Source organism: Diceros bicornis, chromosome 31, assembly GCF_020826845.1.
Source record: "Diceros bicornis minor isolate mBicDic1 chromosome 31, mDicBic1.mat.cur, whole genome shotgun sequence".
In the NCBI taxonomy this organism is placed as follows: Eukaryota; Metazoa; Chordata; class Mammalia; order Perissodactyla; family Rhinocerotidae; genus Diceros; species Diceros bicornis.
This window is the reverse complement of record NC_080770.1, coordinates 5,182,736-5,326,533: the sequence shown is the minus strand read 5'-3', so window position 1 is coordinate 5,326,533 and position 143,798 is coordinate 5,182,736. Positions and strand designations below refer to the sequence as shown.

General features: G+C 48.0%; 3 protein-coding genes across 4 annotated transcripts; 1 reads left to right on the top strand and 2 right to left on the bottom strand.

Moving 5' to 3' along the window:
- The first annotated feature begins 12,924 nt into the window (after nt 1-12,924).
- GAL (galanin and GMAP prepropeptide) lies at nt 12,925-20,061 on the top strand. Its single transcript, XM_058527349.1, has 6 exons — nt 12,925-13,055; nt 13,350-13,430; nt 14,274-14,328; nt 18,083-18,169; nt 18,311-18,388; nt 19,797-20,061. The coding sequence occupies exons 2-6, from the start codon at nt 13,350-13,352 to the stop codon at nt 19,865-19,867; spliced, it is 372 nt and encodes a 123-aa protein (XP_058383332.1). The 5' UTR covers nt 12,925-13,055; the 3' UTR covers nt 19,868-20,061.
- Nucleotides 20,062-32,022: 11,961 nt separating this feature from the next.
- TESMIN (testis expressed metallothionein like protein) lies at nt 32,023-70,341 on the bottom strand. The gene is made up of 9 exons (XM_058527348.1): nt 69,809-70,341; nt 66,878-67,036; nt 64,637-64,757; nt 62,699-62,775; nt 59,017-59,108; nt 39,596-39,698; nt 37,022-37,159; nt 33,821-33,996; nt 32,023-32,215 (listed from the first exon to the last, which is right to left on the bottom strand). The coding sequence occupies exons 1-9, from the start codon at nt 70,283-70,285 to the stop codon at nt 32,023-32,025; spliced, it is 1,536 nt and encodes a 511-aa protein (XP_058383331.1). The 5' UTR covers nt 70,286-70,341.
- A 3,594-nt stretch (nt 70,342-73,935) lies between these two features.
- On the bottom strand, nt 73,936-135,439 carry CPT1A (carnitine palmitoyltransferase 1A). 2 transcript variants are annotated; one of them, XM_058526199.1, is made up of 19 exons: nt 135,391-135,439; nt 119,483-119,636; nt 117,197-117,336; nt 112,177-112,348; nt 110,008-110,109; nt 107,962-108,099; nt 106,919-106,996; nt 105,184-105,291; nt 104,289-104,376; nt 95,718-95,913; nt 93,256-93,444; nt 92,385-92,490; nt 89,429-89,545; nt 87,696-87,860; nt 79,882-80,016; nt 78,358-78,510; nt 77,276-77,389; nt 76,946-77,038; nt 73,936-76,202 (listed from the first exon to the last, which is right to left on the bottom strand). In XM_058526199.1, the coding sequence occupies exons 2-19, from the start codon at nt 119,621-119,623 to the stop codon at nt 76,107-76,109; spliced, it is 2,331 nt and encodes a 776-aa protein (XP_058382182.1). In that variant the 5' UTR covers nt 119,624-119,636; nt 135,391-135,439; the 3' UTR covers nt 73,936-76,106. The 2 variants fall into 2 exon arrangements, with proteins under 2 accessions (XP_058382182.1, XP_058382184.1); XM_058526201.1 differs by lacking the exon at nt 135,391-135,439 and having other exon boundaries at nt 76,942-77,038.
- Nucleotides 135,440-143,798: the final 8,359 nt, after the last annotated feature.

Below are 143,798 nucleotides of genomic sequence, written 5' to 3'. Positions count from 1 at the left end.
AAACTAGAGGGAAAAAAACCCCTCAAACACCAACTATCTGCACAGCAAAACAAACAAACCAACCTCCATCAGTAAAGTCAAAAGACAAATGCTACATGGAAAAATATTTGCCACTCATAATACAGGCCAAAGGCTTATCTCCCTAATAACATAAGGAAACACACATCCAAACTATCCTCAGTTGCCATTTCTTGGCTCTCACATTGGCCAAAATCCACTGGTTTGACCACAGTCCACTGCAGGAAGACGGGTGCCCCCACACGGGACTGAAGAGCAAGCCAAAGGGTCCAACCCCGGGGGGGATAGTTTGGCAAAATCTATCAAAATGCCAAGTGCATTCACCCTTTGACCCTGCCACTCCACTTCCGAGGCTCGTCCTACAAACGCTGCATGAGTGCGTGGTGACCACGGACCAGCGTGTTCAGGCAGCATTGCTCATCGTAGGAAAAGAATGGAAATGAGATAAGTGCCCTCAGGAGGGGACAGGTCGAATTAACCACAGCCCAGCGCAGAATGAGGTACTTCGCAGCTGGAAGACGGATGAGCGGCTCGTCCCGCTCTGACGCGGGAAATTCTCTGGGTGCTCTGGGTGAAAAACAGCTAAGCACAGAGCGGGGCAGACAGCGTTTCCTTTTGTTTAAGAAAAAGGAGCACTCATGCTCCCCTTTCTTTGTAAGTGCACTAAAAAAACACAGAAGGCCACACTGGTTCCTAATAAGTGGTATCCATGAGGTGTGCACAGAAATAGCATTGATGGGTGGGGATGGGAGGGAGACTTCTCAGCAGGTACCTTTTATATCAATTTTGATTTTTGAATGTATTATCCATCCAAAAAGTTGTGGGCTTTTTTTTTTTTTTTTTTTGGTGAGGAACACTGGCCCTGAGCTAACATCTGTGCCAATCTTCCTCTATTTCGTATGTGGGACACTGCCACAGCATGGCTTGATGAGCAGTGTGTAGGTCTGCACCCAGGATACAAACCCGCAAACCCTGGGCCGCTGAAACGGAGCATGCTAACTTCACCACCATGCCACTGGGCCAGCCCCAAGTTGTGTTTTTTTTTAAATAAAAGAGAAAAAGGTTTGGCCCATTAATATCTGAAAACTTCCAATTTTGTTTCTGTTTTCATTACTGAGAATTAAAAAAAAAAAAATCTAGAGGAAAAAACCCATCAAAGACCAAAAATAATTTTGTTTTCTAAATGTACATAGAATAATAAGTGGCTGGAGGGAGAGGGCAGGAAGATATTTTTTTTTTTTTTTTTTTTTTTTTTTTTTTTTTTTTTTTTTTGTGAGGAGATCAGCCCTGAGCTAACATCCGCCAATCCTCCTCCTTTTTTGCTGAGGAAGACGGCCCTGGGCTAACATCGGTGCCCATCTTCCTCCACTTTATATGGGACGCCGCCACAGCATGGCCTACCAAGCAGTGCGTCGGTGCGCGCCCGGGATCCGAACCAGCGAACCCCGGGCCGCCGCAGCGGAGCGCGCGCACTTAACCGCTTGCGCCACCGGGCCGGCCCCAGGAAGATATTTTTAATCAACCTGAAAATACACTGTTGGTTCTTATGAGCCAGCACTGCTATTGTATGAACTGAGCCCAGCAAGAAAGTGCGCAGTGTGTATAAAATATAAAAAGGAAAACGTATCCCCAGAAACATTGGCTCTGGTGTGTGGACCAAATGTTTGGAGAGTGAAAGAGCTGGGGTAGCTGGCAGGATGGAACAATGGGTGACAGGCAGATAGTGGAGAGCCTGGAACGCCATGATAAAACGCGAATGTGATTGCTTAGACAATGATGGAGCTACAGGGCTTCCTGGCAAGCAAGAGTTATGGTCAGATCCATGTCTTGGGAAGCTCAGAATGGCTGCCAAAGAGTGGGGCCTGGACAAGGAGGGGCAGGCAAGACTGGATGCGGTGCATTAACAATAACCCCAAATCCTTGGACACATTGCCCATTGAGACGCGGGGTCTGTCTCTCCACTCCCTTGCCTCTGGACTGAACCTGTGACTGCTCTGACCAATAGAACATGGCAGACGTGCCACTGAGCCAGGTCCAGGCCTCTCCTCCCTCTTGGAACTCAGCCGCCATACCGTGAGGAAGCCCAAGTAGCCACGTGTAGGAAAAGCAAGGGCCCTGGCCACCATCTCCAGCTGAGCTCCAAGCCACCCACCAGCATGGACCCACCAGCCATATGAGGCAATGTTCTAGAAAACAGACCCACCAGCCCTGCTGAGCCACCCAGGGGATGCTGTATGCAGCAGAAATGAGCTGCCAAATCCTGCCCATAGAGCAAAACTGGGAGCAAATGCATGTTGTTGTTTTAAATTACTAAGTTTTGGGGCAATCTGTTACATGGCAATAAATACCTGAAACACTGGACATGAGGAGGCTGGGATGGAGGGTTTGGCTGGACTCCACAGACAAGCACTTGGTGGGACTTGAGCTGGGGCCAGCGCAGCGGCCAGGAGAGCCTGGGGCAGGTTCGACAGCTGTTCCCCTGTCTCGTTTCCTGCTAAAATCACCCCCTCCCCACACTCACCCCACAGCAAATAATCTGCAGTTTCCCTGGGGACACGGCCGGCCTGGGGGGCCACTGCCGGGCAGGGGGCTGCTGTCTGGACAGCTTGCAGGACAGCTGTGCTCCCCGGAAAAGGATGGCCCTGGTGATGGTAATTGGCAATGTCCTTCCCTTGGGAAGTCAGCCTGACTTTTCAAATATAATAACAGGGTTTGAGAATTTAATTTTTTTTCCCAGGGTCACGATTTGTTCTGTTGTCAGTGCATTACAGGGGGAAGAAAGCTCTTCCCACGAAGGATCTGTCAACCTGATTTTCTCTTAATTAGTGTTCATGTCCACTTTCCAACCAGATCTATGTCTTCTTTTAAAAAAATATGGAGCCCACACAGGCCTCTTCATTTGTCCTCAGAGCAGAGATTGACCCCAAATCTCTCTCTGTGGAATCAAGGGAAATGTCACTCTTGAACAGCTCATCTCTGTGACCCAGAGTCTCAATTCTGGAGGACGGGGCTCCTGCACGCCCCACCTAACCTCAACCACGAGGGTTGCCCAATACTACAGGATGTCATCAGTTACATTGGAATTTCAGTGAACAGCAAATAACTTGTTAGTATTCGTCCCAAATATTGCATGGGAAATAATTCCATTAAAAATTTATTTGTTGTTTATCTGAAACTCAAATTTAACTGTGTGTCCTGTATTTTTATTTCCTAACAGCACACGAGTCAGCTAGGGGGGCCTGTGGGGTGAAACGGAGCCTGCTACAAAAGCAGGAGGGACCGAGAGAAAGTGGGCTTGGTGGGCATGAATGACCCCCGGGGGAGGCATCATGGAAGACGCAAGCAGGACCCTACAGGGAGCACGAACGTGGCCAGCTGCACCAGACTGTCAAAGAAGGAGAGGAAGCACTAGCAAAGAAAGGTGGGAATCGGGTGCCCAGCTTTCCCAGTTTGCCCGGGACATCCCAGAAACCCCAAAGTCCCAGGCAAACTGGGGTGGTTGGTTACCCTAAGCAGGAAGGACGTTCTAGACCAAGGAAACAGCAAGTGCAAAATTACGGAGGTGGGTTTGCCTCCCAGAGGGAGCTTGAATCCGTCCACTCTTCCCACCCCGTCTGCCCCCACCCTACAGGGCCAGGACTGGGGGAGGCGGGGGAGGCACTCGCCTCGGGGGCAAGACGTAAGGGGCACCCCGAACTCAGCCAACCAGATAATGCATTACTTAAAAATCAACATAAATATAAATATCCATGATGAACAAAATATCAAAAATGTAAATAAAGTTCCTCAAAAAGTTCAATATAGAATTACTATAGGACCCAGCAACTCAACTCCTAAGTATACGCCCAAAAGAACTGAAAACAGGTATTTAAACAAAAACTGATACACAAATGTCACGGCAGCAGTGTTCACAACAGCCAAAAGGTGGGAACAACCCCAGCGTCCATCAATTGATGAACAGATAAAAATGTGGTCCATCCATACAATGGAATATTATTCAGCCATAAAAAGGAACGAAGCACCAACACAGGCTACCCTGGTACATTTCAAGGATGACCCTTGAAAACATTATGCTCAGTGAAAGAAGAGTACAGAAGGCCACACATCATGTGATTTCATTTACACGAAATGTCCAGAACAGGCGAATGGAAGCGATTCTCCCTCACAGCCTTCACAAGGAACCGACCCTGCCGGCACCTTGACCTCGGTCTTCCAGCCTTTAGGACTATGAGATGACACATTTCTGTTGTTGAAGCTGCCTTGTTTGTGGTACTTCGTTACGGCAGCCCCAGCAAACTAACACAGTCCCTTTCCTCAGATTGGCAAAAATTTTAAGTTTGATAGCACCCAGCCAGGGTTTGGAGCAAAGGGCCCTTCGACTCTGTAAGGGGGCTGTAATGAGCCCAACCTTTCTGGAAGGTAATTTGGTGTTTCTAACAAGAGCTGAAACGCGCACGCCCTGTGTCCCCTGCCCCCACGGCTACGACTCCATCTCCTGATTCTGGAAGATGTCTGCCTGAGGGGGGTTCCTTACATCCTGGACACTGGGAACCGAGTCAGTGTCCAGGACCCGGGAAGGTCAGCGGGGTTACGTGCACCCACGCAGTGGGGTAGTGCCCGGCCGTAGAAGGAACGCAGCGGTCTTCAACTGGAAAGACATCTGAGATGCGGAAAACGAAAGCAGGAAGTTGCAGAAAAATAAACATAGCGAAAGTCCATTCTGCTTTTTTGTTAATTGCAGGTATCACCACAGTGAAAACACAGAACCACCTGGAAGAACACACATGCCTATTTGCAGATGTTCCTTCTAGAAGGGTGGGTGGCAGACCTTGTGTTTCTTGTTTTAAAAACTCTTTAAAAAAGTGATATGATTATGGGTGATTTTACACTTTTCTGTCTTTTGCAAATATACCATCTTTGACGATAAGCGTTTAAAGTAAAGTGACTCAATACCGAGACTACAGTGGAAGGCACAGCCAGCGTTCAAAGTGCGGGGTCGGCAAGGGCTTGTCCTTCCAGCATCCCCCGGGGGGTGCAGAATTGCCTGGCCTTGAATCCAGATGGTTCTAGCTAATCGGTCAGTACCACTCAGAGTCCTGTGCCAGCTGACCTGTTTCCCCTCCCCCCTTATACAATTTTTGCAGCAACCCTGTGAGTTGGGAGTTTACAGATGAGAGAACGGAGGCACGGGGAGGGTTGGTGACAGACTCAAAGCCACACAGCTCGTGGAGGCAGAGGTGGGATTTGAACCCCGCCACCCCTGCCTCCTGTCCGGCCCCTGTGTCGGTTTCCTTGGTTCGCCCTAAACATGGAGTGAAGACTGACAGCCACAGTCCTGTCCAGACTCAACTGGGCTCTGGGATGATGAGTGACGGGAGTGTCTCCAGCACCCCACCCCCAAGCCCCGGCGGCAGGGACCTGCCCGAGGAGACCCCCCGCAGGGACAGTTCCTGCAGGGATGCGGTCGTCAAGACCAGGATGGTGGGTGGAGCTGGTGCGGGGTGAGCTCTTTGCCAGCCCTGTTTGCCCAGTGAGGCACATCAACAGCCATTCACAGCGCCCGGCACCTTCTAAGGGACTGATTCAACTCCTGTCCACCCATGAGCTGGCCACAAGCCGGGCAGACACTGTCACCCTCTGACAGGCTCAGGGCGGCCGCTGGCTCAGGCGAGTGCCCCCACGGTCAGCAAAGCGCCTGGTTCCAGCTTTACAGAGACACGAAGCAATGTGGGGAAAGAGCAGACAAATCGGGGAGAGAAGGACGCAGACACTGAAGAGAAACTCGCAGGATGCCATTTCCACAGAGTTGAAAAGCAGGACAAGCGAGTCATCGCTGCTAGAAATCCGGCCAAGGTTCCCCAGGGGGTGGGGGTAGGGGGGTGGCAGGCAGTGACCGGAAGGGGCATGGGGCCAGGGGAACCGAGCGTGTCCCCCCTTGACTGAGGGCTGGTCACATTCAGCCAGTTCAACACCCATCTGTGCCCCTTTTTGTATGTGGATTCTTCTTCAACTAAACGTTTTTTAAATGCTCATGTTCTTGAAGTCCCTTAAAGGCTTCTGGATCCCTGAGAAGCAGGTGGCAGCACAGGGAGGCTGCTTTTCTGCATAGCTCAGGCCCCAGGTGGAAATGCCCCCTCTCTGCTGACTCTGTCCCCCCCTTTGCCCCCCACAAAGGGGGCCGCCTGTCCCCTGCTTCTGCCACTCACATCCCACTAGCCAGATGGGCTCCACGGGGCCCTGGAGGTGCTGCCCGGGGGCTGGACTCAGCGCCGGGAAGCAGGTGGGGCTGCCCAGGCCTGCAGCTGAGCCACCAGCTTCCAGCCCCACAACCACAGGGAATCAGCTCTCCCCCTCGTCCAGGCTGAGCCACCCGGAAAACACCCACCCAGCTGCACGAGTCACCCCAGGGCACAGGTGGCTTCCCAGGCTCCCAGTGGGGAGCCGAGCCTCTGACCAGCAGCGACATTTCCCGGGGAAGCTCCTCAGGATGGGGCGGAGGGGGGAGGGTGAGGAGGCGGGAGGGGAGGGGCGGAGGGGGGAGGGTGAGGAGGCGGGAGGGGAGGGGCGGAGGGGGGAGGGTGAGGCGGCGGGAGGGGAGGGGCGGAGGGGGGAGGGTGAGGAGGCGGGAGGGGAGGGGCGGAGGGGGGAGGGTGAGGAGGCGGGAGGGGAGGGGCGGAGGGGGGAGGGTGAGGAGGCGGGAGGGGAGGGGCGGAGGGGGGAGGGTGAGGCGGCGGGAGGGGAGGGGCGGAGGGGGGAGGGTGAGGAGGCGGGAGGGGAGGGGCGGAGGGGGGAGGGTGAGGAGGCGGGAGGGGAGGGGCGGAGGGGGGAGGGTGAGGAGGCGGGAGGGGAGGGGCGGAGGGGGGAGGGTGAGGCGGCGGGAGGGGAGGGGCGGAGGGGGGAGGGTGAGGAGGCGGGAGGGGAGGGGCGGAGGGGGGAGGGTGAGGAGGCGGGAGGGGAGGGGCGGAGGGGGGAGGGTGAGGAGGCGGGAGGGGAGGGGCGGAGGGGGGAGGGTGAGGAGGCGGGAGGGGAGGGGCGGAGGAGGCGGCAGGGGGAAGGGCAGGGGTGGGAAGACTTCTCTGGCACAGATCCCAGGGCAGGAGTGGGCTGCGGGCGGGGAGTTGGGGGAGAAAAGATGCTGGTGGTGGGTTTAGGGAAGAGGAAGGCTCCACACAGCAGTGAGGCAAGGATGGCTCAAGCCAAAGAGCCCAGGGCTTGTACGACAAGCAAAGCAGGACCATCCAGAACAATGCCCCCACCCCACCCACCCTAGAATATCACTGAGAGTTGAGCTTGCCCAGGAGCTGCGTCCGGGATGGATGGGGTGTGGCTTAATGCAAGGGCCTGACAGCCCCAAGACCCTGGTGGAGGGTGTCAGCCGATCAAAAGCACCTTTAAAAGCTGCAGTCTCTGCATTCTTCCAGCGACCCCAGGCCTGTGTCAACCCCATCTCCCTGGGGAGACGACAGCTTTCAGAGCTGTTCTGGCAACCTGAGGGGCTCATTCAGTCTCCTGTCTCGATGCCAGGGGGTGGGCACTGTGGGCAGGGTCGTATTCCTGGAACCATTCCCACACTGTGAGGGCCGGCTCCACTGTACACGCATGTGAGATCAGTCAATACGCCCACCACGAACCAGAGACAGCCCCCCATCAAACCCAAACTAAACTCATCCCCAATCCAGCGTCCCCCGAGAGAGCCTAGAAACGCCTGCAGCCTCCCAACACCACTTCGTGTGAGGGTACCCAGGCACCGGGGAAGTGATGTGGAACATTCTGGAATGATCGTGCTTATACCTTACTTCAAGTGTTACCAAAATGTGCAACCATGAAAACAATTGCCTTGGGGCCCTGCCTGAGGCCGAGGCTGCTAACTGCCTAGACCAGCTTCCGGTCTTCCCTCCTCTTGCCCCAGGACCCTGACTTCAACGGGGCGCCAGCACCATTCATAACCAAGGACCCCATTTTGCAGCCTCTGGCCAAGATGTTCAAAGAAGTGAGAGGAAGGGTCTCCCCAAAGGCCGCCTAAAGTGGGGAGGGAATCCTCTCACCAAATGTCCCCAAACCTCAAATCCCCCTTCTCCTCGGCCTGCACCCTTAGGAAAAACACCGATTGTTTCTATGGACACAGTGAGCAAATCTTCCCACGTATCCTGAGTCCTTTAACCAAGTCATATTGAAGAACTGATTAGATACACGCAAAACCCCATTCACAGAATTGTATCAACTTCCACTTTAGCCAGATCCTTCCTTATCAAGCTACTATTTTTAGGGAACAATCTGGGATTTTCTTGTGACGACTGTGTTACCAGAGTGCTGTTGGGCGGGAGGGGTTAGCAGCTAGAGACCATGGAAGGGGAGGATCAAGGACACAGACATTTGCAGGGTCAAATAAAAGCCAATTTTAGATCATCAAGCCATGTCCCCATTTTTTCAGTAGTAATGAGATCGTTGTGGGATCGGTAGGCACCGTCCATTTGTCATGTTCTCTTCCCAGCCTCTCCTTTCTATGAGCCCACGTCACCAATAGCAGCTCCTTACCGGCATTGCAGTGGGGTATCCAGCATCCATTTGTAATCATTAATCCATTCATCAAACATCTGTTGACTATTTCGTGTGAAACACTATGTTAGTTCTTCTAACTACATAGAATAGAAAACTCCCAAGTGACATTGGCTTGAATAAGCGAGAAGTTGATTTCTCTCTGTCGTGAGACAAGCCTGGAGGTCAGCAGCCCAGAGACCCAGCTCCCAGGTCTTGCTGTCATCCAAAGTCATTGCTTTGTGGTCCAAAGTCATTGCTTTGTGGTCCAAAATGGCTGCTCGAGCCCTCACATCCACATTCCAGGCAGCAGGAACGAGGAAGGGAAAAGGACCAAAAAGGGGGCCTGCCCAGGGGACCCACTCCACCTGGAACGTGCTGGGCCCCAGCTGGCCATCCTGCTCTCCTGTCAGGTCGGAAGCCCTGAATCCTGTATCTCTTTCCCATCATCATGCAGTGGTTATTTGTATAGTTGTTTTTGTGTGTTTGGGTCTTGGCTGGACTGTAATCCCCACGAGGGCAGGCGCCAGGGGAAGCGGCATCTCTCCCTGGGGCTGCACAGGTGGGGTCCAGGGCAGCCTCCGCCGAGCCTTTCTCTTTCTGCTGGGCACACTCAGCTTGGCTCTTCTTGGTGGTGGTGAACGGGCTTCTGAGGGAAGCTGGGCCAGCTCACGAGGCGGGAGACAATTAGGCTTTCTGCTTGATTTCCATTAGTCTAACGGTGACCCATTTTGTCTGCCCCACACTGGGCCGTCTTCAAGATGACAGGTTGACAATGACTCCCATTGGGTCATCGCTGGCACACAGAGCCCATTACAACGCGGCTGTGGGTTCCAGCACAGCCTGTGCCGGAGGCCTGCGCCTGTCATCTGGGTGTGTTGTCTGCCCTGCTTTGTCTCACGCGTCTGCCGACTCGGGAGGCCACAGCGTGCCTCCGCTGCCTCGCTCCGTCTGCAGCCTGCGTGTGCCACGGTCACCACCGCAGTCTAGCATCGGGACAGAATCCCCTCACCCAGACTTAGGAGAAGCAGCAACGGTGGCTGTCCCCCGAGGTGGTGTCATGGTGAAGGGCTTTAGGAACTTAGAGGAAGCAGCCTTGTTTTGACCACGTGTTTAATTATTCAACGCTGCTTTGTTAAATGGATTCATAAGACACGTGAAGATTGCGTACAATCTTCCCATGAGACATGTAGAACAAGTGGCCAAGGGCAGGTTTTTGGCTTTGGGCTTTGAATGTTCCTGTTCTCCAACAGTTGCGGCGCCAAGGCCCCTCAGGTCGGTGCCCAGCACCCTCGCCGTCTACCTGGCTGCACCTGGGCCCCTGCACGCGCTAGGCTTCTGCTGCCAGGCAGGTGTGGGGGCTCTTAGGATAAACAATTTGACGGCCCCGCCTCAGTGCAGCCCTTGACAAGGGTGGGACGTGCATGCTGTTCGTCTGCGGGGGCTCCCTTCTCCCCACTTTGAGACCTGAGTGTTGGCTCCAGGGCCAGGACATCTGGACCCTGCCAGCCCGTGGCCGCATTTTCTCTAGGATCTGGGTGGACATGTGAGCGACTCGCAAGCTGCATCGAGGCGTCTGTACCTGCTGGCTTTACACGTTTGCGAGAACGAGGGTGACTTAAAGGCAAGACGTCCTTTTAGTCAAGAGGCTCTTACCTGATAGAACACCTTAAAGTTTCTTCTAAAACAAAAAATGAAACAAAAAGAGTTCATCAGCCCAAATGAATGTGGTGGGAAGCTGAGCCAAACAGGCCTCCATTTCCAGCCCGTCTGACGGACGGGCATGGAGTCTAGTTTTCATTCGTCCCAAAGACCTCAGTTTAGAAGTTCTCCTTCTTCAGACAGACCAAGAGGCTCCTTGACAAAGTCAGCTGAGAGCAGAAGGGTACTCGAGCTCTCGTCTATGGCAAGAGGCACCTCCCACGGAAGACAGGAGAAGGCTGAAATTGGCCAAGATGCCCTGTGCGCCGGCCTGCATTCCTTCTCAGAAGAAAAGCGAGTGTTCTGGAGTGACCGCACGACTCTCCCGTTAAACTAGCGGTTGTGAAGAGGTAGTGGCATTTCTCAGGTAGCCAGGGGCACACGTGGCCGGACCCCTGCCCGCTCCCCAAGGCCACCTACATCCAAGGACATAGGGCACAAGAGGACGTCACCACCCCTTCTCCGGTGAGTCACAGACAGCTACCGCCTGCTCTTGTGCCTCTCAGCTGTCCCTCGGCCCCACTGAGCAAGGCTGCCAAGGTGGCAGCCCCCCACTCCCTCTGCCCCCCCTCCCTGGCAGGAACTCGCTCTGGCGTTTCCTGTGGGCTTCGGAAATCAGTCTGTGAGTCCTGGTCAGGCCCCAGCCCCTTACTCTCCTCCCAGCCCTGCTGCCGGAAAAGGGGTGACTGGTGTCAAACTGTGCCCTTGAGAACAGCCCCCCGCCACCCCATCACGGCCAGGAGTCTGTCCCTGAGCCCTCTCACCAAGCCAGGCCTCCCGCCAGCACCTCTCCTCGCCTCCAGTCAACCATGGCGGGCACTCAGCACCCCAGGTTAGGGCCTGCACCTCCTAACCAGCCAGCGGGCCTTGAGCTGAGTCCTCAAGTCTCCTTCCTCATCCATGCAGAGGCAAATGGCTCTCCCTGGGGGTGGCCTGAGCTGTCTGTTCAAAGGTTTATGAGACTAAAATGTGGGACACATGTAGGGTGGCAGCAGCATCATTATTATTTGTCCTGTATCCTGTTCACTGCAGGGTCCCTGGTGATGTCAACCAACCTAATATTCAGCCTGGTGGGTGCAGAGAGGGCTGCAGCCTCCCGGTAAGTAGCTCGGGGCTGGCTGGCACCTGCAGGCAGGGCTGCCTCCACCACCACTGCTGAGGACTTCAGTGGCCAGAGCTCTCCCACCAGGCGGGAGGAGGGGCTCAGGCAAATTTTCGCCAGCTGGCCTCATCCCTCTTTAGAAGCCTGGAGGTGCCGGGCTGTCTCCTGCCGCCTGCGAGCCAAAGCAGGAAGAGACTGGGCCGGGTCCCTCACTGCGCTACCCTTGCGCCTGACTCAAGCTCAGGCAGTATTCCCAGAGCAGGCCACTGAGGCCACCTGCCACAGGGCAGGCTCTTCCTGCTTCTCTGCCCACCCACGCACCCCTTGGGCCCCTGGGAGCCTGGGCTGGTCTCTGCTCTGAGCCCCCCAAGTCCCCAAGGGCTCAACCACTACCTGACTCTGCTCAACAGCTCTGTGTCCTGGGGCCGGAGCCAGAGGAGACCATCAGCAGGGACCCCTTCCCAGCCAGTGGAGCCCAGGGATGTAGGGAGGGCCCACAGCTCCCAGGCAGGGTAGCCAATCAGCACCGCAGCCTGACAGCCCAACTGCCCTTTACCCCTCTCTTTTAGCAAAACAGGACAGGGGTCTGGGCACCCGGGGCCACTGGGCACCGGGAGGCCAGGAAGCTGGGCAGCAACACAGGCTTTGGCCTCCTGCCCTCCCCACACTGATGGCGCCAGGCTGAACCCGCACTCCAGCCTTGGCACAAGCACAAGTGTGCAGGAGAGCAGGACTCGCATTGCCCACCGCCCCCTGGTGCCCCAGGCCCAGCCAGAGGGGCCTCGCTTGGACTGAGGGGTCGGCCCCACACTGCGTTCCCAGGTCTCTGCCTTCGCGGCAGGGGAAGGCTGTGTTGGGGTGGGGGCCTCACTAGGCCCCTGGACCCAGGGCCGACTCTCTGCCGCAGCAATGACCTGGGCCGCAGGGTGCGGAGGGCTCTCTACCGCGGGTTGAGGAGCTCTCTGCGTGGGCTGACGGGGGCTCTCCCGCAGGGTTTGGCGTCTCTCCATTCAGGGCTATGCGGGCTCTCCTGCAAGGTTTGGGGTCGCTCCATTCAGAGTGATGGGGGCTCTCCCACAGGGTTTGGGGTGTCTCCATTCAGGGTGATGGGGGCTCTCCCGCAGGGTTGGGGTGCCTCCATTCAGGGTGATGGGGGCTCTCCCGCAGGGTTTGGGGTGCCTCCATTCAGGGTGATGGGGGCTCTCCCGCAGGGTTTGGGGTGTCTCCATTCAGGGTGATGGGGGCTCTCCCGCAGGGTTTGGGGGTCTCCATTCAGGGTGATGGGGGCTCTCCCGCAGGGTTAGGGAGTCTCTCCGTCGTCCCCGCCACCCCCACCCGTAATACAGGACCACACGGCGGCCCTCCCTCCCGCCGGCGCTCGGAGCCCCTAAGGAACCGGGTTAGGTCACTCCTCCCCTCGGGCCCCACGAGCGCGCGGGAGGCGGGAACTGAGCCCGTGACGCGGCCGCCGGCTCCCGGGCCGCGCCGCATAAAGAGCGGCGGCGGCGGCGGCTCAGGGCGCGGACACGTCGAGGGAGCCCGGCCGCCCGCTTCCCGCCCCGCGTCCCCGAGGCCACGCCATGCGGTGAGCGCCCCCGGCCGGCCAGACCCCACCCTACCGACGCCCGGACCCGCCGACACCCCGAGACTCGCCGACACCCCGAGACTCGCCGACACCCCGGACGCGCTGCCGCTCAAGGTACCGCGCGCCCTCGGGACTGGGGGCGGGGGGCAGCTGGAGGCGGCCCCGTTTCTCCGCGTTCCCCCCTCCAGAGCACCCGCCTGCGGGTGGACGTTCCCGGGGCAGCGTGCCGCCTCTGTCCCCTTGTCCCCTTGCCAGGGCACCAGCCGCCGGGGGCCTCGCAAACCGCTTAGTCCTGGTCACCCCGCTCCTGGCCGCCCTCCCGCCCCGCGGGTCCGAGCCTCCGCCCCACGTGCGCGGGCACCCCCCACTCCCGGGACTGAGGCCGCCCCCCGACGCCCTCCCTTGCAGATGCCCAGAGGCTGCGCCCTCCTGCTCGCCTCCCTGCTCCTCGCCGCGACCCTTTCAGCCACCCTGGGGCTCGGGTCACCGGTAAGTGCAGCGCGGGGACAAACGTCCCCAATCCGTGTCCCCTTTCCGCGAAGGGGGTCATCTGCATCAGAACCATACTCAGGAGGGTGGGCGCCTTGTGCCAGGAGCAGAAACAAACAACAGCTCTGCCCGCGCCGAGGGTGGGGGCCTGGGAAGGCTCTGGCCAGGGAAGGGGGTCCGGCCAGCCGGGCTCCAAAAGGCAGGGCTGAGGGCGGGGTTTCTGCCGAGATGCTCCCCGACTCTCCTGGCATGGCGCCTCTCCCGCTACATAAACAGCCCCCGGGTATAAACCGGTAGTCTGGACACTGCAGTACTGTAGGTTAGCGCCTTAGACGAGTTCGAAGCCAATCCTGTTTCATTCGGTTCAGCAGAGGATCAGTTACAGCGTGTGGGAGCCAGTGTGATCAACACACTCCCCAGCATCACTTAAAAGCAGGTGGGTGCACAGTGAGTCTGTGGCTTATGGCTCTAAAGCGAATTATTTGGTGAAGCAAGTAGGCCTATTTTCATGTCAAATATAGCTTATTTGGGGGCAAATCTGAAATTTCTTGCAGCTTCCAAAAGTACATGCATTATTCCAATTCTACATTCTGCCTGGAAAGCCTGGTGAGTTTCACCAAATGCTCGCTCTTGCTTTAACAGTGTGCACACTTGGCTGATTATGGGAACACGTAATAAAGTGTATTTGGAATTTAAATTCTGTGATTACTTGAAGTATCAGTAACTTCACAGGGTACCATGGTGGGTTCTGCAAAGAGAGACTGCCTTTGGGGCTCCTTTGAGCCAACGCAGCCTGTTCCAGGACGGATCCTGGCCATGTGACCCCCTTTTCTCCCATTTAAGGTGAAGGAAAAGAGAGGCTGGACCCTGAACAGCGCTGGCTACCTTCTTGGTCCACGTAAGTGACGCAGCGTGCATGGCCTCTCCACAGGGAACCTGCTCTTCTCATGCTGACTGCAGCCGTTTGTGTTAATCCTGCTCTTTCTGTAATACGTGTAGCCAGCCATCATTCTGGTACATTGATACTCCAGGTTTAGTCAGATAACAGGAAACGGGGGCCGTTAGAGGCAGGATGGGTTTCCAGGCAGGTTAACCATCAGTTGATGAAAACATTTGCCATGTCCCTGGGTGGCGCCTCTTCCCATTCCCTGAGAGGCAGCCCAGACCCGTAGCATCCTCCTCCTCCACCTTTACTCTGCTCCCCTCACTCGCAGATGGGCTAAATCCTATCCCCGCCAGCCTTGAGGCACCTGGCTCTGTCTTGAACCCCGACCCGGCCTGCGGCTGGCAGACCCTCGACACCCTCTCCTGCCTCCCCACCAGGCTTCCCCTTTTTGCCTCCATTCCTCAGGGCTGCACCCTCCGCCCCCCAGAAAGCTCTCCTGGGGTCGGCTGCAGTCTCGCCAGGCTCGACTCCTCTGCACGTTTGACCCGGGCACCATTCCTTCCCAGAAGCCTCTCCTTCCTCTGGCTCTCCTGCCCTGCACCTCCGTGGGATTCCCAGCCCCAGCCCTGCTCAGGTTTCCCCGGGTTATAGTCCTTGAAGGCAGACATTCCTCGGGGCTCTGTTCTGGGCTCTCCCTCTCCCAGGTCCCTCTGTGCCTCCCCAAACTCCCATCTACTCCTGAGCTCCACAAAGCACCGGAAGTCCACTGCACCCAAGCCCCATCCCCGTCTCTGGTTTCTCCGAGCCCTGGATGGGAACTGCAAAATGACCTGAGGATAGCCAAAACGAGCTCACCCCAAACTAAATGTAGACCATTCTCTTCCTGCTCCAAACCTGTTCCCTCCCCAGCCCACAGTCATCACTGGGATCCCTCTCAGTGCTGCTCTCTGAGGACAGAGACTGTCAGGCATCCCTGTGGCTTTAGCAGGGACAGAGCAGGACTTTGAATATTACTGAATGATTAAGATGCCTCTGGGAGGAGAGGAGTGGAGAGAAGGAAGCCGGGCAAATTAACTAGTCAACCTGAGGACATGGTTCGTGGGGTGAGGTGACTTAACCAGGTGAAGGTCTCACTGGGTGTGACTGAGCCTCGTGCAGCGCTGGTGGGCAGGCGCTTCCACCTGACCCCACAGGAGAGGCGGGAGGTGCCCATGCCCCTTGCCTTGGGCGCTGTGTGGAAATGGATCAGCTGATCTGAGTCCTAATGTTTCCAGAAGGGGCCAGGGGCCACAGGCTCCACCGCAGTCTGCCTCATTAGCACTTTCTCTGCGATGAAAGCTCAAGTCTGGGCAAGATGTGGGATGGGAGGACACTTGGCAATGTGCAGTAGTGGGTCAGGGTTTCAGGCCGTGCTGTGCTTTGGCTCTGCTCAATGAATCTACCAGATAAAACCTGTAGACAGTGGGTGGTGGTGTGTGTGTGTGCATGTGTGTGCATATAACGCAAGTGTGTGGGGTTTGGCCTGCAGCCATCTATACCCAGATTTTGCCATCCTGTAGGTGGACTAATACTTGGTGTCTTGTCTTTAATTTGACATTGTCTGGACACAGTATGAGTAGTTTTATTACACTCATCACGCAGAGAATCCAATGACTCAAGAGTTGGGAATTTCAGACACCCCCTAGTTTGATGGCTGCCTTGGCACACAAGCACACCAAGTCCAGAGCACAGTGATTTGGTCACTGCTGTGGAATTCCTAAGCAGGAGCAGGAGGCAACAGTGTGCACAGACAGGCCGTGCCTCTAGGTGACCAAGCCCCGAAGGGGACAGCTCTGGGACCCTGCAGGCTGCATGTGTTGATGCCTCCCCTTGCCGCCCTCCCTGCCCCCGCCTCTGCTTTCTGCATGCCCTCTGTCTGCAGTGGCACCTCCAGATCTTCATTATCCCAAAGGAGGGGCAGGCGGGAGACTGTTCACTTTCCCCTCCAATCTCTTACCTACCTGTGGCTTTCCAGTTTGTAGGCATGGTTGGCTTCGGGACAGCCATCAACCTTAAAAAGCATCTCCCCTATTTATTTACTGCCTTCTGCCACCAGGAAAGGAGGCCGACAACATACAGCTCATATCCCCATCCCACCAGAGTAACCCACCAGAGTCCCCATCCCACCAGAGTAACTGGGAGGAATGGTGCCCATTTAAACTACCGTGGGGAGCTATCTTAGCTCTTAATCCCAAAGTTTAAATACAGACTTTCTCCTACTGCAGACAGTTGTTGATCCAATCACCTGGAGGGTCGTCCAGAGCCGGGCTTTGAGAAACACAGGCAGAGATATGATAAAAACTGGGCGAGGCCACAGGCAGGATCTACAGGCAGGCCTTTGCTCTCAGGTCAAAAGCAATGGCAGGTCCCCGAGTGGTCTTTTCACTGAAAGTGGAGTGGCCTTGCCTGCAGGAGGGATGGACTGGCTCAAAGGGGCACGTTTTCCTGAACTCTCGGCAATCCTGAGTTCTGTCGCTCAGAAAGCGTCTTGTCTCTGCGTGCTTCTGGCACAAAAGAAAGGAGGAACTCTTCCACAAAAACATTTATCTGTGTGACTTTGGAATATTGAAAATATACTTATCAAGAAGATTTTGAAGCCTGAGGTAGGAAACAAACTCTTTTTCACTATCAAGTTTCTCTCTCTCTCAAGCTGGCTCACCAGGAGCTGTCCATCTAGACTAGCTGTTTGCCCACGTACTTTACAACTTAACAGGACGCCCATGACATCTGTTGTCAGCATAGACAATGGCAGCATAAAGATCATGCTGCAGCAGCTGCTGCTGAAGACAGTCTGAGTCTCACGACACTCAAGGGCGCATCACATGGGTCAGGTTACTTATCATCCCTCTAAATTTAGTGCTAAGAATTCTGTCTCTGGAAAAAGGAATTAATTTTCTTTTGTCTCGCCTTGCAGATGACACAACCCACCAGGCTAAGTAGCCAGAAACCCTGAGCATCCTCACCCTCCTTGTCTCCTTCTCCTAAATGGCCTCCAAATCTAACCTCTCTCTTCATTCCAGGCCACTTGGTTCAGAGCCCTCATTCTTTCTTTCCAGTAGTTTCTTAAGGGATCTCTCTGCTTGCAGTCACGATTCACACCACACAACATGCACGCACACACACACAACACGCTCAGAGTCACTCAACCTCCCTCCTACCCTCCTTCCCTCTTCTCCTCCTTCTCTCTCTCTGTCTGTCTGTCTCTGTCTCTGTCTCTCCCATCTCCCACACAGCTGCCAGAGTGATCTTTGAAAACTAAAAATATGATCACATCAGAACTTAACATTCTTCGGTGCCCCCCTTGTTTTCAAGGACCTAGGACCCCAGCCCCTGTCGTCGGCCTGGGGGGCACCCAGCTTGGTCGCCAGCACCTCTGGGACCCTCCTTGGCGCTCCCACCCCCACCTGCTGCACCAGGCCTGCGCTCCCCGGGGCCTGTCCGGCCCTGCTGGAGCCATATGCTTTCCCTTCTATCCCCGTTGATGGGCCGGCTCCCTCCTGCTCCCTAGAGCCCCAGCATTGGCATGAGAACTGAGCCTGGAGCCTGGTAGAGGACCTTACCTCAGGTTCCACGGAGAACGACCTCCATGGTTCCACACTGTGGCTGTGTTTTTACAGTCCGGTGTGTGTGCGTTTGGGTTAGAAGCAGCCGTGTGCCCTTCTGTGGGAGAGAGGAGGGTATGATTATAGTAACACGTTCACTGCTGTCCTCTGTGATTTGCAAACAGATGCCATCGATAACCACAGGTCATTTCATGACAAGCATGGCCTCGCTGGCAAGCGGGAACTCCAGCCTGAAGACGACTCGAGGCCAGGTGAGGGGGCTTTAATCCCAGGGCTCCAAGTCCTTCACTCTCGTTACCTCCCGGGGCGGTGCCCAGTTCTCTGTAAACAGTGATGTAAGACACAGAGCTCGTTGGGGTAGGTTGTAAGCACTGATCCTTTCTGGTTTCTAGGAAGCCATGACAGGCCACTGCCCGAGAACGATGTTGTGCGCACGATAATCGACTTTCTGACTTTCTTGCATCTTAAAGGTATGTGAAATATTACTGGTTTAAATTTCCACTCTTAGAGCTCTGGGCACATGAAAAGCCGGTCAAGAAAGGGTTGCATAGACTTCTACTGGGAAGTAACTGTCATCCACCTATGCGCCTCCCGGCATGGCAGCTGGTTGGGATTACAAGGCACAGGGACTAGAACTGGTTACAGGGGGGCCGGGATTGCTGCTGTCCCGACACTGTCCTGGAAAGGGTCATCAGACCAACACTGTTACCAGGGAGAGGGAGGGCCTCGGCTCAGTTCCCTCTGCTGGACCCACGTTCATGGCATGGTAGTGACTGCTGTGCCTTTTATGGCTACAGGATAGTGCAAGCCAGCCTCTTTATGGGCATCTTATAGGCATATCTGGCAAGCACGGTAAGTTAATAGGAGCCCGTGTTTCAGATTGTGATTTTTCTTTATGGCAGCCTTCCTGCAGGGCAGGCTGCATTTAAATCAAATGGCTCTCCATCCTGGTGTCTAGTAACTTCCGAGGATACTATAGCTGACGAGGCCCTCCCGGTGGACCCGTTTCAGCCCTAGAACTTCCATCCCTCATTAACCCTGGCATTTCCATCCTGCATATGGTTGTCATTCATTCAACAGTGGAGTCTGGCCTTAATCAGATAATCACACAGGTTGAAACTGCTCCTGTCGAAGGTGCTCTGCGAGTCAGCCACAGGGGGTAGGCTGGGGACACAGGGGAGATGGCCGATTTGATGCTCTCAGGCTTTGCACTTCACAACTTTGTTGGGAGTTTGGAAGAGTCGAGGCTAATTCTTCGGCTCTGTTTTGCCCTGTTTGCTCTCTGGCCCCACTCCCTTGGTTGAAGGACTTCGGGTGGGCGTGGGGAGGGAGACAGAAGCAGAGGGAGGAGACTTAAGGCCTGTTGCTTATTCCTCAGAACCATCCATGGGCAGGGAGATGGTGGGAGGACGACTTGGAAACGATTGTGTTCGTTAGAAATCTCAAAACCAAGTAACCAAGTTCCTCTATTTGAGCCCCATGGAGGCTTTGGGGCAATCTCTGCCACTGTCTGCTGGTGACTTTTCCAGCAAGGGGCAGACTGACTCTTTCAGGGTCTCTTTGTGTTTTAGTTTGTTTCGTTATGTTTTGAATTTTGTAACATGGAACTTGTTTCATTAGGAGATAATTTTTATTAATCAAACAGGAATTACACCTCTTTAAAGCATGAATTTAAAAGTCTGACAGTTTCAATTGCAACTAAGTATGAGTTAAATCATTAAAAGGGGAGAAATATGAACTGTGCCTGATTTTAGATTTGATCTGAGACTCTCGACAGAGAACGACCATAGTCACTCTGTGCTGTGTGTCGCGAGCTGTGATGCTCCCTCGTGCAGACCTTTGGGGCTTACTGCCTAAACGTGGTCCTTCTCTTTGCAGAGGCCGGGGCCCTGGAGCGCCTGCCCGCTCTCCCACCGGCCATTTCCTCAGAAGACACGGAGCAGTCCTGAGGAAGCTGGCGGGCATGAGAATCTGCGTGTTGTCATTTAAAGTCAAACTTGAAGATGATGGCTAATCTGTGCCATCTGACACAGGGAAACCATTCCTATCGTCTCTGCTCGCATGTTGTGTTGTTATCATGTAAGGTGTTTTTCCTTTGGTCATTATTTGATTTTGAGTGGCAAAATAAAAAATAGCAACTGCTTTTGATTGTCATTTTCTTCCTTGCTGTCTTGTCACCACTGCCACCATGTGTTTTACAAGATAAAGCTTGATTCTAATCATGTGTATTAGATAAAAGTTTTAAACCAAAATTCTACCATCACGAGTGTCTCTGAGACACCTTCTCTTGTCATTGCATGTCAGGGGACATAAGTTATCTTTTTTTTTTTGTGAGGAAGATCAGCCCTGAGCTAACATCCATGCCAATCCTCCTCTTTTTGCTGAGGAAGACTGGCTCTGAGCTAACATCTATTGCCAATCCTCCTCCTTTTTTTCCCCCAAAGCTCCAGTAGATAGTTGTATGTCATAGTTGCACATCCTTCTAGTTGCTGTATGTGGGATGCGGCCTCAGCATGGCCGGAGAAGCGGTGCGTTGCTGCGCGCCCGGGATCCGAACCCGGGCCGCCAGTAGTGGAGCGCGTGCACTTAACCGCTAAGCCACCGGGCTGGCCCGACATAAGTGATCTTAATATTAAGCTGAGTCAAACATAATTACAGTCGTGCGCCGCATAACAACGTTTCGGTCAACAACAGACCTCATATACAACAGTGGTCCTGTAAGATTAGCACCAGGTATCCTAGGTGTGTAGTAGGCTCTACCATCTAGGTGTGTGTAAGTTCACACAATGACAAAATCACCTAACAACGCATGTCTCAGAACGCATCCCTGTCGTTAAGCGGCACTCACTGTAGGAAGGTAAGTCTGTTACGGAGACAAACAGAAACACAGCCCCTGCCCCAGGGAGCCGATTCTTAGGGAGATGGGAACAAAAAGTCTACAGCAACCCTGAACATAATAGATGAGGGAACCGTTTGGTGCCTGTGAAGGTGACCAATGCTAAGGAGAAAAGAAGTCGCCAGCAGGTGGGGGCCAGGAGTGGGGGGAGTGACAGGGTGTAGCACTAACAGTTGTGTGGCCGGGGTAGAGAGGCCAGTGTCATAAAACTCCCAACTACTTGATAGTCAAGAGGTGGGTGCTGCATTAATGCTGCATGAAAGGCAGCGTGTGGGAACAGCACTGCTAAAGGGCCGAGATGGCTGGGTCTTTGAGCAGAAATTAAAAGATACCAGAAGACCCACAAAGAAAACAGGTGAGGATGAAAAGCCTCTCAGTCAAGTTACATGATGACACGAGGCTTTTTAGTATCTAGCAGAGCAGATCTGAGGTGGAAGCGGGACACCTCCTTCCAGGATTTCTGCCCCCAGCAGCGGCTCTCACCTCTGGCCACACATTAGCATCATCTGGGGGCCCAGGTGGCCCACAGACCACTGCAGTCAGAGTCGGGGGGCACCGTGTTTTTAATGCTCCCCCAGGTGATTGCAGTATGCGCCAAGTGTGAGAACCGCTGCCTACACACCTGCTTCTAGGAAGGAGCAGACTCTGGTAGGGACCCGAGCCCTTGTCCCTCTGCCCGCTCCCTCCGTGACACTCCTGAAGCTTTCCCTCCTTCATGGCCGCTCCCCAGACTCGGCGCTGGGCCCTGAGGGTCCTGCCGCTTTCGTGTGGTTCCAGGACTCCATCTGGCTCTTCCCTCCTCTGCACGCACCACGCTTAGACCCAGGATGCGCGTTCCCAGCTCAGCGCAGTAACACCATCCGCCAGTCCTCTAGACACCGGCCCATCCTCCCTCCCTGTCCCTTGCCATCCTCATTTCTCCTCTGTCACACTCCCTCCCTGTCCCTCACAATCCTCGTTTTTCCTCTGTCACATCTCTTTAATTCTCTCAGACTTGGGCGGGTACCAGGAACCCTGGAGACCTTGTCAGACACGGGTCCCCAGGCCCCTCCCCAGAGTGTCTGATTCAGGAGGGTAGGGGGCCAGAATCCACACTCCTAGCAAGCACCCTAGGATGCTACCGCTGCTTCTGCTGTTGCTGCTGCTGCTGGTCAGAGACCACGCCTCATCTCCTCGCTCCAGCCCCACAGCCTGCAGCCTTCCTGCCGTGTCTCCCTCTCGCCTTGCCCGCTTCCATCCGTGGACACTGCTGTCCCCACCCCAGCCTGCCCTGCTAGCCTCCTCACACTCTGAGCTCCAGACCACCACCAACTGCAGCTCCTGGCCCAGCCTCACTCACTCTAGGCCTTTGCACACGTCCCTCCCAATGCTTGGTCAACTCCTACAGATCCCACGGGATCCTGCTCTGGTGTCTCCTTCTCAAGGACCTCCTTCCTGCTGGGGCTGTGTGCATGCCCAGTGTGTGCCGTGCTCCCCCAATAAGAATGCTTGTCACTCTAATTCTGTTTGCTGATTTGTCCCTCCGCACGACTCTGTAACTCCCTGAAGAAACAAACTGTGTTTGAAGGAACAGAGAAAAGATTGTGCCAACCTCTGGGTTTCTAGCACAGCACCGGGCATGCAGTAGAACCTTATGACATGCGTTTCAGGAGTAGCAGTGCAAACTGCCAGGGCAGCCCGCCTCTGTGCAGATGTGTGGGCCCTGGAACAGCAGAGCACAGTGTCTTACCCACACAGTCATTCACCAAACCTTTCTTTCCTTTTAGGAATACGTGGAGTGGGAGAGCTGGTGGCTGCTGGAAGGTGAGGGAAGAGAAACGAGGGACAGGGAGCAGTTGTGGTGCCATTTGCTGGCCCAAGGTGACAATTCTCAGAGACATTCTATAGAAGATCCTTCTTTACTTCCTATACAGAACATGGGTGGAGCTGGCTACAGCCATACCAGATAAATCAGTTGCCAACAATGGCAGTATTTTCAAGGAAAAGAGTTCACCAGCCACTGGAGAAAGCGAAGAATTTCAGACAGTTCTGAGAACCATCCAGGTGGCTAGTTGAGAGGTGGAGAAAGGAGAATGTTTTTGGAGAATTCACCTTGGAGGGGATGGCTGTCTCCATTCCATCAATGAGCAGTCATAAAAGTTGATCAATGTCAAAATTCCTCTACTTCTAAAATCTAGGACCAAGGACAGGGGAGAGCCCCCGTCCCCTTGTCGGCCCAGAGGACGCTGCGTCATCACACTTGGCACCGTTGAGGCATGTGAGTGGGCGGACCAGTCTGAGGAAGAGTGCTCTCAGGTGGCTCCTCGAGGAAGGAGTAGAAACTGATGTTTAGGAAGAGAGGTATTGGGAAGCGACGGAAGGTCCTAGGTGCAGGAGTGGTGGTCTTAGAAAGACGTAAGAGATCATAGCTGACGACTTTCTAACATGCAGCCCGTCAACTTCTGTTTTTAATACACTGCAAAAAAAACAGATTCTAGTGGTCCATTTTAATGTGGAGGTTTACCCTATTTTATCCATGATGAAAACTAAGTGGGCCCCAGAAAGCAGAAAACTTGACAACCTCTGATCCAACTTAAAAAAAGAATGTTTGGAGCCAGCCCTGATGGCCTAGTGGTTAAAGTTCGGCGCTCTTACCTCCTTGGCAACCCAGGTTCATTTCCTGGTCACGGAACCACACCATCCGTCAGTAGCCAGGCTGTGGTGGCGGCTCACATAGAAGAACTAGAAGGACTTATGACTAGGATATACAACCATGCACTGGGGCTTTGGGGAGGCAAAAAAAAAGAGGGATATTGGCAACAGATGCTAGCTCAGGGTGAATCTTTCCCTGCAAAAATAAAAAATTTAAAAATTAAAAAAAAAAGAATGTTTGCTGACTTCCACTTTCAGGAAGATGGAGTAGATGTACTTTTCTCTCATCCTCTTGCTAAATACAATGAAAAGCCCTGGACATTCCATATAAAACAAACATAAGGAGATTCTGAAAGGTCAAGAAGAAGGCCCACCTGCTAGGGACCTCAGGACCCAAGGAATGACACAGGGGTGAGTTCCTGTTTTTTTTTCTTTTTGTCTTCTCAACAAAGAAGTTGAGTCCCTTCAAACTGATATACAGGCTTAACACAATTCCTATCAAGGAAGAGGATCAAAAGGCAAGCTAAGGACCGGGAGAAAATATTTGCAAACTACATGTGCTGTAGAGGAGTGTTATCTAAAACATATAAAGACCTCCAAAAATTCCACAATTAAAAAAAAAACTCCAATCAAAAATGGGCAAAATTGGGCAAGTCCTGGTGGCCTAGTGGTTAAGTTTGGTGTGCACCACTTCAGCGTCTTGGGTCCGGTTCCCAGGTGTGGACCTACAATACTCATCTGTCAGTGGCCATGCTGTGGCAGTGGCTCACATACAAAAAGAGGAAGGCTGGCACAGATGTTAGCTCAGGGCAAATCTTCCTCAGCAAATTAAATAAATAAATAAACAGAAATGGGCAAAATACATGAACAGACATTTCACTGAAGAGGATACAGAGATGGAAAATAAGCACATGAAAAGAGGTTCACCATCATTAGTCACTAGGGGAATGCAAATTGAAACCACAATGAGGTATCACTGAACACCTATCAGAATGGCTAAAACAAAAAATAGTGACAACACCAAATGCTGGCAAGGCTGCAGAGAAAGAAGATCACTCATACCTTGCCGGTGAGAATGTAAAATGGGAAAGCCACTCTGGAAAACAACTTGGCAACTTCCTTAAAAATTAAACATGGAGGGCCAGCCCGGTGGCATAGTGCTTAAGTTTGCGTGCTCCACTTCAGCAGCCCAGGCTTCGCAGGTTCCAATCCTGGGGATGGACCCACCCACAGCTCCTTAAGCCATGCTGTGGTGGCATCCCACATACAAAATAGAGGAGGATGGGCACATACGTGAGCTCAGGGCCAATCTTCCTCAAGCAAAAAGAGGAAGATCGGCAACGGACGTTAGCTCAGGGCCATTCTTCCTCACCAAAAAAAATTAAACATGCAACTACCATACAACTCAGCAATTGCAGTCCTGGGCATTTATCCCAGGCAAATGAAAACTTACCTTTACCCAAGAATCTGCAGACAAATGTTCATAGTAGCTTTATTCATAATAGACAAAAACAGGAAATGGTCCAGACGTCCTTCAACGGGTGAATGGTTAAACTGGTCCATCCATACCATGTACCTACTACTCGGCAATAAAGACTAACAGACTATTGAGACACACAACAATCTGGATGAATCTCCAGAGAATTCTTTTGAGTGAAAAAAATCCTAAAATGTTACAAACTGCATGACTCCATTTATATAGCATTCTTTAAATGACAAAAGTATAGAAAGGGAGAACAGATTAGTGGCTGCCAAGGGTCAGGGAGCGGGTGGTAAAAGGGGGGAAATGCGTGTGACTATAAAAAGATGACTTGAGGGGCTGGCCTGGTGGTGTAGTGGTTAAGTTCACGTGCTCTGCTTCAGCGGCCTGGGGTTCACAGGTTCGGATCCCAGGCACGGACCTACACGCCGCTTATCAAGCCATGCTGTGGCAGGCATCCCACATATAAAGTAGAGGAAGATGGGCACGGATGTTAGCCCAGGGCCAATCTTCCTCAGCAAAAAGAGGAAGATTGGCAACAGATGTTAGTTCAGGGCTAATCTTCCTTACAAAAAAAAAAAATCACTTGAGGTATCCTTGAGGTGACAGAAATCTCGACTGTGTCAATGTTAATATCCTGGCTGTGATATTGTACTAAAGTTTTGCAAGATGTTGCCATTAGGGGAAACTGGGTAAAAGGGTACACAGCACCTCTCTGTATTATTTCTTACAACTGCATGTGAATCTACAATTATCTCAAAATGAAAAGTTTAATTTTTTAAAAAGCTATTAAAAATATTTTTTAGGGCCCTGATATGTTCATTGGTGAATTATACCAAATATTTAAGAAAAAATTTATTCCAATTCTCTACAATCTCTTCCAGAAGGTAGAAGCAGAGGGAATACTTCCTAACTCATTCTATGAGGCCAGCATTACCCTAAGACCAAAACCAGACAAAGACATTACATAAAAACCACAGACCAATATCTCTCATGAACATAGATGCAAAAATCCACAACAAAATATTAGCAAATCGAATCCAACAGTGTATAAAAAGAATTATATGCCACAATTAAGTAGGATTTATCCCAGGTATGCAAATCTGGTTCAACATTCAAAAATCAAATAAAATAATCCATCACATCAATAGGCTAAAGAAGAAAAGTCACATGATCGTAACAGTAAATGCAGAAAAAGTATGCGACAAAATCCAACACCCATACATGATAAAAACTGTAAATAGAGGGGAGCTTCCTCAACTTGATAAAGAACATCTACCAAAGCCCCTACAGCTAACATCATACTTAATGGTGAGAAACTAGAAACTTTCCTGCTAAGATCAGGAACAAAGCAAAGATGTCCCCTCTCAAGGCTCCTTTCAACATGGGACTGGAAGTTCTAACTAATGCAAGAAGACAAGGAAATAAAAGGAATACAGGGGTCGGCCCAGTGGCGCAGCGGTTAAGTGTGCGTGCTCCGCTTTGGCGGCCCAGGGTTCGCAGGTTTGGATGTGCACCGACGCACCACTTGTTAAACTATGCTGTGGTGGTGTCCCATATAAAGTAGAGGAAGATGGGCACCGATGTCAGCCCAGGGCCAATCTTTCTCAAGGAAAAAAGGGGAGCATTGGCATCGGATGTTAGCTCAGCGCTAGTCCTCACACACACAAAAAATACAGATTGGGAAGGAAGAAATAAAACTTTCTTTGTTCACAGATGACATGATCATCTATGTAAAAAATCTGAAAATCAACCAAAAAACTGCTGGAACTAAAAAGCAATTATAGCAAGGTTGCAGGATACAAGAGTAATATACAAAAGTCAGTCGCTTTCCTTTATACTAGCCATGAACAAGTGGGATTTGAAATTACAAACACAATACCATTTATGTTAGCAATCCCCAAAATGAAATACTTAGGTACAAATGTAACAAAATACGGACAAGATCTAAATATGAGGAAAATTACAAACTCTGATGGAATCAAAGAAATCAAAAAAGAACTAAATAATTGGAGAGATATTCCATGTTCATGGATAGGAAGACTCAATATTTTCAAGATGTCAGTTTTTCCCAACTTCATCTATAGAATCAATGCAATCCCAATCAAAATCTCAGCAAGTTATTTTGTCAATGTTGGCAAACTGATTCTTTTTTTTTTTTTAATAATTTTATTTATTTATTTTTTCCCCCAAAGCCCCAGTAGATAGTTGTACGTCATAGTTGCACATCCTTCCAGTTGCTGTATGTGGGACGCGGCCTCAGCATGGCCAGAGAAGCGGCGCGTCGCCGCGCGCCCGGGATCCTAACCCGGGCCGCCAGCAGCAGAGCGCGCGCACCTAACCGCCAAGCCATGGGGCCGGCCCTGGCAAACTGATTCTAAAGTTTATATGGAGACGCAAAAGACCCAGAACAGCCAATACAATAGTGAAGGAGAAGAACAAAGTTGAAGGATTGACGCCACCTGACTTCAAGACTTACTATAAAGCTACAGTAATCAAGGCAGTGTGGTATTAGCAAAAGAATAGACAAGTAGATCAATGAAACAGAATGCAGAGCCCAGAAACAGACCCCCATAAATATAGTCAACTGATCTTTGACAAAGGAGCAAAGGCAATACAATGGAGAAAAGATAGTCTTTTCAACAAATAGTGCTGGAACAACTGGACATCCGCATGCAAAAAAATGACTCTGGATACAGACCTAACACCCTTCACAAAAACTAACTCCAAGTGGATCACAGACATAAATGTAAAATGCAAAACTATAAAACTCCTAGAAGACAACATAGGAGAAGATATAAATGACCTTGGGTATGGTGATGACTTTTTAGATACAACACCAAAGTCATGATCCATAAAACAAATAATTGGTGATCTAGACGTCATTAAAATTAAAAACTTCTGCTCTGCAAAAGCCACTATTGAGAGAATGAGAAGACAAGCCACAGACTGGGAGAAAACATTTGCAAAAGACACATCTGATAAAGGACTGTTATCCAAAATATACAAAGACTTCTTAAAACTCGACAATAAGAAAAGGAACAACCCAATTAAAAAATGGGCAAAAGACCTGGACGGATACCTCACTAAAGAAAACACACAGATGGCAAGTAAGCACATGAAAAGATGCTCCCCATCATATGTCATTAGGGAACTGCAAATTAAAACAACGAGATACCGCTACACACCCATCAGAGTGGCCACAATCCAGAACACTGACACGACCCAGTGCTCACTTCCGCCCTCCTGCGCCCAGCGGTCTTTGTAAGGAGCTCCACCTGGAGAATGGGCTGCACCTTCCCCTCCAGTTGTCCTTATCTTTTCTCCAAACTGTGGTTCTCTTAGATTCTCTAACTTCTCCCATCATTTTTATCTTGGATGAAACTTCCATCTTCAAGTCCCTAAACCGGTATTTTAACTTACATCATACAGTAATTTGTCTGTTGTGGTTTTAAGCTGTACCCGCACTGAAATTAGACCAATGCTGGCAGAATTTCAGGTACTGGTGCAGGGCTTTGTAAAGGGATAAAGAACCTCAGAGCCAAGATGAGGATTACAAGTAGGTTTCTGCTGATATTTTGCAGTCAATAGAAGGTTCTCTCTTAAGGATGGTTCATTTGCTCCCATGTTTTCTGTATTGTGTACAAACTTGTGGTTAACTCACAGGAAAGAAAATTTTCAGCACATGTGACATAAGAAATATACACTTGGGGCCGGCCCCGTGGCTTAGCGGTTAAGTGCGCGCGCTCCGCTGCTGGCGGCCCGGGTTCGGATCCCAGGCGTGCACCGACGCACCGCTTCTCCGGCCATGATGAGGCCGCGTCCCACATACAGCAACTAGAAGGAGGTGCAGCTATGACATACAACTATCTACTGGGGCTTTGGGGGGGGAAAAAAAAAAAAAGAAATATACACTTGGTCTCTGCCCTTGGTTCCTGACACCAAGCTCTTAAAATCCTGGTAATTTCCTGAGTGATGGGGGTGATTGGAGCATCTTACACTGAGCACCTAAATCCCTTGGAATTTCCTGGGTGATAGGAGTGTCCTTTATTCTAACGAGGTGACTCTGGCTGGGCTCCTGGATAGTTCAGAATGGAAGCTGGTCCCCAGAAAGACCAAACCATGATCAGAAGCTTGGAACTTTCAACCCCACCCCCCATCCTCCAGGGAGGGGAGGAGCTGGAAACTGAGTTAATAATTGATCATGTCTACATGATGAAGCCTGCATAAAAATTCCTAAACTATGGGGTTTGGAGAGCTTCTGGATTGGCGAACACATCTGCATGCCAGGAAGATGGTGTACCCCAACTCCATGGGGACAGAAACTGCTGCACTCAGGACCTTCTGCACCTTGCCCTGTGTACCTCTGCGTCTGGCTCTTCACCTGCATCCTTTATGATATCCTCGAAAATAAACAAGCCACAGCAAGTAAAATACCTCCCTGAGTTCTGCGAGTTGTTATAGCAAATTATCTAACCTGAGGAGGGGGTCATGGGAACTTCCAATTTGTAGCCAAGTCAGACAGAAGTGTGGGTGACCTGGGACCCACTACTTGCAATTGGTGTCTGAAGTTGGGGGGCAGTCTTGTGGGACTGAGGCCTTAAACCCGTGTAATCTGACACTAACTCTGGGTAGTGTCCAAATTGAATTAAATTACAGCACACACAGTTGGTGTCCAGAGAGTTGGAGAATTGGTTGGTGTAGGGAAAAGATGCCACACATTTGGTGTCAGAAGTGTTGTGAGAAGAGAAACAGTTTTCTTTTAGCATGTGTCATTTTTTTAATGACTTTTTTCTCAGATTCTTGAAAAGATAAGGTTTAGCTAAGCTGCAATTCTGGAAAAACAAACAAGAAACCTCAACAGTTAATCTAACCTTAATCACAAAGGTGGCCCAAGGAGATACAGGGTAGAAGGGCACGAGGTGGTTCAAGTTGCACAGCCACACCCAGATGAGGACATACTATTTTTATTTCTATCTTTACATGGTTTTACAATAAACCATTGGCTCTCTCCCAGAAACAAAAAGCTGTGGTTTTCTCTCTCCTTAGTCATCCTATGTAACTGCTACCTCTGGGCACTACAGTGGCTTTATACACCACGGTACTTGGGCTTCTCCTTCCCATAGTGAATTTTCTACAAGCTGTACTGACGTACTCAATTTGCCAGGTGAGCATCCCTGAGGGCTCGTGCCTCCCAGACGCCCTGACGTCCAGGCTTAGCTCCATCTACCTGGCAGCAGCACCAAAGGTCCCTCCCCCACAGGAGGCACACTGCTGGGGCTGTGCTGAGGCGCCTGCTCACGCTTCCTCGCTGCCTCCTGGCCAGCTGCCTCCGGGCTCTGCAGGTGGGCTCCACCTGGCTGCAGGGCCTTCCCAGGCAGCTCTCTGCCTCAGAATAGTGCTGCAGGACATTGTTCCCTTTCCCTCCCTCCACACCTGCCGTGTGGCTCCTGGGCACTTAGAATGCACCACGTGCAAACTGAGATGTGCTGTGAGGGCAAAATACACACTGGATGTCAAAGATTTGGTACATACAAAGAATGTGAAATATCTCAATCATTTTTACTTTTATCACATGTTGAAATGATCGTGTTTTGGATATACCGGGTTAAATAAAAGATTATTAAAACGAATTTCACCTGTTCCTTTTCACTTTTGTAAATATGGCTACTAGCAAGTTTTAAGTTGCCTACATGGCCGGCGGATACTGCTATTGGCAGCGCCGCTGAGAGGAAGAGAGAAGGAAGGCAGCTCCAGGAGGGAGTCCCAAAGGTCCCCATCTCCTGGTCCCCTTCCAGCCCCACGGGTGAAGTGGGCTCCTCCAGCAGCGTCTCCTCCCTGCTCTGTCCTAGATGTTGACGGGACTGAAAGCACGAGGGCAGCGGGTGGCACAGCTGGTGGACAACTCTGCCGTCTACAACGCTGTGTCCACCTCTGGCCCTCCACCCCGGAACCTGGATCCCAAGGGGTCACAAGGGCATGTAACGGAGAAGAATTAAGCATTTCCTTGCCCCTTGTTGGTCTCCACCAGAATTAGCTGCTGCAAATACAGCTCCACGAAACGCCAGCTGTCTCCTCGGCTCCTTGCTTTATGACGTGCTGGGGCCCCACAGCCACACTTCCTTCACCGCAGTGTTGGGAAACGAGCTTTCTCAACATTCTCCAAGGGGCCAATGTCATTAATCAACACAGAAACACGAATAAGTTAATTACAGTTACTCAGTTCCTTACAACAATGGAAGACATTTAAAATTTTTATTCCTCCTTGCTTTTACAACAGAACCAAAAGAGAGTCAACTTAATAACTAATCTTACCTGCTGGTTTTTGCAAACTAGTTATTTTAACCATATTTTACAAACAACAATAATATTATAACAATAATTATGGAGAAATTAATTGGATAATAGAGCTTTTCCACAATTCAAATAGAAACACATAAGAAACTAGATAATTTTCAGTCCTACAACTCAAGACGCTCCTGAGGAAAGAATGGCCTGTGTGACCTCGCTGTCACTTCACTGGGGCCTTAGAAGAGACTGATAATTTGTGTGACTCTGGGGAAATGACTACACTCAGAAATTCTTCGGAGTGTTCGGTAGTTCTCTAGAGATTTTAAGCTGTATCAGAGCAGTCCATCTGGAGAATTTATTTCTAAATAACTTAGGGGAAAATCATTATGGTTTTTTATGCAGAGAAGCCTGCATAAAAGAATATGCAGAGAGGAATATTCCTGAGAGAGGATGAAGTCAATAGGACTGGACTTTTGTTTCTCTCCAGGGCCTGTCTCACCCTCCAGTACTCAGCGTTAGTGCAGACAATTCTCCTGGGATCGCAGGAACCCATACTCTGCTCTGGTCCAGACAACACGGTTATGTCATGCACTTCCTCAGACAGGGGGGTTTTGATCGCCAATCCCTCAGAGACTCTGAGTAAATCCCCTCGCTCCCCTAATGTACAGGGAAAGCTCGCTCTTAATGATGTAGCTGTTGAGGCAGACCCCGCCTCGTGTTCCTTAAAACAACCTTTCTAAACTATAGTTTTCCTTCTGAATACTGAGACAAAATCTACATGCATTCGTGTTTTACTACCTTGTACTCTACTCAATTTTCAACCCTTTGGATTTAAACTCAATGTGCAGGATCTGTGACAAGCATCTCCCGAATTCCTCTAAGATCATCTGCTCCGCCAGGCACTCCGAGCAGTGCTCCTTCTCGGCCTCCTCCCCTTGGGCCAGCAGGCAGGCACACGTGGCTTCCACCACCTCCCAGGAGATGCACGAGGGAGACCGCCTGTCAGAAACAGACCAGTTAAAGGCCGCGGTCCATAGCTCCACTGTTTTTATCTCCAAGGGACATGCTGTCATGGTATTTTGAAGATGTCACTGGGTAAAGTCTAACGTTGTCTTCCTAATATGGGAAATGATTAACTGCGACAATACCAAGGATTGCTTTTAGAAGCATAATACAGAGGACAGGTAAATCTGTCAGCTTCTTGACATCCCTCTCATGGCAGATTCTAAATTTTCTCAAAATTAGATCCACTAACCAACCCAGAGGACCTCGTGGACCAGGCAGGGGTAGAGGAAGCAGGAACCTTAGATAAGACAAGTCCCTGCAGACCAGCGGTGCAGCCTCAGACTGGGTTCTGTGCACAACGTCTGCACTAAGGGAAGCCGGCAGCCGGACAGCCATGCTAGGGGTCTGTCGGCCCCTCCTCCCCCAGGGACACTAGAGCTACAGAATGCTGAAAGGCTCTGAGGACTCGCCTCAGCTGTCCTTGGGGGTGCACTGTCAGCATGGCCTCGCCCCCAAATGCCCCTTGGAGCTCTGAGCAAGGTCCTAAAAGACAGTAGTACTATATCACACAGGACCAGCCATATTCCCCACTGAGTCCAAGGGGCAACTGGGACTTCGCTAGACAGTTGCCCAAGTAGTGCTCAAACTGAAAAATTTTAGGAAAACTGTATAAAGTATTAAAAAGTGTTCTATTATGAAAATAGAGATAGATGTTGGAATTGGCTAAAATCTCTCTATAAGGATAATATGCAATGACTTTAGCTGCCCTCAGGTCAAGAACATTCTGAGACCAGACTCCAGCATATGGAGCCTCCATCCCCTTCCATCAGACACATAACACCCTGACGTCAGGAGAGAGAACATTTTCACTTGTAATTTCACAGAAGATGCAGCCATGTTTTGGTAAATTTTTACTGATAAAGACTTCTGTAGGTCACAAGGAGTCTTTCTAACCAAACAAGCATGAACTTGGCTTTTCAAAATGATATTAGTTAATTAATGACATCTGGTACTTTATCATGACATGACCCATCACGACGAACTCAAAGACATTTTTAAATATGGATGAATTTAGTCCAATAATAGTAAAATTATTACTCAACTTTTGAGACCTACTAGGATTATCATACGGCTTCAAAATAATGAAATGGGAAAATATCCAACTAATGTGGAAGCCGTTATCACTTTTGTAAGGAATACGGTGTGTACTGAAACCACTGCCTTGCTGTCACTCCACATGGTAAAGAGTGGGTCAGGCGTTAGCTGTCTGGAGACCATGCTGCCTGAGGCCTGTGGCCTGTTGGCAATCCCCGCAGGGCCTTCTGCTCTTGTACAAAACAGGGGTGACTCAGAGAGTGCGCACGAGGGACTGAGCTAAGAGGACAAAGAGGACAAAGCGTTTCTGGCAGTGGGGCTCTGAGGAAACAGGGTGTGATGTAGGGGCTGGTCGAGAAGGGGAGACCAGAGCCCTCCTTCCCCATCCCCTGTGCCCGCCCCTGCAGACACACGTGCTTTCTTTCCAGTGTATAAAGCATTTTAACTCTCCTCTCAAATGAACCTCAATTTCCCCTCTTAGGAGGGTTAGTTCAGAGTACCTACCCATCTTTTCTGAATTTTTGTAGTCCTGAAAATTTAGTTGGTGACAAATGATGGCTGCCTTCAAAACCTCCAATTTCCGTGTAGCTTGGCGTGTTCATTAGTGTTTTTCGTTCTGGGCTTTCTTCGTAATTTTTGCAACCAATGCATTTGCAAATAGAAGAACACATAATTTTGGCCTGGTAACATAAAATGCTTCAATAAAATTAGGTTGTCCTACAATTCATCCAAAAACAACAAATTCTATTTGGGCCTTAAATAACTCTTTGTTTACATTTGTGTGTTTGAGTGTGTGTAATCTGTGATTTTCGTACTCCCAAAAAAAGGCAGAAGCGCAGAGGAGTGAATGAGTGTGATGTGAAGAGAGCGAGGTGCATTTCCATATGCGTCACTGCTGTGGGGACCCAGTGGTGCTGCTGACGGGGAACACGGGGAGTTGGCTCCGGAAGCCCGTGGGCGAGTGCAGGTGGGAGTCCCAAGCAGAGAGGGACTACTGTCCCTTCTCCACTGGGATCGCCAGCGAAGTGCTTCACTCGACTCTTGTCTTGAATAAAGCCTGCTTTAGCTGGTCATAAAATTCCAGCTCAACAGTTCCTCTCTTTCAGCGGTGGGGGGCAGTATGCTGGCTCTGCTGTTGCAAACAATGTGCAGGTGGGTGGCATCTGAAACCCACCCGAGGGCAGGTCTGTGCTGGGCATCCTAGGGGAGGGCTTTCCTGCTTCCTTGTGGGTGGACTTTGTTTCTTGTCACATGGCAGTGTGACACTCAGGGGATCGGGGAGTGGGGGGTGCCAGCTGTGCCTGGAAAGCCTGGGTCCAACCCTTTGCTCATGCTGACCCTGGGGTCAGTCTGAAAGTTGGCCCTGCCAAACACCAGGGTTTTCAGATTCCTCTTACTTTCAGCCCCTGGGGATTTCTCTCTGTTCTCTTCAGCTCAGAGATGCATCTCAAAGGGGATCTATTGTTTTATTCTGCACCTCTGGGTGCTTTGAGCAGGAGGTTTTTCAGGATTTCTAGTCTACTCCAATGCCAGAGACTACAGAACATCTGCAGGTCATGTGGGCTGTTGTCCGGCAGAGGCTGGGCCTCTGGAGAGTGGGCTGACTCACTGTCTCATGGCAGCCAGGGAGAGCACTGCGCAGGGCAGATAGAGACGTGTGAGTACACTAGAAAATGGTTCCACCGGAGTGATGCCACTCACTGTGTGAATTCTATATCTCTTGCAATATTTTTGACTGTATTTTCAAAATCCTAGCTGGGGTATTGCTGGCTTTGCTTAATCAGATCTTTCAAGATGCGTCTCCAGAACCAAGATGACTTTTCTTAAGCCTGACCTTCAGGGCCAGCCCCGTGGCTTAGCGGTTAAGTGCGCGCGCTCCGCTACTGGCGGCCTGGGTTCGGATCCCCGGCGGGCACCGACGCACCACTTCTCCGGCCATGCTGAGGCCGCGTCCCACCACAGCAACTAGGATGTGCAACTATGACATACAACTATCTACTGGGACTTTGGGAGAACAAAAGGAGGAGGATTGGCAATAGATGTTAGCTCAGAGCCAGTCTTCCTCAGCAAAAAGAGGAGGATTAGCATGGATGTTAGCTCAGGGCTGATCTTCCTCACAAAAAAAAAAAAAAAGCCTGACCTTCTATGACAACCTTTTAAAAATAAAATTCACAGGTACCCCCTGCCCCCGACCTCAAGCCAACCAAAGGAGAACCTTTTAAGGAAGAGTTTCTTGGCTGCTTCACCGATAGGACCTGAGGGTTCCCTCTCTTCTCTTTCTTCCTTTCTTTCAGCACACAAAAAAAGAGAGACAGAAAAGGGAGAGGAGAGAGGGATGAAAAACTAAAGGAGAAAGCAAGTCCCTCTACTGCCATTATATCTTTGAGAAAAAGAAAAAAGCTTTTCTCCACAGTGGTCATTTCCCTAGTGGCAAAGTCTGACTGTCTGTTCTGAGGGCTGACTGGCCCTCCCAGTAGCGCCCCGGAGGAGCTGCCCCATTCCAAGCACCCAGAAAAATGTTCATCTGGGGACAAGGCTCCCCGGGGACCTACTGTCCCCCACTGTCCACCGAGAGCATCTTTACTCTGCTCAGGGAAGAAGAGGCATGGCCCACCTCCAGGAGCACCCAAACTGCTGGCCACTGAGTGTGGCTCACAGTGTCAGATCAGCAGCTGCAGAGCGGGCAAAGCCACGGCAGTGGGCACCTCCACTGGACACTCAGGGGTGGGCTCAAGGAACGCAACATGCTCCCACAGGAGCCCTGGGTTGATTTACTTGATTCATAAAGAGTAACCGATATTTGAGAAATTAACACAGACTGATATGAATGCCTTTCTAGAAACCCTAGAAGGAAGAAAACTAAATTATATTTCTCTTTTTAAATTACAGTGAAGTGTTTTTTTTGAGGTAACATTGGTTTACAACATTATATAAGTTTCAGGTGTACAACATTATAATTCGACCTCTGTATTCACAACATGCTCACCACTCAAAGTCTAGTTTCCATTCATCTCACAGTTAACCCCCTTTACCTATTTCACCCTCCCCCCACCCCCTTCCCATCTGTTAACCACCAATCTGTCGTCTGTATCTATGAGTTTGTTTTTATTTTATTTTGTCTGTTCATTTGTTTTGTTTTAGATTCCACATATGAGTGAAATCATATGGTATTTGTCTTTCTCCATCTGACTTATTTTGCTTAGCATAATACCCTCAAGGTCCACCCATGTTGTCACAAATGGCTGGATTTCCTTCTTTTCTATGGCTGTGATATTCCATTGTATATACACCACGTCTTCTTTATCCATTCATCTGTTGATGGGCACTTAGGTTGTTTCCATGTCTTGGCTATATAATAAAGTTGTTTTTTTGTGCGTGTGTGAGGAGATCAGCCCTGTGCTAACATCTGCCAATCCTCCTCTTCTTTTTGCTGAGGAAGATTGGCCCTGGGCTAACATCCGTGCCCATCTTCCTCCACTTTATATGGGACGCCGCCACAGCATGGCTTGCCAAGCAGTGTGTCAGTATGTGCCCAGGATCCGAACCAGCGAACCCCGGGCCGCCGCAGCGGAGCGCGCACACTTAACCGCTTGTGCCACCGGGCCTGCCCCAAGTTGTTTTTTTTTTTTTTTTAACCACAGAAGTTACTTAGAACAAAATATTTACCTGTCTTTTTTAAATAATACCAGGAAATTGATCACTAACCTCATAGCATTCACAGTAGTTCTTAAGGCAGCCTGACCTCTTGCAATTACATCCTTTGTTGTGTCGAGGCTTAACATCTCCCAATTTTCCTTTCCCTATTTTTGGTTGGAAAGCTTCTGGATTTCTATCAAGACATGCCTAAGAGAAAATATAAAAATCCATCAAGATACATTTTATTATTTAAAAATTATGTTCGGTGGAAGACATCTCGTTTGCCTGTCCTTTTAATCTAGTTGTTCCTTTAGAAGGAGCCACAATAAGCAAATGTGTCTCCTTACATAATTAAGAAAGCGCATCCCCTTCTTGTTTCATTTTAGCTTATTTACACACTTACAGGTATACTGCAGCCACAGCTTCTCCAGGCTTTGTTTTTTTTCTGAGTTTCAAAGTCATATATATTTATTGTAAAATTAATGGACGGTAAAGACGCAAAGAAAATCACTGTGTCCATGTGGACATATTTCCTTGCAGTATTTCTTATAGACATTTTCCTAAGATGGTTGGGATCGTGGTACTCTGCTAACAGCTCACATTTATCAAACATTTCCTGTGTCCCAGGCATCTTTCTATGGGATTTACATGTGCTCTCTCATTTCCTCTCACAGCAACCTTGTGAAGTGCATACTCCTGTCGTTTCTGTCTTACAGATGAAGAAACTGAGGCACCGAGAGGTGAAGTGACAGATGGTGAGCGATGACTCTAACCAAGTCCCTGGGCTCACGTCGGGCCCAGAGTCACAACCACCGGGCCACCCCTTTCTCATACAACACGCATGGCTTTTTATCCTGCTTTGTATGTTTAACTTTTTTACCTATCTGTCTACTATCTATCGAGACATACAAACGTGCACATGTTTTTAATAACAAAGTAATGCAATGCTCTTTATTAACTTTTGAGCAGCTCAGAAGTCCCAGTGACATCCTTGTCCCTCCCTGCCCCCTTCACAGGTTAACAGCTGGGACCTGTGCCATTCAACTCCAGGGCCACTAGAAATCCCCATCATTGCAGAAGGTCCTTTGGACAGCAGGGCCTGGGGTGGGCTGCCCTGTTTGTGTACTTTTGCTTTTTGCTGAAGTATGAGGGACAGTGAATGTACCCGTCTGGCAGATGGAGCGTGATGAATTCGAGCCTGTGTGTGCCCCTGTGTCACCCCCACCCAGGTTGAGTTAGAGGACATCCAGCCCCCAGAGGCTCCCTCATGGCTCTTCCCCCTCGACACATCCCAGTGAGAACCACCCTTCTGACTTCAATTGCTTTAGTTTTGCCTGTTCTGGAACTTCATAAAAGTGGAACCACACCACGTGTACTCTTTTATGTCTGGCTTCTTTCATTAGCACAGTGTCTGTGAGATTCATCCATGCTGCTGCACAGAGCTGTAGTGCTTTCTTTTTCATTGGTATGTAGTATTCCATGATATGATACACCTCAACAGATTCATCCCTTCTACCATTGGGTTGTTTCCAGTTTGGGGCTATTGTGAATAAAGCCGCTGGGAACATTCTTGTACAAGTCTCTGGTGGACATGTACACTCATTTCTACTGGCTACACTGAATGGGATGAAACAGCTGGGTCACAGCACATACAAAGGATTAGCTCTAGTAACTATTGCCAAACAATTTCCCAGAGTGGTTGCACCAATTTCTATTCCTACCAGCACTGCATGAGAATTCCAACACTTTTTAAATAAAACTTTTTTACGCTTTTAACTGCAGACAGTACCCTTTACCCCTAAAGAAAGTGCTGCTATACTACTGAAGCTTAGGTGCATCATAATTTTCTTCAGTCCTGTGGATCTGGCTGTATCAAAATTGATAAGATATTTTCAACTGATTTATCTATAATTCAAGAGGGGAATTAAATTATTTTAGGAAAAAACCCAGATCAACCATGGCACAGTATGACAGTCTCAAGTCTACAGGGGATGGCCTTCAATTTCCCTTTGTAAACTAGAGGCCCCAAGCTGGCCTGGAGCAGGCTGACGGCCCCAGGCCTAGCTGTCCTGCCCTCTCTGATTATCTCTGTGCTTACAGACAGGGACGGAAACAGCAGGCTCCTGCATGTAGCCTGTGGGCTATCTAAGGTGCTGTTTGCCCCTGAGGAAAGCCTAGATGCTCCTCTTCACTGGGAAGCCAAAGGGAGAAAAACTTAGACAGTGCAATGGCGGAGAGCCTTCCCACCCAGTTCTCTTTGTACAGTGGACCATCCACACCGTTCAGACTACACTCTTCGAACTTGGGCTTATCTGCTACATAATATGACCCAAATTTCTAAACCCCAAATCAAGACAAAGTGGACATTTGCATGTTCTTAAATCACAACCTTCTGAGACTCTGCTGCCCCTCTGACGCCATCCCACACTGGTGGAGAATAAAGATATTTCTCTGGCTACCCTCTCATAATAGCCCCTGTCGTGGGCCAATACCCCACCTCCAGGAATAGAGTCATATTCAATCGATCTTCAACACTCTGGGTTTTCTCAATATTGAAATTAGCAATCTCTGAAGATAGTTTCACGCACATTGTAAGCACCTTTAAACACTTTAAAAATCATGTATTTAATGGAAATTTGTTACCTTAATGGCCTTAAACCGTTCGATTTCATGACGTAAATTGTTGCAACAATTATTACAATTGCAGTTGTTGCAAAAGTCCCCGCTGGCAAAGCAGTCACAGTACCTGTGAAGACAATGACAGGGCGTCAGAGGCACAGACACAGAGTGCGTAAACAAAAACAAGGGCACGCGTGATGGGAAAAGAGCCGGCCGCACGCTGTGGTCAGTACAACTTTTATGTAGATGATTCTGATTCCTTTTTTGTGAAAACCAGATCAACTGGGATGATGTTCTCCAGTGACTGACACAGAAGAAAGAGAAACTAGTTAAAACCATTGGTTTCATAATATAGGAGTTTGCAAAGTAAAACAATCTCCTGGAAAACATCCACTGATGTCAATCCCCCCAGCCCTAGATGCCCACTGCCTTCCTCCCAGGAGCACTGCGAGTTGGGGGTGGAAACAACAAATTATAAAGAGGCATTTTCCAGCTACCAACTACCAGCTACCCCAATCTATCCACACGACAAAGGCGAGTTCACTCCTTGGCCAGACCTGGACGCTGAGTGAAAACTCGCGGGACGGGGAGGTCGAGCCTGGCCAAGGCCTTATCTTACTTTCATTCCATGTCACTGTGTGGAGGACAGAGAAATGAACGGTGGCAGAAACACATACATGAAATGACTGCCATCACACCCTGTCATAACGCAAGGGTTGTTCATGAATCTGGATTCTACAGAACAGTTTTGTTAGGAGAATTCCTTTGAGAATGTGTCCACTGTGCCCTGGGATTCTGGAAGTCATAAAGGCATTAACCACGGCAGGATAGCAGTACTGAGGACTTTCTCTGATGGGTTTTCCTTGAAGAACCGTCAGTGTTTATGGCTATTAACTGTTTCACACGCTCTTGTAAGATGCTGCTCTTATGCTGTACAACAGAGGCATCTATAGGCCTATGGCTTACATTTTTTCAGTATGGGCAGAGATAAGACATTTTCCTCAACTTACGTAAAAATTCAGCGTCAAGGCAAGGACTCCTAATATCCTACCTGTAACCTGCACCCAGAGAGTCTCTGGGAAGCTCACCAGCCACTCTACCGCTTCCATTTGTGACTAGAGAAGATCCACCTTGTTCTCTTCCAAGAACAAGATTCATTGAAAAGAGCTTCACACCCAGGTTTTTAATATCAGCTCTGCCACCAGCTCCCCACAGTATCTCCTGATAAATAATTGATGCAAGTTATTTATCATCCAGTGTCGCGAGCTTTAAAATGGAAGTCATGGCACCTAACCTACCAGTCTCAAAGGGTTGCCCGGGGAAGCCCTGAAGATCATGTGGGTGTGCTTCCCACAGAGCTGTGTCAGTGCAGGGAAGGCCTCTGTGTCTGGCAGTCTGGTAGACTAGATGTCTGTAGAAACCTTCTTGTTGTAGAACTCCTAAACATGATTCTTTTACTATGTATTATTTTAATTTTTTAAAATAATATTTTTAAGGGCATGTCAAGCCAAGAGGAGAATAAAGGAGATTTTCAGAGGATTAAAAACGCAAGAAATTGTGAACCCAGAGGGGTGAGTTCTGTAGCTGCCCAGGGTTGTCCTGGGGCATCTGCTGGTCCCTAGTGACCTAGAGCTTGGGTTCAAATGGGCTGCTCATGCAGGAGACAGAAGACAAAGTCTGGGCTACAAAAGGTGGGAATTGCATCAGAGACCACCCCCCCCCGCCCCCATATAAAGCAGGATCCTTGAAAGGCAACCTCCCCACAAATCTAGTCCACAGAAGGAGAGAGTAGAGATACATCCCTCTCTGGGCCACAGTCTGAAGTACAAGGGGAAAATATGAGAATTTCTCCTAAGCTTTCCTAACCACTAGGATGGAGAGAAGGGAAAGGAGGCAATGACAGAAGGTTTGGAGGCTGGCAAGCAGAGGGGAGAGAGTTAACTGGCAGCAGACTCAAGAACACTGAACCCCGAGTCAGCAGGAGAGGGCAGAGAAGCAGCTCTGAAGACTCAGGAATGAGTGGTACCAGGCTGCTCTGAAGTGGAGGAGGTAGATGAGCTAAGAAAAGAATTGGCTGAAATTCTATTTAGTGTAGGACCCCCAGGCTCCTTCCCCCTTCCAGCAGCTGCTGACTGCCTCTCCACCACCGTGGCAAGAGACTGAAGTTACTCTGGGGGGTAAAACAGTTGAGGGCTGGGGTATTACGATGAACAAAGGAGGAAAGGTGAATGTCGAGACCCCCAAGCTTCGTCTACTCAGCTCCTAGAAATTCTAGCAGGAGATTGGAAAAGCCTTCTCTGAGGACTCTGACCAGCCCAAGAGAAAATAGAGAGTCTGACATTGAGGTTTCCCAATAAATGGCTTGGTCATATCACTCTGCAATGAAGCCACAGGGAGCGAGCCCACACTGCTGCACCGAGAGTCCCCAGTCAGCTCATGCCTCATTCTTAAATGTGAGCAGAGTGACAGCCAAAGACCAGTAGACATTTTAGGAAATCTTCCAATAGGAAAGACAGAAGCCTAAAGAAACAGCCTACGAAGAGAAAAGAAAATTGGGTGGGTAGAGGGGCATCAACAGCCTTGGACAGGTTAAGAAAAGTTATTGCATCCATGAAACAAGAAAATGATGTTTAAAAAAACACCCAGAGTATAAAAAAGATGTTCTGGAAAATAAAGTAATCACAGAGATGAAAGACTTAACAGAAGGTATGAAAACTAGAACAAAAAGAAAAAGAAGTGAAAACAAGAGGAGAAAGAAAAACCTAGAGGACCACACCGGAAGCTCCAACACTTACGTAATACGTGTTCCAGAAGGATAGCATTTTAACAACGAAGGAGAGAAAATAATTCAATAACATTCCCCAGAACTAAAGGGTGTGTGTTTCCAAAGTAAAAAGGCCTGCCCAGTGCCCAGCACGATAGATGAAAGAGACCCAAACCAAGACATCTCATTATCAAATTTCAGAGCACTGGGGACAAAGAGAAGAACCTATAACATTCCAGAAAGAATAACAGGTTTCAGACAAAGGATTGAGGAAAAGAATAGTGCCAAAATTTCAATAGCAACATCAGAAACCAGAAGAAAATGCAGCAAAGCCTTCAAAATTCTGAAGGAAAATTCAACTATTTGAACTTGAATTGGGAAATTCAACTGTGCAATCCACAAAGATCACCTAAGGGTGAGGATGGACTAAGACATTTTTAGACATGTAAGTTATGAAAAAATGATCTCCCAAGCACCCTTTCTCAGGAAGCCACTGGAGGATGTGCTGCACCAAAATAATGCAGTGAATCAAACGAGGAAGATAATGGGATCCAGAAACCAGGGAACTAGACCTAAGAAAGAAGCAAAGGAAACCCCTGGCCTGACGGTAGACGGAGAGTCCAGGATAAGAGCTGTGCAGCAGGCCTGGAAACCCAGTGCTCCAGAATGCGACAGGTGGACGGCTCTCAAGACAACACTGACTGAATGCTTACATGTTTGAGCATGTTGAAAAGACAGTTACCCAACCAGAGGAGAGTTTAGGCTTAAATTAGCATATGTACATAGAAAACTAAGTACTAAGTATTAACTCAAGGGAAAAAGTAAAGAACTGCAGGAAAGGAAAATGAATCAAGGCTCAGCAGTGAGTAGTGTTTTCAGAGTCATAAGATACAAATAATGCCTAGTATATCTGATGTCTGGGGATGGGAAACGCATGTGCTGGGAGGGGCTTCTGTGTGAGCAGAACCAGAGGCAAACCCACATCTTCCATGCTACAAAAACAAGAGATTGTGCTCAAACCGAAAAGCCAAGAAGTAGGAATACAGGAGTGTTATGTAGATTTATGGAGGCAAATATTAAAAGATTCAGTCAAAAGAATTGACAGTTCCCAGAGATCAGAAAATAAGGAAGAAATTATCAGGGAACTACTGTTTTTTGTTACAAGCCTTGTATAATTATTTGGCTCTTTACACTATATTTGTGTGCAGCCTGGATAAAAATAATAACCAAATTGAAAGTGAGAAAGGATAAACTGAAAGATAAAGAAATTAGATCCAGGTGCAGCATAAAGAGACAGGTTAAAAATAGAGAAGAGAGGTTAAGAGAAACGGTGGCTAGTCGGAGGGGCTCACACATGTCTGATTAGTGTCACAGCAGGACAGAAAGAGAAAAGGGGGGAAAGATGCTCGGAGGAAGGCTGTCTGTGAGTGTTCCAGAACTGTTGAAGGTCATGGATCCTCTGATTTCAGAAACCTAATGAACCGCAGGAAAGATAAATTAAAAAAAAAAAAGACAAAAAGAAAATCTTAAAAGCACCAGAGAGAGAAGACAGATTATCTAGACTGACAGCAGACACCTGGTTGGAAATAATGGAAAACAGTAGAATAACATCTTCAAAGCACTGAGAGGAAACACTGACAATCTAGAATTTTACACCTAGTCTGACTATGTTTACTCACCAAGGTCCAGGCTAGGCACGTTTCTTTTCTTGCCCTACACACTTTGCTGGGTGATTTCATTTACTAACTCTTGCCCCTATGCTTTTTAAAACTTTATGTTGAATATTTTTAAATCTATATCACCAAACCTGCTCTGTCTCCTATCCCAAAATTCTTATTCCCAACTTCCTATCAGACATTTCTACCTCCAACCCAACATATCCAAACCTTAACTGGTGATCTTCTCCTTCATCCCTTACCCTGCTCAAGCTGTGTTCCCTCTCTGCATTCGTGGAGGCATCACCCACCCATAACACAACCCCTGAGTCATTGCTGACAGTTACCTTCTCTCCTTCCCCACATCCAAAGGGTTACCAGGTCTACTGATTCTGGCACAGAAATGTCTTTTAATTTTATTTTTTACACAAGTAAATCACATTTGTTGTAGAATTGTTTTTAGATATAAATAAGCAAAAAGAAAAAAATTACAATCCCCCAGAATTCCACTCCCTAGAGATGACCATTTTGTCAATATATTTCAGACTTTTTCTGTAAAACTATACATACTGAAATAAATATATGTTGTTTGACTACATATCATACAAAAAAAAGATCATAATCTACACACTGTTTCAGTGTACTTTTATTACTTATCAATATCAGTAACTAATATAACTTACTTTTATTACTTATCAATATAATATCATGAGTGTTTCCCATATAAATAGATTTACACACCATTTTAATGACTGCATAGCATCCTATTCTATAGTGGCATCATAATTTATTGAATAATTCCTCCTATACTGAACATTTGGGTTGCTTTATATGTTTTGGAATTATAAACAATACTACACCAGTGGCACTGACCTCCCTTCTGTTCCTAGAACCCTATATCCTCTCCCTCTTGCCACAGGGCCTTTGCACTTGCTGTTTCCTCTGCCGAGAACACTCTCAGCCACCCACTTTCAAGCCACCTCCACCTGATTAACTCCTCCTCATCCAGACTCCGTCCTCAGGGCAGCCTTCTCTGGCTGTCACACTTGGCCAACTCCTCTCTCCGCCCATTACTGCTCCTTTGCCACACTTTCCACATTTCCACTCTGACCTTTATGTATATGATTCTTTTATTCATGTCTGCCTCCCCTATTAGACTGTGAGTATCGAGAGGGCAGGGACCATAATTATCTTGTTCATCTCTGAACAAAATCCTAAATCACAGGCATTCAAAAATAGTTGTGGAATGAATGAATAAATTAAGTGAAAAAATGTTACAATGCAAGTGTTTGAAATGTCTCTTAAGTGTGTGTTTTTTCCTTCATTGCTACCATCCTGCCTTAGTTCAGGTTTTCATCATCTCTTGTCTATACTGCTGTGATAGCCTCCTAACCAATCTTGCTTTCAACTTCCTCCACTTTGCCATTAGTGCTAATTTCCTAAAACATACATCAGGCAAAAAGAAGCAAAGAAAAAGCAGTAATTAGAAAACACAAAATAAAGTGGTATTTGCACTCCTGGTGGGAATGTAAAATGGTGCAGCCACTACGGAAAACAGTATGGCATCTCCTAAAAAAGTTGAACATAGACTTACCATATGATCCAGCCATTCCACTTCTAGGTATGCGCCCAAAAGAACTGAAAGCAGGGGCCCTAACAGATGCTTGCACACCCATGTTCACAGCAGCGTTATTCACAACAGCCAAAAGGTGGACACGACCCAAGTGTCCATCACCAGATGAGTGGATATACACCTACAATGGAATATTATTCAGCCTGAAAAGTGAATGCAGCACTGACATACACTATGACATGGATGGACCTTGAAGACAAGCTCAGCGAAAGACGCCAGATACAAAAGGACAGATATTGTATGATTACGCTTATATGAGGTGCCTAGAATAGGCAAATTCAGAGACAGAAAGTAGAACAGAGGCTACCAGGGGTTGGGGACAGGGAGTAATGGGGAGTTTATTTAGGGGGACAGAGTATCTATTTGGGATGATGAAAAAGTTCTGGAAATGAATAATGCTGATTGTTGTACAATCTTGTGAATGCAATTAATGCCACTGAACTGTACACTTAAAAATGGTTAAAATGGTAAATTTTATGTTATGCATACTTTACCACAATAAAAAAAAGCAAGATGCGGAGCAGCATGTATGGAATGCTGCCATTTGACTGAAAAGAAAAAAAGAACTTAAATTTTAAAACAAAAAAAATAAGGTAGTACAAATAAGTCCACATGTATCAAAAATGAGATAAAGAATGCAAATGGATTAAAGAAGCCTATTAAAAGACATAGATTATTAAATTTGCTTTTCTAAAATCCAGCTCTATTTAGATTACAGGAGACATAAAACAAAATTACCACACAGAAAGTGTGAAAATAAAGGGATGTTATGAAGCACAACTTGCTAATACTAACCAAAGAAAACATGGTATAGCAACATTAATATTAGACAAAAAAAGAATTTAAGGAAAAAAGCAACAGGATACAGAGGTGTATTTAACAGTTGATGGACGAATTCACCAAAAAGATATAACAATCACGAATTTGTATGCCCTTCACTATAGACTCACAATATATAAACCAAAATGGAAGTATAAGGAAAAAATAGACAAATTCACATCATAGTGAGAGGTCTTAATATACTTTTATCAAAAACAGACAAACCACACAAAATTTAATAAGCATTTAGCAGATTTAAACAACAAAATTAACAAACGAGCTAATGCAAAGTAAATGCATCCAACAAATAGAGAATATACGTTTTTAAGTCAATATAGAATATTTTTAAAATTGATCAAACATTAAGTCAAAGGAAGTCTTCATTAATTTCAAAGCATTAATATCATATAGACCACATTATCTGACCAAGAGTAATTAAACTTAAAAATTAACAATAAAAATGTAGTTTAAAAAATATACATATACATACATACACATACATGCACACATACATACATATCTGGACACTTTGAAGTGTATGCCTAAATAACTCATGAGGTGGGGAGAGAACATTACAATGAAAATTACAAAATATTTCGAGTGAGTGACAATGCAGGAACCTCATATCGACTCCTGGAGGATGCAGTAAAGCAGTACATGGGGTAATTTATAGCTTTAAGTGCATTTCCTAAAAAATAAAAAAATTGAAAATAAATAAGCATTTAACACAAAAAGTTGCAAGACAAGAGAGTAAAATAATAAAGGTATGAAGGAGAAAAGAGTAAAGAGTAAAAATTAATGTAGTTCTGAAATAGGAAATAGAAATACCAGCAAGAAAATCAATACAACCAAAAGCTGGTGCCCTGAAAAGACGGACAAAATAGACAAACCTCTCATGAGACTGATCAAGAAAGAGAAAAGGTACAAACAAACAATAGTAGAAATAAAAATTAGAAAATTTAAAAGGATATAACTACAGATACAGAGATTTTTTTAAATAATATAAGAATATATAAACAGGAATATATGAATAGATTTGAAAATTTAGAGAAATCAATAACTTTCAAGAAAATTATAAAATATCAAAATGGACTCAGGAAGAAATATAAACAGAGAAAGCAATAACTACTAGAGAAAGTGAAAGAGTAATCCATCCCCTTCCCCCATTCCAATCCCCCAAAGACATTAGGCCCAGACAGTTTCACAGGCAAAGTTTAATCAAACTTCAAAGAACAAATAAACCTTGCCTTACCTAGACTTTTCAGAGGCTAGAGAAAAAGAGAAGAGGGTGGGGTGGGGATGGGAAAGCCTGATAATGCATTTACTGGGCAATACAAAACACTGGTTTTTCAAAACCAAATAAAGAAAATATGAGAAAAGAAAATTATAGGTCTATCTCACTCATGAAAAAGATGCAAAAATCCGAAGCAAAATATTAGAAAATTAAATCTTGCAGTGCATACAGAAGACAAAGTCAGTGCATCATGATGAAATTGGGTTCAATCTCTGGCGTACAAGGGTGGATTAACATCAGAAAATTTACTGTAATGGATTATACAATAAGATTAAAAGAGGAAAGAAATCTGAGCATTTCAATAAATGCAGAAAAAAGCCTTTGCTAAAATTCACCACTCATTTATAATAAGAATGAAAAAATAAAAGGAGGAAAAGAAGGAAACTTCCTTAACTTGAAACGGGCATGTGAAAGAGAAGCAGGTTGTCTGCAGCATCCACTCTCCCTTTACTCTACAGTGACACCAATTTTAGTTGAGCACGTGGTTAACTCCACTCAAGACAGTCACATTTCCCAGCTTTCTACATAGCTCGCTCTGACCACTTGACTAAGTCTGGCCAATGAAGCATGAATCAAAGTGATTATGGCAATTGCCGGTTATGACTTGAAAGGTGAGGAGTGTGTCTTCACCCTGCTCTTTTCTCCTCCCCAGCGGCTGGAATGGATGTGATGGTGGGAGCTGGGGCAGTCTTCTTAGCCCACAGAATGGAAGCACTCCACTGAGGATGGCAGAGTAACTGATAAAGGAGGCTGAGACACTAATTCTGATGAGCTGCCACACGAGCCCTGAAATGGCTGTAGTTTAGAGTCTTTGTTATAGCATCTGAACATATATTCTACCTAGTACAGAGTATCTATCAAAAACCTACAGCAAATACGTTATTTAGGGCAGGGCAAGGGAATTTTAGACGTATTTCTATTAAAATCAGGAGCAAGCCAACAATGCCCAATACTAGCACTTCCACTCACTCTGCAGTAGAGGTCCTAGCTAAGATGATAAGGCAAGGAAAAGGAAAAGACTATAAATATGGAAAAGATATCTTGGTTCTTATTTGCAGATAAGATGATTATTTAAATACAAACGTGAAGGAAATTCACAGACAAATCATTGCGACTAAGAAGTGGGATCTATGCATGGAACAGGATTGAGAACCTAGAACTAGACCCACAAATGTACATCAAACCCTGACAGCTGACAGGGAATGCATCACAGTAAATGCATTGCAATAAATGGTGCTGTACAATTAATTGTAATTATGGAAAAAAATGAAATGAGATCCCTACCTAATGCTATTCACCAAAATCAATTCCAGGTGCATTAAGCCCTCAATGGTGAGAAGCAAACCTTTAAAACTTTTAGAAGAATTCTAACAGCACAATTATTCAACCTTGGGATATGGATAGAACAAAAGGCACTAATAATAAAGACAAGTGATAATTTTGCATTAAATTAAAAACTTCTGGTCAAGAGTCACCGCTCACTTTAAGCCATGTGTCGAGTGCCCAGTAGACATCAGACCTCATACTAGACACTAGACATACAGTGGTAAATAAAGCGAAGTCCTCATCTTCATGAGACTTAACAGTCGTGCATATGTGCCCTTTTCTCAGGGTTGAGTGTGGACTGGGTTGAAAACCCATGTCTTGGGTCAGGATACACACCTTGGCCCCTGAGCAAACTCCCACTCCCTTCTTACCACTTACAAGAACTTTCCCTTCTATGCAAAATTGCTTTCCTCTCCTAAGGCCCAGACTGGTCTGCTCACGTTGGTCACAGCATTAGAGGCAGCAGCAAGAAGAGCGCTAGAAGAGCACAGTCCTCTGGCCTCAGGCTCCCCAACTTGGAGGGTCGGTCAAGACAGACTTAAAGGTCCCACGTCTTCAATGGCAGAAAATCAAACTGTCTGCAGGTTGATGAACAAATGTGGATGGTGGTCTTTCAGAGTACGCCTTATTCCTGTGAGTTCATGCTTTGCTATCACCGTTACACACAGTCTATGCATTCTCTTACTAGGTATTTGCATTGTCCTCCTTCTTCAGTCTACTCTCACTGTTGCCCAGGAAACCACATCCACAGGCATCACTTGAGGTTTGGCAGCCCCTTTTGTCTGTGAAACACTGAATGAGCATCACTCTGTTAAAGATGCTGTCCGCGAGGCATAGATTGTTTCAGTGGTGGCAGGCTGGCAACATTCCAACACTTTTTGGGTAATCCTACTCTGTCACTTAATGAGAAGGTGGGAATACTGTTCAAGAAAATACCTGTGATGCCCTATGGTATGTTCACTTCCCACAGGCACACTGTATCCTAGAACTTGAGAGTCTTAGTGTTTGAAAAGACCTAAGATGACATCTATTCTAAATTCATTCTTAATTCATTGGCCATCCTGACAAATCCCTTGCTATAAAACACTTTAAAACATTGGATTAAATATTTAAAACCTTTTTAGATGTAAATTCGAGCTGGTAAAAAATTAAGGAAACCCCTCAGAGGCCAAAAAATAAAAGAGAAACAAAAATTCAGAGGGGCAAGTGAAAGCTGAAGCCTGCAGCTGTCCTAGGGCCTCTGATGATCCCAACAACCAAAGGCTTTGGTTTGAACTGTGACACGGAGGAAGAAGGGGGGATGACAATTATAATAGTATTGGCAAACACTTATAAGAACATTTACAATATGCCCGCCATTGCTCTAAGTGTTTTCTATAAATTAACCCAAAGCCTAGGGCATGCTCAAGACAGGGCATCAGCTCCAAGGTCTATACACAGAGCCGGAACAGTGGAGGGTCAATACCCACTCAAAGAGTGCACTAGGACAAAATGCCCTGCAAAAGAAAGGGCTAGAACATGCGTCCATCTGGGCATTGGCTTGGGAGGAGGGGCTCACTTGGGTTTGAGACCTGAATTCATACTAATTGTGTGGCCTAAAAAAATTCTTAGCCAAAAATTTTAAGTTGTCCGAATTGGAAGTGCCACCAAGCCCCAAGTAGAAGCAAATACAAACTTTCTCTGAAGGAATGCACCTTCAAGCCAACCTCAAGAATTCCTACATATACAGTTTCAATTATTATAATTCACAATAAAAAAATACCACACAAAATATATGAGGTAACAAGCCAAAATTAGTGAAAACTCAAGAGAAGAAGCAAACACCAGAATCAGACAAGCAAAGACTTTAAATATTACAATTACAAGCTGTAGAATATAAATTACGTACGTAATGTTTTAAAATACAAAAGAAGGAATCAAAAGTGTGAGTAAGGAACAAGAGACTATAAAAATGACCATCTAGGGGCCGCCCGGTGGTGCAAGCGGTGACGTGCGCGCGCTCTGCTGCGGCGGCCCGGGGTTCGCTGGTTCGGATCCTGGGTGCGAACTGACGCACTGCTTGTTAAGCCATGCTGTGGTGGCATCCCGTATGAAGTAGAGGAAGATGGGCATGGATGTTAGCCCAGCGCCAGTCTTCCTCAGCAAAAAAGAGGAGGATTGACAGATGTTAGCTCAGGGCTGGTCCTCCTCACACACACACAAAAAGACCATCTATATTTGACCTTCTATTTCACAGAATTCTGGTTAATTAATTATAATTAATTAAATAATTAATCAATATGGTTAATCAGAGACAAAAGGCCACTTGAAAAACCAGACTGCCCAATCTATGATTAAAATCTTGATTTAGATTTGATTAGGGTAACAAAAAAGGTAGATGATATAACTGCTCCCAAGAAATCCCACCCAATATCTCAGTATAAATTGAACTGGAATGGATGATACTTTAAAAACTAAGTTTGAATTTGTTTAAAGGCAATATTTGGAAGGGATAATTAAAACTGTCTGGAAAAAGATCTATACTCATAATATAAAACTAATTCCTCCTTTCAGAGTGCTCATGAGCAAGGAAGAGACCTCTGTCCATTCCACTGAAGAGGGCTCCTTCCTTCTCACTCTGTGAGATTACCGTCCAAAGGTCCAGAATTGAACGCTTATGTTGCTGCCTAGATCGAAAAGTCCTGTTATAAAAGTGGGTTTCAGAATCAATGCTTTAATAAACGAATTATGAAGAAAATCCATGTTTAAAAATACATAAAAATTATTAAGGCATATGCAACAGTGATGGAAAGGTAGAAGTGACCTACTTTAAAAATCTTACAATCATTTTTCAATAATCAATAAATTTTCAATAAAAAATTACAAACCATTTATCTACCTTTTTATTACATTTACATCAATACCATTTTAATTATACAGATTAATTTTATCATTTAAAAATAATTCCTAACTTTTTATGGCTAATGGAATAACAACAAAAGGTTGAAGTATATTATTTAAAGTTTCAAGGGTAACCAGGAGAGGAGCTAAAAAGGGTGTCTCTGGCTCTATTTGGAGGAGGAAGGTGAAGGGGGATGAGCACAAAGACTGGAACCCTTGTCTACCACGGCAAGAAGGCAACAGATAATCTTCACAGACGTGGAGGCCATCCCCAGAGAGCCTGAAAACAGCAGTCAGTAAAACAGTAGCATCTAGGGAGGAGTCCAGAGAACGGGAGAAGTGGGGCAGGGTACTATTACTTTCCATCACAATCTGGCTATAGGCGCCAATTTTTATCCAGGTGTATGTATCACTTTGATTTAAAAAAAAAACAATAATGTGTTTTTCTCTTTATTAATGGCGAATTAGTAGTAATCCCTCTTGACCTTTTTCCAGTAGCAACTCCCAACAAAGTAGGACAAATGCACCCTAAAAAAATTATATTCCATTGCCTTGGGAACACGACTTAGTTTCAGGGAGTAAAAAGGTAAAGAAAACTAAAAGTTATTAATGGTGATTATGCCATACTCGCTAGTGAAGCAAGCAATGGTGAATCTGCTCCTTACGTTTGCTCCCGTGCCCAAGTTTTCCAACACGAGTACCTGTGGCACACTTGGAGAGACAGAGTGGTGTTGCCACCAGCATAAGTTCACGCATCAGAATACCACGTGTTAATTTATGGTGGAAACAACATCCCCTGCAGTGCCCATAATGTTCACATCCTCTAATCAAGGCCCCTTGCTTCTCAGGATAGAGCTACCGAGGAAGCTGCACCACCGGTCAATGGCTGCATGTTGAACAGGAATTAGAGGTGCAGTCACGTGAGGGCCGGAGTCTCCTGTACAGCACACAGCACTTCTCTGGAGCAGGCGGTGCCCATGTCCCCCAGAGACAGCACCTCCTTTCTCTGGACAGCACTAGACACACTCTGAACCTCCCTTCCCTTTGTTCCAATGCTGACCAAGGGCCCTTGTGATGGTAAATTCTTTCTTTAGTGTGTCAGTCACCGATTAATCTGGAAAGCTGCTTCTAGGCAAGAAGCTATTTCTGTGGCCTTCCATTGTGAGGTAATCAGTAAGTTAAACACTTCTTGGAGACTCGTCTTATTTCCAAGGCCTTAGGGGTTACTTCACTTTGTCCCCAGTTATTGTCTACACCTGGCTCTAGGCTTCATGGGTTAGTGGGCCTCCCCAGGCCTCAAACCCAGACTACAGTAAGGAGTCCCTGTCCAAAGGAGCCCACTCCCCTCCTGGCTCTGTCCACTCTAGACACTACGACCTCCTCCTCCACCACATCAGAAGTTTCCATCTGGGCAGGCCACTCTGGCTTGACAGTGTCTCATGGTCCAGGCTTTTCCCTCTGTTCTCCTTCCTCCTCACCCAGAGCTGTGTTTTTAGAGTTTCTGATCAGTTGTCTCATGGCGTCTCCACTGTTCATAGAGGTATACGACTCGTGTTCACAGGCTAAACAAATGACAGCTCAAATATTTACATACAGTCAACCCTAGATTTCAGCTTTAACTTTAAAAAAATCAATTTGTTTTTTCAGTTTTGTTTTGTGAATCAAGTTTCACGGACTTCTGGATTTTTACCCACTTCTGCACCCCCACATCACTGTCCCATCAATGGAGCTCTCAGTGACTTCAGCAGGAGCTCTGCAATGGAAAAATCACGTGGAGATTGTGGTTAGGGTTGTTAGACATTGATACCAGGATGTATTCTCCCCTTCCAACATGTAACTTAGAGCTGGGTAGGCATTCAGGGCAGAAAATGAGCAGCGTATAGCTAAAGCTGAGAGCAGGGCAGACAACACGAATAACTGAGTCTACATTTGGTGGGGTGGGAAAGGAAGCTCAAGTTCACAGTGCTGTCAATCATGGCGATCAGATCCACCTTCTATCCCAGCCGTACTGTCTACCCTGGCCCACCATTCTGCTTCACAATCTGCCCTACCACCTCCCCCGACCGAGCCTCCCAGGGGAGAATTTGTCTGAGAAAATTCAATATAGAATAAACCAATTCATCAAACTTTTAAAAATTAGGATGTGGAAATGTTACAGTTAACGCTCAACAAGGATGCTGTGTTTAGCACTTGTCTGAGGGGCTAGAGAATGTAAACCAAAACCCAAGAAAATTACACCACTTGAGGTACAGGCGGTGTCCTTTACTAAGGGAATTGGTCAAGATAACACCAAAAGATCTGACCCAGGTTTATGCAGAGAGTGCGGCTTCTCGTCGCTCTGGCTCACGACGAGCCGCAGGACGGCTGTCGAGTCTTAACTGTAGCATGTACACTGCTAGCCATCTAGGATGGTCTGGAGTCTGCTCCACTTATGGACTTCTAAACAACCTTATTTCTATTTAATAACGAAGGATTGTGATTACTTACAATTTCAGACACTGGGATTTGGTACAGTTACATGGCTTTTTAGACTTTGTGTCCCATGAACTAAGAGTTACTCTACAAAGATTAAAAAAGAAAATGTATTCAGATTGTTACTCTTTAAAAAGGGAATTAGCTAAGCATCTGGTGTTTTTGAACAAATATTGAAAATATCAACACCAGATAGTTATAGGTATTATTTATAGGGGCCTGATCATGAAATGGGAGTAGCAGGCAAATTCATGACATGATAGAACCAGCCTGTGTGCCCAGAGATCCAGCTGGGGGTGCAGAGCAGGATCCTATTGCTGTCCCCTCCCCAGGAAGCCTTCTAGGAGTTTCTTCCCTTGATCTGTTTAAACCCTAATTGTCTGTGGCCCCCCATGCCAAGTCGCTCTTTTTATACTTATTTTTCGTATTTTCTAAAATCTGATCACTATTGGAAAGTATGAATTACAGAACAATAGATAAACCACCGTTCGTATTGTTACAGCACTGTTAGAGCTGTCCGCACTGTAAGTACTACCAACAATGCCACAGCACATTCAAGTGTATCATGGGGTCACTGGGGACCTCCCGCCTAACTGTTTGAGGATTCGCCCAGAAGCCATCGTCAGGGGCATCAGCGGAGGAGAGACAAACATGTCCTGGATGCTGCTAAACATGAGAGGCAGCTGTGGGTTAAAAAATCAGGAAAAGTTCCCAAGCGTTGCTTAGGAATACTGCTCACTGAGAGAACTCAGAATATTAGCAATGTAAGAAGTTTAATAGATTTGGGTGAAAAGGAGGGCACTTGTAAAAGCACCAGCTGCCTGCCTGGGGCGTGTGTGGCCATCTCATTTGGCAGCGTGCTCCTCGAGATAGTGCGCAGACTTCCTGTCTGCAACCCCGGCTGCTCCTGGGCAGGGACACACCTGGTCTTGGGTCCCTACAGGAACTACAACAGTACTGGGCGCACAGTTAATGCTTCTGACAGCTCCTGTCGCCACACAGAGCACAGGAACTACTCTGTACCATTTGCTCTATGGTCCTAACTAATACAAATGCGCTGAAGAGAGTGCTGGGCGAGCTCTTTGCCCTGGACTCTGTGCCCCTGCACACTCCGCTGTCTTGAGTCAGGATTGGGGGCAGTCCTAAACCTTAGCTCAGCCCGTCCATCCCTCTGCTCCGGCATGGACTCCCCCTGCTCTGACATGCTTGACCTATCGGTCCTCCACCACTATTCTCACCGTCTGTGCTTCTGTTTAGTGACAATCCTCTCCTCTCTTTGAAACAGCTAATAGTACCTGACTGACAGATGAGCTGCTCATTGTTACTTCTTCTGGACAAGCCTCCCATTTTTAAGATAATGTCCTCACACTATGCTACTGAATGCTATATTAATTTATTATTCATCGAGTTTACTTTTTCCCTTTATAGATAGGGGAGTTGCAGCTTTCCACCCTCGTGGGTGCCCAGAGGTGGAGGGTCTGCCTAACCCAGCCCTGGCCCATCCATCTTGGATCAGACACAGGCTGTTCAGAGGAGGGGTGTGGACACCTACTGCACTGCTCTTCCCTCAGCCCGCTCAGCCCTGCCCCTGAAATGGGGCACAGAGTGGCCTGGCACTGCCTGTCCAGAGGAACCAAAACTCCTTCCTTCAAAAATGGGGTGGGTACATATGGGGACATTCCAGTGGTGACCTGCCATAATTGTGGAAGGAAGGAGTGCAGTTCAATGAGTATCCACAGTGTCAGGAAGATGCCAACAGGCATTTACTAAGGGATCATCATGCGGCCAGGTCTGTGATAAGTGCTTCAGCAGACACCAAAAAAAACACCTTTTAAATTTACAGTGCCTGTGCTGAAGGAATCCACCAAATAATTTGGGACATGCAACACATACAATTGAAAATTAGAGTACAAATGATATTATATAATCAACTGTCAAGTTGTTTGATACTGATTGTAAATGTATAAAATTCAGAGACAGAATAGTTTAATATAGATGGGAGAAGTTAAAACAAAACAAAATACTTTTGAAGGAAGTAGAACTTGACTTCAACTTTTAAGGTTGTGAGATTTTATTATCATTGGTCGAAAGGATGTTTCAGTTGAAATAACAGCATGAGCAAAGATACCACATTAGGAATGAGCACAGAGTGCATGAGGGGACAGTAGGGGAGAAGTTGATTGTAATGGAAACTAAACTGGGAAAAAACTTCCATGACTCTAATAATATTTAACTACCCTCTATGCCAATCTGAAAATTAAAGAGTTAGAAGAGATCTGGACAACTCTGCCTCAGAAAAGCACTGTAAATAAACTGTTCCACAATGAGATATGACCTCACCTTTAAGAAAAAAATTTCCAGAGAAGCAGACTCTTGAATATTCTTTGTTATAATGTTCATTATGTTACCAAAAATAATAGCACCAATGATGTATCAGAATTCACATTAATACCTGATGGGTAATCAGATTACTAAAGCTATCCAGAGTCACAGGACATGAATTTTTATTAAAAGGATGTTTATTAATATGATAAGCTAGTTAATAAGTTAGCCAGTTCCCCATTTGACTCTAGAGAATGATGACTGTTGGCTGTAAGGCCCAAGCTGACCTGCCTCTATGTCCTCCACTAGTTAGGTTAGAAACGTGTGAACCATATTGTGCTGACAGAGTTTCCTTTCTGATGTCTTCAGACCTAGTTTGACCTTGTTAACTTGCGGAAGTCAAAAAGAGGCTATGAAGTATCTAAGAGGTGAAAAGATATAGCAAATTAGTCATGGTTGGGAACTCATACAGAATGAAACAACCAGCTAACAGATTTCTGACAGCTCCCTTACCACAATAACAAATTGGGAGAGATTCCAGTATACCAGCAGTGCTGTGGATGTTGACATAACAATCATCAGGGCTGACTCAAGGGAGCAACAGCAAATCAAGTAATTATTTGCAGCAAAAAAATACAAACACAAAGCACATATTGTTCCTGGCACATCATTTACAATAGAAAAACATTTTATAACCCACATAATTACTTCAAAATAAAGAAAAATGTGTGACTGATTGAGAAAACGTAGTAGAGACTGGAGAGGAGGAGGAGGAGGAGGAGGAGGAGGAGAAGGAGAAGAAGGAGGAGGAGGACGAGGGGAAAAAGAAGAAACAGACCTCAGTGAAACGCCATCATTAAGGCTCCTCTGTGAAAACGTACATCAGCTGCACCACAGAGAAACCTCAAATGGCACCATAACTGTGAGACCCAACCCTTTAAATAAAGTAGTAGAAGCACCAAGTTCCTTCCCTTGAATGTTCTAGACACGCTAAAGCACACAGTGATGCAACACTGTTGGCCAGATGCCCCCAGATCACAAGAGAGATAAAGTGAATATCTTCAGGATCGCACCATCTCAGGTCATGCTGTGTAACCAAGATGTAATGCTACCAGCAGAATCTAGAAGTGGCTTACGTCGTTTGTGTTTTGTCCAGACATGTTAAGGGCCATGATGATAAGATCACTTACAATAATAGCAACTGCATCCTCACCAATCCATCACACCAAGAGAGGGAAGCAAGGAGAATGGCTCTGTACCACCTTACTCTGTTAAATCAACTGAAAGTCATCAAGTGACGTGGCACAGTATTACAACCAGCCAGAAGACCAGCTGCTAAAACTGAAGCAGTGACTCATGTGAGCAACCAACACCCCTCAGTGACCATGCAGAGGGGAAAGCGTTGATTGAATCCCAGTATGCCTCCAGAACTCTACCAAGTGGCTCACTTAGCCTTTCACACTGCCCCCAAACAACTCTGCTCACACTTAGCAAAGCCACAGTGAAGATGTGCTGGACGGCAGAACACTGCAAGAGCCTAGAAAGCACTAAGGCCACAGTCTACATTTTGTAAATTGCTTGAGCGGATTTCTTCCAGGACCCATGAATGACTGCATTAGGTTGTGTGCCCAAAACTCTCGGAGGCAGGAATAGATTCATCTCCATAACCAACCAAAGGGCTCAACAAACGGAAAAGGCCGCCAGTCCACTGTTAACACGTGAATGCTAACTCCACAAAGAGTTTCAACCAGCTTTGTTAGTTTAATTAGTTACAATTATACACATGACTTTAAAATGGCAAGACCAGGTCCCGGTCCACCTGGAGGGGTGTGCCTTGGCACCTGCCATAGAGCGTGAGCAGACTCAGCAGGGAAGGCAGCAGGCAGAGGCAGCCTGTTAAGGCACACTAACACCAACACCGATGTTAAGTGACTGCCATGTCATTACTTACATTGGTGACAGCAAAAAAGAAATAGAACAGCTCAGTTTAAACCACTGTGAAACCAAGACAGAGTTATGAATGGCTCGAGCCTCTGAAACACTGACACAGCACAGCAGACAGAACAGAAGCAAATGGAGGTTACAGATCAGCCTTTAAGGAACAACAAACCAGACATGCACATCAACATTGTGTCGCTGGTTAATGTAAAATATAATTTTTTAGAAGTCATGAAGGTTGCAGGTCAAGCTAATTTTATAACTTAGAAGAAAAATACAAATGGACCCAAGAGCCTTTTAAACTCTTAAAGTAAGCGACAATTAATTGCTTTTAATCCTTACCCAGCCAAAGTTATTTTGGGTGGTCCTGGAAGAGTTGATCCGGGGGGCAAAGTAGACCCGTTGACTACAGGTGGTAAGGCTCCGTTATCAAGCTGTATAAAGTCAAAGGCAAGCATATTTTGAATTAGTATGTTTTAAAATTTCCATCCAGTCAGCCCTTAGGTACAGATAAAAATGATTCTATTTCTTCTAGAGGTTTATGTCACAATCCCTTTACAACAATGTCTGGCCCTTACTACCACATGATTCCACTAACACCTGAGCAGGGTCTAGGCTAGGCTTTTCAGCAGGAGTTGGAGGAGCCTGGCCACAGGATGCCCTGGGCTGAGAAAGGCCTGACTGTGTAGACAAAGAGGGAAACTGGTGATGGATGCAAGGCCAGGCCATCAACACGTTGGCCAGCAATACACACAGCTGTCAGGTGGCTGGCCAGGGATGTTGTAATGGACATCTTTGTCATTTTTATGAACTATAAGTTGTGAAATAAATTCAATTACAAATTTCTGTAAACTAAAAATGTTCTTTAATAATTATTATATTCTTAGTATAAGACATCTTGACATCTGAAGCCTCATTGGCAACCATTACTTTTTCATCTATTCACAAAAATATTTTGTAGTCAGTTTTAACAAACTCAGAAGCAATGTCATAATCTCCACATTATCCATGTCCTCTGCTTTCTCATTTATTTTCCTTTATATTGCTCATTAGCAGGGCTCACAGAGGACATTCACAGGGAAAGGAAAGGGCAGCAAAATCACCACAGATCTAATTTTCCTCTTATCAGAAACTTGAAGAAATTAAAAGTACTGGATTAACTTTGGTTTTGAGATTATTTGTATATATCACAAACATCCTATCCTTGCCCCTTCCTCCCCTGAAAACTTGAAATTTAAAAATAAGCTTTGTTTAAGAGATATAGTCTTGGAAAAACATCATTTTATTCATCTTCCTCATTTTCTCTCTTCTGCCTCTTGTTAAATTCTGTGTAATCACTGCCTGTTGGGGCCTGAAGACACTGAGAACCACCCTGGGTCCAACTCCTTCACTACAAATCCCCCGGCGTCCCATGAGGGAGTGTCAGCCCCAGGACCCCTCTCTCGGGCCTGACCGAGAGCTGGGGGCTTGCTTTCCTCTCACCCAGTTTATGGGAGGGAAGTGGTCACAAGTTCCTGCAACCATGCTTCTTTTACAGCAGACACCTACAGAGTTCTGCATTCTTTTGGAGAAAGGGCTTCGCAGTTCTCAGAGTTGAGGCACTTTTTTGCATAAACCAGGTACAATTTCTTTTCTTCCCCTTTGCTTATTTAGCCCCAAAGTAAAGCAGAGAAAATGATCTCTTAAGTACTACGTAGGTAGCAAATCTAGGGCAACTTTATGCTGGAATCCATGACTTTCTTCAGCAAGTTTGGCCACCTAGGAGTGAAGAAAGTGAACTCTAAGGTGGTGCTTCTCAATCACCTGGGGATCTTGCTAAAATGCAGATTCCGCCTCAGTGAGTCTGGGGTGGGGCCTGAGATTCTGCATTTCTAACAAGCTCCCAGGTGATGCCTGTGCTCTTGGTCCACACACCACACTCTGAGTAGCGAGGCTCTAAAGAACATACAGAATTGGGAGTTGGCAAGGAAGCAGGGGCTTCTACAGATGCAGCAAATACATTACTAAAACAATTGCCCCAGGGTCCCACTGGATAAGAAGTCAGGGGGAGCCAAAACCGGGACAAGAATAAACACAGCCAAGGAAGGAAGGGGAGGAGGTGGAAAGAATGGGGGTGTGGTCCAAAGGGGCATTTCCAGCACATGATCTTAGAGGTGGGGAGCAAGTTCAGGGTGTGCCTGTCTGAGTGGGGCTGAAACAGTGAAGAAAGGAAAGCCAGTGGCGTGGAGGAGGCCTGGAGGTAGGAGGCTCATACGCAGTATCAACAGAGACTCCACATCAGGCGCTCCTAGGACCACTGCTGGGACTTGTCTATCTTCTGCACTGATTAATGCTCTCTCCCCTCCTGGCTAATGTATCATTTGAGAAACATTTATTTACTCCCTCAACAGATATTTATTTACACCCACTGCCTCAGAGATGGCCTCTAGTCTCACGGCTTAATACGCCGGTGACTCCAGCCCTCCAGTCCAGACCTTCCTCACTCGGAACTCCAGACTTGTGTCCCTGACTCCTACACGACATCATCACTTAGATAGCTAAGAGACATCTCAGATTTAATATTCCTCATGGAACTCCTAGTCTCCCTCACAAAACTTGCACTATCTCCTTCCTCTTGATGGACACTCCATCTTTCCATTTGTTCAGGCTGACAGTCTCAGGGGCATCCTCGACTCCTCTCTTTCTCTCACATTCAGCCCATCAGCACGCCCTGTTGGCTCAACCTTCCAAGTATCCCGACAAGCTATTTCTCGCCTCCACCATGTGGTCTGAGCCCCCATCATCTCTCACGGAGATCATTACAATACCAGGCTTAACTGCTGTCACCTTGCCCCCTCCTCCGCGCCAACCCCCTTTCAAGCAGAGTGAAAACCACGGTCCTTCCATCGCCTTTGACTTCCTCCCTGCCACCTTCCTCTTGCTCACTCCACCCTAGCCCCACTGGCCTCCTCGCTGTCTCCACAGCAGGAGTGACCGTGTGCTGTGCTGTTCCCCCTGCCTGGAATGTTCTTCCATGTGATATTCACATGGCTCACTCCCTCTTCTGAGACTTTGCTCAAGTGTCACCTTCTCAATGGAGCCAACCATGACCACGCTGTTTAAACTTGCAATCTGCCTTCCTCCCCACAGAACCCCCATCTCCCAGTGCCCATCCTCTGCTCTCCTAGCATACATTCTAATTTACTTATTTATTCGCTTTGCTTATTGTCTGTCTCCCACACTAAAATGTAAGCTGCAGGAGGGCAGAGGTGTGTGTTTTGTTTTGGGGGTTCACTCAGCGTTAGCTCACTGATGTAACCCACATGCTCAGACCAGCACCCACCCCACTGAACGGGGAGTGAATGCCCTATACGTGCCAGGCTTTGTCCCCAGATCTCAGTTCACAGAGACAAACGAGACTCACAATATCTCTGCTCCTATGGATCTGGCACTCCTGTGGGTGGATGCAGACAAACCAACCCCAAAAACATAAGACAGTGAAAGTACCATGTAGAGAATGAAACAGGTGCTGTGACAGTGACCGGCTGTCTACACTGGGGAATCAGGAAAGGCTCTCTGTGGAGGTGACATTTTAGGTCAAGACTTAGTGAAAAGAGGATATTTGTCTCATAATTACATTTAATATATGCATATTATGGTATAATCATAAAAGAATTTTCAACTTTTAAAAAGCATTTCCATAACATCAAGGAAGATGAGGGATGTTCTAGACCACGTGGGTGGTATGTGCTGATGGTAGGCCCACAAAGGACAAGTTCAGCAGATGGGGCAGAACGATGGTCTGGAGGCTGTAGGAAAGGGCAAGTTTCACAGAGTTGGCAAGGAACTGTGCTGTAGGCTTACTCCACTCCTCCCATGGTGTCTGACACAGTGGTGAAAGTGTTGAATACTTGGCAAATGTTTCACTGTTGATTTTAAAATGGAGGATAAATTATATTTCCTGAATAATTCCAACTTTGACAATCTAAATTTCAAGAAACAATAATGCACAATTGCATCTTTTTTTATTAAAATAATGACTCACTTGTTGTGTAATGAGATTTAATTTTGCTGGTACTGGCAAAAATCTTCCTACTAAAGTAGTCATTGGTTTAGGGACATCTGTAAGGAAGACAATTAAAATTAATTGATAGCATATACTAATTCCTCTTCCATTTGCACATGGAAGAAAGTACAAAAATGATAATGTATCATGGATTTATCATGTGCAAAGTCATTTAAACTTATCTGGATCCTATTTATGTTTTTTGTTCTATAAAACCTTTCAGGTCAGTTTATTTATTTATTTTTACTTATTACACCCTTTTTCTTTGTCATAAAGCTACTTAACTTGAGCTTCCAGGGATAGTCTACTATGCTAAAAGATGTTACTAGTGCCCAAACTGTGCCACGGTGCCCTGGAGTGCCACAGCAGACTCACCAGGGAGCCATTGGATATTTTACATTTTCAAAACAGCACAGCGACATCTGTTGGACACCACGTAAACTACTTTCTATGTATGTGTATTCTTTTTTCAAATGGTTACTAAGTTGTTAGGATGTAAATACTTATTAGGCTATTTTGACCAAACTTCTTAACCACCGGCACTGATAAGGATTCTTTGGCCTAAGGATGCAGAGAAAAACACTCCTGGGACACTAAGGGCCCTGTGAACTTCCATGTTCGTGAGTCCAAATGCAAGGAGAAACGTGTCTTTGTCTCCTGAATCACCCACCAGCTGAACACATTTCCTGCTCCAGGCTTATGCATCCTTTGAGTGATGTTACCTTGAGACTTAGGTGACAGAATACGTTTATTTTACAGTGATATTTAATATGTACATGGTGTAACAAAAGAGACTGTGGGGGAGGGTTATGATTATATGACAAGGAAATAGATTTGGAATACATTATATTAACCCTCTCCTTCTGTGGATCTAAAGGCATTAGGATTTGTCACGTGCCAGAGGGAAGGGAAATAGGAAAGAACCCCTCCCCGCCTGGGTAGAGGATCAGACACAGCTCTGTCCTACAGGGAATGGAGCCAGAAAATCAGCAGCTCATATGTAGCAAAAGGCTCTGGAGGTCAAAACCCCAACCCTGCTTCTGCATCATAGAAAAGTAAATGTCTTGAAGGCATTTAATCTGTCCCTGGTTAAAGAGACTATCAGGATGGAACAGAGTCACACTCTTTGTTTTTGCCCTGGACTCCAAAGGTCCACTGAAATGACATCTGGATTTAACATTGATTTAAATTATTGGCAAGGTCAGTGAGTCGTCTGATAATGAAATATTCTGATTAACTTAAGATTTAAAGTAACGCGATTATGTATATAGTCCACATAAAGATGTCCAGTTTTCAAGAATAAGTGTCTAACTTTTGTAAACACAATCCTAAAACTATGTCATTTAATTTTTCTTTAACTATTCACAAGGCATTTCAGGATAAGCAAGTACTTGTAGGTCATTTATTATTATTGTGCCAGTTTAAAGAAGTTTCTGAGTAAATGAATGTCAGATAAATCAGCATTTGATCAAGTTATTTCAAAACTCATGGTGATTAAAGCAGAGTGATAGTTTTCATTGACTACATGAAAATGTTTATAGTTTATACCACACCTGAATAGCCCACCCTCCACCCAATCTGGGAAAGGCTGATGTTTCAACTCAGGCACCCCTGGGCACACCCACTTGTGGTATGAATTGTCACCTGTTAGGATCACATGCTCTCTGCAGCTGGCGGAAGTAGAGGACAGCTATCCAAGAATTTGAGATAGTCAATACAATGTACATGAATTAGTCTATAAAGATACATTTTTTTCTGTTCTTAGCTCACTAACATGGGCTATAAAGTTTGCCAAATTGCCTATTTCATACCCTAAATGCTTATTTCACTTTTACTCTATACACAAAGCCAAACATATTTGCTTATCAACTTACATATGATATATGACATAATTTTTTTTATTAATTTACTTTGTACCTGACTGTAGACAATTATTTTGGTCTTGATACTGAGGAACCAAATGAAGTGTTTTTAGTTCTCTCGTGCCAGAATTGTCTATACACAGCATTTGTGTACCCCCTTTCAACTGACATAGCACCTAAAATGAAAAATAATGATCAGGTTTCATTTTTAAAAGATATCCAGTAATATGAACCTAAATAAACTTAAATCTGATAAAATAGCTTTAATCCAGAATTTAAGTCTTAATGGGAAATGGTGAACTATAGATCTATTCTCGATTTCTTACTCTAGAATAATATGCTCTCTGGAGGTACCACGGGGCAAAAATCCCCTGGTAACTGTTTGGGAGCTGTGTTCAGTGCACTAGTAGAAGTTCCTGCTCATGCCTTTCTCTACAGGTGTCTGGCCATGGAGCTTCAGGGTAACGATCAGGTGACTCTGCACCAGAGCTTTCTCACTCGTCCTCATACTCCACCATCTACATGAACGTCGAGAGTATGCTGATCTGCCCAACCCCAGCCTAGTTCAGACCTGGTTAACTCCAAGAAAGACTTCATCTCCCAACTCCATCTCTGTAGCAGGTCACATACTTAGAATAATCTTTAATTTTATGACAGTTGTTCTTTCCTGCCATGCACACGTTATTATTTAACACGTGGGATTTTTTTTATGTTCATTAATTTTATTTTCCACAAGTACAGCTTAGAAAGGTTAATTCAAGAACTGGAAAATTCTAAGAAGCCATGTCAATCTTCCTGGGCCTGACTAGCACTCGCAGATCATCTAGTTGGATTCCGAGCAGAAATCAGTCCTCAGTGAGCCAGGTGAGTCCGTCAGTCAATCATTCGGTCAAGCAAAGCAGACATGGAACCCTCACTGTGTGCAGCCCCGTCCAAGGCCTGAACAGAAAGGCAAGAGAAGCAGTGGTTTCTGCCCACACACAGCTTCTAATTCCGATTGTAAAACCACAGGTACCCGGAGAAGCTGTGGTTTCTGCCTTTAGGTTGCCTTTGGGTTTCCTAGACATGAAAACCCAAATAAGCATAAAGGATCAATGTTACCAAAATAACAGACATAGAGCCTATGTTAATAAGGTGCTGATCACTAGCTCAAAGCTTCAGATCATCCTGACACCGGATAAGGGGCCAGCATCCACGTTTGGTTGGTATTTTATTTGTATTCGGAGGATAAAGTTATATACACATACACACATGCACAAAATTGAGAGAAAGGCTCAGAGTGGACTCTCCAGGCCTCTGTCTATTGAACAATCCTGGACTCTGCCCTGCCCCTCCTGGGAATGTGCTAACACTACTCAGTAGTCGGGTATAATTGGAAGAGATCTCACCCTACTCACCGGTCCGGGTGTCCTGGAAAAGCTCTGCTTTCAGACCCCGTGGGCCTGAGTAGAACCGCAGACAGAGAGGCTGGGACTGTTGTATGCCATAGCTGAGCCAGAGTTCGTGAGGAGCTCATGCTCAAGCATTTCCTAGGGAAAGTGTAGGCCTCAGAGCTAAGGCCTCCTTTCTCAGAGCCAACAGCTGCTGTGGGAAGGGCAATCACGGGATCTTTGGACTCCTTGCTAAGGGAATGCTCGGGGCCAGATTCCCTGGCTCCCTTGCTTCCCAGTCCACACCACTGAGACCTGGAGTCTTAGATGTCCCACTTATAAGCACACTACCTAACATCTCTGTTTTCTTATCCATACAGTGGAAATAAAAATAATGCCTACCCTACAGAGCTGATGGATTAAATGAAATTACAAACTTGCAAAAATATCGCATAGACCACAGATGTTACTGATTACCTATCCTATCGAGTGTTAGCTGGTATGATTAGGAATTTGGAGGCAGGAAGGAATGGAAGCAGCCTCTGCCATGCAGCCACAGAACCGCACTCCACCCTCACACCATGCCAACCACACAGCTCAGCGGCTGCCCCATCTCTGGGCTGACCTGAGTCTGCAGTGACTGATGTGACTTGTGGTTACTCTCCTGAAAGGATACAGCAATGTCCTAATCTTTGTTGGATTTGCCAAGATTAAGTAGAAAGGAGAGTCTTAGAGGTGAAAGGAACTTTAGAAAGGCTCTAATTATGTCCCTCTTTTGATAGATGAGACAACCAAAAATGTTGATTCAGCAAGTAAACAGAATGAAAAAACAATGCCTGAAATCACTAACACTGTTGACTTAGTAATGATAAGGGCCAGACATTTACTATCATGTTAGTCAGACACATTTCCTTTGGCATGATTACCATTGGGTTAGAGTCCCTCTTTTGAGAGCAGCCAGAGGCATCCTCTGCTTCTTGTGATGATGGGAACTTGCAACAGGATTCCTGGGCAAGAGGGTTCTGAAAAGTTGCTTCCTCCGGATTGTTACTTGTAATAGTACTGCCTGCTTCCTTTATTTCAACCTGAAAAAGCAATTGTTATTTTAGAAATCCCACCACGGACATTGGGTTTTGCAGTTGCATAACATAGAAAATTCTCTGCAGAAGTCACATTTTTAAAGTAAAGAGAACCCTTACCCTTAGTGCCTCTCCTCCTCACTATTATTGTCCCTACAGAGCAACAAGACGTCTGACCAGCCTCACTGGGAACGGAGGCCCTGAGGACCAAAAGCACCTGCCCTCAAGGAGTAGAGACGTGATTTTGACGTGGCGCTCATGCTGTTTCAACAACCGTATAAGTAACTGAGAAGATTCCGGGGTGGGTCAGGTGCCCCTTGAACTGCTGGAGCCTGCAGCCTAGTGGGACCTTCCTTAAAACCGCCTCAGACGCTGACTCTTCAGCACCATTCTTAGAGCATGCTCATCAGGTTGTATGAAATGTTCTAGTCCATTGTTTTGCTTTTCCCTCAAGAAGCCTGAAATCCTTGATGTTTTAGTAATATTTATAATGTAACTTGCACCGTATTTATAGTAATATTTATAATAGTAGGGCTTTCCTGACTGAATAGGACAATAATTAATAGTGAGGGTAGGGACTAACTGCCAACTTTGTTTTTAAGCTATCCTCTGCAACACCTGTCAATTCAGTGACACACCAGCAAAATTACCAAAAATAGGGAGCAATACCAATGATATTACTGAAATCAATGGAAGTAAAGAAGAAAAATAAAAAGTCTCAATGGTTAAAAAAAATTACCATCAAAATTGAGAGTTTTAAAATTGGAATGCTTCTTTTTAAAATTTGATAAGAATCTAAGGAGGATTGGGAAACAGCAGTCAACCCACACTGTGCATCGTCCCTCCCCCTCCTTAACCTCTGCCTGTGCAGCTGCCTATTAGAGTGTACAGGTGCGTCTCTGGGAAGGACAGGAGGCAGGCCATCAAGTCCTTGACAAGGATTCTAAGACGACATCCTAAAGACCTCATATAAGAACAGCACAGATAATTATCTTTCAAAGTGTGGGTGTTGACTCAAATTTGGAAATCGTCTAACTTAATAAAATCTGGAACCCAAACAAATAATAATTATCACGTACTGGTAGATTACTTAGCTCGGCAGACTAGCATCTAGGTATAAATCTTTAAAGAGAAAGAGGAAAGTTCAACTATATTTCAAATTATAGCTCTATTTAGATATTTCAAATTTTATAGAAATATAAAAAGTTTTAAATTTTCTTCTGCTTTCTGCTTGGGGAACTTGCCATGCACACGTCATCAAAGTTTATATTAGACTTATCTCCCTGTAATTAATAAATGTTTATACAGTAAATACACCATTTCCTCAGCCCCATGCAACTAATCTCCAAACTACTTATACTACAGTAAAATCCCATTTTTACAGAATGGATATAAAAAAGGTCAATATGGGGAAATGAATTTCTAAAAGAAGGAAATTAGCAATTCACCTTGAATATTTACTGAAACATAATTCCATTCTGTTTAAATGATAAATATGTCCATGCTGTATCTTTTTCATTTTATTAATGAATTAGGAAATAGTCAACAGAAATTCAAAAAAACAAAGTATCATCCAAATAGTCTCTCCTTTATTTCATCAAACCAGCATTCTGTTTAACTGGATTACACTAAGAGAATTTTACCACTTTAACACGATCTGGTTCCCTTTCTGTTCTGGTGAACGCTGAGTCCACTTTGGGCAGGAAGGGAGCCATGCTAGGACCAACAGGCAGAAGGTGCCGGGACACAGGTTGGGCCTCGTGGCAAAATGGAGAAGGTTCTGAGGAAGACCTCTGCACTGGGTGAAGGCTGGTGGAACTAGAGGCGCTCTACAGTTCCTCTCAGTCAATCTGAGAGGATGGCAGAGGCCCCCGCCTCTCCTCCACCCTTACCTTTACACTAAGGAGCAGTCATTACACTAGAAGAAAACCAGAAATCCAAGCTCCTGCTGCTTACGGCTTGTGATATACAAAGTCAGGCTCTGGCCATCTCAATGCGAACTCAAAAGGTTTCACAAAGGCTTAATTTATAACTTACTAAAATAATTTAATAGCTGAGTAATCTAGTTTTCCAAACTAGACCCTTTTGAGGGGCCAGCACACATTTCCTTAAGATCCTTTGTTTCCTTTAAAAACTGATTTGTTTAGTTTCAGCCAGAACAAAGCAGAAAATGACCAGTGGTTATCCAAGCAAAGGAGGGTAGTTAGCTGAGAACTAGCAGGAATTTACTGTGATTTATAGTACACATGCTTGAAGAACAACCACTTATTAGCAGAGGGAAGCTCTAACATCTTGATTTCAAGGCTCACCAAATACAAGGATTAGCTGTGTGTCCTTGCTGCAAATTACAAGCCTTATAAATCTAAAGGGGAAAAAAGTAAACTGCAAGCACATGGAAACCACCACATTGCATTCGTTTTCACAGACACTAGTTCCTCTAAGGTAAATAAGGCTTCCTTCCTAAAGCCTGTGACAGCGATAGGGCCTGGGTTAACCCACTTTCGAGTTTCCATCTTTGGCCGTCCGCAGGGTCAGGCCAGGTTTGACCCAGAGACCGAGGACATAATGCACCTTCAGACGGAACGGCTCGGCTGGGCGATGGACGCATCTCGGGTTACAGAGGGAGGCGCCCTGCTCGGAATGAGTGACACCGACCCGGGATGCTACTGACACAGTACACACGCCCGGGGAGGGAAATCTAGGTACCAGCCGGCAGCCTCACATCTCTCCTAGGAAGGGGGGAGGGGGTTCTGTGCCCACTTCCCAGCTGGATCTTACTGGAATCACGCGGACCCCGGGGTGGGCGGCCCCCTCCCGGGCCCAGGCGCCCAGGGGCAGGACGGCGGGGCTCCGGTGCGGGGCCAGCAGCGAGGACAGGAAGTGGACGCTGTAGGCGTGCGGCGGCGGGGCGGCGGGGAGGGCGGCGTCTTCCAGGGGGCTGAGCTCGGGGAGGCCCGGGTACTCCCCCAGGACTTGCTCGTCTTCCTTTGCACCCGCCAGGAGCTCCGCCTTGCCCTTGCCCTCGCAGTCGGCGCCCAGCGCGGGGCTGAAGGCGTGCAGGAGCGGCTCCTTGGGCTCGGCGGAGCCCAGGTACGCGTCTTGGAAGATGCGGAGCTCGTCTTCCTCGCGCTTCGCCACCTCCGGGCCCTTCAGGGCCAGGGTTTCCGAAACGAACGGGCTCTCGGCGCTGAAAAGGTCGGTCACCATCTCATCCGCGGGACTGGGCATTCCGCCCAGCAGCGGCGCCTCGTCCATGTCCGCCGCGGGACCTCGGGCCGCGCATCGCCGGGACCCGGAGAGCCGCGCACCTGCAACGACGCGGCCAGGTGAGGCGGCGCGGCCCACCCCGGCCACCGGCGACCCGGGGCCCCGCTGACCCCGGAGGGCCGACCAGGGGGTCCCGCCGCCCCGACCCGCCGACGGGGGCCCCGCTGACCCCGGAGGGCTGCCCAGGGGGTCCCGCCGCCCCGACCCGCCGACCGGGGTCCCGCCAGCCCGGCCCCGCCGACGGGGGCCCCGCTGACCCCGGAGGGCTGACCAGGGGGTCCCGCCGACGGGGGCCCCGCTGACCCCGAAGGGCTGACCAGGGGGTCCCTCCGACGGGGGCCCCGCTGACCCCGGAGGGCTGACCAGGGGGTCCCGCCGACGGGGGCCCCGCTGACCCCGGAGGGCTGACCAGGGGGTCCCGCCGCGCCGACCTGGGGTCGCTCAAACTCTGACCCGCCGACCGAGGGTCCCCCCGACCCACCGACCGGCCCCGCCGCCCGGAGGCTCCCGCCGCCCCCTCGAGGCTGACCAGGGGACCCACCGTCCCCTCTCCCACCCCCCGCTGGCAGACCCGAGGCCAGGCCCCGGGCCGCTGGGACCCCCGACGACGGCCGGGCTCGCAGGCGCCGGAGGAGCGCCCGCCGCGCCTCCTCAGAGACGCACCTGGGGCCGCTGCCCGAGCGCCGAGGATGCGGGGCGGGGCGGCCCCTCTCGCGCCGCCGGCCGTTGGCGGTTGGGGAAGGGGCGGGGCCGGGGCGTGGGGGCGGAGTCAGGACGGGCGGGCGGGGCCACCAAGTGAGGCGGGGCGCTGGGTGGTGGGCGGGGACTGGGGCGCGGTGGAGGCGGAGCGCGCGGAGGGGCGGGGCCTGGGCGGGGCGGGGCCGGGACGTGGGATGGGTCGGGGGCGAGGGAGTGGGGTGAGCAGGTTTGAGAGGAGGGCGTGCCGGTGACGGTGGGGCGGGGAGCTCAGGGAGCAGGAGGGGTCGGGGCGGGGGCCAGGGGACGGCCATTGCGGGGAGGCGGCCAGGGGAGGACACTCCTGGGATCAGCAGCTCCAGGCTCAAGTTGGGAAACTGACGCCCCCAGGCTAGTCTGAGGCGGCGCTAGGTGGGATTCCCTAGCTTGACTTCTGACCTGAGTCTTTAAACTACATTTTTTCTGCTCTCGAGCTCCTTGGGAGAGGGCCCGGCCAGGGAGCACCGCTGGAGGGTCAGGGGCTTGCGCATGCAAATTCCCAACCTAGCATGCACTTCAGATCCTTGGTGCTGGAGCTTGGGATGCTTAACTGAAAATGGGGCGTCCGCAGTCGAATATAAACAACCCAACACTGACGACTGACGTCTGGGGGTGGGGAGTTGGTCAAGACCTGGAAGCAACAGATACAACTAACACAAATGTAACACAAACTTCGGTGGGGAGTGAGCTAAATCCGCCTTTCATAGAAGCAGAAGTCAACCCTGCTTCATCAAGAAAAGAGGTGAAAGTTTCTTTAGGGTATGGCTGTGACCCGCAAGTCCAACCAGGCAGAGCTGAAAGGTATTCTGGGGATGGGGGTGGGGTTCTGGGGTACCCAGACTCACAGGTACGATTTCCATGTGCAAGTATTATTTTGATAAAATAAAAATGTAAAACATCAGCTTTCTCATCTCATTTTTTAAAAATTAAATACTTTTCTAACAAACAGTAGTAACCAAGACACAGCATCACTTATGTGCTACTACTATTTAGCTGTACACTTGAGCATTCAAGAAATCCCAAGAAAATTGTGCACGGTTGAGAATTCCTAAATTTAAGGCACAGCCTTAAGTGTACTAGGACTTTCTTATCTAAAAACTTATTCTGGGACATTAAAAAGTTGACCTTAAAAGAACAAAATGTAACCATGTTCTCACTGTTGGGATTTTCCTGCCATGCGAACAACTTAAAATATAATCCCAGCAACCACTTCATTACAAACATGCTGGAAATGAAGTCCACTTAGAGAATTCACTTCCCGTGGGCCTGTGACTCCATAGAAGGACTCCATAGGGCAGGACTCCATAGAAGGCTCTGGCATCTTCTTCACATGAAAATTAGGATAGCTTTTTTCTTTAATTATGTAATACATAAACCCTCCTACACTTTAGCACTGTGCCATCCCCAATCACGCTGCCTTTCAGAAGGGAGCACTATCAGAGGGGAGCACTGTCCAGTCCAGGGGATCTGCGTGTGTGTGTGTGTGTGTGTGTAGATGGCTTTACTCTAATTTTATGGCTGGAATAGTCACATCGTGTTAAACTCAGTTGAGTTCAGGAGCAGGAATAAGAGTGCAACTTGGACTCCCCAGACTGTGGGATCTAGAAGGCAGCTAATATAAATTAGAGAGCCCAAGAAAAAAATAGTCAATAGCTTGAATAAAGCCTGAGCAAGCACCTATCCCACGAGGCCATACGACTCGCTTGTTCTCACATCAGACATTTTTCCCAGGCAGCTCCCATGCGTCAGCCATCGTGTCTGGCCTGCCCGGCCACCGTGTGAGTCACCAAGCTGGTCAGAATCAAAGGCCTGGAACCTCTGTAATACTTGCTACTCCTGAACGCTCTTCCAACCCTGCCCGATCAGCCAGAGCCGGCTGTCTTGTCATTCAGATCTCAGCTGAAACCCTCAAACCTGTCTCTAAATCAGCCTTCTTCCTGTGCCAACTACTCTTCCCCCCCTCCACCACCCCCCACACACCCACACACACACACCCACACACACGCACGCATGATCTTCTTATCCACCTTGGAACACTTAAGATCCTTCGACTGGTTCTCTACCTCCTCCCCTGGAATCTGATCTCCATGATAGCCAGGACCTGGTGGGGTCCCTGCTGTATTCCCAGTGCCTAGACAGCTTGGTGCACAGTAGGCACTAAGAATTGTTGAGAAAACTGACTTCATGCATTCATTTAACAGATATTTGAGCACCTAATATGTTCTGTTCTAGGGCACCAGGACAAAGGAGAGGATGAATAAATGAATGTAGTGTGAAAATCTGCAGCCCTACTTAGCAGCCTCCCCTCTGTCAGGTCAATGAATCTAGTGATGTCCACTCTGCCCAACCCCAGGCCATTTCTGCACATCTTGGTCTCACCTCTGTCCTGTGGGAATTAATAGAAGAAACCCTAACTAAATTGGAGTCAGGAAGGCCTGTAGGAGGAGCTCTCATGCCCTATGGCACATTGTCAATTACACCAAGCAGGAAAAGATGGACAGGAAATAAAACTACTTTACTACTGAAGATTTCTCCCCACCCAGCAACAGCCCAGCCAATGAGAAAGCCGCGGCTCAGCCAATGAGAAACACCGCAGCTCAGCCAGTGAGAAGCTGTTGCTGCCCTGGACTGTTACTTTCCCCCAGTGGACTTGCCTTTAGAACAACAACTTGCTTATTCCCCTCTTTCTCTGTAAAAGCAGCTCCCCTCCTTTGTTTGCTGGATTTGCCTATGGTTTGCCTTAGCATGCACATCCCGAATTGCAATTGTTTTGGCTATTCCCAAATAAACTCATTTTGAGATAAAATGACAGGCAAATTTATTTTTAAGTTCTCACCCTTCACGTGCCTGAGCCTGACTTATAACCTCCTTATTAGTATAACAAAAGAGACAGAAGCAAATACTGTGGTAGACAGGGATTAATGTTTTTATTAATAATAACATTCATACTGCATTTCTACGATTTACATCAAAAAGAGCATATTGTATTTACATGCAATGGACAGTCCAAGATAACAAATTCAAACCACAGCTCCGTTAAGACTATGGCTTGTTCCAAATTAAATTAAATACATAATACTCTTACCTCCTCCTTTTGACATGTACAATAAAAACCCACTCTTCCTTCTTTTAAGGAGTATAAAATTGCATTGACAACTGCACTGATTTGCAACAATTACATTTGAAAACATTGAAAACCTGAGAGACAAGCCCAAATGTGTTTGAGTGCCAACACGTCTACACTCGAATTCACATGTGAACGCTAGGTAATACCGACTGGTCAGTAGTCCACAGTGCATGATTCAGGTGGCTCTGACAGTAATTGATGCTGGCGTTGATAGGGAAGCAACGCCTGGCCAAGGCAGAGCGGGCTATTCCTCCCACACCTCCTTGACTACATTACCACAGATGAACAGGGGGTTTTGTTACCACGGTTGTTGGTTTTCCTCTTTGCTTTTTTGTCTGTTTTCATTTCTTCTTGCTTTAAGAGGAAAAAATAATCTTTGGCCCCTTGAGGTGGGATTTTTACAACACAACATATACAAAAATAAAATATGCATGTGCTCTGCAGCAAGCACCTGCCTTCTACTCCAATAATTCAGCCTCATCATTGTAATATCATTGGAGCGCAGAACTCTTATAGAGGCAAGCCCAACAAAGTGGTCAGAAAAATAAATACACAATTTTTAAAAGGAGACAGCTAAGCTTGTCATTACAGCCCCGAGGCGACGGGTATTTCATTCCATGATCCTTTATTTGTACATTAAATACTGAAGATGATTCAGTGCATAATTGCATTTTGGTCAACCACACTCTTTCCATAAAGGCACTCCCATCTAAAGGGTAGGCTGCGTGAAACCTAGCACCCATCGTTTGTGACACAATCAGTCACTGAGACGGCCCAGCATATCGTTTCCATCTACCTCCAGCTCCTTTGGAAACAAGAGTGGGTCTTCTCTCTCACTGGGTGGGATGAGAAAGCATTCCTACTGGCGTATTGGAGCTGCACTCTCCTGACCATTTCGAGGTCACTCTTCTCTCAAGTTTTATTCCTCTCTCAGCGGCCAACATCCTGCTCTCTTGGCCGTCAGTTTGGGTAAACGGTAATCCTGAGGCACACGTTATATTTTACTCTTCAGTGAATGCTCCAGACACATAATATCTGACCATCATATCCCTTGTTCTCCATTTCTGACACATGCCCATTCTCTCCTTTGTAGCTTAATAAAGAAAGGAAGGCAGTCTGATGGCGGAATCCAGCATAGCTGCCTTCCTAAGGAAGCTGGTCTTTCTAGGGGTAGGGAAACCACAGGAAAATGCTTTTTTAGGATGATTCACTCAGTAAAATGACAAGGGAGTAAGACACCCACAATTCCACCTAAAGACTTTACAAAATAAATCTTTCATATGGTCTCCCTTACATTTAGGGCCTTCTGTTTTTAAGGCACTGGGTTTTGAAGACTTGTAAAGTCAGTGAAACTAAAGATGTGACACACTACTTGCATCAAACATGGAGAGACAGACACAGACTAGCAAACTACACAATGAGAGAGTTACCCACAGAGACGAAAATGTTTCCAAAAGCACAGAGTTTTCGTGAGTACGTTACATGAGCATCCACTATAACTGTTAACATCTCCCACTTGAACACCACTCTTCTCTCTGAACAAATGTTTATGCTGCTCTGGTTAAATTAAATGCCCATAAGTACCAGCTATTTGGTGGCCACCGAGGAGGCACGCCATTTCCATCTCCAATGTGTGTGAAGTCACAACCCCACTAATTCCTTAATTAGCTCAACCATATTTTAATCCCTTTATAAACACAAGTTGATGCAAAGACTTTCTGGGGACTTGAGCACATGTTCCCAGAGTCAGGACCTGCCTGGAAGTAGTAGGGTTATACTTCACGTGGTGGAGCCAGCTATTCTAGAAAAACAAAAACACCAAATCCTTGATGGAAGGACAACTTTTGAGTTTTGTACAGCAATTTTTCAACCTGACCTACAATCAGGATTAAGAGCTATTTTTCATTTGGTTTTTATCAGAAGAGCTCATTTTCCTTCACGGCAGCCCTAATGGAATTCCTTTCTGGAATTGGAGCTGAACCCGAACAGGGCCATGATGTCACTCATTGCTTGTTTCAGGTGCTTCCCGAAGCGATGAGAATCCTTCCATTAAAAAAAAAGAACAAAAAACACATCACAACATGGAAATTCCCACATTTCAAGCGTTTTCACTTATAATCTCATTCAAAGAACTAACATTCCTTTTTACCAATTCTCTAAGCTTTGACTTAATGGCCTGATCATTAAGTTAGACATTCTGGAGAAATGCTGAAAGTTAACAGAGATAACAGTGTATGTGTTTTTGATCTAAGGCTTCCCCTGTGTCAATGCATTCCATGAAACACAATAAGTAAATGAATTCCAAGCTTCTCTGTTAATGGTGAACTTGGTATTGCTTGTCAAGCAATGTACAATGGGAAAAGGAGAGAATATAAACAAGGATTAAGTGTGCCATGCTAGGAAGGATGTCGCGTGGTGTTCCATTCACAGAGAACACTGCAGTCCCCTTGCTGCGTCACGTATGCGTATTTCTTAGTGTGGGCACACCAACCTTAGTCCACCCTCCAATGTTATAAAGTCTGCAAATCACACAAGCACTCCAACACTGTTTTAAAAGCACTGCTATGAGCAAAGATAAACGTTTTCAACCAAGTAAGATAATCTCTTTCAAACTAAGTTAAGAGAATTTTAAAACTCATTGATTTGAAAATGTCCAAACCAAGGAAAAGTACTTGCTGCAAATAATTGCTTGGAAATATTCTGTCAGATTGAGGATGTGTTCCCCTTAAGAAGAAAACAGTAAAAACACTCCATCTTTAGAAACAGGAACTTTGTTTCGTACTTACTGTCTCAGGGCTGGAGAACTTGGAAGATATGTGGAAATTGATGAGGTTCTCGCCCACAAGAATGTACGACACACCGTAACCATCGTCGGCAACCTACAGAGCAAAGCAGGTTTAAATTTAAGCTTGGGGAATGAGGTGATGTGAAAAGGGGGCCTTCTAACATTTTAAATACAAGACTGCCCTTCGCGTCTGTAGGAATTCCTTTACGGTGGCGCGCCGCCACGGCAGTGAGGGGCGCTCAGAACGGGGGCAGGCCTAAAGTGGAGGGGAATGGACAAGTCCTGTCCCTAGGACTTGTAACTCTGTGCACATCGACGCTCGGGCACTTACTGGTCCAAAGCCCCCTCCGCTGGACACGCACTCCGGATACTTCTCCAAATCAAACAGCTCTGCCTGCTGCTGAGGGGTCTGGCTGGTTGACAATCTCCAAGGCTCAGATAAGACCTGATGAGTAAAACAAGGAAATGTTCCAATGACACTTCTCCCAATCCCACCCTCTTCTGTCCCTGAGGAGCCCCGGTGGGAGACAAGAAAAGGCTTGTTCGGTCTTCGGACTGTTTCAGACACCAGTGGTCTGCGTCCCCCAAGCTCTCGCTGGCTCGGGGCAGTACGTCTGCAGAGAGGGGTGGAGCAGGTGGGGGTGCCTGGACTGGAGGGGCCAGCACCAGCTGACAGCTTCTCTGGAGAACAGGTGGCAGATACATTAAGTAAGATTCAGACTGGGGGCCGTGGTGTGCCAGAGCAGGCTGGTGCCAGCTCCCGGGAACCGACTGCTAATTTTTGGGAGTTTTTCAAGCTGCTTGTTAAATACAGCCATTACTAAAAATTAAATTTCAATAAAATTAAAATTAAACAACTCTATTAAAAATGAAGGTGATAGGGGCCAGCCCCCTGGCGTAGCGGTTAAGTGCACGTGCTCCGCTGCTGGCGGCCCGGGTTCGGATCCCGGGTGCGCACTGATGCACCGCTTGTCAGGCCATGCTGTGGCGGCGGCCCATATAAAGTGGAGGAAGACGGGCACAGATGTTAGCCCAGGGCCAGTCTTCCTCAGCAAAAAAAGAGGAGGATTGGCATGGATGTTAGCTCAGGGCTGATCTTCCTCAAACACACACAAAAAAAATTAAAATTGAAGGTGATAAATACTCAGAGCTCATCACTTCCCAATTATCTTAGTACATTTTACTATCATCTATGGTCTGGAGGTTATTTACATCTAGTAAGTCAAGAGGGTAAATTGGAAGCAAAGCATTCCAGGGGGATAAAGAACCACAGCTCACATTTTCCATCGTGATGACAGCTGAGCCCAAAGACCCACTGGTTACACCAGTTCCCATATGCAAGGCTGTACTGATTTATTAAGTTTTGGTTTAGCTAATAAACTGGGTGAGCTGCCATGGGAGGACGGGACTTACTTCCTTAAGGAAAGGGGAGTCGACAGCGAGATACTTGGATACCACATAAAGGCAGAAGAGATGGCGGTCTATCCCAGAGCCAGTCATCGCGAGGCGGTATAGATGCTGATGCTTCTCGGATGCGAGCTTGAATAATCTGAGCTTCTGTTTAACCTGAGTAACAAAGGATGGAAGTTTCAAGTTGTGTAGTATGGATCTCAGCTCCAAGATGAGGGTAACGGGCCCTTCTCTCCAGTGGTCCCACAGGGCGCTAAAAAAGCAGGGAACTGGGGGCGTCCGGGAGAGATGCGCTGGGCAGTTGCCAAGGTGACCTGACAAGAAGCCCCATGGACCAACTGCCCCTTCCCCAGATTCATGCTTCGAATGGGGTTCCTTGGAAGCTGCGGGGGGACTGGTTGTTGGAGAAGCACTTTTGGGGTCCTGTGTGCAGCCCACCTGGTGTCATCTCACCTTTTACACAAATGAGATCACTCAGCGGGTAATGAAGCCCACACCTCTGATTCTCATGGTCTGGAAATGAAGTTCTCTGCCTCTCAATGTTACTGCGGATCGTAAATAATCCTCTCAAGTGGTCTGGCTAGCAATAGCAACTCCACTAAAACAGCCCTTCTGGGCCTTTCAACCTGACCTGAAAAGGCTGCTTCAGGTTCTTCTGGGCTCTGTGGAGTCCATCACAGAATGAGGGCAGCACAGCACCCTTTAAATGGAGGCCCGTCCAGGCTTTGACACCCCCATTCAAGACCTGGTCTTTAAGGCTGTTTTTGAAGGCAGCTAATGATAAAGCAGAGCAATCTGTCATGATACCTCCTGATTTCTTCCTAGAGAATTGAAAGCCCTTCCAGAACAAAGTTTTCCCCGGAGCAGAGCAGAGAGCCCTGGTCCATGTCTCCTGGGTCATCAGCAGTGAGCATCTGCATTCTGGGTCAGGCAGACCTGGGCACAGTCTGGCCCCAGCCACTCACCAGCTGTGTAGCCCAGCAGTTTGCTGAATCCATCTCAGTCTCTGTCTCTTTACCTCCGAAAACGAACTGATAATACTTCATGGGCTCCCGCTGGGATTTTCAAAGGTAGCGTATGGAACACCCAGAGCCCCAAGTCTGCTGGGGGGCCTTCAGTGCAGGCGGCGGGCTTCAGTAACCCAAGCAGAAGGCTCCTGTGGGATGGTCACCGGTGTGTCACCTAGCCACCAACTACCTGTACTGTTCTGCAGCACCTACCTCCAAGGCCTCTCTTCACTGGTTGTGTCCTGTACTATTCTACTTTAAGACTCTTAGGAAGTATAATCTGATTTGTAGACATTACAGAATAATGCAGAATGGACACTAACATGAACCTCTTTGTGTACGTCCCAACTGTTACCTTCCACTATGTTCTATTCCCTCGAAAGGGGTGGAGGAGAGGAGGAGCTGGAGATGGAGTCCCTGGAGAAGAGGGGACGCCCAAGGTTTAATCAGAGAAGCTTGCACACAAGCTCAAGAGCCGTTTTAGGTAAAGCACTGTTTTCCCAGCCTGGCGGCACATTACCGTTTGCGTGGGGTCCACCATGGCGAGCACAAAGTTGCACGACTCAATGGAACAGGAACGCACCGTCTCTGTCCTCCCCTCTCGGAAGAGCCGGGTCATGGAGGCCTCGTAGGTAAGGCAAAATTTGCCCATGTCCTGGGAAAGGGAAAGTATTAATACACAGCAGGGCACGGGGAGGACCTCTAAAGCCTAAGAAGGGATCAGTAAAGGTCAGCAAGGAAAAGCAGACTTCATCGTCAGCTTTAGTTTTTAGTCGTCGTCCGTTTTTACATGGGGTTATGCAGCAGGCAGATGGAGACGTCATTAGCTTTGGAAAGGGCTGGGGGGTCAGTTTCTGGGTAACCCAGGTTTCTGTTTTGAGATGCTACTGATGCCATGACAGTTTCCTGAGTTTCACACACCTACCCGAGCGCGAACATGGTTATGGAAGGAATATGGTACATGACAAGGAGATCTGCATGCAAGAGCCTGAAATTATTCAAAGACGTAAGGTGTTAACGGGAGATACTCCGTCACATGTGGATGATGATGGGAATGATCCAGTACCGAGACTGGTGCTTCAAGAGAGGGGACGGGTCAGGAGGCATGGCCTTCACCGGGCGGGTGGCCAAAGCATGAAGCACAGACAGCCCCCACTGGACGGAGGGAAGATAAAGCAGGAGGGAACAGCTGTGGGGCTGGTGGAGGCTGCGGGGGAGCAGACGGGAGGTGTCTTCACAAGATTCTCATTTTCTCAGTGAAACCAGAAGAAAGGCGGCCTGTGAGGGTAAGGATGGCGGAAGGCGCTGGACGTCGGAGACAGGGGGTGTGAAATGGGCAGTTAGGGGCCCACTGGAGTCAGTGCTCGTTAATGAAGTGAGACGAGCCAGCAGTCTGGGGTTTTTCTCCAGCCGTGCCCACCTCTCGGGTACAGGATCGAAGCAGGCGGAGAGCTGCACTGAACCGGGGGTGGTTCTGCTGCGTCTGGGGCCACGGGGCCCACGTCAGGGGTGATGGCCACAGGCCGTGGAATCCACGCCCAGGAAGGAGAAATGGGAGGCAAGATGGGCAGAGGGCAAGGAATGGGGGAGGCTCTGAACGGGCCCAGGGACACAGGCGTCAGGAACCAGAAGGGGTCTGGAATGACAGGAGAGCTGAGACCCCGGAGCATGGTGATGTGGTGACAGCACAGCAAGGGCTCCAGGTGGAGGCTGCTGGTGGCGCAGGACAGAGACAGCGTCTGAGGGGGTGTGTTGGGGGCACTCATCTGCTAACTACCGGGTGCCCACGACCACCCGGCCAGCTCCGAGACGACCAGGTTCCCAGTATGGACAGGAAAGTGATAAGCGGCAGTTTGCGGACCCAAATTACTCCTGACCAGACAACATCCCATTGGTCATCAGGGTCCTGGTGACCCCAGGTTGAGAGAGGACACTCTGCAACAGGCCGATACTGTTAAGTAAACCCAGGAGGGGGCGCCAACAGCAAGGCTGAACTTCCTGGGGTGCAGTCCAGGCCTGTGAACGGCCTCGAGGGGCTCTTTCCCTCCCCACGGGCTGGGGCTGATGTCACATTCGCCATCCCCACGTGTCCTGCAGGTACAGCGATGAAGCAAGCAGGCAGGGGTGAGGGGGCCAGGCCCAGAGGTCTAGGGGAGCACACCGTGATGTCGGCCACCCCGCCTCTGCTGTTCCATGCTGAAGGCTTCCACAGTGCCCCCAACACCCAACACAAAGAACCACAACTCACAACACTGGTCCTTTGATACGTGAGTCATTACATTTCCTTGGATGGGGCCCAGGAGGGCTCTCCCTCCTCATTCGATTGCACGGAGAGCAGGGGGCCCAGGGTATTTACCAAACGTGCCTCTCAGAGAACTCCCTACAGGCTCCCGGAGGACAGATGTTTCAAAGGGGCTCATTATGAAGCAGTGGGGAGGGCGAGGGCAGGAGGAGACAAGGAACAAGGATCAATTTGGCATTTTAGTCATTTCACAAAAGTTAACTTGGGCTATATGATGCCATGATTTGTCTGAAGTCAACTTTCCAACGTCACACTTTAATTGTAGGAGCAGTCAGCACAACCATGCATTATACCCCAATTTTTAAAATAACCATCTAAAAAAACCTCTTGGCAAATGCACTGAGTATTAGTGTGCTCAGACCCCTCAGAGAGCCAAGCCGGGTTACACCCGCAGCCCCACTTAACCTGCCACGACCAGAGCGGCCGCTCACCTCTGCCAAAACATCGCCAGTTTCTAAGGAGCAGGATCAAAAGACAAAGTCTATAAAGACATGAACACACAAGGCGTGAGAACACGGACCCCTTACACAGGGACTGCTGCCCTGTGGCTAACTGCTCAGGTCGATGGCACTCGGTGGACTGTTCACCTCTAATTTCCAAATGAAAAATAAATCTGACCCCAAACCAGGAAGCAGATAGCTATAGGCTAGAATTATGGCCACTGCCCAGTGTCTTCATCAAATCATTCAGTCTGTATTTACTGACACCTCTTCCTCTGTGGCTGGCACGTTCCTGGCACTGGGGATACAGTGACAAACAAGACAGATCACGTCCTTCCCCTCAAGGAGCAAACATTCTAGCGGGAGAGACGGGGGACGAACAAATACGTGTGCGCTGAATAGAAAGAACTCAGGGTGTGGGAAGAGAGCGATGGTGTGGGGCTATTTTAAATAGGAGATGGTGGCACCTAAGCCACCTACCTAAGCACCTACACCTCAATCTGGGAGACAGCAACTATGAGCGGAGAGCAAGTGCAAAGGGCCTGAGGTAGGAATGGGCCTGGCATAGTCAGGAGCAACGAAAAGGCCAGTGTGGTGAAAATGGAGCAAATGAGGCCCAAAGTGGTATTTGAGAAGGTTGGAAGGATAGACAGGGACCAGATAAATGGTTACTAACCCTGCGGATGTGTAAACTTGGATAGGAAATATATTTTTTTCAATTTCCACTAACTGCAAACTGAAATACAGCGTTTAGAAGCACAGGCAACAAACCACAGTAATTTATGCGCAGTGCCTGTGACGATGAATAGAAAAATCATAGCTATTTTTACATCAAATTACGGTTGTTACAGATATTCCAAAATATCATCTACGCTTATCACTATTTCAGAATTACAGCAGTAATTAGACCTGCAACTCAAAATTTAGTGCATAAAAAATTATCTGCTGTATCATAAATTTATGCTCAATATTTTGACACCTGCATTTTAATTAGCTGGCTACCTTTGTAACCCTGTGTATTCCATTTTATGCTTTATAAATATTATTCTGAGAAGGGGTCCCCAGAGCTTTCCCAAACTGCCCAAGGGGTCCAGGGCACAAAGAAGGTTCGGAAGCCTGGAGCAGACCCCCAGGACCACGTGGGACACGTGGATCTGTGCAGAGCCTCAGGGAGGCCCTGCAGCTCCGAGCTGCGCAGAGCGGGGTCTGAATATTGGCTCTGCAAAGAGCCCCATTCCTAACATAGCAGGCATTAAAGAACTCTGCCTGGATGAATCTGACTTAAATTTCTAATAGATGACTTCAACAGATTGGTCATTTTTAATAGATTGAGTGCTATGTGAAGAATTGACACGGGGAGGGAAAATGAAATCCTGATGGTTTCTAGCCAGAGGGCGAAGAAGAGATATAAGTGCTTGGGTTATTAAAACAAATAATCCTTAACTTTGGAAAAGTACCTTGATTTCTTTGAGCAATACATGCTTGTGCAGAAAATTAAAACATTGAAAAATTGAAGACAATAAGGATCAACCTTCACCGCACCACCTGCTAACATTTTCCATCTATCTTTTCTAGACTTTGCGTATAATAATAAAGCAAGAGTCGGGACTCATTTTCTGTAAAAGGCAGGTAGTAAATACAGTCTTTGTGGGCCAGATGGTCTCTGTCACTGCTATTCAGCTTTGCCACCGTAGCTCAAAAACAGCAATGGATATGTCAAAAAGTGGGGGTGGCTGTGTGCCAATAAAACCCTTTTCTATGAACACTGAAATTTCATTTGTTTTTCACGTGTCATGAAATACTAGTCTTCTTTCGACTTTTTTCAACTATGAAAAATGTAAAACCATTCTTAGCTCGAGGGCCGTGCAAAAACTGGAGAAGGGCTGGAAGTGGCCTGTGGGCCAGAGTTTGCAGATCATTCTAATAAATAATGACGTACTGTTTGATGACGAAGTTTTTCACAGAATATGCCACAGACATCATTTAATAGTTATGTAATATTCCATTGTACAAAAATACCATAATTTAACAAGTTTCACATTGGTAACCTTTCCGATTGCTTCAAAATTTTAGAGATGGGCATGCTGAAACACATCTTTGTGAACCTGTCCTTAAAGTTAGGATACAATTCTCAAAGGAGAATTTTCCGGGTAAATGGTTATGCTTTCACGATACACCTTCCTGGCTGTGTGAATGTCACAGATTACTGTTCCAACTGCTGCGTACGCACGTCCCTTTCTCAGTCCCCCCCCTTACAAACGCGGAATTGGAAAAAGACCTTTGCCAACTGCAGGGGCAAAAACAGTCTTATTTAAGCTGCACTTACAGGATTCCTGTAAGATTCAACTTTCTGTGCGCATCCACTGACCATTTGTATTTTTCTTCTCCTGTGAAGCACCAATTTCTGCCCTAACTCCATTTTTCTACTAGACTGTTTTATTTTTTTCCAAATGGAACCACTAGCCAATTTTGCCAACTCCATTTACTAATCGATTCATCCCTTTCCCTTGATGTTAAAGGTCTCCTATCCTTTAACAAAGACTTTTCCATGGAAGTATTTTTGCACCAGGACTACACCACGTTAATTACTATAATCTTCTGACATCTTTATTTTAGGCTTTGAAAGAGCAAGTCTCCACCTCACCCGGCCGTGTCTCCACCTTGTGACTTTTCTTTTTCAGAACGTTACTGGTTATTCGCAAATGTCAGCTCTTCCGGGTGAACCTGAGCATCAGTCGGTCAAGCCTCTTTCCTAAAATCATCTTCAGATCTCTCTGTTCAGTGTGACCTGACAACAGTTATCTCTGTGGTGTCAAGTCTTCTATTCAAAATCATGAACTTTCCTCCCTTTCTGAGAGTGTCCATCCCTTCTCTGTGGATCTGGCCTTTCTTCCCAAAGGTCCCGTCTGCTTTACAAACGACGCCTGGGGGTCCTAGATTTTTGTGTTTCGTTTCCATTATATTGACTATCACTGCTACGTGAGGAAGATACTGGTATGTGTATAGTTCTGCACCAGGCCCCCTTACTGAGCACACTTCCTCACTGTAACAGCTTTCCACCTGCTCCATCTTCCAAGTAGACAGACAGATGCTCCCCCTGCCCGATTATCTTGTCAGCTGCTCTCAGCACTTACGGAAAGACATTCGAGCACAGTGGAGCTGCTGGAGACAGCCTCATCCTTCTTATTTTAATGGGGCTGCCTCCACATTTTCACCTTTAAAGCCATACGCTGGCTACTGATACACGATGGTATTTATCACGTTAAGGAAACAGCCCCTATTACCAAGAGCTGTTATCGGGAATGGATGTTAAAGTTTGAATGCCTTTTTAGTATCTGTCAAAGTGACTGCCTGGTTTGTTCTCTGATATAGTAATATGATTTAATCTATTATTGCTTTTACTAATACCAAACCATCTTCCGGCCGCTGGTATAAGCTGTTGCTGGTGACTATACTTTTCCTATACTGGCAGATTCTATTTGCTAATATTTTATTTAGATTCTTTGCATTTATATTCACAAGCAAAACTGGCTTTCTTTTTTTGTGTATCCATCAAATTAAGCTGTATCATAGCGGTTGAAGACATGAGTTCTAGAACTAGCCCGCCTGGACCCAAGCCTCGCCTTGCCATGACAAGCTGTAGATCCAGGCGGGACACCTCACCTCCTCTCGTGTGAAGCGGAGATGAATCTACTCTCCTTGGGTTGCCGTGAGGGTTACTCGGCTCCTGCAAAGCACTCAGCATGGTACCCGGGGCCGGCTCCATACAGCTCATTATCCTGATCAGAGGGAGGCTAATTCCGGGAATCCATCGGCCAGCTTCCTGCCTTTCCGAAGGCTCTGGAGCCGTACGCTCTTCAAAGCCACGGAGGAAGCTGCCTCGAGCAGGTTCACCTTACGAGTGGTTCTCCGACAGCCTCTCTTTCATCTGTGGGGACGGACCTTCTCAGGCTTTCTACCTTGTCTCGGTAGAGACAAAATCTTCCCTGTATCAGAGGTGTCAGCTCCTTTTATCCTCCCAAACTGCATGTTTAGGTGCAAAGTCTGCCTATAAACTTTAAAAATCAAGCTTATTAAGTCTAAGATCCGACTCCTCAACCCCGTCGTATCTTTTAGTCACTGGATCCGTCAGACAAAGAGCTGAGTTAAAATCTCCTACAAGGACTGTGCTCTCCTCAGCGGCTTTTGGTCCTTACACTGCAGTGGGTACGTTCTTTAGGAAAAGAAAGCTTCACATTGCGACCATCTTTGCTAAGAACTGTATCGGCGTCAATTTTAGTTACAATTTTGGCCCATCAGTTCTAGTTTATCGGGTCTCCACATTGCCTCTTGCGCTGTTCTGCGTCTGTTTCTTGAGTGACAGAGCAGTCCAACCTACAGGCGTGGACTCAAGCCGCCACGTGGATCCCTCCCTGCCACATACTCCAGTGTCACCTCGGCAGGTCTCCTCACCTCTCTGTACCTGTTTCCTCGCTGTAAAATGGGCTAACAGTACCCCTCCCTGGTGAGGGGACTGTGAGAGTGACATGCGTAAAGCTCTTGGGCCAGTGCCTGGTACCAAGCAAAACCCAAAAATGGTAGCAGCTGTTCTCTCAAGGACACTATACTCGGCACATATGTGCCACACTCAAGTTTTAAAACAGGAGTTTTGGGGCCGGCCCCGTGGCGTAGCGGTAAAGTACTCGTGCTCCACTGCTGGCGCCCTGGGTTCAGATCCCGGGTGCGCACCGACGCACGGCTTGTCAGGCCATGCTGTGGCGGCGTCCCACATAAAGTGGAGGAAGATGGGCACGGATGTTAGCCCAGGGCCGGTCTTCCTCAGCAAAAAGAGGAGGATTGGCACGGATGTTAGCTCAGGGCTGATCGTCCTCACAAAAAAAAAAAAAGATAAATAAAACAGGAGTTTTCAATTAAAGACAGGGCATATCTTGAGCCAACGCCACAACGACTTCCACTGCCCCAGGAAAGCGAGGGTGCCCTCCCTGGGGTGGAATGCTCCCTCAAAGAGGCACGAAGTCCCACTTAGGTCCTCCTAGGGGCCTGCGCTGCTTCCTCCAATGGGGCCGCCACGTGCAAGCCGAAATGTGACCAGGTGCCCAGAGAAAGGGGATGGAAACACTGCGTGCTTCTGTGTACACAGGGACCCCTCCATCCCAGAGACCCCCAGGGGCTGGTCGTGTCCCCATTTCTGGAAGAGGATGTCAAAGTTCAGAGACCACAAGTCATTTGCCCTAAGTATTTCTACTTTACCAAACTCTAGGATTTGTGGCTTATTTTAAAGTCTAATTCTCCTCGTTGTAGAGCAATGAGATCCCACTTTGCTTCCATCCCCCAGATCCTCCGTCTCCTGGGTAATACAGGAAACTACTGCTACCCAAGAGTGGTTCTGCTAAACACGTGTCCTGTCCTGTATGTGGCAGAAGCACTCCACGCTGTGACACACAAGACCCAGCATGGCTGTACTTCCGCACCAGCGGCCGCCCCCTCCATGACAGGTCTCCAGCCTTCCCTACCCACTGGGCAAAGGCCTTGGGCCTGTGCTGAGGAACCCCAAAAGCACTCAGGATGACAGCCCCGGCTTGTGGCTCTTACCTTGTAATGAGCCAGCTGCAGGGCGAGCTGCACAAAGGCGTCCGGACTCGTTCTGCATTTCTTGATCAGTCCTTTCCCAAAAGTGTGGAATGGGAAAGAATGGAAATCCACATCACTGGCCAGAATGTTCGCGGTGTTCAGGGACGTCTCTATCACCTCCTGACACTTGAGAAAAAGGAGAACCAGGTTTTACTTATTGGGGGAGGTACTGACACGTACCCTGAAGAAAACCGTGAGCTAGTCTGCAGTGCAGCTGACAGAATCGTTGCTGGGAAATACACGTATCATGTTTTCCTCTTGTTTTTTTCCAGAAAAGTTATCCAGGAGGCACAGCGTGTTAGCAATGTGGCACTCCCCACTTCCTCGAAGGGTGGTGGGGTGGCCCGAGCAGGAAGAATACAGGAAGGAGACTGGGGCTTCCTGCTTCCCACTGGGACCCCGAAGGGCATGCTGAACAGTCATGGGTTTTGTTTTGTGAAATCCACCGTTGTTATGCGGTGGTGATCGAGGAACAAATCTTAAAAAATAAATGGACTATAGTACCACCATCCAATGGAAATGAGCTCTCAAGCCATGAAAAGACATGAGGAAGCTTAAATGCATGTTACTCAGTGAAAGAAGCCAACCTGAAAAGGCCATGTACTGTCTGATTCCAAGTGTATGACATTCTGGAAAAGGCAAAACTATGGAGACAGTAAAAACATCAGAAGTTGCCAGGGGTTGGGGGGTGGGGAGGGATGAACTGGCAGAGCACAGAAGATTTTTAGGGCAGCGAAACTACTCTGTATGATACCATAATGATGGGTACATGACATTATACATCTGTGCAAACCCACAAAATGTACAACACAAAGAGTGAACCCTAATGTGAACCGTGGACTTTGGTGATGATGACGTGTCAACAGTGGGTTCATGGATTATAACAAATGTACCACTCTGCTGGGGGATGTTGACAGTGAGAGAGGCTGTGCATCTATGGCGGCAAGGGGCATATGGGAAATCGCTGAACCTTCTGCTCAATTTTGCTGTGAAACTAAAACTGCTCTAAAAAAATTAAATCTTATTAAAAATTTTTTTAAATAAATGGTGAGTGACTTGGTTAGCCAGAGGACCCCAAGCCCACACACTCTGGCAGAGGGTACATCTCTCTGAGGAACAACACACCAGCCCCACACGCTACATAAGCAACTGCGTAAGACTGCAGCATGAGATATAGGATCTTCTACATTGAAAATCAGTTCTTGGGCCCCAGGAATATTCCTGCTTGGATTAGATGAGCTCGGATTTGGTATTTCCAATCCTCAAATTCCTTCCCCAAAGGGCTTCTGCTGAGTGGAGACTGCATCTGAGAATCTTTAAAAGGAACAAAAATTATTTTAAGTTTAAGAATTATAAATGAGTGATGGAGACTATTTCAACTCTAAACAAAGCGATTTTGTTTTTTACTTTTACATTGTGATGTCCAGCTAAGTTTGAGCTGCAGGTCTCACTGACAATCTCAGCCAAAAGCTTTAAATGGAAGCAGAAACATTTCCTGCGGCTTCCAAGGGAACAGGAGCTGCAGCAGCTCCACGGCCCCAGCGAAAATTCCCGACGTGGACAAATTTTGGTCTCCGTGGTCTTCAACAGAGCTCACGAACGCTCCGGAAGTACAGCCGGAAAATTCGGCTCTGACAGTCTGAATTTGTTTCCCACCCAAGGTCATTACCCATTGTCTGATAATTCGCACTTACTTCCTCCGGGATGTCCCACTGTAGCCTGGTGGGGTACGGAATGTTCGGGTTGGTGTCGCCTTTACAGTGTCCATCCTCCGCATAACCCAGTTGAAAGCAGTCAGTGGACATGACATACTGTCGAAAATAAAAAGATACGTGTGTAAAGTCAGAGAAGATTATTATAGTAATAGTGTTACATGAAACGTATTTGACCTCCAAAAGTAGACAGATCCTTATTCTTTATAGAGACACCATCAAGACCTAACAATAGCTACTTACTACAGTATGTGCTTACCGTATGCACATCCTCTGCACAGCCACCTAATGAGACAGTTCTCATCTCCATTTTAGAGGTGAGAAAAATGGACCTGGAGAGGTTCAACAGCTCGCAGACTGGCAAGGAGCAAAGCCAGGACTCTGACGCCAAGAAGCTGCTTGGAGCCTACTTCCAGGTCCCAGCTGCGTGCTAGTGCTCTCTGGCTGCTATCCGGTTGAATATTTACATCTAGCCTGTAAGATGGTAACTACCATTCCCATGTGTATAAACGAGAAAACTGCGCCTCAGAGAGGTGAGGCAGGCTGTCCAAGCTCCACTCCTCAGTGAGCTGGGACCCGAGCGCAGGTGTGGATGCTCTTTTCACTGGTGGGAAACCTAAGCCAACTTATTCACCAGTATTGACTGAGCACTGACTGTGGGTCCAGCAGATCTTCTGAGCACCAGGGTGAGAATGGTGAAAAAAACAGACAAGAATTTCTGCTTTTCCTCTAAAAGTTAAAGATGGCCATATGACCTAGCAATTCCACTCCTGAGTATATACTCAAGAGAAATGAAAATATATGTTCACATAAAACTTGTACACACATGTCCACAGAAGTATTATTTATAGTCGTCAAAAAGTGGAAACAGCCCAAATGTCCATCAAGTGATGAAGAGATAAACAAAATGCAGTATAATCATACAAGGAATATTAGTCAGCCAAAAAAAGGAATGAAGCATCGATAATGCTACAACATGGCTGAACCTTGCAAACATTATGCTACATGAAAGAAGCCAGACACAAAAGACCAAATATTGTATGATTCCATTTCTATGAAATGGCCAGAGTAGGCAAATCAATAGAGACAGGAAGTAGATTAATGGCTGTCAGGGGCTGGGGCAAGAGGGGAAAGGAGAAGTGGAGAATCTCTTTTAGGGGTGACAATGTCCTGGAATTTGATAGTGCTGATGGTCGCACAACCACCTTGTGAATATACAAAACCCATTGAATTGTATACTTTAAGAAGGTAAACTTTATGGTATGTGAATTATATCTCAATACTGAAAACATTTTTTGAAAAACAAATCCTTGTGCTCAGGGTGCTCGCATTCCAGTGGGAGAGGCAAAAACAACTCCAAGTCAGATGGCGACACTGTCAGATGGCGAGGAGGATGGTGGCTCCAGGGTGGGGAGCGTGGAGGGGGCCGCGTACATGTGTGGTCGGCGTCTGTGCTGATCTGAGCGAGTGAAGGAGTCAGCCTATTTGTGTCTGAGCTGCTCTGCGTCAGAGCCTCCAAGAACCCAACACATTTAAATATCAGAAATACATCGAGAACAAACAGGATTCAACTTTGACTCGGATTCAAATTCAGATTTGTTTTTAACTGGTATGACAGTATCACTGCACTAGCCTGTTTTCATTTGGCCTGGGCCTCCACGACTAGAGAGTGGGTCAGCTCCCGTCCAGGTGAGGAGCATCCGGGCTCCCATCCGGTCCCTCGAGTCACAGGCCATTCTGTCAGCTGGGCAGTAACAAACATTACCACTTCTAGCTGGTCACCCTAGGCTAAGGCTAAATCCCTTTATCCTGACCTTATCCAGATACTTAAAAATATAAGCCTGACCTTGTCAATATCCAGTAGATTTCTCTACTTGGTCAATTCACCCTGTGTAGTCTAGACTGCCCATGGCTCAGATTCTTTCTCCTTTAGCAAAGAACAGCTCTATCACTCAGAAAGTCCTTGGGATAGGGTGTAACAGGCCTGGATGATTATGCTCTGCAAAAAGATCTAAGTGTGTCTTGCTGCTGTGTCCAGAGGTGCCGAAGGTGGTTTGATCTCTGCTGGCTTTTCAGGTGAAAGGATCTCTAAGCCTTTGTTGGCATCAGCAGAGACTTAAGGACGGTGAAGGTCCTTTAGCTACTGGCTGCTCTTATCGTATACTAATGTCTGAGGACCACACTGCTGTCTTGAAGACTGGAGTACTTTGTATGTCCCTTTTTATCCTTTTTCCCACATAGAAAACCTCTGCTGGCCAAAGGAACAGCAGGTTAGGTTTTGCCAAGATCCTCCTCTCTTTGCTGGAGAAGACTGGCCCTGGGCTAACACCCGTGCCCATCTTCCTCTACTTTACACGGGACGCTGCCACAGCATGGCTTGACAAGCGGTGCGTCGGTAAGCGCCTGGGATCAGAACCTGCGAAGCCTTGGCCTGCCGCAGCGGAGCGCGAGCACTTAACCACTACACCAGCAGGCCAGCCCGTGCTATTTTGTTACTTCAGTTCCATCGGAAGATGGCATTAAATGCGTTTCTATTTAAGAAACCTAAGTTGTAGGAAATGAAGACAAGAATGTCTTTCATTTGGTCATTTAACTTTATATGCAGTACCAACATGTGTAAAAATTCTTATTACACAATCAGACAAACACAATCACCCGTTGCTTGATGATGGGGATATGTTCTGAGACATGCGTCATTAGGCGATTTCGTCATTGAGCGAACATCCTAGAGTGTACTTACACACACCTAGATGGTAGAGCCCACCACGCACCTAGGCTACGTGGTACTAATCTTACTAGACCCCTGTCACACACACGGTCCATCAGTGACCAGAATGTCATTATGCGGCACTTGACTGTACTAAAAAATTAAATTTGGTCTGGGGTTTGGATTTGCAACAGTAATTTCCACATTCACGTTAAAGCTGCAAAAACTCACCTCCCAAAGGTGGCCAACAATCGGCGCGTCAGCCCAGGAGTGTTCTGCGTTCATGCCCATCTTGCCGTTTTTGAAAACAATAAATGTGAATGACTTGTCAAACCACCTACGTGAAACAAAAATGTTTATGGAATTTAAATGTTTAAAAAGAGGCAAATAAACAAAAGCTATGTATTTGTTTTATTCTGGATGGGCTCCTTGACTTGGCACCCACCCCGCAAACAGCTAGCAGCTGTTAATAAATCTCTGTAGAGTGAGGATAAAGGCACATACAGATCTCTAAGTCATTCATTTCTTCCTTGTTCCAGACAAAGAGAAGCACTTTTATACCAGAGACTAGAAGGAGAACAGGACACACTATTATAGAATAAAAGGATGCATACGGCAACCAAGGAGAGACGGGAGGCTATATGTGCCCGAGCACAGCCCCCATCTCAGCGATCCTCACCCCCAACCTGACGGGGAGGCAGGACCTCACTTTACAGATAAGGAAAAGGAGGCTCCAGGAGGTGGAACAACCTCATAACAGTCAGGTGACCAGCGGGCAGGGCCAGAGCCGACATCCTGGTCAGGCCCCACCCACCACTTTCTCTCGCCTGGGTCCGGGTACCCGGCAGCCACTCCTCAGACCAGCATCTCCAAAGGGAGGTGGACATGCACAGGGAGGGAAAGAATCCCAACTTTGCTGCTTATGGTCTGTGTGTGTGCGTGCGTGCAAGGTGTGGTGGGGAAGAAGAAAACTGAAAGTTCTATTTTTATGCTCGCCTTATTCCTTAAGAGTAGAGACAGCTGAGGCTGTGTGTCAGCCACGTGTAACACTTGCTCCAAGTTCACAGGCAAACGACCGTCTTTCAGACGGCGAGTGCGGTACCTGTCAGTGCACCCGCCGTGGAGGAGGGACTTGGCGTAGCTGTCCAGTGACGTGTCCGGGTCCTCCCTTCTGTATCCTTGTTCCGTTTCGTCCAGCGTCACGAAGAATGCTGCTTTCTCCACAGCATCAAGAGACTGCTTATTTTTCCCACGCCCAAAATAGGCTTGGCGACACTTGGCCCAGGGGACTCTGACGGAAGGATTAAAAACAATTCGTGACATCTCCGTGCACATGTGTTTGAAAGGACAACGTTTTTCACAGTTTTTTAGGCATGTAAGGAAATTACACATTTATGATGTTCTCTATCTGCCGTTATCCGACTGCCTGTGGCTGGACCGCACTGCTTGTGGGCAGGGGCCTCATCTCCTCGCAACTTGTGCAGAGCACAAGGCCTGGCACATAACCTTCTGCAATAGAAGCTGAATGAACGACGAGAATGCAGACTGGCGCTGTGAGCTCAGCTGCCTGGGGGCAGCAGACCCAGAGAAAGAGCTCCCCTACACGCTCATCCGGCCCCACTCCCGTCGCACCCCCCCTAGGGGACCCATCCTAAGTGGGTTCTGGCAGCAGAAGTCACAGCAAGTGTGTGTAAGTCCTTCCCTCCTGCCAGGCTTTGCTCCAAGCCTTTTCATGGACTAGCTCACTGCTCAACACCACCATTCCCATCTTTCAGATGTGGAAACTGAGGCACAGAGATGAGGTCACAGCTATTTTGTGGCAGAGGGGAATTAAACCCAGGCCAGCCTGCCCCGAGTCCACGCTACTAATGACCACAGAATATCCCCATGATAATGGATGCCCCTTGGAGCCGAATTCAAAGGATTCTCTTCACCCCACCTTAAGTGGCATGTGAGGAGCTAACGCGATGCCCACTTCTTGAGAGTCACCCCAGCCAATCACTCCTGGGCCCCCCTCACTCGGGCCCTCCCCAGGTCCTTTGCCCCTACCTACCCTTCCAGATCAGGGCCATCTGGCCTCTGTCTCCCCCTTCTCTCCCCGAGTGCTCGGCCGAGGCAGCCCATGGTGCCAACAAGCCCATAAACACAACGGGTCCCAACACACGTCCAGCCCCAACTGCTCTCCTTGATGCCAGGGGACAATGGTGACAACAAGGATGGCTGCTACGTACTCAGTGCTCTGTGTGAAGGCTCAGGAAGGTGATGTGATGGGACATACACTTGGCGCTCTGTGTGAAGGACTCACGTGGGTGAGATGGGGCAATGCCCCATGGGGGCTTGCATCAGGGCTGGGGGTTTACTGAGCCCCTGGGGTGAGTGGATCCCTCAGCGGCACCTGTGCCCACCCAGCCTCCACCAAATTGGCAGCCCCGCTGATGCTCTAGCAGCTCTCGGGAAGGGAGCTCATTCCCCAGGACACTCCCCAGCACTGCTCCTTCCAGCTGAGTCAACGCCCCAGTGATGGCGAATACTCCTGGGCTTCTCAGACTGAGCTTCTCCTCCCGCACACACTGCCTGTTTCCGGTGCTCAGTGCTTGAGGATCCTCTGGACCAGAACAATCTCATAAATCTGCTCGGATCGCCCCAGCCTAAAGTGGTCCCTTAACAGCACCCGGTCGCAGAACCAAGCCCAAATGTATTCGGGCACACAGACCCTCCTTGCCTTGCGTTCCAGCATCCCTGACCCACTCCGCGGGTCCCAGCACGCTGTGCTGTCCAGGCACACACTCTGCTCCCTGGACGCCTCTGCCGCCTGTTGGCCCTCCCAGCTCACTGCCACCCTCTGTGTGCCCTCGCCCAGCGCATTCTCCTCTTCTCTAGGGGGGTCACTCACCACCTTGCTCCCCACGCTGCCCTAACAGCTGTAACTCGGTGGTTATCAACTGGGGATGATACTGCCCCCCAGTAACACGGGGCAAAATCTGAAGACAGTTTTGCTTGTCACAACGGGGTGGTTGCTACTGGCAGCCAGTGCATAGAGGCCAGGGATGCTGCTCAACATCCTACAAAGCACAGGACAGTGTCCTCCACTGGAACAAAGAATTATCCAGCCCCAATGTGTACAGAGCCAAGGCTGAGAAACTCTGTTCTATTTGTACAAGCTAATTCCTCGAATAACAAAATGATCCTCTGAGTGGTCTTTAGATGAGGCAGGAAATTTATCCCTGACACAGAGGCCTTGGTTTACACTTGTTCTGTTTCCTAAATTAAATATGCCCACAGCCCCATGAAAAAGCCTAACTCCTTCTCTCTGTGAAGTGCCCTGGTATCCCTCCACAGGCACGCCTGCCTGTCACACACAGAGATGGTCAGGGTGACCCACGGGACAGGGAGGAAACTGCTCCCTTGGAACAAAGCCGAGCCAACAAGACTCTAGCCCTGCCCAGTGCCACTGCAGGTCGAGGACACAGGCCTCCCCTCCAGCCGGGCCCCTGGGTAAAGAAGAGAACCGTAGGCGCCCCCGCAGCCTCCAGACAGGACCGGCGTCACAGAGGAGCCGCACACCTTTCTCCGGCAGTGAGCGCCGCCAGCTTCGCCTCCCCAGCCTGAGGCTCCGAGGGGTCATCCAAAATCCTCTGCATCTGCTGCTCGATTTCTCGGGGCTTCAACAGCCTGCCGTCGTGGTACAGCCAGACCTTGAAGTAGCGCCCTTTGTGGAACACGACGATGTGCTTGCTGTCCCTTAAGTGCTGGATGGTGTCTGAGGAGGGGTGCGGGGCGAGACACAAAATCCAGAGGCTCAAGGTTAGATGAAGGTAAGAAAGGCACCCCCGACTTCTTGGTGGGACCAATGCTTCACCCCACGTCACTCCACTCGGCTCACATGTCCATTTCTCAAGCATTTGTAGAGATTAGGTACAGCATCAGAATTAGGAGTTTTCGGATCAGACAGGCCTGACTTCTAAACTTCCCTTGGTCACTCACTGGACATTTCATCCCAGGCCAACGACTTAACCCTGTCCAAGCCTCCATTTTCTCATCTGTAAAATGGAAACACAACTCGTGTCCCTCGTACAGATGTGCAAGAATTAAAAAGACAATAATCATAAATCGTCCACTCATATAGAGCAAGCATTCAGACAGCACAGATACTTTTCATTAATTAATTACAGTAGGCGACTTAGAAAATGTTCTTAGAGAGTAGTGGTAAATTAAAGAAAGATAGCTCATAAGAATGCACCCCAGAATCCTCAATAAGGCGATCAGCAGTTCTCATCAGAAACTTTAGAGACCAGGAGACAGCAGGCTGATACATTCAAAGTGTTAAAAGACAAAAACCGTCAACCAAGAATCCTAGATCTGGCAAAACTGTCCTTCAAAAGTGTGGCAGAAATTAAGAGTTTCCCAAATAAACAAGAGCTGCAGGTGTTCATTACCACTAGACCTGCCTTATAAGCAGTGCTCAAGGGAGTCCTACAAAGCGAAATGAAAGGACACTCGACAGTAACTCGAGGCCAGATGGAGAAATGAAGATCTCAATAAAGGTAAATACATGGGCAACAATGGTTTGTAACTCCATTTCTTGTTTTCTACATAATTTAAGAGACTGATACATTTTTTAAAAAAACAATCATTAGTCTAAAAGCCAGCATTATTGTAACTTTGGTTTGTAATTCTACATTTTTTTCTACATAATTTAGGAGACTAATGCATTTAAAAGAATTATTAGTTTGTGATTTAGGGAACACAATTCTAAAGATGTAATTTTGTGACATTAACAACTGAATGGTGGGGATAGAGCTGTAAACAAGCAGTTTTTGTAGGTTATTGAAGTTAGGTATAAAGCTGGTATAAATTCAGATTAGTGTTATAACTTTAGGATGTTAAATGTCATCTCGATAGTAACCATGAAGAGAATAGCCACAGAATACACACAAAAGGAAATGAGAAAGGAATTTAAATATTTCACTACAAAAAATCAACTAAACATAAAAGAAGAAAGACAACAATGCAGGAAATGAAGGGCAAAAAAGCTACAAGGCATGTAGAAAACAAATAGCACAAGGACAGAATTAAGTCTCTCCTTATCAGTAATTTCTTTAAATGTAAATGGATTAAACTCTCCAATCAAAAGACAGAGATTGGCAGAATGGATAAAAACACATGATCAAACTATATGCTGTCTACAAGACATTCACTTGAGATCCAAAGACACAAACAGATTGAAAGTGATAAGATGGAAAAAGATATTCCACGCAAATAGTAACCAAAAGAGAGCAGAAGAGGCTATACCAATATTAAAGAAAAGAAATTTTAAATCAAAAAAGGTTACAAGAGACAAAGAAGGACATTACATTTTTTTTGTGTGTGTGTGTGAGGAAGATCAGCCCTGAGCTAACATCCACGCCAATCCTCCTCTTTTGGCTGAGGAAGACTGGCCCTGGGCTAACATGCGTGCCCATCTTCCTGTACTTTATATGGAACGCCACCACAGCGTGGCCTGACAAGAGATGCATTGGTGCGCGCCCGGGATCCAAACGCAGGCTGCCAGCAGCGGAGTGAGTGCACTTAACTGCTACGCCACGAGGTTGGCCCAGGACATTACATGTTAATTAAAAGTTCAATATAGCAAGAAAATAACAACTATAAACGTTTATATACCCAATGACAGACCATCAAAATATATGAAGCAAAAACTGATAAACTTAAAGGGAGAAACAGACAGTTCTACAATAATAATTGGAGACTTCAATACCCCATTCACAATAATGGATAGAACAACCAGACAGAAGATACGTAAGGAAAGAGAGGACTTACACAACACAATAAACCAACTAGATCTAACAGACATATACAGAACACTCTACCCAACAACAACAGAATACATACTCTTCTCAAGTGCACTTGGGACATTTTCCAGGATAGACCACATGTTAGGCCACAAATTAAGTGTCAACAGATTTAAAAAGATAGATATCATACAAAGTATCTTCTCTGATCACAACGGGATGAAGTTAGAAATCAATAACAAAAAGAAAACTAGAAAATTCACTAATTTGTAGAAGTTAAACAACACACTCCTAACCAATGGATCAAAGAAGAAATCACAAGGGAAATAAGAAAATACTTAGAGACAAATGAAAACAAAAACACAACATACCAAAACTTATGGGACTCAGTGAAAGCAGTGCTAAGGGGGAAATTTATAGCTATAAACACTTACATTAAAAAACAAGAAAGATCTCAAATCAACAACCTAACTTTACAACTTAAGGAACTAGAATAAGAAGAACAAACTAAGTCCAAAGCTGGCAGAAGGAAAGAAATAATAAAGATTAAGAGCAGAGATCAATGAAATAGAGAATGGAAAAACAGGAGAGAAAAATCAATAAAATCCAAAGTCTTTTTTGAAAAGATCAACAAAGTTGACAAACCTTTAGCTAGACGGACTAAGAGAAAAAGAGAGAAGACTCAAATTACTAAAATCAGAAATGAAAGTAGGGACATTATTGCTGATTCTACAGAAATAAAAAGGATTGTAAGAGATAACTACGAACAACTGTACACCAACACATTGGATAACCTAGATGAAATGGATAAATTCCTAGAAACTCAAAACCTACCAAGATTAAACCATGAAACAGAAAATCTGAATAGACTTAGAACTAGTAGAGATGTAATCAGTAATCAAAAATCTCCCAACAAAGAAAAGCCCTAAACCCAATAGATTCACTGGTGAATTCTATCAAACATTTAAAGAACTAATACCAATTTTCTCAAACTTTTCCCAAAAAATGAAGAGGAGGGAATACTTCCTAATTCATTCTATGAGGCCAGCAGAACCTGATACCAAAGCTAGAAAAAGACATCACAAGAACACTACAAACGAATATCGCTTATGAACATTGATGCAAAAATACTAGCAAACAGAATTCAGCAGCATATTAAAAGTATATACACCATCACCAAGAGGGATTTACTCCTGGAATGCAAGGAGGGTTCAACATACAAAAATCAATCAACGATATGCCACATCAACAAAATGAAGGGAAAAAACACAATCATCTCTATTGATGCAGAAAAAGCATTTGACAAAATTTAAGACACTTTTCAGGAAATAAACATTTAACAAACTAGGAATAGAAGGAAACTTCCTCCACACAATAAAAGCTATTTATGAAAATCAACAGCAAACATCATACTCAATGGTGAAAGACTGAAAGCTTTTTCTCTAAGATCAGGAACAAGACAAGGATGCCCACTTTCACCACTTCTATTCAACATAGTACTGGAAGTTCCGGCTAGAGGGATTAGGCAAGAAAAAGAAATAAAAGGCATCCAAATTGGAAAGGAAGAAGTAAAATTATCTCTGTTCGTAGACGATATGATCTTATATGTAGAAGACCCTAAGGATTACACAAAAAAACTGTTAGAACTAATAAATGAATTCAGCAAAGTGGTAGGATACAAAATCAACACACAAAAATCAGTTGCATTTTCATATAGTAACAATTAATATTCTGAAAACGAAATTACAAAAATAATTTCATTTATAATAGCGTCGAAAAGAACAAAATACTTAGGAATTAACTTAAACAAGGAGGTGAAAGACTTGTACAATGAAAACTACAAAACACTGGGGAAAGAAATTAAAGACGACGTAAATGGAAACACAGCCCATGTTCATGGATTGGAAGACAATGTTGTTAAAATGTCAGTGCTACCAAAAGCAATTTACAGATTCAGTACAATCCATATCAAAATCCTAATGGTGTTTTTTTGCAAATATAGGAAAACCCATCCTAAATTTCAAGAGGAATGTCAAGGGACCCCAAATGCCCAGAACGTCCTTGAAAAAGAACAAAGATGGCGGACTCACACTTTCTAATTTCAAAACTTACTCCAAAGTTACAGTAATCAAAAGAGTGTGGTACATAAAGACAGACATATAGACCAATGGAATAGAATAGAGAGCCCAGAAATAAACTCTCACATATCCTGTCAAATGATTTTTGACAAGAGTGCCAAGATCATTCAATAGGGAAAGGACAGTCTTAAACAAATGGTGCTGAGAAAATCTGATATCCACACGTAAAAGAATGAAGTTGGACCTTTACCTAACACCATATATGAAAATTAACTCACAGTGGATCAAAGACTTAAACGTTAAGACCTAGAACTATAAAACTTAGAAGAAAACACAGGACAAAAGCTTCATGAAATTGGATTTGGCAATGATTTCTTAGATATGACGCCAAAGGTAGGGGCAACAAAAAGAAAAAACAGACAAAATTGACTTTATGAAAATTAAAAATATTTGTGCATCAAAAGACACTACCCACAGAGTGAAAAGGCAACCCACAGAATGGGAGAAAATATCTGCAGATCACGTATCGGATAAGGGATTAATATCCAGAATATATAGAGAACTCTTCTAAAACTCAACAAAAAAAAAACAAACAACCTGATTCAAAAATGGGTAAAGAACTTTTCTTTGCTTCTTTGGAGATACACATTTCTCCAAAGAAGATATACAAATGGCCAATAAGCATATAAAAAGATGCTCAACATCACTAACATTAGGGAAAATGAAAATCAAAACTACAATGAGATACCACCTCACACCCATTAGGATGGCTACTATCAAAACCCTGAAAATAACAAGTGTTGGTGAGGATGTGGAGAAATTGGAACACTCGTGCTGTTGGTGGGAATGTAAAATGGTGCAGTCACTGTGGAAAAAAGTATGGTGGATCCTCAAAAAATTAAAAATAGAATTACCAGATGATCCAGCAATTTCACCTCTGGGTATATCCCCCCAAAAGAATTGAAAGCAGGGGCTCAATGAGATATTTGCACACCTATGTTCACAAGCAGCATTATTCACTATAGCTAAAACGTGGAAGCAACCCAGGTGTCCTTCGATGGATGAAGGGATAAGCCAAACGTGGTCTATCCAGACAATATAATATTATTCAGCCTTAAAAAGGAAGGAAATTCTGACACATGCTACAACATGGATGAACCTTGAGGACATAATGCTAAGAGAAATAAGCCAGACACAAAAGGACAAATATTGTATGATTCCACTTATATGAGGTACTTAGTCAAATTCATAGAGACAGAACACAGAACGGTTGTTGCCATGGGCTTGGGGCAGTGGGGAATGAGGAATTAAGTGGTTTTTTCTCTCTTTTTTGGTGAGGAAGATCAGCCTTGAGCTAACATCCATGCCAATCCCCCTCTTTTTGCTGAGGAAGACTGGCCCTGGGCTAACATCTGTGCCCATCTTCCTCCACTTTATATGGAACGCTGCCACAGCATGGCCTGACAAGTGGTGCATGGGTGCGCGCCCGGGATCCGAACCTGGGCCGCCAGCAGCGGAGCGCTCGCACTTAACTGCTATGCCACGGGGCCAGCCCCGAGGAGTTAGTGTTTAATGGGGACGGAATTTCAGTGTTACAAGGTGACAAGAATTTTGGAGGTGGATGGTGGTGATGGTTGTACAACATTATGAATCTGTTTAGTACACTGGACTATACACTTAAAAATGGTCAACATGGTAAATTTTATGTTATGTGTATTTTGCCACAATAAAAAAAAATGGGGGGAAAAATGCACCCTAGAGAGAAACTTTAAAAAGCTTAAACATCTGGGCCGGCCCAGTGGTGTAGTAGTTAAGTTTGTGTGCTCCGCTTTGGCGGCCCAGGGTTTGCTGGTTCAGATCCCAGGCATGGATCTACGCACTGCTTATCAAGCCACGCTGTGGCGGGCGTCCCACATATAAAGTAGAGGAAGAGGGGCAGGGATGTTAGCCCAGGGCCACTCTTCTCCGCAAAAAAGAGGATTGGCAAGAGATGTTAGCTCAGGGCTGATCTTCCTCACCAAAAAATAAAATAAAATAAATTTTTTTAAAAAGCTTAAACATCAGAGGAATATGATTAAGTAAATTCATTTAATGAATATTTATCAAGTCGTCCTAAGTACTGTTTGGGGTGGGGCATACAGTAATGGCTGAATGAGGCAGATACAGGCTGGTGGTGAAGATGTGCTACAGACATAATTAATAATATGACAAGGATTACAAAGAACAAGAGGAAATCGTAGAAATCTAAGAAATCATAAGACAACAGCCCCACTGCAGCCTGAGATGCTGAGAAAGCCCTGCCCCACCCACTGAGGACATGCCACCTAGGAAGGGACTGGCCAGATAAGACACAGAACTCATCAATATCCACACTGCATCTAATTTTTTCAGATGTTCAGCAAACCTGGAATGGAAGGGAACTTCCTAAACCTGCTGAAGGTTTCTACCAGAAACCTACATCAAACACACATTTAAAGCCTTTACTTTAAAGCCAGAAATAAGAAAACGCACTCGATGACCACCTCTAGTCAACATTATACCAGAGACCCTGGCCAGTACAGTAAAAGAAGAAAAAAGAGCTAAACAAAAGGACTGGAAGGGAACTATCAACGTAGTCCTTCACAGCTATGATCAGCCACATAGAAATTCCAACTAACCCGACAGGTTGTTTAAGTTAGTAAGAATACAGCTGAGTATAAACTCAATTTATAAAACTCATTTGCATTCCTATGCCCCAGTGTTATGGGCTGAATATGCCCCTCCCATTCATGTTGAAGCCCTAACCTCAGAATGTGACTGTATTTGGAGATACAGTCTTTTAAAGAGGTAATTAAGTGAAAACTAGGTCATAAGGTAGGCCCTAATCCCGTATGACTGGGGTCCTTATAAGAAGAGGAGATCAGGACACAGACACACACAGAGGGACGACCACGCAAGGACACAGGGAGAAGACGGCCGCCTACATGCCAAGGAGAGAGGCCTCAGGAGGAACCAGCCCTGCCCACACCTGGATCTCGGACGTCCAGCTCCGGGACTGGGAGAAAATACATTTCCGTGATTGAAGCCATTCAGTCTGTGCTGTTTTGTTTCAGTGGCCCTATCAAACTAACATGCTCAATAACCAAAAACTTGAAAATAAATTTAAAACAACAAAAACAATAAGGTATCTAAGAATAACTCTTAACAGATGATGCACAAGACCCTTACAGAGAAAAGTATAGCATTTTATTAAAATCATTTTCAAAAACACTGTTAGAGGATGGAGACAGTCAACTTCACTTTTTTCCAAATAGCTAACTGTCCCAATACTGCTTTTTGCCAACTTATCCATTTCTCACGTGGCTGGCCATAGGTCAGCGGCCTCCAGCGTATAACAGAGAGAAGAGGGTTACTTTTTAGTCAGAAACACCCCGCACTGTGAAAGCAGTGAATTTTTAGAGAACCTCTGCATGCCGTGTCAGAGGAAAGCTGAGTCCATTTAAGGAAGCCACCCAGAGGCCAGCGTTTTTGTCCAAGGGCCCCTGCCCATCACCACAGCCCAAGTTACTGCCCAGGCGCACAGTCTGAAAGTACTGGGCTGTAAGGACACACCCCAAAAGCTGGATCAGCTCGGGACTTTGTATAATCAGCTTCAAAAGCAGCAGCGGGGTTCGTTATAAAGGCCTGCTCTGAGGCCTCAGACAGGGTCCGGCTTGTCAATCGAGAGCGGCAGGTAGTTCCTACCCCCATGGCCAGCCAGACGCTCACGGGCTGCACAGCCTGAGCCCTGCTGGCCTGGGACAGTCCCGGGTAAGCTGTTGTGTCTCCCCTTCATCCTTGAGGGTGTCTGGCTTGGCCAGATTATGTGGCCACCTTGCATTCTGGGGGGGTGGGGGGTCAGCGTCCCAGGTCAGGCTGCTATAAGTGAGCTGCTGGACCACGAATCCAGTTTCCCGAGCACAATCCAGCATTCGTTTCCCACTAAACCCTGCATGTGAGCCAGAGCAAAACGCCCCTGGGGATCCAGATGAAGAAACAGGAATATTCCTAACCAGACCTGGAGAAAACACGCTATCAGACAGCCTTCAACCGAAGAGAAACTGACTCTGAAAATAAGTCAGCTGTCCAGGCTTGAGAAGGACCAAGGAAAGTTAACAGGAGCAACGTTCATGAGCCTGAACTCTCTAAGTCTCGGGAGGGGGCAGCCCGAATCGTGTCCTCTCCTCTGACATCTCCTGACGCTGAGCATGGGGATGGAGAGTGCTGATCCCGCAGGAAGCTCCACTCACCTGTCTCCTCCCCTGGGATCCGAGAAGTGTTAAACATCCGCTCCCACTGAGCAGAGCAGAGCGGAACCGTGGATCCCAAAAGAAGAATCTGCAACAAAAAGAGGTTTCAAACAAACAAACATTCCACAGCGGGAAGAAAACAGGAGCAAATGAAGACCGCACATCTGAAATGCCAGATTTGTTTTCTGTGCACATGGGGTGGCTGGACCCAATCTTTCCCAAACTCCATAGAGGACAGTTGTCCCCTGGGATGCACGCTTCCCTGGGGACCTGCTGAACCAGCCAGGGCACAACTTCCCGAATCGTCACCTCCTAAATAGCACTTTCTAGTTGTCATTTATAAGCTGACACTTAAACCAAAGGAGTATTTAAGAAGGACATGTCTTGTTTCTCAGGAGTAGCTCACCAGCTATATCACGTTCCTTCAAAAGCAAACAAGAGTTTCTTCGAAGGGTAAATTACAGAACTAAAGTACGTGAGACATATCCATTTGGGATAAACAAAGAGAATTAAATCTCAAAAAAATTATGCTGAGTGAAAGAAGCTAGACCAAAAAAAACTGCATACTGTATGCTTCCATTTACATAAAGCTTTGGAAAATGCAAATGAATCTAGAGTGACAGAAAGCAGGTGAGGGGTTACCTGGTGGCAATGGTGGGGGACAGCAGGGAATGGAGGGGGGGACAGAGAGATCACAGAGGCACACAAGGGAACTTCCGGGGGCGATGGATGTGTTTATTATGCTGATTGTGGTGATGGTTTCACAGATATATATACGTATATAAATACGTCAGAACTTATCAGATTGTACGTGTCAATCATGTGTGATATGTCAACTAGACTTCAATAAAACTGTTTTAAAATAATTTTGTGAAAAAGCACTTTGTTTACATACTGGTTTGATTTCCTCGCGGTCCAGCTGGCGTCGGTAAAGCAGGATGGCGTGGATACCGTTGCCTGCTCTCGCTGCCTGGATGTGGGTTGGTGTGATGTACAGAAAATCCTGAAAAGGGAAAACCCGTGTCAGCAGAGAGACCATTCACAGGAAAAGACAAGCCAACCTAAATACACTGCAGAGCATTCCACGACGTTGAGCTATTTCCATATGTGTTAAATTACACCTGCTCTGCTAGAAAATAAGTGGTAATTTCATTTCCTACATGTTGTCAGTTTTGTTTGTTCATGTCTTATAAGAACACAAGCCCCCAAGTAATTCTTGGGCTATTCAAGACAACAGAATATTTTAAAATTAACTTTTGAATAAATATAATTCAAATTTAAAAAAAGATAGTATTTCGCCCCAAATATCCTCATATAATGCATTAAAAGAAAAGCAGAAAAAAAAGGGAGCAATTAGACAATTAGGAAGTTTCCTGAAGGAGAATTAACCAAAAGTTAAAATAACCTTTTATATAGATTAGCACTTGTAACTCTCTAAATCTTGAGACACATTTCTAAATGCCTAGATTTTTCCGTGACTGCAGGAAAAGTCCGAGGTACACGTGTCTAAACTACTTTTTTTTTTTTTTGCTGAGGAAGATTGGCCCTGGGTAACATCTGTGCCCATCTTCCTCTACTTTATATGGGATGCCACCACAGCATGGCTTGACAAGTGGTGCATAGGTCCGCGCCCAGGATCTGAACCTGCGGACCCTGGGCCGCTGAAGCAGAGTACACAAACTTAACCGCTGCACCACCAGGCGGGCCCCTAAACTACATTTTGAGAGAGCCTATGTGCGTAGCGTGCCCCTGATGAGGACACGTGCCTTTGGAGGAAATAAACACCAAAGTCTTCAGGAATGAGAGGGCACCAGGTGGACTGCTTACTCTCAAAAAAGAAGTTCTATGTTCCACAGCAACAGTTTTTGTCTAAGTTTGAGATCATTTCCAGTGGAAAATAAAGTTAAGAGAAAAATGTTAAAAGGAGAAAAACAGAAAGAAAAAGCAAACTAACTAGAAAAACAAGGAAAAGAGGGAAAATGGAAGGAAATGAAGAACAGAAACAAAGAATTAGATTCGTCAGTTATTAAAGTTACTAAACGCCAGTTTCCAGAACCCAAACAGAGGAGCTTCTAACAAAATAATGGTGTGTACTCTCCCAGACCATCAATGTCTCGAAAGAGAAGAAGACCAAAGAGATATGAAAACGACATGCGATGAGCAAACCCCTGGTGTCTTAGGTGGCAGAAGGACCAAGCTCTGCGTCAGCCTGTGGGCGAACTCTTGGTCGATCCGCTGTCGCTAAGCTCTGCGGGGCAGGCAGGGATGTGAGCCCTTCAGGCCACTGTGGCACTCTCATGCAGTGCTTGGTTATGAAAACAGGGAGAGGTACACTACAGTGACGAATTCCTGTTGGCCAAGACAGTATTTCTGCCACCCAAATTTCTCTGCAGTAGCTCTGAGTAGTTCCCTTGAGCTACTCTGCAAATACAAAAGGGCGTCCACCGGTTCTCTGGCGTGGAAAGCAGATCCCGGACTCTCCCGTGGAGGGTGAAGCCTTGGACAGGGGAACAGGACCAGGAGGAGCAGGGGTCAAGCCCTCGAGCTTTCCCAGGCAGCCCGCAGCACTGTGAACACGCCACTCCAGCTGCTGAGTCTCCATCAGACACGTGCGGGCCTGGAGGACTCACCATGGCGTAGTAGTTGCTGTTCACCATCAGCGGCCCCCGTCCTCGGAGGTAGACGTATTCTTCCCACCAGTCACTCACCTGTTGGGCGCAAACAGGAGAGACCAACTGACAAGCTCAGGAGTGACACAGGCCGCCAGGGCCCCAGGGGGCGTGCACTGCGCACCTTCTGTCCCGCCCGCTTGGCCTCACTTCTCTCTCCTGGGGCCATTCCCAAAAACACAGCCCTAACTAGGTGGAATGCAAAAGAGTGAGGAACGAAAAGGACTTTTATTTTTGTTTTAGGTCATGACATAGCCAGAAGGTAGATCACCTTCATTTGATACACGGTTAATTAAAAAAAAAAAAGACCAAATGGAAAATAAGTGATAAATGTTTGACCGCTAACATTTTGTAATAATTGACACCATCTGAAATTGCACTGCAGACTGTTTCTCTTCTTCCTGCTTCCCGGGTCTCCCTGAAGCAGCCACGGTCTCAATCCTGTTCGGTTCCCTTTCAGAGCCATGGCACTAACAGGGGGGGTCCATGTGTGCTGTCTTCACGCCCCAGCTCGACGCCCCAATATCCCCCAGACGGCCAGCAATCTCTTCATAACCACACCCACAAGCTTCTGGACCATTCACAACCTTCTGGACAGAGGGACCACTTTATTTTTTTTTTACTTTGTGTTGAAGGGCCTATACCTACTGCACGGTGCCATGTAAGACTCTAAGTGTGTGTGTGAAAATGTTTACGAACTCAACACACCTGCGTAACCATCGCCTGATCAGAAACAGCAGATGGAGCCCCCAGCCCCTGCCTCCTGCCCACCCACTGCCCACCCACCCTCCTCTAGCCCCATTCCCTGGCTTTGCCGGGGTCCTATTTAACACCTGCTTTTCCACGTTAGCTAGTCCTTAAAAACTGGACTCCCCGCATCATTTCATCCGCCAAATGTCTCCTCTTGCCCGCCATGCAGAGGGAAGATCAGCTTGTTCGTGGAACGATTTAGTATTTTCACACAAAAAACCCCACCAAGGAAAACAGTGTGTGTATAGACTTACATAATTTGTAGCCCACCAGGATTTTAACTTCAAATACCACTGCAACCTCGGTCCAAGACTGACAGCAAAATCTTGGGCGAGAGCCGTCATCCGCTTGAATTCCTCTTCCTTCATGAGAGGCCTCACCGATTCCAGATACTGGGGTTAACAAAAGACACACAAGCCAGGTTAAAGTACATCGTTTCCACAACGGGGCCTGAGAAAAAGATTTAAACACACTGAAAAGATTTTAAAAGCTTTCCCAAGCTGGTTTCCCTAGTCCTCACGCAAGTTAGCTCACTCCAACGCTAAATGATGTTTTAGGTTAATGATAAATAAACAGGTGAACTTTTTCATCCCATATTGGCATACAGGATCCCCAGATCCTGCATCACCACCAAATGACCAAAGTGAATTCTGGAGCTGACAGGACAGGCAGACACCCAGGCCCCAGACACCTCCACAGAAGAACCTCCTGCGGGAGGGGGCTCTGCTCAGCCTGTTTCACAGCTGAGGGCACAGAGGAGGAGATTCAAAGGAACTTGAAAAGCCAACCGAGACTAAATAACTAAACCAGGATTCAACAGCCAAGAAGTCTCCCACTTACTTTACAGTTTTTAAAATGGGGCCCTGGGGGCCGGCCCCATGGCTTAGCGGTTAAGTGCGCGCACTCCGATGCTGGCGGCCCGGGTTCAGATCCCGGGCGCGCACCGACGCACCCAGCACTTCTCTGGCCATGCTGAGGCCGCGTCCTACATACAGCAACTAGAAGGATGTGCAGCTATGACATACAACTATCTACTGGGGCTTTGGGGGGAAAAATAAATAAATAAAAATAAATAAAAATTAAAATGGGGCCCCGGGGGGTGGGGAAACCAGAGCCCTCATACACTGCAGGTAGGAGTGTAAAATGGTGCAGCTGCTGTGGAAACCAGCCTGGCAGTGATGAAAAAGTTCTGGAACTACACAGCTGTGGGGGTTGCAGAACACTGCGAATGCACTTAATGGCACAGAACTGTATACCTAAAAATGGTGAAAATGAGCAATTTTACATTATGTATATTTTACCACAATACAAAAAGAAAAAGAAACAGAACTGCTTCCTCCCTTGCTGAGTGGTTCTGAGGATTAAATGAGATACTGTGGCTGTTGTCACGACAGGTCTTACAGGCGATCCACGCTCTGCCCCGCGCCTTGCCTCACGGGGACCCAGGGACAGCAGCTGAGGGACATTCAAAGGCTGTGCAGTGACCCTCACCAGTCAGATCAAAAACATGCACCACCCATGAACAGATGAACAGATAAGCAAATGTGGTCTATCCATACGATGGAATATTACTCAGCCCTAACAAGGAAGGAACTTCTGACACATCCTAGAACATGGATGGACCCTGAGGACATTATGCTGAGGGAAAGAAGCCAGACACAAAAGGTGAAACCCTGTATGATCCCACTTATACGAGGTCCTTAGAATAGGCAGATTCATAGAGACAGAAAGTAGAATAGAGGTTGTCAGTGGGGAGAAGGAACGGGAGCTGTTATTGCTCAATGGGTACAGAGTATCTGTTCGGGGTAAAGAAAAGGTTTTGAAAATAGAGTGGAGACAGTTATACAACATTGTGAATGTGATCAATGCCACTTACACTTAAAAATAGTTAAAATTGGTAAAGTTTATGTTATCTAAATTTAAAACAACTCGATTCATGGTTAATTTTGTTATGTAAGTTCAATTTAAAACAGTAATGTAATATACCAAATACCATTGAATTGGACACTTTAAATAAGTGAATTGTATGGTATGTGAATATTATCTCAATAAAGCTGTTAAAAAAAAGTCTGCCAAGTGGTTTCTCTATCAAATATGATACCTTTTAAAAAAATACTTAAGATGTGCTGATACATTAAAAAAAAAAAGATTTCATGTGATAGCCCACAAGGGGCACCACTGAGGGCTAACACAGGCAATGATGGTAAATTAACTGACCATCATTATCAAGTCATAAGCCTCAGTCCCCAAGATGTCCAGGATTGCCCAGTGGGGTGAAGTGAGCTCGAAGCTACACCTACCCTGCTCACGGTGTCTTTCACGGCTGGGACGGGCAGGCGCGGCAGAGACGTCTGGAAGCTGTACAACATGGGTTTTCGGCCTGAAAAGATCTTGACCATATACTTAAAAAAGAAAAAAAAAAAAAGGTACATTTTAAAAGATGACACTATGTTAAAGTCTCTCAAGCGTATACAACTTGCCAACTATTTACTGATTTTCTGTGCCGTTTTATTTTTCCTCTAGTCCACTTTCTGCCTGGACATGGGCAGGCCTTAGCAAATAAACAGGTAAGCCTTCAATAAAAACCAGGCCGAATGAAAGCCTGGGTGTGGCAGATGCTTCGAGATGTCCCGCCCTGTCCAGGGCCCTCCCCGGGCACCTCAATATTGCAGTCTGACTGCACTTCTGCACGTGGGATATGTTTCACCGCCTTCTTCTGCGAGGACTTTAGTTTCAGGATTGGCTGGAGGCTCTGGCAGCGGTGAGGAGGGGCTGAGCTGAGGGACCTGGAGCTCGAGCCAACCCCAGGGGAAGCAGTGTGGCCCCTTCGGTCACTGACAAGCCTTGTGGACAGCACACACTGGCCTGCTATCAGCCCTCGAGTTAGGCTGGAATGGTCTAAACCTGGTGTAGAAACTGGTCATCTCATGCTGACCAGACCGTAAAGGAATTTCTAGGGCTCACGGTGTGTGAGAGGTGGTTCTCGATGCTGAAGGGCGCTGGGACTCAACCGGACATCGGCCATGAGTGCCCTCCTAGGGAACGTTGCTTCACCTGTTTTGTGAAGCGAGGGAGACCATCTCTGATCTCTTCTGGGTGTTGAATTCTGCTTCTCTGGAAATCAGAAAACTTAATCCATGTGGCAGCAGAATGTCAGTTTGGGAAAGAGGGAAATGCAGGCGTGTGCAGTGGGCACGGGCATGGGGGTGACACCACTGTGGCTCCAGACTCCTCTCACGAGCAAGCCTCTGGAGGTGGCGTCCAGCCCACAGACGGAGCTGCCTCGTGGTGAAATCAGGACAAACATCCACGCACGTGGTAAATAAGTGACACTCGGGCTAACGGCCGGGGCGAGCTGCTGGAACATACCAGAAGCTACGGGCAAGTCAGGGAGTCCCGGTCAGACTGGTCAGCTAGTGAAACCACTTAATACCTAACTATGGGCCACACAGAAAAGCTATAAAGAGGTGGACGGACAGTGTTTTTATTCGATGGATGATCCGGATGACGAACCTAGCAGACGTTAGTACAAAATGTTCAGAACTCACTAACTTCGTTAAAGAAAAATACTCTTTCACCTAAACTTACAAGTCACGGTGAATCAAACCCCTCCAGCAATTAGAGGTCAACACCCAAGTCACCAATCAAGTGTCCCAGGGAAAGGTCCTGTGAGGACACTTTCTTCAAAAGTAAAAGCCATCCTCACGAGACACTAAGCGAAATGAGCCAGACCCAGAAGGACAAACACCACCTGATAGTGCTGATCTGCAGAACCTGATATAGTCAGGAAGTCAGGGAAGCAGGGAGTAGGATGCTGGCTGCCAGGGGGCAGAACAAACGGAGGTGTGTGGGTTAAAGGCACAAAATTTCAAGGGCCAGCCAGGTGGCATAGCGGTTAAGTTCTCGAGCTCCACTTCAGCGGCCTGGGATGCACAGGTTCGGATCCCAGGCGCGGACCTACACACAGCTCATCAAGCCATGCTGTGGTGGCGTCCCACATACAAAATAGAGGAAGACGGGCACAGATGTTAGCTTAGCGCCACTCTTCCACAGCAAAAAGGGGAGGAGTGGTAACAGATGTTAGCTCAAGGCCAATCTTCCTCACAAAAAAAAAGGTACAAAATTTCAGTTATACGAAGTAAGTAAGTTCTGGGGATCCATTGTACCAGATAGGACCTGTGACCAACAACACCGTATCATATAAAAATTTGCTAAGAGAGTAGAGCTCATGTTAAGTGCTCTTGCCAGGAAAGGAAAAAAAACGGTGGGGCATGAGGAGACTCCTGGAGGCGATGCACACACTGGTGGCAGTGACAGCAATGATGGTGTCACAGGTGCAGACTTATGTCCCAACACGTCCAGGTGGACACACAAAATAGCTACAACTTTCTGTACGTCAAGCCTACCTCAATAAAGTGGTTAAAAAAAAAATCCACACCAGTTCTGCACCGAGAGTGGAGCTCAATTACCATCCAGATCATGGTGGCGCGACTCATCTTGCCGTGCTCCGCGAACATCCAGCCGTGGTAGGAGAGCAGCACCTTCAGGGAGTACCGCATGGTGACGATGAGGGCCACCCAGAGGCCCGTGCCGAAGAGGATACCGCTGACGATGTTCTTCGTCTGGCTGGACATGTAGCCGCTACCGAGACAGGACAAAACTTGAACACGTTAGCGTGCAAAAGAGACGTGGGCCACAGCTCTGGGAGACACCAAGAGCTACAAGCCACAGAGGCCTTCCGTTGACACAGATGAGACGGCAGACCCCGATCAGAGCCGGGCCTAATCAAAGAGAGGGCATTCGTAATCCAAGTCGCAAAAGACTTGGGCATTTTCCTTCTTGCCTGGAAAAGAACCAGCCCCGTCTGCTTCGGTGGTCCTCAAAACAAAGCAAGCCTGATTCATGTAATCAGGAAAAATGTGTAAGTTCCTCCAGGGTCTAGGGACGATGACAGAGGTGACTCTGTGAGGCTGTGGCCCTGCCCCTGAGGACAACTACGCCCCAGATTGACCGGCATCTCCTGGGCTCGGTGCTTGCGGCAAGTCTGTGCTATTCCCTTCCCGATCCTTATAGGTCTTTTTTTTCAAACACACCTACAGATTTCATCATTACTCATAAGAAACTCGGATCATTTGGCAAAACTATTACCTCAACTATTGATATCAAAAGAGCTTGTTTTTGTTCTAGGCGGGAATATTTATCATGAACAAATGAAGAAACTGATCGTGTAAAATGATCACTTAAGTAATAAACTTAGAGAAGATGTTTTCATTTGCTAAGGAAAGTGATATATTTTATGGTAAAGATAGGACTTTAAAAATGAGAAGAAATGCAGCTATTCATACATCTTTGCAGTTTTGTTTTTAGTTTTAGTTGTCTTGGAAACCATAAAATATTTAAAAATAGAAATGATTTAAATAACAAATGTTGGTGAGGATGTGGAGAAAAGGGAACCCCTGGGCACTGCTGGCGGCAATGTAAATTGGTGTAACCACTCTGGAGAACAGTATGGAGGTTCCTCAAAAAATTAAAAATAGAACTACCATATGATCCAGCAATTCTACTTCTGGTATTTATCTGAAGGAAGTGAAATCACTATCTCAAAAAGATATCCGCACCCCCATGTTCACTGCAGCATTAGTCACAATAGCCAAGATATGGAAACAACCTAAGTGTCCATCGACAAATGAATGGATAAAGAAGACGTGGTATGTATACACAATGGAATATTATTCAGCCATAAAAAAGAAGAAAATCCTGCCATTTGAGAAACATGGACGGACCTTGAGGGCATTATACCAGGTGAAATAAGTCAGACAGAGAAAGACAAATACTGCATGATCACACTTATATGTGGAATCAAAAAAAACCCCGAATTCATAGATATAGAGAACAGGCTGGTTGTTGCCAGAGGTGGATGGGCGGGGGATGGGCAAAATGAGTGATACTGATCAAAAGGTACAAACTTCCAGTTATAAGATAAATAAGTCCTGGGGAATGTAACATATAGCATGGTAACTATAGTTAACAATACTGTATTGTATATTTTTGAAAGTTGCTAAACGAGTAGATCTTAAAAGTTCTCATCACAAGAAAAAAAGTTTGTAACTATATGTGATGAGATGGATGTTAACTAAACTTGTGGTTATCATTTTGCAATATACACACGTATCAAATCATTATGTTGCACACCTAAAGCTAATATAATGTTAAATGTCAATTATATCTCATTAAAAAAATTTTAAAAAAATTGTGTTTGTGCTTCAAATTATTAGAACAACCAATACACCTAACCCTAAAGTTATCTCCAATATTTGGAAACAAATTTAGCATCTTATAAAACTTAAGTAACAGAGAAATAAATATCTTCAAGGCAAAACACTTTTGCTTCAAAACTTCTATCTTTCTATAACCTGTCAAATCTTGCATTCAAGTTTAACTATAGTCTCTACTTTAAACCTATATGTTCTTTCCTGATAGTCTCATCTACAGGCAAACTTGGATTTAGGAATATAAAAACCCATCTTTCAGATAATCTACATTTTAGATTTCTAAGCACTTTTCCTTTCACTGAAGGATTCACAAAATCAAAGAGTATTTTAACATTAACAAATAAATGACCCGTTCAGGATTTTTATATAGACACATAGGCACTTTGATAACAAGCATCGGCAGAAAGCCTTCTATTCAAGAACATGTTCCTCCCGAGGCTGCAGGGGACGGACAGACAGAGCTCCCCCCACACAGCCCAGAACACCTGCACCTGTGAAAGGGGATCCTCTCCAGGAAGACAGTCCCGGACCGGCCCCTGAGCCTGGAAGATGCTGGTTCTTCATTAACTGGTCTTTCTAAATTTGGGCCAGGGATGGCCCAGTTACCACAATTGGTTTAGAGAGACAAAGAAACAAATCTTATAAAGACCCAGATTATAAAGGGCTTTAAATAGACTTCTAAATATAACCTAGTGTTAAGAGGCAGTGCACACTGGAGAGTAAATTAAAAATCTGTGTTAAACCCATGACAGTCTGAAAAGTAGGTAGGAACAGCAGGACACAGTGTGTGGAGGCGAGCTCTCTGCAGGGAGGCAGGCCTGTGGCACCCCGGGAACTAAAGGACCAGAGGAGAGAGGCTCCGGCTGGAGTGACGAGAGTGATGGGGACCCCACCCTGGCCTCCAGGCAGACCAAGGAACCTGGCAGGCGTCCAGCGCAGGCAGCCTTCCACTGACGTGACAGAGCCTTCTTATTCTGGGCCTTGCAGACGCTCCTAGGGGCATGAGCCAGTCTTCCCGGGGCAGCTTGAGGCTGTGAGTGACCCGGCTGGACCCTCAGAACTCCCCTGTGCCCAGGGGCTTCGTGAACAAGGAGCAGTGTTCAGGGGGAAGGGGCGCCCACTGAAGGCGACGTAACAAAATCCATACCTTTAAGTTCAAACTGCTTAATCACGTCTTTTGAGTCATCAGAGTCAAGTCCAGTCATGAGCTCTAAGCTTTCATTTATGTCACACTCTGCCAGTTCATCTTCCTATCCCTTTCTGAAGGAACGATATTTAAATCCAACAACCAGCAAACTGCTGGCTCATGACAAGGCCCCAAACTTCACTGGTTTGGCTTAAGCCAGACCCCAACACCGCAGAGACAGCCGGGGAAACGTGGGGACACACCTGGGCTGCCATCTGGTCCCTCACCGGGCCCCACCTTCCACACGCAACTCCTGGCCCTAGAAACAAAGCCCAATGACGGGACGAGGACGTGGGGACTATTATTTCTCTAGTCAGAGACCTAAAACGTTCATGGATGTAAACAAGCAACACAGAAACAGGATCGACGGGTCGGCCCCGTGGCTTAGCGGTTAAGTGCGCGCGCTCCGCTACTGGCGGCCGGGGTTCGGATCCCGGGCGCGCACCGACGCACCGCTTCTCCAGCCATGCTGAGGCCGCGTCCCACATACAGCAACTAGAAGGCTGTGCAACTATGACGTACAACTATCCACTGGGGCTTTGGGGGGGGGGCGGGAAAGGAGGAGGATTGGCAATAGATGTTAGCTCAGAGCCGGTCTTCCTCAGCAAAAAGAGGAGGATTAGCACGGATGTTAGCTCAGGGCTGATCTTCCTCACAAAAAAAAAGAAACAGGGGGCTGGCCCGGTGGCGCAAGCGGTTAAGTGCGTGCGCTCCGCTGCGGCGGCCCGGGCTTCGCAGGTTCGGATCCTGGGCACGCACCGACTCACCGCTTGGTAAGCCATGCTGTGGCGGCGTCCCACATAAAGTAGAGGAAGATGGGCATGGATGTTAGCCCAGGGCCAATCTTCCTCAAGAAAAAAAGGGGAGGACTGGCATCAGATGTTAGCTCAGCGCTAGTCCTCCTCACAGAAAAAAAAAAAAAAAAAAAAAAAAAAGAAACAGGATCAAAGGTCTGGCACGGGGCAGCCACAGCGACATCAGAGGAACTGTGGTACCTTCCAACCAGAAAATAAAAACGTATGTTCCAGAGCAAGGGCCACAGTCACAAACAGGGTAGCAGAGACGGCCCCGTGTTCCACCATCTGGCCATCTGTCGCTAAGGCAGCGATGCTCGTTTGTCTGGTGGGACGGTGCTCTGAGGGGAGCTCAGGGCACACTGAAGGAAGCACGGATCTCAGGGGTGTGCAGAACTGGGTTTGAATTCCAGCCTCCTCACTTCCTCTCTCTGTGACTCTGGGCAAGAATCTGCATCTCTGAACGTTTCCCCCTTCACTATAGAGACCCCAATGAGAGAAGTCACCGCAGCCCAGGGTCCGACCCTCCATGGGACTCAGGGCTATCCCCGGGGCTGGAGGGAAGAAAGGACATGGAGAGGTTCCATCCAAGCCTCTAGGGCATGCCCCACATTCTGGCATGAGACCCTAGGCACCTCATACCTTTTGAGAAAATTATCAACGAAAGCCTCCTCCAGGCCAAATCTCATGGCAGGGAGAGAACCTTCTTCTAAGCTCCTAGAAAAATCTAAAACTCCCAGGAGAGAGTATTGGGGTTCCCCCCAGGGTTCTAAGCCACTCTGACAGGGAGCTAAGGGGCTGAGGTCTCCCCAGAGCACCCCACAGCAGTCAGTTCTCAGGGTGACAGAATCCCAGGATTGACTCCAGCACAAAGAAGTAACCATGTCCAGAACCAGCTCCCGGAGCAGAAATTCCGTGTGAGGACCCCACCGGCCAGGCAAAGTGGACTGCCCCTGCTGGCCACGGCCTGGGGTCCTGACACGTTCCGGCAGGTACCCCAGGACCAAGGTCACTCTTCTCACCCCTGGTCTTCAGAGAAAGGGCCACGAGGGACCACAAACTCTCCTGGGAGATCTTACCACCAGTCCAGGACATGACACGAGAACAACAGCAAAGCTTCAAATGGAATCCAGAACAATAACAGGCATTATATTGGAAAAGACTTAAAAATATCAGCAACAACAACAACAAAATCAATAACTTCCTAGACAACTTGAGATGTGAAAGGATTACTTACGTCGTGTCAAGGGTCCGATTGATTTTTGCGATGATTCCCAAGGAGGGGTCAATCTTGGCGTACATGGTTGACATCACACCCACCACTACGATGAGCCAACTGGAGGGACTCGCCGGATACACACCAGTGATGAGGCCATTCTAAAAACAGACACGCATCGTGAGCAATGTCCCTCCCACGAAACCCCACGGCCCCTGGTAATGGGAGCCAGAGAGATGTCAGGCAGTGGGAGGAAGGTGTTTGCAGCATGTGGGTGGCTGAGAGACCCTGCTATCACTATTGGAGACCTCCCCCAGAGCCTCCACCTCGAAACTGCTCCAACTCATGTGTCCAGTTCCTTCCCCTCCTCTACTTGAGCCCAAACCCTCCTAAAATAGCTTCCCCAAGAGTGACCCCAGGACATTAGAATCACCTGAGGCACTAGTTTTACAGATTCCCCAGCTCCACCCAGACTGACTCACGACACCCTTGAGTTAAGGACACTCCTGCAGGTTAAGGTCGTCACTGAGCCAACCATGAAGTCTTCTCCCCAACCCGCTACACCCAGGACGCCCCGAGACACCAGCCCCAAAATCACCCTTCCTGCTACTTCTGAATCATGACACCACTTAACCCCAAACGATTTACAGGAGCCCTCACTCCACGTCGAGAATCTGCTGTAAGATACTTCAGCCAAACCCCTCCAACCCCCTTAAAAAAAAAAAAACCCAAAAGTAGCAGGACTCGGGGGGGAGGAGGAGATGTGAATTAAAACTGGCAAAACACTGATAGCTGTGGAAACTAGGATGGGAGCGGTGCGGCTCGCGATTCTCTTTACTTTTGTGTATGTTTCAAAAATTCTAATTAAAAATTCTAACTAAAGCCATCTTAATAAGAGATTGATTTGACCAAGACAATGCATTAAAAACCCTCAAAGCTTCATCCGAATCTTCTAGAAGATAATTGCACCCCTACTCATTATGCCCACTGGATTTCCCACTGTCAAGAGGCATAAGAGAAAGAGATTTTAAACAAAGTGGGGCGTCTTCCGGTGTTTTCTAAAGTAAACATGTTCTTTTAAAATAAACAGATACATATGTACATAGGTTAAATTAAATTAAAATGGAGGGAGGAAGGTTCTAGATGAAATGTCCCCCGCTCACCACGCCCTCCCCCTGCAGCTGCACTGCCAGCCCGGCCGGCCCCTCGTCTTCTCCCAGCATTAGATGGTCCTCTCAGAAACCATTTGGTTGGGCATGGCCGCGCGCCGTTCACTGTATATTTTCGTGTCTATTTGTCTTGCCTCCTCGGCTGCACGAGAAGGTCTTTAAAGTCAGAGAACAACATTTGCACTGGGTGGAAACAATGGCCGCACCTGTTTTCCTGATTTGAAGGTAAAAGGAGGAACTCGCAGCAAGGCCAGGTGGGTGAACTTCGCTTCCCCCTGTAGGTGGCGCCCTCCTCCACTTCGGGTGGATCCCTCCCGCTGGTGTCAGGCAAGGGACACCGGATGTGACCCAGAACCCACTGGCTGAGCCCAGGGAAACCTGTCCAGCAGGGCGGCTCCCAGGGGCCCGCCCACCTTCCCCACTGTCCCTGCTCTCACCTGCTCTAGCTCCTGGGCCTTTCTCAACAGCCCTCCTCTGCACTACCCTCTGAAAAGGAAAACTGGAAAATAAATACACAAAGTGGCACGAATCACCCCTGCGGAATGACGCGTGTGCACTTTCGGCCTGATGCACTTGCATCTTGTTCGAATTTTTTTAAACATGCATTTATGTATTCCTTCTGTGATTTTTAAATAAAGTCAAAACCAGACAGGTGCTTAACAACAGTGAATAAATTTCCACTCTCAAGTAAACAGAATTGAGAACATGCAAAGCTAACTGTATTTGAATTTACGTGCCTATGTTTCAGTGTTTGATTATTTTACCTGCGAGATATCTGTTAAATAAACTCACTGCGGTTTCCTACAGCTGGAAAACAATCCTTTCTCTAAAAGGTGTAAAGGGTTCTGGACTCCAAGCAGGAGACAGGGATTCTAGTCTTCACTCTGTTTCTTCTGAGCAGGTCACTTACCCTCTCTGAGCCCCGATTCCTCACCTGACCTACAGGTACCGACTCGCTCCACCTGCCTTAACTCCGTGAGCCAGCGTATGTGAGAGTGTTTCATAAGCCTTAAGTACCACGGAAATATAAATTAAGTGCCAATTACACCCGGAAATACTTGTCCTCCAACAGCACCTAGAGAACGGCTCTCAGATGGTCAAGAGAAGCCTGTACGGATTTAAACAAGTATGTGAAAACCTTGAATCTGATGAACTTCTTCTTCCAGGAATGAAGTCCGGACAGATAGATCTGCTTAAGAGCTTCATGGCTCAGCTGTAGGTCGATCCCGTCTGGAGTGACGGTGAACTGAAAGGCCACGGCTTGGTGGGCTTCTGCCATCTTCAGTGATCTCCTGGGAAGACAGGGGGACAACGTGACACAGTGGAGTGTTTTAGGAAACCCTTGTACACAGGTGTAATTCATTCTGAACTTAAGTTTTTCCTCCCCATTTAACAGATGTAATATTTTCATTAATAGATCCCATTCTGTGATTACACGTCACCCCCTCCCCTGCCTGTCCAGCATTATGCAGACAATCACTGCCTCTGCTTAGAGGTCCTGGGCGACCAGCTGAGTCCAGGAGTGGCACCCCTCACCTCTGGCCTCTGTTCTCCAGGCCCCAGGTCAGTGGAACCCCTCACCCCCGGCCCCTGTCCTCCAATCCCCAGGCCAGTGGAAATCCTTCCCTTTGGCCCCTGGCCCTGGCCACCCCACCGAACCACCCCTCCAGGCCAGCAGCCCAGGCCACACCCAGCTGACGCGAGAAGCAGGTGTCTGTTTAGCAACCTGCAATGCAGAGGCAAATCTAACTTCGCCCACGAGCCACCTGGAGGCCGGCACAGAAGAAGCCCCGAGGCTCCACAAATAAGTCCGTAAGAGCCCTGAACCCCTCATCTTCAGATGGGAACACAGGACCAACGCCTTGGTCTCTGGTGTGAAGGTGGTTGCTGTCTTGAGAAACCATCTTAGGCACCACAAGACCCCATGAAAACCAGACGCACAGAATCCCGGGAGTGGGCGTTTACAGGAAGGACTCGTGCCTTCCTCCTCAGAGGCTGGGCCTGAAATCAAACTGGCACCAACCACCCGAGGGGCTGAACATGAGTGGAGCATTGACCCCCTCCAAGCACAGCCTCCCCCAGGCCATCTCTCTGCCCCAGCAAAAGAAAGTACATTTCATTTCAACTGCTTCGGAAGTCTGCGATGTATTCTGCGTCTCCCTCATTCTTGCTCCTGTCTTCTTCCTTGGCGCACCTGACACACCACCCCCAGAAGCTGCCACCTCTTCCCTCTCGGCCTCCCTCCCCCGGGAGCCGGCCCCCCTGCCACCCTCTGAAGGTGGGTGATGGACCATTTCTTCCTAAACCGTCTGCCACAGAACCCCACGTGGATAAAATGGAAGCTAAAAGAGGCAGGCAAAAACTATCAAAAACCATGACAAAAATCCAAAATTGCATGTATGTGTGTTTTCTCATCACACGCTATTTTTCTTGTTTTTATCTACTGAAGCCTACTGAGTGCAGATGGAGGCCCTGTCAAAATCAACGGGGAACGCGGCTTCAAAGACGCCCAGTTACAAAAGTCAAACTCGCTTAGTCTTCAGCTCAACAGGAGACACGATTCTATTAGCAGGCCAGTGAAAGGCACCCAACTCTCATTCATTTGTTCATTCAATAAATATCTGTTACTGCCTCTTACGTGGCAGCCGTGCGGAGGATCGACACTGGCAGGAAAGGTCCCCCTGCCCTCCCACAGCTCAGACAGGGAGGCAGAAAGAGGGAGAGCCAGACAGACCTCCCCAGAGACACTGAAGCCCAGGAGAAGGATCAGCCAGAGGGCAAGCCTTTCAGGCCCCAAGGCAGACCTGTGAAAGGACTGGAGGTAGCAGTCAAGGGCAGGGTGGCTGGGGTCAAGGGCAGGATGGTTAAGGTCAAGGGCAGGGTGGCTGGGGTCAAGGGCAGGATGGTTAAGGTCAAGGGCAGGGTGGCTGGGGTCAAGGGCAGACAGCTAACTTCGGAAAGGAAGGCCCAGAGGCAGCCAAGGGAGGCAACTGAGTTTTATGCTAAGGGCTTTTAGGCGGAGGTGTCTGTTTCTGTTTTAAAGAAGACTCCTCTGACTGCTGGATGGAGCGTGGGAGGGGCAGGGAAGCAAGATCACTAAGAAACGGAGGCAGTCTTCCAGGATACTGGCCCAGAGCGGTGACAGTGGGGACGGGAGGGTGACCCACTCCAGAACAGGTTTCAGAGGCACTCTGGGGCTTCTGGCTTGAACCAGGCGCTCAACAGAGCCGTTCCCTGACCCGGGAGAGTCTCAGTGTGGGGAGGACAGGTTGGGGGCTGGGAGTGGAGAATTCACGCGTGGACCAGCCACAGTGGATGTCGCTGGGGGCATGCAGGTGGAGATGCTGGGGGCAGAGGGAGAGGATGGGATGGGCACACCTGGGAACTGTCAGCACACAGAACCTGCGAGTTCTGCTTTGATGATTTTGAAAGAAAAGAGCGAGTGAGCAAAACTGTATCCCACTGGGCATAAACTTAGTTTAGTGCAATCTGCAGAGCATTCAAGAACAGTTACACACTATCTAGCAGGCACGGAGGAAAATGCTGTGGTCTGGCCAATTTCGAAGAAATAGATCCCATTTTTGAAAGGAGCAAGATCTCTAAGCTTGCTACTTAGAATGTTGACCAGGGCACCCAAAGAAACAGCTCTGAATCCACTTCTCGAAGTTGTAAGATCCTCGCGGAGCCTCAAGGTTGACTCTTAACCCCTTCCCCATCAAAGCCTTCAGAGTAAACAGGAGGCCGAGTTCTGCACGGCACGCGTCGTGGCAAATTATGTGACTGGCTACCCTTTCAGTGATTTATAAGATCTGTCAAGGGCTTTATACAGAACATGAAGGGATTATTAATGGCAATAGATTAAATATAAATACAGTGTTTGTAGCCAATTCTATCCAAAGGTATGATTGCTTAGGAATCATAAGAGTAAATGGCCTTGTCAGAAGTCTCTGAGTTTAACTAAGGATTTGCTTGTTTTGATGGGTTCAGACTAAGACCCAAACGTTAAGAGTCCCAAATGCCCCCAAAATGGACAATTTGGTTTTCTAGTTTTGCAGTAGCCAAGATGGCTGCCCTGAGCCAGCCTCTCCCTCTTTGAGCCATAAGCGAGAATTTGTGAACACGACGAGGGCTCCAAAAGCTCCCTGTGCAAATCTATTTATTTATTTGTTTTTTGTGAGGAAGATCAGCCCTGAGCTAACATCCATGCTAATCCTCCTTTTTTTGCTGAGGAAGACCGGCTCTGAGCTAACATCTATTGCCAATCCTCCTCCTTTTTTTTCCCCCAAAGCCCCAGTAGATAGTTGTATGTCATAGTTGCACATTCTAGTTGCTGTACGTGGGACGCGGCCTCAGCATCGCCGGAGAAGCGGTGCGTCGGTGCGCGCCCGGGGTCTGAACCCGGGCCGCCAGTAGCGGAGCACGCGCACTTAACCGCTAAGCCACAGGGCCGCCCCCTCCCTGTGCAAATCTAATGAGCGAAAATTCCACCCACAACCTGGCATCCACAGCCTCACGCTTAAAAACATTTATAATTGTGGGGCCGGCCCCGTGGCTTAGCGGTTAAGTGCACGGGCTCCGCTGCTGGCGGCCCGGGTTCGGATCCCGGGTGCGCAGCGACGCACCGCTTCTCCGGCCATGCTGAGGCCGCGTCCCACATACAGCAACTAGAAGGATGTGCAGCTATGACATACAACAATCTACTGGGGCTTTGGAGGGAAAAAATAAATAAATAAAATCTTTAAAAAACAAAAACATTTATAATTGTAATACCGCCTCCTGTAGCCATCAGGGACATGCAAATCAAAACTGCAGCAAAATACCACTTCACATTCATGGGGATGGTTGATCACAAGTGCTGGCAAGAACGTGGAGAAAGTGGAACCCTCAGGCACTGCAGGTGGAGACATAAAATGGTGCAGCCCCTTCGGAGAACAGTCTGCCAATTACTCAAAAGGTTACACACGGAGTTACCACACAACCCAGCTATTCTACTCCTAGGAGTATGCCCTAAAGAATTGAAAACATATGTCCACACTAAAACTTGTTTGCTGATGTTCATAGCAGCATCAGTCAAAAGAACAAAAAAGTAGAAAGAACCCAAGCGCCCTTACACCGAGAAATGGGTCAATAAAATGTGGTCTCTCCATAAAATAGAATGTTATTCAGCAATAAAAAGGAAGGAAGCACTGACACAGGCTACGACGTGGGTGAACCTTGAAAACGTTCTGCTAAATGAAAGAAACCAGACACAGAAGGCCACATATCGTATGTTTCCATTTATTTGAAATGCCCAGAACAGGCAAATCTACAGAGACAGAAAGCAGAGTAGTGGCTGCCAAAGGCCTGGGGTGATGGCTAAAGGAGAGGAGGCTTTCTGTTCGGGGTGATGAAAATGTTCCAAAATTTATTGTAAACTCCTCCTTTCTTTCCTAATGCGTGCACCCTAGTCTCTATCCACACTAAGGACTCCTGCGAACAATCCTTACCTCGTGGCTTTAAGGAATCACTGTTAAATATTTTTTAGGTGTCATAAGGTATTTCAAAAGAGCTGCTATCTTTTAGTGATACATAGTGAGATAGTTACCAAAGCAATTTTATCTTTTATGGGCTTTGTTTCAAAATCATTGGCAGTGGGGGGCATGGACTGGCCATGTGTGAACCGGTGATTTGGGGAAGTTGGGCAGTGGGTCCATTAGACTAGTCTCTCTCCTTCTGTGTAAGTTTGTGATCTTCTCTAATAATTTCTTAAAATACATTTAATGAAATAAAACACGTATCCGCTGCAGTCGGTGCGAAATCTCACCCTTGGAGAGCCACTTTTAAAACTGCCCAGACCTTTCAAGTGCTCCACACGTATCTCACCCGTTAGCCACACAGATCCGCAATCGAGCGTCAGCAGACAGCCAGGCAGACCCCGAAACCCACGTGGAGACAAGATCAAATCAGGAAGGGCAGAGGTTTCCAGGGCTGCTGCCGTCCACAAGCCTGCCCTGGCATTCGTCCAGCGGGCCCGCAACACGGAAACACCTGCTGGACCCACCCAGCTACACCTGGTGCAATAACAAAAGAGGGAGAGCAAGGCTGCCTGTGGGGTTACCGCACCCTCTGCCCCACAGCATCCTTGCAGGGACTGCCACCTCTGCACCGGCCTCAAAGCACTCACCCCCAGCTCCTACCTTACCCTCAGGGGGGTGGGGGTGCAGCCTGACCACACTGCCCTGCCACCTCCTAGTCGCCCCGAAACACAGCCAGAGTAACTGGCGAAGACATATCTACCATTGTTTCCCAAAGGCCGACCACAGCCCCCGGAAATGAAGTCACTGGGCCAGAGGGTCCCTAATGGCTCTAAACCTGGGGACCTTTTTCTTCAAATAGAAAATCAGAGGATAAAGCCATTCACCCCCCTCTTCCTCCTCACAGCCCTAAAGGGTGGAGGGTTTCCAGACCAGAGTGTGAATACCATGGTGAGAATGGGCCGAACATATCCTGCTTTGATTGACACATCTTCCCAACAGAAAGCCAACTTGTCCCTCAGGATGTGACACCTGCTCAAGCACATCAAATCAGCGGGCCCTCAGCTGGCGTAAGTGCCTGGCGCTGGACCAGGACTGGGGCCACCTAGGAGCGCCCTCCCACCGAGGGCCCATCCACCTGCCTCGTGATCAAACCGCCGCCAGATGAAGTAGCTGGGGCTGGGGGCGGGGGAAGGAGCAACCTGCTCCAGGTGGAAGGATGCCAGCCATTAATAAATTCAGGCACAACTAAGAATATGAGGACCTCACAAAAGCCCTGTATTATATATACAGCGATTATATATACTGTTTTCTGTCTTCAGTGTTTTAAATCATAAGATACTGCAAACACAGAAGAGCAGAGAATAACACCAACGCACCTGCCTGGAATGAACAGATAGTAATATTTTCCCATATTGACTTGACTGCCCTGTCCTCAACTCTCCGGCCCCCAGGGTAGCCTGCCCGGAGTCCCGGGGCACGCCTGCCCAGGCTGGGCACGGTGGTCCTGTCACTCTGTCACTGCAGCTGGGAACCCCAACACGCTGGGAGAGGAAGGCATTGGGGCCAACTGGCAGGCCGGGCCTGTGTCTGGATCTGGGCCACGGACACTGGACAGCCTCTCCTCTGTATCCCTTCCACCTTCCAGGATGGCAGCAAAGGGCATGGCGAGGCCCCAAGGGTCAGAAGAGCAGGCGCCCCCACCTCCTGGGCTTCCTGGGGCTAGCGGGGAGCTCTGCCATGTCCCACCCACGGTGTACAACTAAACCGTTACTCGAGGTGTGCCCGCCCCACTTCCAGTTTCTTCCTCCTGGAGGTCACCAGCCGTGTAGACGGTCTTACCAATGTATCAGCCGCCACCACTAGCCCCTCTCTGGCTTCTGAGCTGGGGGTCACCGTGCCTCTTCCAGCCCCTCTGCACCCACAGGGCCTGCCCGGAGCTTCAACTTCTACCTGCGCACACACAACCTCGTGTTATAGGCACGTCTCCACTGATGCCAAGACGAGCCAACCGAAAATTAGTCTCGCTGTCTTTGCCACACCCTCTCCATTATTTTTCTTCCTCTAACACCGCCACTGCCCGCCACGCCCAGGCACGAACGGGCCAGGGCTGTCCTCACCCCCTTCCTCACCCTTGTGCTGGGTGCAGGCACCGGAACCTGCTGATCTGGAAAGGTCCGCTGGCCCCGAGTACCAGCCTCACCTGGGCACCTACCCACGTGGGTGGAGAGAGCTGGCTTCCCTGGGGACTACATGTGCGTGGCATGACCGCCGGGACCCGCCTGCACGGCCGAGCGTGCACCTGCGCCCCGAGTTCTCGGATGAATGGCTAGAGGAGAGAACACTGCTACCAGCAAGAAAAGCAGAGAAGGGGAGAGAAAGGTTGTAAAGAGGAAATGAGAAGAGAAAACAGAGCCGGGTGAGAAGAGAGCTAAACTCTCTCTTCTGTCATTCACTGTTTCCTCCCATCATCCGAGTGACTACTGAATCTGGACGAGAATCCTGAACTAGACGAAACAGAGCGACAGCAGAAGCACCCTCTGGGAACACAGGCTGGCTGCTCCTCCCCCAGAAGGGCTGGCTGGGTGACAGGAGAAGGCCCCTTGGGGACAGACAGCTCGGGGGTAAACTGGAGGCGGCCACTTGCGGCGGCAACCTCCCAGCTGCTGGGGAGACGTCCAGAAATTTATCCAACATGCTGAAGACAAAAGCCATCTAAGTGGTCTGGGATGCTGGGGGCTGTGGACCCATTTATTCCCCCCAGCTGTATGGAAATCATCTCTGGCTGTGTCAGGTGGAGAGCGCCCGCCTGGAGCCCCACCTGACGGAGAGCTCACACAGACCTCCTAGCCTGAACACACCTGGGATGCGGAAATGCCCAGGCTGAGCGTGGAAACCATGTGATGGTGCTGCTTTAGAAATCGTGAGGGCCACTAAAGGAGAGAGCTTCTCCAAGATCCGAGCCAGAGCACTTAAGCATCTTACGGTAATCCGCTCTCAGAAAAACACCAAGATCCAGAATAAGACACTCCAGCTGAGAACAATGACCTATTTATCACAATTTGTAAAAGTTCACACCTCTGGTCTACTACACGCCTGTTCCCCACATCTTCCCAAGCTCACTCCCCAGGTCACCGCGGCCTCAGCCAGGCCCACCGGCCATGACCATTTGCCTGCTAACTCAACTCACAGCCGGGACGCCCTCTGGTCTTTTTCGATTTCTATCTTCTCCTTGCCTCACACCTATAGCTTGAAGCTCCCCTCTTCCAGGGGCCCGCCTCTGAACCCACATTCCCAAAGCACAAGCGCAATTCTACAATTTTACCTGCACCTGCTGGCAAAGGACTTTCACTTGTAAGTTATTTGTTTAATCTCCCAGTGTAAATTGTAAGCGTCTCAGGGACACAAATCCGTGTTTAATATTCTGAATCAAATCCCGAGGCCCAACGACAGCTCTCCAACACCGAATGTCAAATGAACAATTTGGGGGGGAAATGTTGCAGTACCTCATTCAATTTTCCTAAGATTACCTGAATTTGAAGAACTTTGCCCAATGCCTCCCCCCAAAATCCTTGGCCAGTCAATTGGTCTGTACTTTTTCAAACGTGTTCACGTTGTCCTCTCTCTCCACCATCACTTCCTTTTAACCAAAAACCTCTCTCCTCAGAGGTTAGCGACCTGCACATCGTAACACAGTAAGACGGGTCCTGTTTCCCTCAAGGAGAAGACCCGGTCCTCTCGCAGACAGTGCCGAGTTGCCCTCCTGGAATGCCCCCCCTACCCCCCACCACCACACCACCCCAGGTTCTGTGACAGGTGGCAGCTAAGGAAAGGAGGTGAAAGGTCATCATGATGCAAAGAGCAGTGCCGATTTCAAAACAGGCCCCAGGGAAAAGTGAGATGTGGAAATCACCTCCATAATATAAAACAAACAATAAAACTTGCCATGTGACAGTGTTTTAGGCCTTTATGGCAACCGAGTTTTATAGCAACCGAGATATGTAACGAACTATGTGCCATCAGAGGTCTCCCAGCACAGCTCTGAAATCAACAGGTAAGTAGAGAGCTACACAGGTGAGCAGGTAGACGCATATGTAGGTAGGTGGGGGGGTAGATAGACAAGGCATACAGATTAATCTTTGTGCTGTTAACAATGAAGATATAAAATGTTCTTTCTACCAAACTCTTTGGCATACGCTGGACAATGTGATCCATATTTTACCTTCATTAACCCACATAATTCCCACCAGAACCCTAGGAAATGGGTACTACTGCTATCTCCATTTACTGATGAGAAGACCAAGGCATGGATATCCAGAAACTTCCCAAGGTCACAGCCAGCAAACAGCACAGCTGGGGGTCAGACCCAGCTCCAACTCAACACTCATGTTTCTACTTATCAAGTCAAGTGGTAAGTTACTCCACAAAAAGTCCCACTTAAGATTGCTAAAGTTACATCAGAGACATAAAGTTAGGTCACTCTGCTGTAACCAAAATGATGTGACTGCAGCTGGCAATAAAACTACAGTAACTACAAACACGACGGGTGCCAACTCTAAAATTATTTGCATGCCCCAGTCTTCCCGCTAGAATTGCACAATTCGTGTGCACACAGGAGCTGGCCCTGCCTTTTATTCAAATCCAGCCAACGGCGGCCTATCTCATCTAGGGGTAAACAACCGTGCTGGAAATCCTCTGAGAGAAGGTCACCCACAGGAAGCGACAGCTTAGCGCAGCTTGAGTACCAGGCAGGGTCTCCAACAGCACAGGCTGGATCCCTCATCACGAGTCTGGATGACACTGGGGCGCCACTCCCGGAAAAACTCTGGACACGAGACTCTGCAGGCAGAGGATCTGTAGCATCATTTTCAGTGAAGGGCAGAGCAGTTATCTAATCATCTATAACATATTGTTCCATGGTCTGGTGACCAACACCTGGGATGGTTCTGCTTGGCTAAACAAAGCGGGCTCTGCTCTCCAGGGCTGGCTCCACCTCGGGGAAGCCACGTTCCTGCCCTGCATGACTATCAAGGTGGCACCCAGGCTGGCCTCAGCACTGCCATACCAGGCACTTCAAGGTAAGCACCAGGAAGGTTCCGGAAGGGCATCACCAGCCCAGGGGTCTCCCTGAGACCTGCACGTACAGCAAGGTTCTTGACTCTTCTCAGGTCCCGTCTTGGCCTTTAGTATTTAGTATTCTTGGGACCATGCTGACGATTAGGGTGAGAAGTTAAGTGTGGGCAAAAATCAGCAGTAACGGGAAGCAGAAACGGCTCCCCCCCCACTTTCGTCCCCTTTGCGCTCCACGAGCCACGTCATTACTCACTTGCGGACGTGATTCTCTGTAACTGTGCTCTTTTTCAGCACAATCGTGTTTTTTTCAGTAAGCGTGTATGCGAACAAACGCAAATGATTATTTCCCTAACCTGATGGAGGCACCTTAGCAGCGAGAATGTGAGACTCAAAACTCACTTTACGTTTTTGAGAGGGCTTCATGTACAAGGGCAGGAACTTTCATTTACCAAAAGCTGTATCTTGTATTCATGACTGCACATTCACTATTTGCATGATTTAAACTGGCCCACAGTTAATTTCTTGCAGGGAAGTATATCATAACAAACCATTTGCGTGTACGGGATCAATATGCTGAGTCAAGGCAGGTTATTGAGTGAACTCTGAATCATCATACTCTTTTATATGGCTCTCAAAAAACAACACAGCTTTTGCCTCCAAAGGTACTGTAAAAATAAAGCAAATTCAAATTGAAGCCTTATATTGCGCCACATCAACAAGTAATGGCTAATCAGACAAATACAGAGAAATGCAACCTTAGCAAGAAAGAGAATTGGGGAAAAGGTCATTGAGGATCAGATTTTTGTAAAGAAAATACAGAATGTCTGGGCAGGCCCCAGACAGGTAGCTGTGCCACCTACTCTGGTGTTTTCCCTGGATGCCCTCCCGGAAGGACCTGCCTCCAGCCTTGCCAACATCAGCACAATGGAATGAGCAAGGGCTGCAGGAAGACGCACGCATCCGCCCAAGAGATTGCCTAACCTCTCCTCGTACCAGGATGCCGTTCCCACAGAGGTTCCTAAAACCATGGCGGGCGGGCCCGTATGCCCCATGCAGAATCTTCACCTATGCACCCAGAAGTGCAAATGAGCTTGTGAAACCACACGTTCCAACGTGGTGATTGCTGAAGGCGCTCGTATCCACAAACCTGCCTGCAGCCAGGGTACTGTTCGCCAGAACCTGTATTCGTTTCGCACCCTCAAATATGTCCTCACGTCTGGCCTCTTACTGGATCCTCATAAAACGCCTGTGAGACAGGACGACAGGTGTCAGAGGCGACACTTTACAAGAGGAAGTGGAAGCCCAGCAGTGTCACATCCAGCGGGCACCGGGGTGGGGGTGATGCCAACACCCAGGCCCTCGGCCTGCGCAATGTCTGGGAAGCAGCCTAGAAAAGAGAGGGAGCCCAGCTTCGGAGAACACAGATCCGCATCCGAATTCCAGCTGTGCCACTTCCTCAGGGGCGTGTGTGCCTCTGAGCAAGTGTCATCCCCTTTCGTAAGATCTGTATCCTGGCATATAAAGTACGCACGAGACCCACACCTCACATCAATTGAAGGAGGGCAAGGGACAGGCCCAACACCACACCAGGTCTTTATTTAACACGGGAACACATTCTCTGTACCTTCCCAACTGTACGCACGTGCTGCTAGATCGTCCTCCAAGAACGTGGATTTCCGTCCTTCCTCTTCCCACCGCCCCACGCCAGCACCTGACACCTCGGCCAGTCGTCTCTGACACTTAACTCTCGCCAGTGTTGCTGACTTATTTTGAGCCTGCCTTATTGTACCTTATTTTCAAACACAGGGTGTGTTTGAAAAACCACAACTTGGCACGTTATATCTTTTTAAGGACGATAGAGGAACTGACATGGGAAAATCAGTGATAAACGCATAATTTTCTAAAGGAATTATTTCATAAAAAGCAAAGTCTGAGTTAAAGCCTATGACAATTTCTTAAGCAAGGTTATTTTGTGTTTTTTTGTGTGTGTGTGTGAGGAAGATCAGCCCTGAGCTAACATCTGCCAATCCTCCTCTTTTTTTTGCTGAGGAAGACTGGCCCTGGGCTAACCTCCGTGCCCATCTTCCTCCACTTTATATGGGACGCTGCCACAGTATGGCTTGCCAAGCAGTGCGTTGGTGCGTGCCCAGGATCTGAACCGGTGAACCCCGGGCCGCCGCGTGGAGCGAGCACACTTAACCCCGTGCGCCACCGGGCCGGCCCCTGTGTTTGCTTTTAATACAAATGCATTATTTTTTAACAGAGGGGCAGAATTCTAAAGAGAGGGAATTAATCTCTAACTTGACCCCTCAGAAACCCAATGACCCTGTCCTGGAAGAGCTTACCCCCAACCAAGGGGTCATAACACAACATGCTGAATGCTTTGCGAGGGCTGGGGATCAAGAGCCATGGGACCCCAGAGGAGGCCAGGACTGGTGGAGGAGGGGCCGCTGACCCTTGATGCGGGGAAGGAATGAGCCCACTGGTCTCCAGTCCACAGGCCCTTGACCACAGTAATAAGGGGAAGCAAGATGCACGGAGAGGAGGGACCCAACGGCTTCCTCTGCTCCTTGCTTCCTTCGCAGGAACTTCCCATACTGCAAAGGACCCCCCACCACATCAGGAGGCTGCGGCAGTCCAGGAGAGAAAAGCTGCTCAAACTTCTGTTGCTCGTTCAACACACATCCGAATGCCTGCTCTAGCTCACGGAAAGGGGGAGGAAGGTGAGTTTAAGAGCCATTTAGGAAGCAGAAGTAGCCAGCTGGGAAGAATCCAGGATGACCCTCAGGTTCTCGGGATGGGTGGGTGAACCACCGCATGGAGAGTATGGAAGATTTCTTTCCTTTTTACCTAAAGAACACGGAGTCCTCCAATTAGCCAATAATTCTTGGGAAGCAGGGCAGGAGCTGCGCTATCTCCCAACCCTCCACGGGGGCGATTACCTCACTCTACACTCCGGAGACACAGCTCACTTGGCAGCACAATTTTGTTCAATTATTAACTTCCAAGAACATTCTTGGTCATAAAAACAACCCACGCAAAAGTAAAGGTGGACTTTCCCCAGAACTGAGCTCCTAGTCACCTTACCCAAAAAGGTCAAGTTGGCTTCAGCCCAGGACCTGCTGGGAACCCAACGTTTCCTAGACCCAACGTTTCCTGGAGGTAACAGGTGAAGTTCATCAAAAGGCAACAAAACATCAGAAATCAACAAGCAGAAAACCTTACTTAGATTTTTTTTTTCTTAAACATGCCCTGGGGCCTGCCTGGTGGCACAGCAGTTAAGTGTGCTCACTCCACTTCAGCGGCCTGGGGTTCAGATCCTGGGCACACACCGGACGCACCACGCACCACTTGTCAAGCCATGCTGTGGTGGCGTCCCATATAAAGTCAAGGAGGATGCGCATGGATGTTAGCCCAGGGCCAGTCTCCCTCAGCAAAAAGAGGGACTGGCCACAGATGTTAGCTCAGAGCCGATCTTCCTCACATGCACACACACACACACACACACACACACACACACACACACACACCTACAAATGTCCTGTACAGCCTAGACTATTTCTAGAATCATCAAAGAAAATGTTAATAGTGGTGGCCTCTGCAGAGGCAAACGGGGTGGAGGCCACGTCTGCACCCCTGTATTCCCGTCTGCACCCCTTTCACTTCGCACCCTGCGCTTGTATTATTTACTTTTAAAACAGAAAAGTCCTCGCAGAAAATGCTCAAGATTGGCTCAAGGCATTGGAACAAAGTAGAGGCCTCCTTCAAGTATGAGGGAGAATCTCCAAACACACTTGAAACATACTAGCTGGAACAACAATTCTGTTCTTAAAAGCACCAGTTCTTCCGGAATTCAATTTCAGGCTTCCACCAGCAATACAACTCTGGCCTGCCAATAATAACCATGCAGAGTGACTAAACATTTTTTCCAACAAAGGAAAAAATGCACCGGATCAAACTGCAGAACCAGCCCCGGAATGGGTGCGCGTTCCTGCCTTCCCACCTCCGCGCCGCCTTTAACTTCGGGCTTCTCTTTAATTGTTCGCTTGGAACGCGTCCCGTCCCCTGGGACACCGCCAGCCACTGCGGCCGGCGCGCCCCGTCCCCGCCCCGCGCCTCCCCCCGCGGGCGTCACGTGACGGCGGAGAAAAGTAGGGGAAAGGTTACGGCGAGCCCCGCCCCCGGCCTGGCGCGTCCCGGGCGCTCAGATCCTGTTCCACCCGCCGTGCCCGGAGAGACTTTCCGGAGCGAGCTGGCGCGCGTCGCCGGCGCTGCCACCCCGGCGACAGCGGGCGAAAACGCAGCGGCTCTTCGTGGGAAGGCCGAGCTCTGCGTGGCCACCCCGGGGGACAGTTAAAAGCTGAGGGCGCCTGAGGACATCCCACCCCAGAAACGCAGCACTGCGCCCCCGCGAGCCCGGAGCGCGTCGGGAAGGGGCTCGCTGCGAAGCCCAGGGAAACATGAACGGTGTTTCTATGAATGGGCGCGCGAGGCCAGGGTTGCCTAAGCGCGGGCCCTGGCCCCAGGACGCCCCAGAGACTCAGGCTTGACCGCTCGGTGACCACGGGGCCGGGGCCAAGGGCGGCAAGGACGCCAGGCTTCTTCCCTTCACCTCCGCTTGTTTTCAGTACAAACTCGAAAGGTTATTTTGGCCTCTGCATGATACTAATGTCTGTCACTCTGATACAAAGTATGCGCACACTCCTAAAGATGGCCCTTTTTTCTGTCTGATTCCATCAGCTGTTCAGGAGGAGTTCACTGTGCAAGGCCAGGTCTAGCAACATTTCCTTGGAAGGAAACCGGTCATTTACATGCGAAAAAGGCCCCCGGGCGCACACAGGTGGAACCACCCAAAACCTTGCCTCTGAATGCTGCCTTCAGTTCCCCCAAACACGATGGTCCCAGATGACTTACAGTTAGACACTCCTTCCCCTCGACGATAAGCATTATCAGCAACAGTAATGTCCTCATACTCATAATGTCCTCACTCACTGCAAGTCACCTTAAATACTTTGGAAAGGGGGGATGACGCTTGCTGGCATAAATACAAGACCAGAGTCCGGCCATTTTATATTCATTTGGTTTGTGGTTCAGAAAGAAAGAAACATACTTGAATATCTGGAATGACCAGAAACCGGACGCCTGTGCCAAGAAAACGGGGTAACAAAATACCTGCTTCCAATGGTGAAACTGATTTTCACTTTATTCCATAACTTACAAAGTTATCAGTTTCCTACTAAAATCTGCCCTTGGATATTTTAATAAAACATGGAACTCAGAGGAAATGAAAGTCCATCCCGAGTTGGGAGTATTAAGTCTGTTCTGTACTCAACCTGGTTAATTCTTTGGAATTTTTAACTCTCGGAGTTAGAAAAGGAAATCAGCCCTCATCTTTGTTCCCTTCGGCTCTAAAGAAAGCCAACCATCGATTTACATTATAAAGACGCTGACCCAAGGCCTCGCCGAACAAAACGAAAGAACTGGCTGTTGGCTCCACGAGGGAGTAGGGGTTAGGGGCTGCCCCGCGTCGGTGCACCTAGACCCGCACGCTCAGCTGTCAGATCAAGTTCGCTGCGATCTGGTCACGTGACGCCAGCCACCCCCTCCACCCCTGGCGCGGCAGCTCGGTGCGACCTTGGGTAGTCTCTCCGCGCCCACCTGCCCCGGACAGCACCGCACGGGGTCATGGGGAGCCCTCGCAAGCGGAGACCTCGGCCCGGCGCCCCCATCCGGTCCACGGCGGGCGCTCGGACCGCGCCGGGAGTCTCCACGCCAAGGGCGTGTCCCCACCGCTGCACTGCGGGGGCGGGCGCGGGGAGGGGGTCCGCGGCGCCCAGCCGAGTCCCGACGGCCGAGCGCCCCTCTGGCTCCCGCAGGGGACCAGCCTGCGGGCTGACCGACCCTCGGACGGACCTCTAGACCCAATCCACTCCGCAGAGTAGGGTGGGATGAGGAGGAAAAGGAACCGGCAGCCCTAGTGGCCCCAGGCCGGATGCGTCCTGCCAAGAGCGGAGAGCCAAGCATCCCTCTAGCTCCCGCACTGTACCTGCTCGCGGGCCGACTGACTCTGAGGCGGACCCCCAGGCCCAATCCACTCCTGGGAAGTGAGGGTGAGATGGGGCTGAGACGGGAGCCGATGGCCCTACTGGCCCCGGGGCGTCCGGCCAAGTTCGGAGGGTTGAGCATCCCTCCCGCTGCCGCACGGGACCCGTCCGCGCGCAGACCGCCCCCCGGGCGGACCCCCGGACCCGATCCACTGCGGGGGTGGGGATTCCCCACCTCCCCTCCCGTTTCGGGCTGTCTCCCAACCCCGCCATCCGAGGGGGATGCTAGGGGTGCCCCTCGGCACCCGAGCTCGGCCGGCGGTCCCCCGCCCCCGCCTCGGCCCCGGCGGTCCCCGCGCGCCCCCCGCCCTGGCGCCCCCGCCCTCCCGCGGCGCGCGGCCCCGACCCGGCCTTACGGAGTCGGCGGACCGAGGCGCGGCGGCGGCGGCAGCGGCGGAGTGAGGAGCGGCGAGCGGGCGCCGGGGTGGGAGGGCCGCGGGCGAGGCTGAGCGCACCGGCGCCGGCCGCCGCCGATTGGCTGAGGCGCGCGGGGCTGCGACGCGGGCGCTGACTGGGGGCGCGCAGCCGGACAGGGGTGGGACCTGAGGGGCGGGGCGTCGGGGGCGGGGCGTCGGGGGCGGGCCCCCAGGGGAGCGTGTCAGGTGGGGGAACCGGCTCGCTCGGTGGACGCCACCTCTGTCTCCGCCGGGATGGGGCCTAGGGTGCGATTCCTCACGATCCTCACCTGAAAAATGGGCCAATTCATTAGGGCCAGGCCCGTAAAAGCGCTTAGCGCGGTGCTTACCTGGCTCACGCTCGCCCTTGGAGGCATTGCCCCTTATCATGCTCACGGCACCCCTATAAATAGCTGATCCCAGCCCGGGCCAGACAAAGGATCACTAACTTGTCCAGGATCACATAGCTGAGAAGATGGATGCGACATTGGGCCCAGGGCGGGCTCCTGAGCCCGCGCCCAAATCGGACCCCATCCCCGTGACAGCTGATGCGATCCGGAGGCAGCGTGGCTCGCGGGGCCAACACGATAATGGGAATTCTGGGGACCTTTCTGAGCCTCCTCGTCTAACTGGGATAAAAATGCCTAGTTTGCGGGGATTTGGTGAGATTTCATGAACTAATTATTCAGGCCCCTAAAGCATAGCAGGTGTCAGGAAAGAAATGGCTGGAGGTGGGGACCGCGACCGAGAGACACTTGTGCGGGTCACTGAGCTCTGGAGAGGCATCAGGAGGAGAAGCTGCGCACCGGCCCATCCCGGGGGTCTAGGCCGGGGCAGCTGCCCGGGGGGCTCGGGGACGAGCGGGCGGTGCGCGGTCGCCGTGCTTCCCGCCCGGTGAGCTGCCCCTCCCCTATCTTTACCGAAATGTTCCCCAGGCCCTAGCTGGCGGTCCTGCATACAGCAGGTGCTGCATAAATAGACCAGTTTTATAAACAAAGACCCGGCTCTTCTAAAGGTCAATCGCTCCTTTCGACTATGAAAAGTCCTTCCTAGCCTCTTTCTGTCGCTGTTATTTGGTCGTTGCCGCAGAAGGATTCAGAAGAGAAAATGAAAGCTGTCTCTTGTTCCCGCCCCACCACTGCCTCTGCTGCCACAGTTAACTGTTGGTGCAAACTCTCCAGGCTGTTTTCAATGAAGTCATGGGATCTCTGACAAGAGTGACTTGTCACTTGGCGTATGTCGTGGACAGAGTTCCCTGTGGAGGCACAGAGATGATCTCGTCTTTCATAGTATTTAACCCGCCCCTGGACATTTAGGCCCCCCTTTTTGGCCATTGCAGGTACAAATAAAGCTGCATTGGCCGTCGATGTGCGTCTTTGAGCGCCTGTTTCTCTCTGCAGATCCCTAGGAGTGAAGAAGCAACCAGGTCAAAGGGCAGGCATGTGCGACACTTTGCTGACATTTTGGTGCCACTGGCGGAGCTGCCCTCTGGAAAAGCTTACGAATGTCCACACCCCCTCGCGCCTGGGAGCGCAGCCCTGTCTCCAGGAGTGCACCAGCGCTGGCTGTCATCGTCGGTTCTTTTGATCTTTGCCAGTCCTAAAAGGTGGGGAGAGATCTCTCCATATTTTAATTTGCATTTCTTTAAGGTGAGAAGGAGATTTCATTCTCCTGCTGGCTTCTGTCTGGCCCAAGAGTGATCCCAGATCCCTGACCCCCCGAAGATTTTGAAACCCAAGAAGGCAGGTGGGCTGGGCCAGGGCACACCTGCCCGAGGAGGCTCCCTCACACCTGCCCTGGCCGCTCAGATGTCACCTGCGCGCATCTCCTTGCATGTCGGCCTTCCTGGCCTGTGCCTCGGAAGCTGGATTGTCACCCTTACCTCAAATGCCTGTCTCTCCCCTCCCTGGAACCCTGCTATCTGCAGGACCCCTCCCCAAGGTCACTTTCTCCTTCACTAGGTGGTCTGTTGTGCGCCCCGCTGGGCTTGGCCCCATGCCCAGTCTGTTCTCAGGGCTCTGGCCTTGACTGTGCACCCCTCCCTGTGCCCCTCCTTGGTGCCACCGGCAGGCCGGGCGGGGCAGGGGCAGGGGCAGGGCCGAGGTCCTGTGGAAGCGGCGGGGCGCCGCGCTCACCTATGCCCCTATGACCCAGCTCTCCGGCCGTGGTAATGAGCCCACACCCGCCGCCGACTCCAGCTCTGCAATGGGGGCCTCATTCCCCTCCCCTGCTCTGCGACCGGGGACTGCAGCTCCCCGGGGGGCGAGGCAGCAGCTATTAATAAAGAGCCAGGAAGTAGACCCCTGGGGAGCTCAGGGCCAGTGTGATCTTGAGTTCCCTCGGGGCCAAAAATATCCGAGTCTGCTTCCGAAGCTAGAGTAATCTTTCTCAAGCTCCGTGTTTTTCAAATTCTTCCCCAGTTTGAATCGGACATACTGTAGCAGCTGCCTATTGTGGCTATAATGACACCTTTGTTTTCTTAAACGCATGTAATGTTTTTATTATAACTAAGAGATTTCCTTTTTTAACTCTAAAAATACCTGTTTATGGAAAAATTCAAACATATGAAAAATTATTGAGGGCCAGCCTGGGTGGTGTAGTCGTTAAGTTTGCGGACTCCACTTCAGTGGCCCAGGGTTCGCAGGTTTGGATCCCGGGCACGGACATACACACCACTTGTCAAGCCATGCTGTGGCTGCGACCCACATACATAATAGAGGCAGATGGGCATAGATCTTAGTTCAGGGCCACTCTTCCTCACTAAAAAAAAAATTAATGAGAATAGTATAAGAAAGCCCTTTATGACCAAAACTCAGGTTCAACAATGTTCAAGCTAGAGCCAAGATGTTTGTCTAGGCCCCTGCCTGCCTCCTACTCATTTCTTTAAAGCAAATCCAAAATCCTATCATTTAACCACAAGTTCTTGAGTATGAATCTCTAAAAGATAAATTTTCTGGGCCGGCCCCGTGGCTTAGCGGTTAAGTGCTCGCACTCCGATGCTGGCAGCCCGGGTTCGGATCCTGGGTGTGCACCGACGCACCGCTTCTCCGGCCATGTGAGGCCGCATCCCACATACAGCAACTAGAAGGATGTGCAACTATGACATACAACTATCTACTGGGGCTTTGGGGGGAAAATAAATAAATAAAAGAAATAGTAACTAATGATTAGAATTTATTAAAAAATAAATAAATAAATAAATAAAAGATAAATTTTCTTTTTAAAAAACATAACCATAATACCATTGTCCAACCTAACATAGGGGAACAGTTGTAATCAAAACTGGTAAAGCCCTCTTGGTCTGCCAAGGGCACTGCTGAGTCCTACTCTCTCTCACCAGCCTCATTTCTTGCTGGCCGCTCCCAGCAGGTTCTCATCCAGAAGCTTGTGAGATTTCTTTGGAACTCAGCTCCCGTTTCCCATAGGAAACAATGTTGTAATCTCAGAGTCCTGAACTTCTGTGTCCTCTCCAGAGCCTTGAGCCCTGCTGAACTTGAACCTTGAGCCCCTGGAGGCGGTGAGTAAATAGTGGCAGGTCCACGTCAGGATGGTGATAATATTTGCTCAGCCAGCATCACCGGTGTTTGGTGACGACAAAAATGAGGTCATGCAGATGCAAACAAACTGAACTGAACACAGTGAACGATATGCCAGTGCAAGGAATTGAGAGCAACAACTAAAATGCATTTGTAATGGAATAGGCCTGCCCTGAAACCCAGTAATCCTACTCCTGGGGACACACCAAGGAGAAACGAGAGCGCTCATCCATGCAAAGACTCGCACAGGAATGCTAGCGGAAGATGCACTCAAATGGACGGAAATCCCGAAACAAGCCAGATGTCCTCCAACAGTAGAATGGATAGATGAACTGTGGCTTTCCAGACAGGAGGATAATAAGCAGTAAGAAAAAAAGAATAAACGACTGACACACACAGCATGGATGAATCTTACAGATCTTAGGTTAAGCAAAAGAAAGCCAGACACACGCACACACGCGTGCGCACACACACACACACACTATATATATATATATGATTTGCAATGGCATGAGTGGTGAGTATTGATGACAATGATGGACATTGACTGAGACACACATGAGGGAGCCTGCAGGGGGGCGCGGTGGGGTAACGTGAAAATGTATCACACTATATGCTTAAGATTATGCCCTTTATGCCCTTTGCTACCTGTATGGTAGGCCTCAATTTTAAAAAATTAAAATTGAAAGGATTTAGAGGTGAGTGGAGCATTGACTGTTGGCGGCAAGGGTGAGGCCATCCGGGTGGTCATGAAATGAAGACAGCGTTGAGCCCCTGGGATCACGTAGGGGGTCAGCAGGGTCCGGGAGGAGAGGAACAGTGGAGGCCGGCTGCCAGTCCCTCGCTGGTGCAGGGGAGTGGCAGGGAGAGCCGCAGGGCCAGTGTCCGAAGCCTGGGAGGTGGCCAAGCTGTGGGCAGGGGGGCAAAGGAGGCCTGGGCACCCCACCGCCTCTCCCTCCTCCTGCTCCCTCCTCCCTGTCCTGCTGCCTCCTCCTCCCGGCCAGGGCAAGGACTCCACTCCGTTTCCCCTGCACCTCGCAGTACCCAGCGCCCTGATGGCCCATTTTAGGCACAAGGAAGGGCGGCAGAGGTTTGCCTTCCTGGGGAAGGCATCAAGTCAAGGAGCAAGAGCCGTGGCCTGGGAGTGGGCACGCCTGGCTGCCAGGCCGGGGTCTGCCTCCAGCTGGCTGCATGGACGCCTCACTCCCCCATCTGGGCCTCAGTTTCCTCACTGAAAAAAACAAGGACATTCCGCTAGGGCACTAATGAGCACCCTTTCACCACCATGTTTCATTTATCTGGAGAAGCAGCAATTCTACTTGCTTAGAAGTGTGAACTCCAGAGCCAGACGGCCTGAGTTCAAATCCTGACTCTGCCACTCACCAGCTGAGTGATTTTAACCTCTCTGTACCTCGGTTTCCTCATCTTTAAAATGGGGAGAGTCATAGAAACTGCCTTGGAGAGTTTCGATGAAGATGACATGAGTAACTGATAGAAAATGCTTAGAACATTCCCCGGTACACAGTAGGTGCCATGTAAGTGTTCGCTATGATTATTATTTTCCCTTATATGGAGCCAGTGTTTTAAAAGCTTTTGTTTGGGGGCCGGCCCCGTGGCTTAGCGGTTAAGTGCGCGCGCTCCGCTACTGGCGGCCCAGGTTCGGATCCCAGGTGCGCACCGACGCACCGCTTCTCCGGCCATGCTGAGGCCGCGTCCCATATGCAGCAACTAGAAGGATGTGCAGCTATGACATACAACTATCTACTGGGGCTTTGGGGGGAAAGAAAATAAATAAATAAAATCTTTAAAAGCTTTTGTTTGTAAACAGCACAGGTAATGAAAGAATAACTTATTTCCTCATTTATTAATCAGAACCACAGGCACATTGCCAGCCAGAGCTTACGATCAACATGAGGTGCATTCATTCCTTCAACAGATGCTGATCCCTGAGTACAGGGACTGTGAGATCCCATCACTGCAGCCAAGAGCAAGCAAGTCGGACCTTTTGATCCATACAGGTTCACTTCAGATAAATGTGGAAACTCTTTAAGGCTTTTTGAAGAGGTCAGAATAGTTCAAAGGTCACCATTATGACCTCCTCAGATCCCAGTCTTCTCTGAGGCCTCCACTAGCCCAGGCCACCTGGAGAGTGTGAACTTCTTGGTGTGACCAGAGCAGCGTTCGGGAACGCAGAGGAGGCGACGTCTCAGTGGGTGCTCCTTGAAGTTGGCATCTTCCCTGGCCTACAGCCAGAGCCAGGCCAGCCTGGACACCGGGACCTCAGAGATGGGGAAGAGGTGACACTCCTGCTCTCATTTTAGCAGATGCCTGAATAGCCAAACAGAAGCATTGGGAGAAGGCTTCTGGTCAAGATGCAAATTCTTCCCCTTTGGAGGGAGAAGGAGATGGGCAGGTAGTATCTTGAGACAATAATTTTTAAACTTTGTTGGGGGAGTTGGTCATTGACCCTTTGAAAACCTGATGACAGCTCCAAACCCCTTCCCCAGAAAAATGCACACATGCACCAACAGTGCTAAATATTTCAGTCATGGACCTTCCAAAGCCCATTTATAGACTCCTTAACCCACACAGGTTAAGAAAAATCATCCAGAACTTGGAAATAAGGCAAAAGGATGTCTGAATGTCCTTTCGCTGGCTTGTTGTCTAAAAAGCTCATCCAAGGATGAGCTCACTCTCTGGGAAATGCATCTTGAATAAGCCTCAGACTGCATGAAGCTGCATGTTAACTGGTAATTTTTGTCCAACAGAAACGCAAAGGATTTCTGTCGGTAGAAAAAAGTATTCCCCAAAGTCATGGTTTGATTGCCTGTAGGATGTTAACCAGTTTTGTATCTATTTAAGAAAAACTCGTATTTTGTCTACCTTCTGTGTAGGGAAAAGCCCGGATCTTCCCTACTGTGTGTCTCTTCCCTGTGTTCTTTTTCACTCACACAAAACACTTCACTTCTGACACTTCTGGTCGTCAAACGTGTGGAGGTTCTGAGCAATTCTCGGACCAACCAGCAATTCTCAGACACCAACAGGGTATCCAGAAGTTCAACTCAGTTCTGACACTGTCTACCCGGAGATAGCGTCGGCTCCCACAGCTCAAGGGCTCCATCCCACAAGACTGTCCTCACCACTTCAGATGCCAGTCACAAGCCCATGTTGTCACCTGCACTTCTGACTAACCAACTATAGATTAGAGGTTCCCACGACCTCCTCCTTGGGTTCCATTAATTTGCTAGAGCAGCTCTCAGAACTCAGAGAAACACTTACTTACATTTACCAGCTTATTAAAGGATGTGATAAAGGATACAGATGAAGAGGTACATAGGGTGAAGTCTGGAAGGGTTCCGAGAACAGGAGCTTCTGTCCCCTTCTGTGGAGTTGGGGTGTGTCGCCCTCCTAGTGTGGATGTGTTCGCCAGCCCAGAAGCTCTCTGAACCCTGTACTGTTGGGATTTTATGGAGGCTTCCTCATGTAGGCATAAGCAGTGATTAACTCCTTTTCTAGCCCCTCTCCCCTCCCTGAGGATGGGAGGTAGGGCTGAAAATTCCAAGCTTCTAATCATGGCTTGGTCTTTCTGGTGACCAGTCCCCATCCAGGAGCCCATTCAGAGTCCCCTCATTAGAACAAAAGATGCACCTAGTACTCTTATCACTTAGGAATTTACAAGGGTTTTAGGAGCTCTGTGTCAGAGAAGGGGTCAAAGATGATATTAGAACAAGAGATGCTCCTAGTGGTCTTATCACCCAGGAAATTACAAGGGTTTTAGAAGCTCTGTGCTGGGGACTGGAGGCAAAGACCAATATATATATTTTCTATTATCTCATAGTGAAGAAGGCTCACAGGAAAAAAATTGATTCATTTGAAATATGGTGTTGGAGGAGAGCTCTGCAGATACCCTGGACTGCCTGAGAGATGAACAAGTGGGTCCTAGAGCAAATTAAGCCTGAACTATCGCTGGAGGCAAAAATGATAAAACCAAGGCTGTCCTACTTTGGGCGCATCATGAGAAGGCCAGACTCTGGGAAAGACAGTAATGCTGGGGAAAGTAGACGGCAGCAGGAAAAGAGGAAGACCAAATAGGAGATGGATTGACTCCATAAAGGAAGCCATAGGCCTGAGTCTACAGGAGATGAGGAGGACTGTTGAGGACAGGCCACTGTGGACATCACTCATTCATAGGGTCGCCAGGAGTTGGAGCTGACTTGACAGCATGGAACAACAAATTATCTTACGGTACCTAACCAGTTTTCTAGCCATCATATTCCAGATTTCTCTTCTTTCTGAGCTTCTAGACTCAGCTTCTAGAATCCTCCTTTGATCTGCTTTGCCACCCTGCTGGGTCCCTCATTGATAACATTACTGACACGTGCTCACTTTGTATTTGAGAGTCTTGTTTCTAACTTGTTGAAAATCCCATCTGACACACATTATTGTGCAGGAGAGCAAGATGCCTTGTTTTTTGCTGAGGAAGATTGTCCCTGAGCTAACATCCGTGCCCATCTTCCTCTCTTTTGTATATGGGATGCCGCCACAGCATGGCTTTATGGGCCGTGTGTAGGTCCGTGCCTGGCATCCGAACCCGTGAACTCTGGGCTGCCAAAGCGGAGGGCGCGAACTTAATCACTACACCACCAGGCCGGCCCCAAGATGTCTTTTTAAGAGCTGACATTTGGTGCAGCGCATCTCAGGGGATGAAGGGCTGGAGGGTGAGAGAGGAGCGGCCTTGAAAGTGACCTGGGAATCTGAGGTGCCCATTGTAAATGGGCCCATTTCACAAGGGTTGACTCTCTCAGAGGACTGAGACCTCGAGACAGTTAGGCA

Bases quoted from the DNA above. Each gene is read 5' to 3' on its own strand.
- GAL (XM_058527349.1), top strand. From the start codon at position 13,350: ATGCCCAGAGGCTGCGCCCTCCTGCTCGCCTCCCTGCTCCTCGCCGCG. The intron at 13,431-14,273 runs GTAAGTGCAGCG...CTCCCATTTAAG, and splicing joins CCCTGGGGCTCGGGTCACCG to GTGAAGGAAAAGAGAGGCTG. The intron at 14,329-18,082 runs GTAAGTGACGCA...ATTTGCAAACAG, and splicing joins TGGCTACCTTCTTGGTCCAC to ATGCCATCGATAACCACAGG.
- TESMIN (XM_058527348.1), bottom strand. From the start codon at position 70,285: ATGGACGAGGCGCCGCTGCTGGGCGGAATGCCCAGTCCCGCGGATGAG. The intron at 67,037-69,808 runs GTAAGATCCAGC...TTGCTTTTTCAG, and splicing joins CCGGGGTCCGCGTGATTCCA to GTTGAAATAAAGGAAGCAGG. The intron at 39,699-59,016 runs GTAAGGATTAAA...TTGTCTTCACAG, and splicing joins CCCAAAATAACTTTGGCTGG to GTACTGTGACTGCTTTGCCA.
- CPT1A (XM_058526199.1), bottom strand. From the start codon at position 119,623: ATGGCAGAAGCCCACCAAGCCGTGGCCTTTCAGTTCACCGTCACTCCA. The intron at 92,491-93,255 runs GTACCGCACTCG...TGTTTCACGTAG, and splicing joins CACGGCGGGTGCACTGACAG to GTGGTTTGACAAGTCATTCA. The intron at 89,546-92,384 runs GTGAGTTTTTGC...TATTTTCGACAG, and splicing joins TTGTTGGCCACCTTTGGGAG to TATGTCATGTCCACTGACTG.